The 143104-nt window shown below is 45.7% G+C and overlaps 6 protein-coding genes across 8 annotated transcripts in view; all 6 read right to left on the minus strand.

Moving 5' to 3' along the window:
• Window positions 1-6169, minus strand: part of LOC134407727 (membrane-spanning 4-domains subfamily A member 4D-like) — an 11983-nt gene extending 5814 nt beyond the window's left edge. Inside the window, exons 1-3 of the mRNA XM_063139648.1 lie at window positions 5869-6169; window positions 4287-4456; window positions 1262-1378 (exon numbers count right to left, since the gene is read on the minus strand). Coding sequence (XP_062995718.1) covers window positions 1262-1378; window positions 4287-4400 — 231 coding nt within the window. The 5' untranslated portion in view covers window positions 4401-4456; window positions 5869-6169. The remainder of the gene's footprint in view (window positions 1-1261; window positions 1379-4286; window positions 4457-5868) is intronic.
• A 2270-nt stretch (window positions 6170-8439) lies between these two features.
• On the minus strand, window positions 8440-40977 carry LOC134407729 (membrane-spanning 4-domains subfamily A member 15-like). Its single transcript, XM_063139652.1, has 6 exons — window positions 40853-40977; window positions 39374-39496; window positions 36980-37036; window positions 35208-35309; window positions 13112-13234; window positions 8440-10561 (listed from the first exon to the last, which is right to left on the minus strand). The coding sequence occupies exons 1-6, from the start codon at window positions 40952-40954 to the stop codon at window positions 10481-10483; spliced, it is 588 nt and encodes a 195-aa protein (XP_062995722.1). The 5' UTR covers window positions 40955-40977; the 3' UTR covers window positions 8440-10480.
• Window positions 40978-51164: 10187 nt separating this feature from the next.
• LOC134407730 (membrane-spanning 4-domains subfamily A member 15-like) lies at window positions 51165-66361 on the minus strand. 2 transcript variants are annotated; one of them, XM_063139654.1, is made up of 7 exons: window positions 66111-66361; window positions 65338-65492; window positions 63890-64012; window positions 61595-61651; window positions 60961-61059; window positions 52432-52554; window positions 51165-51703 (listed from the first exon to the last, which is right to left on the minus strand). In XM_063139654.1, exons 2-7 carry the CDS (start codon window positions 65437-65439, stop codon window positions 51623-51625), a joined length of 585 nt encoding a protein of 194 aa, XP_062995724.1. In that variant the 5' UTR covers window positions 65440-65492; window positions 66111-66361; the 3' UTR covers window positions 51165-51622. The 2 variants fall into 2 exon arrangements, with proteins under 2 accessions (XP_062995724.1, XP_062995723.1); XM_063139653.1 differs by lacking the exon at window positions 66111-66361 and having other exon boundaries at window positions 65338-65609.
• Window positions 66362-72533: 6172 nt separating this feature from the next.
• LOC134408354 (membrane-spanning 4-domains subfamily A member 15-like) lies at window positions 72534-83835 on the minus strand. The gene is made up of 7 exons (XM_063140608.1): window positions 83680-83835; window positions 82874-83025; window positions 81409-81531; window positions 76473-76529; window positions 75834-75932; window positions 73328-73450; window positions 72534-72614 (listed from the first exon to the last, which is right to left on the minus strand). Exons 2-7 carry the CDS (start codon window positions 82973-82975, stop codon window positions 72534-72536), a joined length of 585 nt encoding a protein of 194 aa, XP_062996678.1. The 5' UTR covers window positions 82976-83025; window positions 83680-83835.
• A 10906-nt stretch (window positions 83836-94741) lies between these two features.
• Window positions 94742-110924, minus strand: LOC134407728 (FXYD domain-containing ion transport regulator 5-like). Of its 2 annotated transcripts, XM_063139649.1 has the most exons (10): window positions 110841-110924; window positions 109001-109052; window positions 103835-103912; window positions 102578-102649; window positions 101430-101513; window positions 101059-101106; window positions 100165-100197; window positions 97856-97930; window positions 96413-96461; window positions 94742-95196 (listed from the first exon to the last, which is right to left on the minus strand). In XM_063139649.1, exons 1-10 carry the CDS (start codon window positions 110916-110918, stop codon window positions 95172-95174), a joined length of 594 nt encoding a protein of 197 aa, XP_062995719.1. In that variant the 5' UTR covers window positions 110919-110924; the 3' UTR covers window positions 94742-95171. The 2 variants fall into 2 exon arrangements, with proteins under 2 accessions (XP_062995719.1, XP_062995720.1); XM_063139650.1 differs by lacking the exon at window positions 101059-101106.
• Window positions 110925-120433: 9509 nt separating this feature from the next.
• LOC134407734 (FXYD domain-containing ion transport regulator 7-like) lies at window positions 120434-140870 on the minus strand. Its single transcript, XM_063139658.1, has 6 exons — window positions 140711-140870; window positions 125534-125566; window positions 124627-124701; window positions 121914-121947; window positions 121756-121790; window positions 120434-121208 (listed from the first exon to the last, which is right to left on the minus strand). Exons 1-6 carry the CDS (start codon window positions 140736-140738, stop codon window positions 121189-121191), a joined length of 225 nt encoding a protein of 74 aa, XP_062995728.1. The 5' UTR covers window positions 140739-140870; the 3' UTR covers window positions 120434-121188.
• Between the last annotated feature and the right edge of the window lie 2234 nt (window positions 140871-143104).

Below are 143104 nucleotides of genomic sequence, written 5' to 3' on the forward strand. Positions count from 1 at the left end.
AAGATACGGTGCAAAGTGGCATATATATCTGCTCAGCTTGCTTTTAAAAAAATAATCTGCTTCTGCAAGGTACAGGAAAAGCCCCCCCCCCAAAAAAAACAGACTCCATCTCATAAGGACTGAAATGTATATTGAGCTATCTTCTAGCTTCCAATTTTTCACCAGGCTTTCTCTTTCTTTACATGTTTTCAAGTTTAATTTTATGTCTATAAGGACTAGAAACTTTATTTTCTTAAATCAATTCAAAGTAGAACTTCTTGTAATGCTGAATTCTCTGCTCAGTACCAATTTCCACCATGCCTCCACCTTGCATTTGTGGAATTATGAATTATACCCAGCCCTGATTACAATACAAGACCAATGTTTGTTTATTTTTATTTATTAATTAATTACATTTCTATACCGCCCAATAGCCGGAGCTCTTTGGGCGGTTCACAAAAATTAAAAACATTCAAAGTGTAAAACAACAGTATAAAACCATACTATAAAATACAATATAAAAGCTCAACCAGATAAAAACAGCAGCAATGCAAAATTACAAATTTAAAACACCAAGTTAAAATTTATTTATAGACTGTTAAAATGCTGGGGGAATAAAAAGGTCTTCACCTGGTGTCTAAAAGCATATAATGTAGGTGCCAAGCAAACCTCCTTAGGGAGCTCATTCCACAGCCGGGGTGGATTGCTCATTGGTTCTGAATACGGAAGTATGAGAAACTTGTTTCAGTTCAGGATTTTACCCAGTTTGCATATGCCAGAGCAAACACAAACTCAGGAGCAATCTGCAGTAGAAGATCATTTCCGAGCTTGCAATGTGGTTTGTGGTCCAAAAAATACTCAAACGCATTCAACAGCATGCATGCGTTCCAAAAATGCATGCATTTCAAAGATGTGCATAACTGATTCATACATTTGGGAAAATGTGCATGGATTTGCACATTTAAAAAAAACCCACACTAAAGCTCTCAATCTCATATGGAGTCAAGTTCAGAACGGGCTTTAAGATGGAATTTGGAGAACTCCAATGAAGTTGAGTTTTGTTTTCCACATTCCTAGTTCTGAAGCTTTTGGCAGCTCCTCTGCAAAATTGGGCTGGAGGCCAAGATCTTGCAAACCGCCCAGAGAACTTTGACTATTGGGCGGTATAGAAATGCAGGAAATAAAATAAGATATAATTCTGAAGGATGGCATGAACTGAGCAATCCTTATTCTTACTGTGAAACCCGTAGAGCTGTTTAAACACAAACCTATGTAGAATTACCAAGATGCCAGTCCAATATGGTGTCGTCAAGTCCATGTAATCTGTTCTGAACATTTCCAGGTGGTCCATCACAAGCCCAAAAGCTATTCCTATAAGTCCTATAAATATCTGTGTGATCTGCGAAGACAATGTAAGACAGGGTGGCTTTGGCTACATAAAAAGGTCCACACAGGATTGTCAGGAATGGATAGCATCAATTGTTCAAATATAAATACCAGTTAGCTCCAGATACCGTGTATCATCATTATCATCACTACTATATCATAACAAGGGACACACTAAATGTGCAGTGAAATGTGTTATTGCATTTGACACGTTATTTTCTTATGCAAATAGCCACCACCTGGAAATGGGTGTGAACATGAGGAGGGGTTTCACCTTTCTCCTGCTGTGATTTCTCTCTCACACACACTCACACACACACATACACAGAGAGAGAAAGAGAGATTTGCATGGGAGGGCAACTTTGTAGGGATCACAGCAGGCAAGGGGTTAAAAGGCTACACTCCTCGTCTCCACCAATTACTGTCCATATCCTGCTTGACCACAACTTCAATGGTGGCTATTTCCATACTTTCTCTGTGTGTAAAGTATGTTAAATGCATGTAGTTTCACATTTCTTTTAGCCCAAAGAGTGCGAGAACAAGGACATTCTGATATTTGGGTTACAAATGGTCACTCTAAGGGCGCAATCCTATGAATATTTAGACAGGAAAATGTCCTACAGCTCTCAGCATTCACCAGCCAGCCTGGCTGGGGAATACTGGGAATTGTAGAATTTTTCTATCTAAACTTCCGTAGAAAATTGATCAAGGTGATATTACTCCATTCCTTACTTTAACTGAAATGTCACTCGTGCAACTTCTAGTCTTTCAATATTTACTGATCTGAAACTTGATCCAAAGTCAGATCCTAGTTTCCATTCTTACGGGAAATCTCACTAGATCTGTTTTAGAGATGTACAGAAGCTGATGCTACTTGGCATACTTGACTTGGTCTGTGGGGAACAGGGTAAAAATTCATTATAATATACTTCTGGATACATACTTGCATATATACCATTGCTTTAAATCCTCTGTTGGGGTATATGAAAGGAGCTGTTTATGCTGAACACGAGGAAATGATGCATTTTTTGAAAGTAGCTAAACTGCTCAGGGTGAGCAGTGAAGTTATAATGTGCCATCATTAAAAAGCATTGGATAGATATTGATGAAATGGGAGGAATGACAGAATGCATTTAGTTGAGGGATGGGAGAAAAAATATTGGGACGTTTCAAAACTCTTGCCCCACCCACCTTCATAAACCTGCTGAAGGACAGATAAATCTCAATACAAACCACTATTCATTCAGTTTGATTTGATGTAGATGGTTGGATATTATTTGTATTTGCATTCATGGCTATTAATGCTTCTAATATTTATCTGAATCATTTATATGTCTTGCACCTCTTTTAGGGGACTGATTACTTTTTCGTTATAATTTAAAAATAAATAAAAATTAAAAAAATGTCTTGCACCTTTCTGTGTTGCCTTTGCATTTGCAGTGGAGAAACAAGATGACCTGCATTCCTTGAAATTCATAAAAATAATATGGGTAATACAAGGTTCACTGTCTAAGGGAGCAATCCTATGGTCTGTACAAACTCGGCCCTGAAGATCCACACTTCCCGTCCCCTTTGCAGCTGGCATGGACAGAACCGCCCTGGCTGCCTCTCCAAGATCACAAAAGCAACCCCAGAGGGGGTGTTTCTGTGGGTGAGGAGGGGACGGGTTATGTTGTATCCTTTTAAAGAGCACCTTTTGTCAGCTTAGGTTGATATACCAACTACGCCCTTATCTGGACAGAGATAGCCTAGCTACAGTTATCCATGCTCTGATAACCTCTCGTTTGGATTACTGCAATGTGTTATACGTGGGGCTGCCTTTGAAAACGGTCCAGAAACTTCAGCTGGTACAAAACAGGGCAGCACGGTTACTAACAGGGCCTGGCCAGTGAGACCACATCACGCTAGTCCTTTTACAACTTCATTGGCTGCCAGTCCAGGTCCGGGCCCAATTCAAAGTGCTGGAACTAACATTGAAAGCCCTAAACGGCTAGGGCCAGGTTATCTGAAGGAACGCCTCCTCCCATATGTACCTTCCCAGACCTTAAGATCATCTACAGGGGCCCTTCTCCGTGAGCCCCTGCCAAAGGAAGTGAGGCAGGTGGCTACTACGGGGTTTTCTCTGCTGTGGCACCCCAGCTGTGGAACGAGCTCCCCAGAGAGGTCCGCCTGGCGCCTACACTGTATTCTTTTCGTCGCCAGCTGAAGATCTTTTTATTCTCTCAGTATTTTAACAACTAATTTAACTTAAGTTTAGATTTTGCTGTTTTAATTCCGTATTTTAACCTATATCAATTTCTGCTGTTTGGTTTTATCCTGGTTGTGCTTTTTATATTGTATTTTGTATTTGTGTTTTTAGACTGTTGGTTGTTTTATTATGCTTTTTATGGTTTTAATTTTTGTGAACCGCCCAGAGAGCTTTGGCTATTGAGCGGTATAAAAATGTAATAAATAAATAAATATCCTCAGGCCTCTCCAGTCTCCTTCTCTCCCTCTCTGTGCACCAAAGATAGACAGAACCAGAGGCACAGCGGAAGCAACAATTTACCTCTGTAGCGCCTTTGCCTCTGTCCTGGCTGTTTGTAAGCCTCCAAGCTACGAGGCTTATGAGCATCAAGGGTGGATCTCATAATCCACCCTAAATTCTCGCACCCTAAATTCTACAAATATTAGATGACAACTGAAATTAAAGAATCAGGGTTTAAACACAGTGGAATATGAACCTGTATCTGCAGCAATTGCACTGGCATTGGAACTGTATTTATTAGAAAGGAAGAGGGTGCTGTAACAAAATGTTGCAGTGTGGAGTATTGAAGTTCAAGATTCCAGCCACTCCAATCCCTCCTCAAAGGTCAATCAGCATTCTGTGGCCATTGACCAAGCTGAGCCTTCATTGACATTGAACATTCAAACGTACTCACCCCCAGTGCCAGCGGCTCACCCTCATAAAACTTCTTCAGCCGTAGCTTAGAAAGATTCATCTTATCATTCATGAGGGGCTGGAAGACTTGGGGAAAAACAGGAGTTGAATCCATGCTGGGATTTTGGGGGTTTGGTGAGCAGCCTCTTTAAGGTTTGCAAAACAGCTACACTGTTGGGCAAAAGAAATCAAAGATGTGCAGGTAGGCAAGGGACACCGAGAGAGCGAGAAATAAAAGGGTACTACCATCAGCTTTTGCAAGGAAAAATCAGCTGCGGAACAGGCAGAAGTTCATCAGGGGCACTTTCCCAGCATGAAAATACACTGATGGTGAAAACCACACCTGCTGAATTGCTGCCTGCTGTGCAGCTCTTAAAGACACAGGGGCTTTGTGGGGGGGGGGGAGTTGACAATGAGGGGATGAAACTTCAAATTGGTCAGCATTTTCCTGAGACTTTAATAGCTCCAGAAGAGGAATGTTTTATTGCACGCTTTTTACTGGGTACTCACAGACTTTTGCAGGTCCCTCTCATTTCCACCCTTCTTCACGCCACAAAAAAAACCCCACCCCAGTAAGTCCAACTTCTTTTTAAAGATGGAAGTTTGCCGCTATCTCCTGCTGTTGTGCAGGAGAAGCAGCGCCATCAAAACGGCCCTCTGAATGCCCCCCCCCCCCCCCGGCACATTGTTCACTTCCTTTTTCAAAAGAGGAAGTAATGAGGGACAAATGCACGGGCGGAGAAGCGACAGTAAGCAAACATGATTTTCTCCGTGTGATGATGCTTAAAGGCTGTGATGGGGAAAAAACTTCCTTTGGCAACACTCCCCTTTCTATGACGCTCTTAAAACAAGGATCTTCCAGGTCTGGCCTCAGGCAACACAAAGTTCTCTCCGGCTCCCCGCCCCCCATTTTTTTATTTTACAAAAATAAGGCTGCCTTCCCTAGCACCTGCGCTGCACGCAGGGTCTTGGGCGGGCTGGAGGGGGGAGGGAAGGGAGGAACAAGTGGACCTCCCTCTGGCCACCTGTTTCTCCCCCCTCCCCCATGACAACTCCGCATTGGTGCTCCTTCCCATGCAGATGCGGGGAAGGAGGGCCAATTTAATAGCCCGAGGCATCGCAGCACCAACCAGCCGCCGGTTAAGAACATAAGAAGTGTCCTCTCCTGATGCTGGATCAGACCAAGGGCCCATCTAGTCCAGCACTCTGTTCACACAGTGGCCAACCAGCCATCCGCCAGGGACCAGCAAAGCAGGACATGGTGCAACAGCACCCTCCCACCCATGTTCCCCAGCAACTGGTGCGCGCAGGCTTCCGGCCTCGAATACTGCTTATCCGCACTTGCCTTCCTTCCCGTGCAGATGTCGGGAAGGAAAGCAAGTGCAAAGCGCCGCCCTGAACACGGGGGCAGGGGGCGAATAGCAGGGGTGAAGCGGAGGCCCTCTCCCCTCTGCCAGGGATCTGGGCTGGAGGAGAAGGCAAGCGGGGTTGCTACCTGGAAGCCAGCGCTCCAACTCCCGAGCCGTAGCGGGCTCTTGCCAGCCGCCCCCACCCCTTCCACGCCCTTTCTGCGGACCCCTTACCTCGTGACTGGGCTGAGACGAAAGGGAACAGAGAGAGGCGGCCGCGTTCTCCCCTCCAAACGTGCGCCTGTTTGACCAGCGGGGCTGAATGTTGCAAAACCCAAAACCCAGAGGGAGAGCAATTAATCTCCACCCCCTCCCCCGAGTGCCTAGGAAACGTATGTCGTACCCATCAGGACTAGAAACTTGCTTTTAAAAAAACAAAACAACGACAACCACTAAGAAGCAACAACAACTTGATCTGCAGCGATGAGAAAGAAATCGCAAGGCTCTCCATTCCTCGGAGAACCTTCTCTTTCACATTCTCATTCGTGCACATCAAAATGCTATTAAAAAGACATCGTCTCAGGGGACAGGGAGGCGGGGGGAGTGGGAGGGGACAACACTTGGCAGCCGTCTCTTTGTTTGTTCCGGAAACAGCGAAGTTTGGAACGAGCGGGACGGCGGGGGGAGGGGAGGGGAGGGGAGGAGGTTCCCGTAACGGGAGACAAGAGCGGAGTGGATCTCCTGCTAGGGCGGGCGGCTGCCGGGTGGGGATGTCCTTTTCTGTCCCTGTTGCAAAGGCAGCCCAGGTGACGGGGTGAGGTGGTGGCAATGCTGGCCCCTTCAAGCACGCACCCCCCCCCCCCCCAGCCCGGGAGCGAATGAGAGCGAGGCGCAGCAGGCACTACGCTCCCCCTACGCACTTTATTTCGGACGAGTTATGGACCCACCGAGATGGACCTGCAAAATAACACACACACACACACTGCATCCCCTCGGCGTTCCCTCCCTCGAACTCCTTGTTCGGTTCGTTTTTAGCCACCGCCCCTTTTGCGTCATTCTGACATTTGGTTTCACTCATTTTGCTTTCGAAGAAGAAGAAAAGAAGAAGTCGTCGTCACTGGCATCGCAGCAAAAAATGACACAGGAAACCTTCTGAAACTGGACCTATGGACCTATGGAAGTACATCCACACCAACATCCAAAAAGCAATCATAGTTAAAAACATGTTCAATATTCAGGAAATTTCTGAATCAGTAAAAGACTTGACAAAGCCCGTCATGACCATCTAGACAAACCACCAGGAGCGAGGAAAGAAATGATGATGATAATAATTATTATACATGTGTGGTGTAGTAGTTAGAGCTTTGGACTCTAACTCAAGAGATCCGGCTTTTAGTCCCTACTCAGCCATGGAAGTTCACTGAGTGACTCTGGGCCAATCAGAAACTCTCAGCCCATCCTACCTTGCAGGGTTATTGCTGTGAGGATAAAATGCAGAGGAGGATTATGTATGCCGCCTTGGGTTCCTTGGAGGAAAGAAGGCGGGATAGAAGTGCTATAAGTAAAATAATAAATAAATATTACCCTTGAGATGCCTCCCTCCCCTATCAAGAAGTCTTACTGAGCCATTCCGCCTGGCTTTCTGTGTGTCCGTTCCACCACACTCCCACTGAACATGTCTGTCTTTTACCAGTAAGAGGAAAGTGGACGTGCCCAGTGGGACGGGGAACTCTGCCCATTTGACTGGCCTTGTCTAGGGACCAGTCTGTAAGAAGCTAAATTGCACTTCAACTCATGTCAGGCATAGCTTCTCCACTGGTTAATCTTTGGAGGGTTCTGATGACCTTCCAAGGGCAGGAGTGCACTGGGCATGTCCACATGCCCTAGGGGACCTCATCCCCTTGCACCACATCTATTCAGTTGTTCACCAAGGTTAGGGTTGGTAACAGTGCTGTGTTTCCTATCTGTTATTTATTTGTTTAGTATATGATTTCAGGTTGTGTTTGTGCGTTTGGTGGAGCTACTGTTTCAAAAAACACCAGGAAAAGTCCGTTCAGAGACTAAGAAAGAAAAGTTTCCCAGTATCCCAAGTTACTAAGTATCCCATTTTGCTTATCCCCCCCCTCCAACTTTGGGATTGGAAGATGCTTCATCAGGTGATCACGATTGGGAGTTGAATCTGCCTCTCAGCTCTTCAAAAAAAGGTACCCATCCCGCTTTTTTTACCCTATTTATTTACAAAATATAGCAAGCAAACTGCAGCACGCAAAGTACTGAAAATAGGCACAAAATGACCCCCACCCACTAAGCACAATGAGTTTCAAGGAGGTAGCTTGAAAAACAAAAAAGTTATCCGCTAATCTTTTCTGCAGTGCAATCCTATGGGGGGAAATATCCAAAATGGTGGGTGGAGCGCTCCGCGAAAAGAGGAGCACTCCGCTTATGGTTGCTTCTCTTCGCCATGCTCTGCTAGCCCCCCGATTCGCTTCTCCTCCACCTGTAGTGGAGGTGGATCACCCCGGTTCGCTGTTGCTTCTCTGACCCTAAGAGAAGCGGACCACAGCCCTAGTAAACAGATACGCATTCTCCTTGGGGGAATGAACTCCCCCCCACAACCAATTTCAACTGGGATGAAACAAAATGGTAAAACTCGATGGTGGATTTTATGCTGTCCAAAAATCAAACACAAGTCCAATTCAGAATCCATTAATTCAAAGAGAAATGGGAAAACAATATTCAGCTATTGCAAATATAAAAATTTATTGTGATACTAGTTGCTTACAGTGAATGGAACTGGGGGGAAAATGGGGTCCAGAAATAAAACTGATCTCCTGAGGAAATTGTACAAGCATTTCCTTGGAATAAATCAAACATTAAACACACAGACACAGAGAAGAGGGCAATAAATGACAACCGTGTTGTATAGGGCTTACAGTGTTGGATTGGGACTCAGGAGATCTGGGTTCTAGTCCCTACTCAATCATGAAACTCACTGGGTGACTTTGGATCACTCATTGATTCTCAGTCTAACCTACCTCATCGGGTTGTTGTGAGGATAATATCAAGAGGAGGAGGACTATGTAAGCCACCATGAGTTCCTTCCAAGAGGGGAAAAATGGTGGGATGAAAATGCAATAACAATAATAATGATAATGATTGCAAAGTTATTAACGAAAGAGACATCTGGGGCCAGACGTTTATCTCTACCTCCAAAGTCACACAGTTCCTCTCCCTCCCCACCCCATCACTGCATTCCACATAATTATTGAATGGGGGGAGTGTATGAGAGAGAGAGGGAAAGAGAGAGAGAGGGAGGGGGAGAGAGAGAGAGGGAGAGAGAGAAAGAGAGAGAGAGTCTATATGCAGGGAAAGCCCCGTTGTGGCTACTGATCTGTGCTGCTTTAGTTATACGATGCAGGCACAGCTTCACAGCCACTGTGGGGCTTTCCTGCAAAGCTGCGCATTGAAAAAGTCAGTTACTTACTGGACTTTTTCAATTGGAGTGATGTCAGTACAGCTCTTCTGACATCTGATGTTGCTCCAGGACCAATCCAGGGATGGTCCCTGGTGGAAGGCGACCGGCAATTGGTTGCCTTCCACCAAGAAGAAGGCAGGGGATGGCTCCAGTACCTGGATGGGTACTGGAAAGCCCACGCTCCCTCCTCCACATTGGGATTACCCAATGCCACCCCAGGAGAGGAAACCTGCAGGGTTTTGGAGGGAGGTGGCGCCAACCCATCACTGTGAAGACAGAGAGACCCTGTCCTCTTGGAGGCTCCTGTGCACTTTAGAACCCTGCACCATCAAGGTTCTAAATCACACAGTGATAAGCATGGCAGAAAGACCAGCATGACCTTGGGGAGGGGAGGTTAAACAAACAACCCCCCTGCCTCTTTCTCCAGAATTTCGCTATTCGTTTATCACTGCACCAAAACAAAGCATCTGTTTCCACAGCTATCGATTATCACAATTTTAATCTACAAGCAGAACACTTGATTCTATAAACACACATGCATTGGAACACTTGTTCCATTTAGACCATCTTTTGGACTGAGAATAGAACTGCTGATATTCTTTCCCATATATGATATTTCTGTTCTCACAAACTAACCAAATACCTAAATCTCTGACCACTTTCTCATTCTTCTGATGCTCATTTTGGCTCCGATCTCCCCACGCCTTTTCATCCTGTTTTCCTCTTGTTTTATCATCAGTCCTGCTAACTTCCCAAATTAAGACGGTGAACTACTCTCAGCATCCGCATTGCATTTCCATATCTGTCACAGGCCGTGCATCAGCATCAGCAATCAAGTCTAACTTTACATTCGACCTTTTCAAACCACTAACATTTGCTCATGGTCACAGGGAGGCTATATAACGATAGATAAAGGGCAGCCTTGTCCCTTTCCTTTCATCAGAAGACACATCATTCAGAAGATCCCCGTTGATTAAAACAAATATGGGATGGTGGATGAAACAATAGGAATCCTCTAGAATCTGTTGCACTTGGAGCCCTTCCTTAGATTTTAGAACCACACTAAGTCATATGAAAACATAAGGCAAGAACTTTGAACATGGCATAATATACTTATATATGTGAAGTATTTTCCTTCTTTTGTATATTTGTATATGGTGGTAAAATATCAAGTGAAATTTTGAGATTTGTATTCCTATCGTCCACCCAAATGTTGTCTGCAGCCTTTTCCCCCAATTCTGTTTTCATTGCTCTCAGGTGCTCTTGCTTAGTTAACTCCTATTATTGTTGTTGTTGTTGTTGTTGTTATTGTTATTAGATAAATATTTCTTTAATGACAGTCCAGGAGAGGGAGCTTAAAGGAACAGCAATTCAGGCGGTCTCAGGATCCTTGCAAGCAGCTGGCTGGCTAACAGCATTGTCCGGAGTCATGTTCTGATAAACTACCACAATCTGAAGAAAGGAACAGCCCAGGAATAAAATTAGTATTAGAGTGTATTTACTAGGGATGTGCTCCGCTCCGATTAGGAGCGTAGAAGCAGTAGCGGATTGGCCTGCTCCGCCTTACCCAGAGGCGGAGTAGGAGCGGACCGCGGACCCCCTAGAAGCAAGGCGAAGAGAAGCGACCATTTTTCGGAGCTCCGAGTTCAGGCGGAGCGCTCCGGTCGCCATCTTGAAAACATTTCGCCATAGGATTGCATTGCGGCAAATAATCGCGCATAACTACGTTGTTTTTGAAGCTATCGTTCTGGAAATTCTTGTGCACAGAGAGTCGTGGATGGGGGTCATTTTGAGACCACTCTCACCTCTCTGCGTTGTCTGGGTCGCGGGCTATATTTTTGTGAAAATCGGGTCAACCGCGCGGCTCAAACTGCGTTTTCGGCTTTTCGCCCATAGGATTGCATTGAGGGAAAGAATCGGGGATAACTGGGGGGGGGGTTTAAGCTATCGTTCTGGAAATTCTTGTGCAGAGAGAGTCGTGGATGGGGGTCATTTTGAGACCACTCTCAACTTTCTGCATCGTACGGGTCGCGGGCTATATTTTTGTGAAAATCGGGTCAACTGTGCGGCTCAAACTGCGTTTTCGGCTTTTCGCCCATAGGATTGCATTGAGGGAAAGAATCGGGGATAACTGGGGGGGGGGTTTAAGCTATCGTTCTGAAAATTCTTGTGCACAGAGAGTCGTGGATGGGGGTCATTTTGAGACCACTCTCAACTTTCTGCATCGTACGGGTCGCGGGCTAGACGTTTTTAAAAAATCGGCGGGAAAAATACCTTTTTCAAAGGGCTGAGGGGCAGAGTCAGCTCCCGGTCATGATGATCCCAAAGTTGGAGGAGGGCATAGGCAAAACAGGTAACTTGGGATTCTGGGAAACTTCTCTTTCTTCATCTGAACGGGCTTTTCCCCGTGTTTTTTAACACAGTAGCCCCACCAAATGCACAAACACAACCTGAAATCATATACTAAGCCAAGAATAAGAGATAGAAACACAGCACTGCTCCCCACCCTAACCTTGGTGAACAACTGAATCGATGTGGTGCAAGGGGATGAGCTCCCCTAGGGCATCTCATCGTGGACGTGCCCCCACTCTCTCCTGCACTGGAAGGCCATTAGAGCCTTCCAAAGAGAGTAAAACGGTGGAGCAATGCCTATCATGAGTTGAAGTGAATGGTCACTTTTCAGTGGTGGAGCAATGCCTGTTCTGAGTCGAAGTGAGCGTTTTACTTCTTCTCAGAGCTGTGGCTGTCAGTGTCTTGAACTGGCAGCTACTTCCCCCTCCCCCGGGCACGTCCCCCTATTGCTGGTAAAAGACAGATATAGCCTTTTAAAAAAAGTTCTTCTTGTTGTTTATTGAGCAACACTGCTGCTTTTAATTCCACCCCTCCTTTGTTTATTGATTGATTTATTCCATTTTATATGCATTACTGGCTTATCCTTGGCTCACTTCCTTATGCCCCCAGAAATGCCAGCTGCATGCCTGCCTGCCTTCCCTCCCTCCTCCCCTGCCCACCTCGCAGGGATGTTGTGTGTGGGGTGCCCGATTTTCAAAAATTCGCCAAAAATCAGGGGATGATGGGATTGCTTTGAAACTTGGCATGCGTGTGTATATCCCCATGAGGTGTCATGGTGCCAAACATGAGGTTTCTAACTTGAACAGAAAAAAAGTTGTATAATTTTTAGCTTTCAATGCAAGCCTATGGGGGGGGGGGGAAACGGAGCTCCGGATCCGGATCTGGAGCTCCGGGCGGAGCGGAGCGGAAGTGGGCGGAGCGGGGGCGGGGCGGAGCGGCCCGATCCGGAAAATGGCGGATCTGCAAGTGAAGCGGAGCGGGGGGTCTGTGCACACCCTAGTATTTACGGTGCCACTCAGCCTCCAAGCAACAGGGGGGGCTGTCTTCACAGTGCTGGGTTGGCACCGCCTCTCTCTCAAACCCTGCACTTTACCTCTACCAGGGCGGTGGCAGGTAACCCCAATACTGAGGAGGGAATGCAGGGTTTCAGGGTGGCCATCTAGGTACCAGAGCAACCTCCACTCTCTTCCTGGTGGAAAGTGACCAATCACTGGTCCTCTTCCGCCAGGCACCACCCCCGGATTGCCCCTGGAGTGACATCAGATAGCAGAAGCGCTGTATTGCTGTCACTCCATTTAAATAAGTCAGGGTAAATCCCCAACTTTTCTAAATCGCTGCATTATGGGGAAGCCCTGCGGTGGCTGTAAAGCTTCGCTTGAAACGTCTGACCAACGCTGTGCAGATCCACAGCCACAGTAGGGCTTTCCCTGCATATAGACAACCCCAGGGTTGGATTGGAAAACTAGGTTCATGTGCAGGAGTGGAATCCAGCTAAATGCTGGGGCAAGCATCCTGCGTAAGTACTTGCGCACTGGAAAGGCTTGTCAGAGCTCTGCAAGTGCTATTTGAGTCTGCAGAGTCTGCAGACACAATTGGGTGCTGCCCATTGTCTCCTCTGACCACCAATCTACACTCTCTTCTAAACATTACCGTTTCAGCATAGGTATCCCGACAAACAGTCCTGCATCCAAACGCAGCGGTGGAGATGGTGATGCAGAACTCTACGATGGTGAAAATGAAGAGGACAGTCTGTATTCCATTTCTGATTGGCCCCTGTCAATGAAACAGATATGGCAGCAAAGGTGATCATTCTCCCATATGTGTGTGTGTGTGTGTGTGTGTAGACACAGTGACCCTTGTGAATGATGGGAGACTCTGCATAAGAACCTAAGAAGAGCCCTGCTGGATCAGACCAAGTGGCCAACATCAGCCATCGGCCAGGGAACAACAAAGCAGGACATGGTGCAACAGCATCCCCCCTCCCATGTTTCCCAGCAACTGCTGCACACAGGCTTATTGCCTCGAATACTGGAGGCGGCACACAACCATCAGGGCCAGTAGGCATTGATCGCCTTCGCCTCCAGGAATTGAACCAGGTTCTAGAATTTTGAGAGAGGGAGAAAAATGTCTCCCTATCCACATTCTCCACACCATACGTAATTTTGTACACCTCTATCATGTCTCCCCTTAGCCTCCTTTTTTCCCAGCTAAACAATCCCAGTTGTTGTAACCTTCCTTCGTAGGAGAGAGGCTCCAGCCCCTTAAACATTTTAGTTGCCCTTTTCTGCACTTTTTCCAGCTCTATAATATCCTTTTCCAGGTGTGGTGAGCAGAACTGTACACAGTATTCTAAATGTGGTCACACTACAGATTTGTATAAGGGCAGTATGATACTGGCCGTTTTATTCCCAATTCCTTTTCTTATAATGCCTAACATGGAGTCTGGCTTCTTTACAGCGGCCGCACACTGGGGGCATGTCTACATGGGGCGATATCCCGGGGATCGCCCCGGCATTGTCCCTGTGCATCCACATGACGCACAGGGGATCCCGGGAGCAGGGAGGGATGATCCCTAACCCTAACCCTTTCCCAAGGATATCACCCTACCCTTTAATCATGTTTTCTCCCGCGGTCTCAGGATGATCCCAAGACTGCGGGATGTGTGGCCCGCCGTCACGGTTCCGTCCCGGCTCCTCTCATGTAACTGCAATGAGCCGGGCACAGGGCATGGAACTGTTCAGAGCTCTATGCCCACCAGGGGTGGGGTGGGGGAGCAGGAATAATTTCTTTTTTTAAAAAAATCTTCCTTTTTCATTCGAGTGCTTGAGCACTCATCTTCATTAAAAAAAAAGGGGGGTGGGATGAAGTCCTCTGTCCTCCCATGATGTCGCACACCGTGTGTAGACTGAGGGGGAGGATCTCACAAGCATAATACCGTGAAATCCTCCCTCCCACAACCTCATGCAGTGTAGACATGCCCTGGGTGGACCTTTTCATCGAGCTGTCCACCACAATCCCAAGATCTCTTTCTTGTTCGGTCACTGCCAGCTCAGAACTCATCAGGTTACACTTGAAGTTGGGAGTTTTTTTGCCCCAACGTGCATCACCTTACACTTGCTTACACTGCATCTGCCATTTGGACGCCCACTCTCCCAGCTTGGAGAGATCCCTTTGGTGCTGTTCACACCCCCTTTGTGTTTTAACAACCTTAAATATTTTGGTGTCGTTGGCAAATTTGGGCACTTCACTACTCACTCCTAATTCCAAATCATTTATGAACAAGTTGAAAATAATTGGTCCTAGTACCGATCCCTGTGGGAACCCTACTGTCTAGTTTGGTTGCCACCTCCAGGAATCCACAAGGGCTGTACTGCTTAAGAGCACTGGGGTAAAGAGAAGCACAGCAGAGCTAACTAGATGCAGTAGTCCTTGAGCAAAGTTATTAGCACTCCAATTCCCCACACACTCTTTAGCACTGCCCTGGTTATGTGAAGCCTTGATATTAGGAATTATACTAGTGGCATCATTCAGACTCAGGATTCTATGAAGGACAAGACATACTCATTTTTCTTGTCCTGTTGAGGGTGAACAAGCTCCCCAAGGCCTAGTCTCAGCCCTCAGCTAGACCTATGGAGGGGTGAAGATCTCGCAATATTTTTATCACGAGATCTCCCCCTTTGTTTACACGTGGTGCGCGATGATCTCGGAGGGAGAGGACGTCGTGCCCACCATTTTGTGGTTTTTTTTCTTAAGGAGAGGAGCGCACGAGGGCTCATGCGCAAAAGGTAAGGTTTTTGTTTGTTTTTACGATTTTTACCGCTCCTCCACCCCACCCCCAATGGGCACAGGTCCCAGATCCTCACGAGTAACTGCGAGGAGCTGGGACAAACCGCAACGTCCACCTACATGTTCAGCGGTCTCGGGATCATCCTGAGACCACGGAAAAAGTGGGCTCAAAGGCTAGGGTGAGATTCTTGGGTGAGGGAGGGATCATCCCTCCCTGCTCTCAGGATCCCCTGTACGTCATGTGGACACACAGGGATGGTCCCTTGGATCACCCCAGGATATTGCCCCATCTAGCTATGGCCTCAGTGGGAGATGCACTTCCATGAGTGATGATTTTGGTATCAGAACACTTTTAGGCCAACTGTGAATGGATGTTCTTGCACTGATACATTACCCGCGGTCGTAGATAATAATAAAAAAATGAAATAGAGGCAATCACGATCCCAGCCGCCGCCGCCACGGTGCTCACCACATTCATTACCAGCATGCCTTTCACCTAGAGAAGTCAGAAAAATTCGCAATGAACCAAATGAGTTTGAAATTTTATGAATTCGATCTGCAGCTTCCTCAGAAGACCAGCTCTTCCCCTACCCCGCCCCGCAGAGACATGGTTTTCACAGAAGTGCAGAACATTTTCCTAACATGCAGGAATTTTGCAGGAATTTTGTCATAGAAAAATATGCACACACACACACACACACACACACACACACATTAAAACTGCCCTCAAATTCAAATTTCCTCCATAAGTTAAAGCATTGAAATGTGCATTTGGAGGAGGTGATTTGCTCATTTAGGGGGAATTGCTCGTTTTCACATGTGTAAATTTGCACATTTTTGCATTTGTTCAAATTCAGGAACTTTAAAGACATTCAATTCTGCTGATGGACAGTCGTCACAATGAAAAGTGCCTGACAATCTGCAAAACACAGATGGAATGGGTTCTATGCAATCTGTCCATCTCTGCTTTCACTTATAGCTTCATCCCACATTCCTGTTTGCCTCGAATTACCCCTACAGCGTTTAGCTGTCATTGTTGCTGTTGCGAGCTAAATCACACCCCGGGCGGCAGCGCTCCTAAGATCCTTTGCATACCAGGAAATGTGTTTAAGAAGGGAATTGTAAAAAATCATTAAAAAAATCAACGGATGACCCAATCCGGTTCAAATTTGGTATGCTTAAAGCTCTCCTTAATATCTATTACTGTGCCAATTTTGATGTCTTTATCTTTAAAACTTATGCAGATGTAAGCATTTGTTTAATTTGAAGCTTAAATGTATCAAATCTTGCTCCTGCGCCCTCAGTGGCCGCTCGGAAAACAACAAATGATTTGCTCCAAAAGTAGTACCAAAATAGGTTGGTTCTTTTGGCTAAGAAGCACAATTAAAGCAGGATGCATGGGAATACTTCACAGTCAAAGCAGATTGTAAGCTAGAAAACTTCAGAGTCCTTTGCACAGTATAACGCTGGTGTGATAAAGCTTTGAATGGCAACAAACAATGATCGTTTTATTTTATTAAGAGACTTGGCTTTCTTGTGACCTGGGTCACTCCAGTAGTAATGATGAAATGGAGACATCCTGTTGCTAGCTGTCCTAGAAATATATTCCAAAGAAGCGCTCTTCACTTAACGAAGGAAACTTACCAAATTCTGGACTTGGAATAAGCAACATGGAAGGTCAGAGGATATACCCAAGGTGCCGCACTGCACCATGGCAGAGCCCCATCCCTTTAGTGTCTCAGCTCATTTGTTGTCTTGGAGGGGCTGAAAATAAACATAGGCCCTTCATCTGCATGTATGAGTAGCTACTTCTGGGAAAGGAATAGTTGGGCAGGACGTTTGTCTCTGTTCTCATGAAACCAAGGCCATGGCTGGACCAGGGGGTCAGAGGGCAACGATCTCATGATTTTATAATCGTGAGGTCATCGCCCTCGTTTACACGTGGCGCGTGATATTGCGTCTGCCATTTTGTTTTTGTTTTTAAAGGAGAAGGAGTGCATGAGTGCCTGCAAACCGTGAGCCTTTTTTAAAAAAAAAAAAAAAAAATTCCCCGCTTCAAACCAGGAATTTTAGGAGTGAGTCTTAAATGACAAGCAACATATGTCATTAATTCTGGGCTCCATCTCATCTCTCTTCACATTACGCATTCCCCAAATAGGTTAGTTACCCATGGCATCTTGGGTGTCTTGGAGGCTTTCACAGACACAGATCCTGAAATTATGTACTGCAAAAGATGGAAAAAGAGGTCAGAGGCAATTTTATTTATTGATTTAAAGCCTTTCTTTGCTGCCTTTCAGAGCAGAAGCCCTCCCAAGGTGGATTACAACCCTACATAAAACAGTATAAAAAAGCAATAAAAGCATAGACAATAAAATACCAGTTAAAAACAATAAAAGCTAAAAGTAAAATATAAAAACAAGGGCACTAGCAGTAAAATAGTATTCATTTATGAGAAGGCCATAAAATAAATAGTAAAGGCCTTCTTAAAAGCTTGTAAGGATGGTGGAGTGCTGGTGGGAGTTCATTCCGCAGGTGTGCGGCCACTGCTGAGAAGGCCATCTCCCATGTGGAGACCCACCTAATTTCTCTCACTGGTGGGCAGGTGAGAAGGGCCTCTCTGTTTTTATCTTTAAATGTGGGCAGGCTGATATACAGTAGGTGAACAAGGGACTGCCTTGTATCCACCTGGCTCTGTCTCCTAGATCATAATGAGAGAACTGTGAGACATGACAAGATCAGATGTTTCTCATGCAAAGGCAATGAAGCCATGCTACCTGTTCTGGTGGACAGATCCCGACTAATCAGACGACAGGTTTGAAGTTCCATAACTTCCATTCTAGTGTCCAGACGAGGGCAGAACTGGTGCCTCTCTCTCTCTCTCTCTCCCTGTGCAAAGAGAAGGATGTTCCTGTGCACCCACAGCAGCCTCTAGACAAAGCTGCTTTTGGTTCCAGGTTTACTGGATTATTATTAATAATAATCTCCCCTTCACCCCAAGATGCTCATGTCCATGTCTGGCTCTCTTACCCCCTTCATATTATCCTTACAATGATAATGTGAGGTAGGATGGCCAGAGAGAGAGGTGTAAAATCACCTGCTGAGCTTTATGGCTAAGTGGGTCTTCCCAGTCCTAGTCCAGCACTGTACCACACTGACTCTCCTCCTTTGGAAGATGATCAGAGTGGAGAATTCTGTACCACTTCTGTCAGTCTGTTCCTCTTTGTCCAGTCTGAATTCCCTGCCCACCACAAAACACTCTGTGTCGTAACAACAAAAGAAGAGCCATGCTGGATCAGACCAATGCCTGAACTAGACCTACTGGTCTAGCGGGACGGAGGGGTGACGATCTCGCGATACTGCCTTTGATACTGGAGGAAGCATATTGCCATTAGGGCTAATAGCCATTGATTGCCTTCTACTCCAGGAATTTGTCTAACCCTCTTTTAAAGCCATCCAAAATCATGGAAAGGTCTACAGCTTGTGACAGCTAGGTGAAGAAGTACTTCCTTTCATCTGTCCTGAATTTTCCCATCTATCAGCTTCATGGGATGACCTGGGTTCACGAGAGAGGGGGGAAAAACGCATCCCTATCCATATTCTCTGGACCGTGCATAATTTTGTGCACCACTATCATGTTTCCCCTTACTCACTTCTTTTCCAAGCTAAATAATCCTAGCTGTTGTAACCTTCCCTCATAGGGGAAATGCTCCACTGTGTCTTGATCATTTTAGTTGCTCTTTTCTGCACTTTTTCCAGTTCTACAATATCTTTTTTTTAGGTACGGTGATCAGAACTGTGCACAGTATTCCAAGTGTGGTCACATCTTGGATTTATATAAAGGCAGTATGATATTGGCAGTTTTATTCTCAATTTCTTACCAAATTATCCCTAACATAGTGTTTGCCTTTTTTTTTTCTTTTTTACAGCAGCCTCACATTGGATTGATATTTTAAACAAGCTGTTCACCACAAGCCCAAGATCTCTTTCCTTCTTACTGAACCCTAAGGATTCTGTCAGGAATGGGGAGAAACACTCAGAAATGTGAAGAGACCATGAGAAGTGACATCTACATTTGCTCAGCTTTTATGATTGATTCTGCTTCTGTAAGTTGTGTGGGAAGGTGTAGGATCTAGGCAGACCAATAAAGGCCCATCTCATAATTGCTGAAATTCCATTTCAGCCATTCTCAGGCTTCCAAATTTTCATTCCTTACATATTTTCTAGCTCTAAGGACTAGAACCTTTCTTTTCCAAAAGAAAATTAAAACCGATGTTGAATTTTGCGCTCATTACCAAATCCCATGCTTTCACATTGCAGTTGGACAATTGTGAAGTATGTTTAGCCCTGACCACATTTGTCATATTCTGGTCTTCCACATGTTCTTCATCCATCACACCATCCATGGATCCCAAAACTTTTGGCAGCCCTTGACAAAACTGGGATTGAGGACATAATCCAAAGGAGGACACAAATTGAATAATTCCTGTGCTAAAATGAAACCTGTAGAACTGATGTTAATATATGCAGCAGACTTAGAATTACCAAGATTCCAGTCCAATATGGTGTCTTTTGCCGAAAGTAATCAGAGTGGGATGCATATGGAATTGCTATGTCCATCATAATCCCAAAGACAATTCCCATAATTCCTATAAGAATCTGTGTGATCTGTAAAGACAGCATTGAACAAGATGATATCATTAGCTCACATTTTATACCCAGACCAATCTAGGAGCACTTCACCGAATGCTATCCCCACCCGCTAAGTTGTAAGGAACGATCTGTGGCCTGAACAGGAACATGGGCCTCAAGTACTAAAAGGTTGCTCCTGCTTTGTAAATGCAAAATGGTTCTATGAAGCAGGAATAATTGGGTCAAAATTAAAAGAAAGGATAGATTGCGGAATAATAATAATAATAATAATAATAATAATAATAATAATAATAATATCTCTTACCCACCTCTCCACTCTGATCGAGGCGGGGAACAACAATAAATGATAAAAAACATAATACTGAATTAAAACATAATATACATTGCTAAAAACATCCTAAAACATCCTAAAAACATTTTAAAAACATCTTAAAATTCCGCTGTATAGGCCTGCCAGAAGAGATCAGTCTTTATAGCTTTCTTGAATGCTAGTAGACTGCTAAGTTGATGAGTCTGCTCCGGCAGGCCATTCCAGAGTCTGGGAGAAGCAGAAGAGAAGGTCTTTTGGGTAACAGTTGATAATCTAGTTTTTGCTAGCTGAAGTAGATTCTTCCCAGAGGACCTGAGTGTGTGGGGCGGATTGTACGGGAGAAGGCTATCCCGCAGGTAGCCTGGACCCAAACCATGTAGGGCTTTAAAGGTGATAACCAACACTTTATACTTTGCTTGGAAACTAATTGGTAGCCAGTGAAGAGATTTTAAAACTGGTGTGATGTGGTCACCCCTAGGTGTACGGTTGACGCGCCTGGCTGCCATATTTTGAACTAGTTGAAGTTTCCGGACTAGGCACAAAGGTAGCCCTATGAAGAGCACATTGCAGCAGTTGAGCCTTGAAGTTACCAGCACGTGCACTACCGTCTTTAGGTCCTCTAACTCTAAGAAGGGGTGCAGCTGGTGTATCAGCTGAAGCTGATAGTGGGCACTCCTGGCTGTCGCATCTATCTGGGCTGTCATTTGGAGCGATGGATCCAGAAGCACCCCCAAGCTGTGAACACAGTCTTTCAGGGGGAGTGAAACCCCATCCAGAACTGTTTGACACACCTCCAAACCCAGGTTGTGGCCTTTGACAGCAAGTACCTCCGTCCGTGTGTTCATTCCCTACATTACATTCCCCCTGTTGCTGTGACACATACTGCAAAGGAAAATTGCAAGTCCTGCACAAATTGCCTGTCCAGGCTGCTTGGAGTTGAGGAATCACATCGTGTCCTAGAATGCATCCTGAAAAACACTGTTCTGAGTCATGCAGATGGATGCTCAAATGGGAGTGGTTCATTCTTACATTTGAATATAATTTCCCCTGCAGTCTGTACTCACCCCCAGTGCTAGCGGCTCGCCCAAATAAAAATTCTTCATTGGCTTTAGCGTAGAAGGATTCACTTGATTACTCAAGGAGGACACAATGGGAGTCGAATCCATGCTGGGGTTTGTTGAGCAGTGGTTTTTTTAAGTCTTGAGAAACAGCAACACTGTTGGGCAAAAGAAATCCAAGTTGTGTAAGCAAAGGAAGGAGAGGGAGGAAGGCAGCGTTCTGACTGCTTCGATTGAAACCCTGAGCGGATTTGCTGCCCCACTGACATCGGAGCCACCAGCCTTTAACTCCTATGCATGTGTTGACAGACGAAACGTCCCAGAACTCCCAGCACTCCCCAGCCAGCATGGGAGTTGGAGGACCTTTTTGTCTATCTAAACGTGCATAGAACTGCGCCCCAAACAAGTAACGCTTTGCACCCCAAATCAGTGCTCAGAGGTCTAAAGGCAGGGCCGCCCGGGTTCCTGGGGAGCAGACACTGCACATGATCGGTGTCTGCCTTGATCAGCACAGCCCTGGAGAGTTCATCCGGGACGCCCATCTCGTTCATCCGGGAGAGAAACAGGCTGGCTCCCCAGGCCGGAGGAGGCGGGCGGGTCGGTCTCGCTGGCAAAGCCAGCCTTTAGCTCCTGGAGCCGGGGACCCCTTATTAACTCCGCTGCGCCGCGGGGGGAGCTGAGCACAGCCGCGTTCGTGGAACAGCCAGAGAGCCGAGCGCCCCCCACCCCTACCCCGCCCCTTCAGATAGGCGACACCGCTCACCAGCAGGGCTGAGCGCAACACAACAACATTGAGGATTACCGGCTGTTCAGAAACCCAGAACGCAATCTCCGCCCCACCGAAATCGGAGCCACCAGCCTCTTCTGGGTGAAGACGGGTCCGGATTTATCTCCTCCTCCACGCTCAGTGCGGAGCAAACATGTCGTGCAGCGGCCCAGCTAGAAGCTTGCGAAGTTGCAATTCCCCCTGGCCCCGCCGCTGCTTCCCCCCAAAAAGAAGAAGAAAAAGATTGCAACACGCAACAGAGCTTCCGCATGCTTTTCCGTGTCCTTCTACCTGCCTAGACGTATTCATTGCTGCAAGAAATCGACAGATCCGATTGCACAAATTAATTATGGTGACGAGCTCAGCACAAAACAACAAGCCCGGCTCTCAGCTTGTGAGGGATAATCATGTGGGGTTTTTTCATTTCTCACCATAACTTTATTTGAGGCCGGAGTGTTTTAATGGGGTGTTATAATCATCTGGACGACCCCCTTACCTTGAATTGGGGATTCAAGACCTCTCTTTCATTTTTCCCAGTTCGTCGTAGTAATAGTTCTCCCCTTTACCTGACAGCATGTATTTTGATATAAATGTTTTTGTTTCTTTATGGCAAGGAGAAAAGAGGTATGCTGGACACCAAAACCTTGCTCCCCATCTACGGAGACGTCTTTCTGAGCCATCCTGCTGGTTTGCCAAGTATGTATTTCATCAGATGCGATCCAGCATTTCTGTTGGTCACCAGGTCTAGAAACTTACTTTTCTTCTTCTTTTAAATAAAAGTCAAAGGATTCTAATTATTACCCTAAACACACGCACACAGTCAGGGCTGGGCAGAGGGGGTGGGCAGTGGGGCCAGTTGGCATGGGCCTATGATTTTTAGGGGGCCTACACTGAGTCCCCCTGGTAGAGGCAAAAGGGGGCCTTTGGTAAAGATTTGTTACAAAGTAGCTCTCCTCTTCAATATAGTTGACTTTGTTATAATTGACTTTGTTATCGATGGCCTTCATTGACATTGAACATTGAGGTATCATTTCCCCTCCACTCCATACTCACCCCCAGTGCCAGAGGCTCACCCCCGTAACATTTCTTCAGCTGTAGCCTAGAGAGATTAATCTTATCATTCATGAGGGGCTGGAAGACTTGGGGCATAACAGGAGTTGAATCCATGCTGGGATTTCAGGGGTTTGGTGAGTAGCCTCCTTAAGGTTTGCAAAACAGCCACACTGTTGGGCAAAAGAAATCAAAGATGTGCAGGTAGGCAAGGGACACCGAGAGAGTGAGAAATAAAAGGGTACTACCATCAGCTTTTGGATGGAACTCTATTCCTGAATTTTTGTGGAGTTTAAGCTTTACTCCATTAAAAAAAAGGGCTATCCCTTTAACAGCTGCGGAACATGCAGAAGTTCATCAGGGGCACTCTCCCAGCATGAAAATACACTGATGGTGAAAACCACACCTGCTGAATTGCTACCTGCTGTGCAGCTCTAAAAGACACAAGGGCTTTGGGGGGAAAAGCTGACAGTGAGGGGATAAAACTTCAAATTGGTCTCCATTTTCCTGAGACTTGAAGAGCTCCATCAGACGAGTGTTTTATTGCACGCTTTTTACTGGGCACTCTTGAATGAAACAGATTATCTAGATCCATTACAATCGGGTTTCAGGCCTGGTTTTGGAGGGGAAACTGCCTTGGTCGCCCTGTGGTATGACCTTTGCCGGGAGAGAGAGACGGGGAGTGTGACCCTGTTGGTTCTCCTGGACCTCTCAGCAGCTTTCGATAACATCGACCATGGTATCCTTCTGGATAGGTTGTCTGAGCTGGGATTTGGAGGTACTGCGTTGCAGTGGTTCCGCTCCTACTTGGATGGCCGATTCCAGAAGGTGGTGCTGGAGGATTATTGCTCTGTGCCGTGGCACCTAAGCCATCGTGTTCCACAGGGCTCTATCTTATCCCCTATGCTGTTTCACATATACATGAAGCCGCTGAGGGAAATTATCCGGAGATGTAATGTGGACTGAGGTGTTGATTTTTTATGACTTTTGTACATTTCTCTCCTTAAACCCATTTCCTAGTATGCAAAGGATCCTGCTGCTCTAGCAACAACAACAACAACGCCGGCAGCTTAGCGCTGTAGAGGATAATTCGAGGGAAACAGTTATGTGGGATGAAGCTCAGAGACAGAGAGAGAGAGGCTGTCTATTTGCAGGGAAAGCCCCATTGTGGCTACTGATCTGTGCTGCTTTAGTTATACAACACAGGCACAACTTCACAGCCACTGTGAGGCTTTCCTGCAAAGCTGCGCATTGAAAAAGTCAGGGACTTACCCTGACTTTTTCAATTGGAATGATATCAGTACAGCTTTTCTGACATCTGGTGTTGCTCCAGGACCAATCCAGGGATGGTCCCTGGTGGAAGGCGACCGGCAATTGGTTGCCTTCCACCAAGAAGAAGGCAGGGGACAGCTCAAGTACCCAGATGGCTACCGGAAACCCTGTGCTCCCTCATCGGCATCAGGATTACTGAATGCCACCACAGAAGGGGAAAACTGCAGGGTTTTGAAGGGAGGCGGCGCCGACCCATCACTGTGAAGACAGCCCCAGAGAGAGAGAGAGAGAGAGAGAGAGAGAGAGAGAGAGAGAGAGAGAGAGAGAGACCCTGTCCTCTTAGAAGCTCCTGTGCACTTTAGAACCCTGCACCATCAAGGTTCTAAATCACACAGTGATGAGCATGGCAGAAAGACCAGCATGACCTTGGGGAGGGGAGGTTAAACACACAACCCCCCTGTCTCTTTCTCCAGGATTTCACTATTTGTTCATCACTGCATCAAAACAAAGCATCCGTTTCCACAGCTATCGATTATCACAATTTTAATCTACAAGCAGAACTCTTGATTCTATAAACACACATGCAGTGAAACACTAGTTCCATTTAGACCAGCTTTCGGTCTGAGAATATTATTATCATTATTATTATTATTATTTATTTATTTATTTATTTATATAGCACCATCAATGTACATGGTGCTGAACAGAACTGCTGATATTCTTTCCTATATATGATATGTCTGTCCTCACAAACTAACCAAATACCAAAATCTCTGACCACTTTCTCATTCTTCTGATGCTCATTTTTAGGGGTGTGCACGGACCCCCCGCTCCGCTTCACTTGCAGATCCGCCATTTTTCGGAGCGGGCCGCTCCGCCCCATCCCCGCTCCGCTCCGCTCCGCTCGGAGCTCCAGATCCGGATCGGAACTCCGTTTTCCCCCCCCATAGGGTTGCATTGAAAGCTAAAAAAGTATACAATTTTTTTTTGGTTCAAGTTAGAAACCTCACGTTTGGCACCATGACATCTCATGGGCGTATACACACGCACGCCAAGTTTCAAGGCAATCCCATCATCCCCTGATTTTTGGCGAATTTTTGAAAATCGGGCACCCCATTCAGACCCCTTGGGATAGCTCCGTCAATTTGCATGTTAGAAACCTCAAACTCGGCACCAGGGCAGCTTATCCATGTGTCCACATGGATGCCCAGACTCAAGGCAGTCCCATCATCCCCTGATTTTTGGCGCGGCTTAACTCACCCCAAATTGTCCCATTCTACAACTACGTCAATTTGCATGTTAGAAACCTCAAAGTTGGCACCATGATAGCTTATCCACTTGTCCACATGGATGCCAAGTTTCAAGCCAATCCCATCATCCCCTGATTTTTGGGGAATTTTTGAAAATCGGGCACCCCATTCAGACCCGTTGGGATAGCTCCGTCAATTTGCATGTTAGAAACCTCAAACTCGGCACCAGGACAGCTTATCCATGTGTCCACAGGGACGCCCACACTCAAGGCAATCCCATCATCCCCTGATTTTTGGCGCGGCTTAAACTTTTTAACTCACCCCAAATCAAGTCCTATTCTACAACTATGTCAATTTGCACGTTAGAAACCTATCCCTTGGTCCCATGACAGCTTACCCATGTGTCCCCGTGGACACCAAGTTTCAAGGCAATCCCATCATCCCCTGATTTTTGGGGAATTTTTGAAAATCGGGCACTCCAGTATGTCAGGGATTTAAAGTTGCAATTGCAGACAGCTCAATGGGGCCAGTTCCAAGGAAATCCCAACATGCCACGAGATAACCCTAAATCTTCTTGCACATTTGAAAAAGGGATTATTGAACTTGATAAAGTCTAAGTGAGCGCAGGAAGGACTTCTCCCCTGAGTCAAAGCAAGACACATACGCCATCCCTGCAAGGCGGGAAGGGGAGAAGGGAGGGAAAGCAGGCAGGCAGCATGCATTGTAGTGCCGCAAGGATGGCTTGAGCACTAACGCATAGCAAACCAACCCATAAGCGGGCGCAAGGAGCAAGTGAGGCAAAGATGGCTGGTTGTTTCTTTCTAAGCCAGCAGTTACGCCTTGAGGGGCACAGAGGAGGACGACTGGGAGCAAGCGTGCCGGAGGGTGCTGGGCACGAACCGCAAAGCCCATCTCCCAGGCACCAGGCGGGCAGAGAGGCAGGCAGAGCAGGCGAGGAGTCAGTCCTGGCAGATGCTCCACCACAGCAGCACCCCGGGGGAGGCGGGCAGGCAGGCAGGCAGGCTGCGGGCATTCCTGGGGGCACAAGGAAGTGATGGCTGGTTTCTAAGCCAGCATTGCAGTTAGTCACGCATTGCAAACGCAAACCATCCCAGCGAGTCGGTCACCGAGGAGGACAGGCTAGCAGAGGGGCAGGCAGAGTGACATGTCATAGATCTAGTATTGGGGAGGAGTCAGTCCCGGCAGATGCCCCACCACAGTAGCACCCTGGGTGGGCATTGGAAAATGCCATCTTGTGGGTCAATACTTCCCCCACCCCATGTCCTGCAGGGTTGCCTGCCTAACCCTTGTGGGGATGGGAGATGGAGAGCTTAGAGTGGCAGTGCCAGCAGCAGCCTTCGGCTTTCCCCTGGAACCAGTCGCCTTGCCCGCCTCTTTCCCCAGCAAGATCGCCTGGTGCTGCCTCTGAAGATGCATCTTCATGCTGTTGGTTCCATAATGCCCTGTCGATGAACCCCTGCTTAGGCTGAGTTTGCAGTGGCGACAGACAGCAAAGCGGGGATCCGCTCCCAACTCAAAGTGGTCCCACACGATGCTTGTCTTTCGTTTCCGTGGTGACACCACCAATTGCCCGCCTGAGCTCTCTGGTGTTGCCACAGAAACAGGGGTGTGGGATGAGACTGGGGAGAGAGCCTCGGCCTGCTGCTGCTGCTCCTCCTCCTCAGCCCCCACATCTTGGAGGCCCACCGCCTCCTCCTCCTCCCCCTCCCCCTCGTCTAGGTCCATCAGCGGGCTCATGGGCTGAAAGGATAATGAAGGTATTGGGGATACTCCTCCTCCTCTAATGCCACCTGCCTCTTGTAAAGGGGCACTTTTCCCATTCCCACCCTCAAAAAGAGAACGCCGGGCACAAGTTGCAGAAGAGAGTGGCTCTGCCTGCTGCTTGTCCTGCTTCTGTTTTGGAGCAGTCAGCCAAGGAGTTGCCCGTTTGATTTTCACAGGAGGAGAGGCAGCCTGCTTACTGGTGCCAGCCTGAGCCTTGCTGCTTTCAGCACGCCTGCTCCCTCTTTTCATGATGACTAATAAAATATTAATACTACTAATAATATGTATAAGGTACTACTAAGAATATGTATAAGAAGAATATAATATGTTTAAATGTAGGGAAATGGGACAAGAAGTGTGTATGCTGTATAAGAAGAATAAAATATTATACTACGAATAATATGTATGAGAATATACTAATATATATACTACTAAGAATATCTAAAAGAATATAATAATATGTTTAAGAATATTACTAATAAATGTAGGGAAATGGGACAAGAAGTGTGTGTATGCTTTCCCCAAAATGCTCAATCTGTGGCTGCCTGTTGCACTTCACAAAAGCAGCACACTCAGTCCAAGTTACACAGAGAAGAAAAAGAGAATAATTTTTTTTTGGTATTTTTTGGTATATAGAAGATAGAAGGAAACACAATCAGGATTTAAGAGAGGGGAGGGGGGAAAAGAACCAACCAAACACTACTACTAATATGTATAAGAAGAATAAAATATTAATACTACTAATAATATGTATGAGAATACTACTAAGACTATGTAAAAGAATATAATAAAATATGTTTAAGAATATTACTAATAAATGTAGGGAAATGGGACAAGAAGTGTGTGTATTAGGGATGTGCTCCGCTCCGATTAGGAGCGTAGAAGCAGTAGCGGATTGGCCTGCTCCGCCTTACCCAGAGGCGGAGTAGGAGCGGACCGCGGACCCCCTAGAAGCAAGGCGAAGAGAAGCGCCCATTTTTCGGAGCTCCGAGTTCAGGCGGAGCGCTCCGGTCGCCATCTTGAAAACATTTCGCCATAGGATTGCATTGCGGCAAATAATCGCGCATAACTACGTTGTTTTTGAAGCTATCGTTCTGGAAATTCTTGTGCACAGAGAGTCGTGGATGGGGGTCATTTTGAGACCACTCTCACCTCTCTGCGTTGTCTGGGTCGCGGGCTATATTTTTTTGAAAATCGGGTCGACCGCGCGGCTCAAACTGCGTTTTCGGCTTTTCGCCCATAGGATTGCATTGAGGGAAAGAATCGGGGATAACTGGGGGGGGGGGTTTAAGCTATCGTTCTGGAAATTCTTGTGCACAGAGAGTCGTGGATGGGGGTCATTTTGAGACCACTCTCAACTTTCTGCATCATACGGGTCGCGGGCTATATTTTTTTGAAAATCGGGTCAACCGCGCGGCTCAAACTGCGTTTTCGGCTTTTCGCCCATAGGATTGCATTGAGGGAAAGAATCGGGGATAACTGGGGGGGGTTTAAGCTATCGTTCTGAAAATTCTTGTGCACAGAGAGTCGTGGATGGGGGTCATTTTGAGACCACTCTCAACTTTCTGCATCGTACGGGTCGCGGGCTAGACGTTTTTAAAAAATCGGCGGGAAAAATACCTTTTTCAAAGGGCTGAGGGGCAGAGTCAGCTCCCGGTCATGATGATCCCAAAGTTGGAGGAGGGCATAGGCAAAACAGGTAACTTGGGATTCTGGGAAACTTCTCTTTCTTCATCTGAACGGGCTTTTCCCCATGTTTTTTAACACAGTAGCCCCACCAAATGCACAAACACAACCTGAAATCATATACTAAGCCAAGAATAAGAGATAGAAACACAGCACTGCTCCCCACCCTAACTTTGGGGAACAACTGAATCGATGTGGTGCAAGGGGATGAGCTCCCCTAGGGCATCTCATCGTGGACGTGCCCCCACTCTCTCCTGCACTGGAAGGCCATTAGAGCCTTCCAAAGAGAGTAAAACGGTGGAGCAATGCCTATCATGAGTTGAAGTGAATGGTCACTTTTCAGTGGTGGAGCAATGCCTGTTCTGAGTCGAAGTGAGCGTTTTACTTCTTCTCAGAGCTGTGGCTGTCAGTGTCTTGAACTGGCAGCTACTTCCCCCTCCCCCGGGCACGTCCCCCTATTGCTGGTAAAAGACAGATATAGCCTTTTAAAAAAAGTTCTTCTTGTTGTTTATTGAGCAACACTGCTGCTTTTAATTCCACCCCTCCTTTGTTTATTGATTGATTTATTCCATTTTATATGCATTACTGGCTTATCCTTGGCTCACTTCCTTATGCCCCCAGAAATGCCAGCTGCATGCCTGCCTGCCTTCCCTCCCTCCTCCCCTGCCCACCTCGCAGGGATGGTGTGTGTGGGGTGCCCGATTTTCAAAAATTCGCCAAAAATCAGGGGATGATGGGATTGCTTTGAAACTTGGCATGCGTGTGTATATCCCCATGAGGTGTCATGGTGCCAAACATGAGGTTTCTAACTTGAACAGAAAAAAAGTTGTATAATTTTTTAGCTTTCAATGCAAGCCTATGGGGGGGGGGAAACGGAGCTCCGGATCCGGATCCGGAGCTCTGGGCAGAGCGGAGCGGAAGTGGGCGGAGCGGGGGCGGGGCGGAGCGGCCCGATCCGGAAAATGGCGGATCTGCAAGTGAAGCGGAGCGGGGGGTCTGTGCACACCCCTAGTGTGTATGCTTTCAAAAGAAAGCTTTCACAAAAGCAGAACAGTCGGGGGGGGGCAACCAACCCAACCCACCAAACACACACTCCAAAATTTAAAAATAAAGTTTATATTAAATCAAAGTAAGGGAAAAACACAGGGCAAACTAAGCTATAAGTCAGAAAGAAGCAAACAAACACACACACACGCGCCAAACTAAATCTATCCTAATCTATCTCCAAAGTCCAAAGCAGGAGCACTAACTAACTAAGTGTTCCCTCCACGAACGCCAACCCACAAAGAGACACAAAACAGAAAGTTCTCAGGGTGGGTCTGCCTTAGTCCCCCCTCCAACGCTGGGATTGGAGGATGATGCTTTCTGAGGAGATCAGTTCTCATCAGGATTGGGAGTTGAATGTGCCTGTCATCGCTTCCAAAAAAACACAAAAAACCCAAACCCCGATTTTTGAAAAAATATTGCACGTGAACCACAGGACGCAGAAAGTTGAGAGTAGTCTCAAAATGACCCCCATCCACGACTCTCTGTGCACAAGAATTTTCAGAACGATAGCTTAACCCCCCCCCCAGTTATCCCCGTTTCTTTTCCGCAATGCAATCCTATGGGCGAAAGGCCGAAAACGCCGTTTGAGCCGCGTGGTTGACCCGATTTTCAAAAAAATATAGCACGCGACCCGCACGACGCAGAGAGGTGAGAGTGGTCTCAAAATGACTCCCATCCACGACTCTTTGAGAACAAGAATTTCCAGAATGATAGCTTCAAAAAGAACGTAGTTATCCGCGATTATTTGCCGCAATGCAATCCTATGGCGAAATGTTTTCAAGATGGAGACCGGAGCGCTCCGCCTGAACTCGGAGCTCCGAAAAATGGTCGCTTCTCTTCGCCTTGCTTCTAGGGGTCCGCGGTCCGCTCCTACTCCGCCTCTGGGTAAGGCGGAGCAGGCCAATCCGCTACTGCTTCTACGCTCCTAATCGGAGCGGATCACACCCCTACTCATTTTTGCTCAGCTCTCCTCACGCCTTTTCATCTTGTTTTCCTCTTGTTTTATCATCAGTCCTGCTAACTTCCCAAATTAAGATGGTGAACTTCTCTCAGCATCCACATTGCATTTCCATATCTGTCACAGGCCGTGCATCAGCATCAGCAATCAAGTCTAACTTTACATTCGACCTTTTCAAACCACTAACATTTGCTCATGGTCACAGGGAGGCTATATAACGATATTATTATTATTATTATTATTTATTTATATAGCACCATCAATGTACATGGTGCTGTACAGAGTAAAACAGTAAATAGATAAAGGGCAGCCTTGTCCCTTTCCTTTCATCAGAAGACACATCATTCAGAAGATCCCCGTTGATTAAAACAAATATGGGATGGTGGATGAAACAACAGGAATTCTCTAGATTCTGTTGCACTTGGAGCCCTTCCTTATATTTTAGAACCATACTAAGTCATATGAAAACATAAGGCAAGAACTTTGAACATGGCATAATATACTTATATATGTGAAGTATTTCCCATCTTTTGTATATTCGTATATGGTGGTAAAATATCAAGTGAAATTCTGAGATTTGTATTCCTATCGTCCACCCAAATGTTGTCTGCAGCCTTTTTCCCCAATTCTGTTTTCATTGCTCTCAGGTGCTCTTGCTTAGTTAACTCCTATTATTGTTGTTGTTGTTGTTGTTGTTGTTGTTGTTATTGTTATTAGATAAATATTTCTTTAATGACAGTCCAGGAGAGGGAGCTTAAAGGAACAGCAATTCAGGCGGTCTCAGGATCCTTGCAAGCAGCTGGCTGGCTAACAGCATTGTCCGGAGCCATGTTCTGATAAACTACCACAATCTGAAGAAAGGAACAGCCCAGGAATAAAATTAGTATTAGAGTGTATTTACGGTGCCACTCAGCCTCCAAGCAACAGGGGGGGCTGTCTTCACGGTGCTGGGTTGGCACCGCCTCTCTCTCAAACCCTGCACTTTACCTCTATCAGGGCGGTGGCAGGTAACCCCAATACTGAGGAGGGAATGCAGGGTTTCAGGGTGGCCATCTAGGTACCAGAGCCACCCCCACTCTCTTCCTGGTGGAAAGTGACCAATCACTGGTCCTCTTCCGCCAGGCACCACCCCCGGATTGCCCCTGGAGTGACATCAGATAGCAGAAGCGCTGTATTGCTGTCACTCCATTTAAATAAGTCAGGGTAAATCCCCAACTTTTTTAAATCACAGCATCATGGGGAAGCCCTGCGGTGGCTGTAAAGCTTCGCTTGAAACGTCTGACCAACGCTGTGCAGATCCACAGCCACAGTAGGGCTTTCCCTGCATATAGACAACCCCTGGGTTGGATTGGAAAACTAGGTTCATGTGCAGGAGTAGAATACTTTTGTGCAAACGTAGAATACTTTTGTGCAAAACATGGTTGCACAAATGCTGGGGCAAGCATCCTGCGTAAGTGCTTGTGCACTGGAAAGACTTGCCAGAGCTCCTCAAGTGCTATTTGAGTTTGCAGAATGACACCACTGGGTGCTGCCCTTTGTCTCCTCTGAGCACCAATCTACACTCTCTTCTAAACATTACCGTTTCAGCATAGGTATCCCGACAAACAGTCTTGCAGCCAAACGCAGCGGTGGAGATGGAGATGCCGAACTCTACGATGGTGAAAATGAAGAGGATGGTCTCTATTGCGGTTATGATTGACCCCTGTCAATGAACCAGATATGGCAGCAAAGGTGATCATTCTCCCATATGTGTGTGTGTGTGTGTGTGTGTGTGTGTGTGCGTGTGTGTAGACACAGTGACCCTTGGGAATGATGGGAGACTCTGCATAAAAACCTAAGAAGAGCCCTGCTGAATCAGACCAAGTGGCCAACACCAGCCATCGGCCAGGGACCAACAAAGCAGGACATGGTGCAACAGCATCCCCCCACCCAGGTTTCCCAGAAACTGGTGCACACAGGCTTATTGCCTCGAATACTGGAGGCAGCACACAACCATCAGGGCCAGTAGGCATTGATCGCCTTCGCCTCCAGGAATTGAACCAGGTTCTAGAATTTTGAGAGAGGGAGAAAAATGTCTCCCTATCCACATTCTCCACACCATGCATAATTTTGTACACCTCTATCATGTCTCCCCTTAGCCTCCTTTTTCACCAGCTAAACAATCCCAGTTGTTGTAACCTTCCTTCGTAGGAGAGAGGCTCCAGCCCCTTAAACATTTTAGTTGCCCTTTTCTGCACTTTTTCCAGCTCTATAATATCCTTTTCCAGGTGTGGTGAGCAGAACTGTACACAGTATTCTAAATGTGGTCACACTACAGATTTGTATAAGGGCAGTATGATACTGGCCGTTTTATTCCCAATTCCTTTTCTTATAATGCCTAACATGGAGTCTGCCTTCTTTACAGCGGCCGCACACTGGGGGCATGTCTACATGGGGCGATATCCCGGGGATCGCCCCGGCATTGTCCCTGTGCATCCACATGACGCACAGGGGATCCCGGGAGCAGGGAGGGATGATCCCTAACCCTAACCCTTTCCCAAGGATATCACCCTACCCTTTAATCATGTTTTCTCCCGCGGTCTCAGGATGATCCCAAGACTGCGGGATGTGTGGCCCGCCGTCACGGGTTCGTCCCGGCTCCTCTCATGTAACTGCAATGAGCCGGGCACAGGGCATGGAACTGTTCAGAGCTCTATGCCCACCAGGGGTGGGGTGGGGGAGCAGGAATAATTTCTTTTTTTAAAAAAAATCTTCCTTTTTCATTCGAGTGCTTGAGCACTCATCTTCATTAAAAAAAAAGGGGGGTGGGACGAAGTCCTCTGTCCTCCCATGATGTCGCACACCGTGTGTAGACTGAGAGGGAGGATCTCACAAGCATAATACCGTGAAATGCTCCCTCCCACAACCTCATGCAGTGTAGACATGCCCTGGGTGGACCTTTTCATCGAGCTGTCCACCACAATCCCAAGATCTCTTTCTTGTTCGGTCACTGCCAGCTCAGAACTCATCAGGTTACACTTGAAGTTGGGAGGTTTTTTGCCCCAACGTGCATCACCTTACACTTGCTTACACTGCATCTGCCATTTGGATGCCCACTCTCCCAGCTTGGAGAGATCCCTTTGGTGCTGTTCACAACCCCTTTGTGTTTTAACAACCTTAAATATTTTGGTGTCATTGACAAACCTGGACTCTTCACTACTCACTCCTAATTCCAAATCATTTATGAACAAGTTGAAAATAATTGGTCCTAGTACCGATCCCTGTGGGAACCCTACTGTCTAGTTTGGTTCCCACCTCCAGGAATCCACAAGGGCTGTACTGCTTAAGAGCACTGGGGTAAAGAGAAGCACAGCAGAACTAACTAGTTGCAGTAGTCCTTGAGCAAAGTTATTAGCACTCCAATTCCCCACGCACTCTTTAGCACTGCCCTGGTTATGTGAAGCCTTGATATTAGGAATTATACTAGTGGCATCATTCAGACTCAGGATTCTATGAAGGACAAGACACACTCATTCTTCTTGTCCTGTTGAGGGTGAACAAGCTCCCCAAGGCCTAGTCTCAGCCCTCAGCTAGACCTATGGAGGGGTGAAGATCTTGCAATATTTTTATCACGAGATCTCCCCCTTTGTTTACACGTGGTGCGCGACGATCTCGGAGGGAGAGGACGTCGTGCCCACCATTTTGTGGGTTTTCTCTTAAAGGAGAGGAGCGCACGAGGGCTCATGCGCAAAAGGTAAGGTGTTTGTTTGTTTTTATGATTTTTACCGCTCCCCCACCCCACCCCCGATGGGCGCAGGTCCCAGATTCTCACGAGTAACTGCGAGGAGCTGGGACAAACCGCAACGCCCACCCACATGTTCCATGGTCTCGGGATCAGCCTGAGACCACGGAAAAAGCGGGCTCAAAGGCTAGGGTGAGATTCAGGGGTAAGGGAGGGATCATCCCTCCCTGCTCTCAGGATCCCCTGTACGTCATGTGGACACATAGGGATGATCCCATGGATCACCCCAGGATATTGCCCCATCTAGCTATGGCCTCAGTGGGAGATGCACTTCCATGATTGATGATTTTGGTATCAGAACACTTTTAGGCCAACTGTGAATGGATGTTCTTGCACTGATACATTACCCGCGGTCGTAGATAATAAAAAATAAATGAAATAGAGGCGATCACAATCCCAGCCGCCGCCGCCACGGTGCTCACCACATTCATTACCAGCATGCCTTTCACCTACAGAAGTCAGAAAAATTCGCAATGAACCAAATGAGTTTGAAATTTTATGAATTCGATCTGCAGCTTCCTCAGAAGACCAGCTCTTCCCCTACCCCGCCCCGCAGAGACATGGTTTTCACAGAAGTGCAGAACATTTTCCTAACATGCAGGAATTTTGCAGGAATTTTGTCATAGAAAAATATGCACACACACACACACACACACACACACAAATTAAAACTGCCCTCAAATTCAAATTTCCTCCATAAGTTAAAGCATTGAAATGTGCATTTGGAGGAGGTGATTTGCTCATTTAGGGGGAATTGCTCGTTTTCACATGTGTAAATTTGCACATTTTTGCATTTGTTCAAATTCAGGAACTTTAAAGACATCCAATTCTGCTGATGGACAGTCGTCACAATGAAAAGTGCCTGACAATCTGCAAAACACAGATGGAATGGGTTCTATGCAATCTGTCCATCTCTGCTTTCACTTATAGCTTCATCCCACATTCCTGTTTGCCTCGAATTACCCCTACAGCGTTTAGCTGTCATTGTTGCTGTTGCGAGCTAAATCACACCCCGGGCGGCAGCGCTCCTAAGATCCTTTGCATACCAGGAAATGTGTTTAAGAAGGGAATTGTAAAAAATCATTAAAAAAATCAACGGATGACCCAATCCGGTTCAAATTTGGTATGCTTAAAGCTCTCCTTAATATCTATTACTGTGCCAATTTCGATGTCTTTATCTTTAAAACTTATGCAGATGTAAGCATTTGTTTAATTTGAAGCTTAAATGTATCAAATCTTGCTCCTGCGCCCTCAGTGGCCGCTCGGAAAACAACAAATGATTTGCTCCAAAAGTAGTACCAAAATAGGTTGGTTCTTTTGGCTAAGAAGCACAATTAAAGCAGGATGCATGGGAATACTTCACAGTCAAAGCAGATTGTAAGCTAGAAAACTTCAGAGTCCTTTGCACAGTATAACGCTGGTGTGATAAAGCTTTGAATGGCAACAAACAATGATCGTTTTATTTTATTAAGAGACTTGGCTTTCTTGTGACCTGGGTCGCTCCAGTAGTAATGATGAAATGGAGACATCCTGTTGCTAGCTGTCCTAGAAATATATTCCAAAGAAGCGCTCTTCACTTAACGAAGGAAACTTACCAAATTCTGGACTTGGAATAAGCAACATGGAAGGTCAGAGGATATACCCAAGGTGCCGCACTGCACCATGGCAGAGCCCCATCCCTTTAGTGTCTCAGCTCATTTGTTGTCTTGGAGGGGCTGAAAATAAACATAGGCCCTTCATCTGCATGTATGAGTAGCTACTTCTGGGAAAGGAATAGTTGGGCAGGACGTTTGTCTCTGTTCTCATGAAACCAAGGCCATGGCTGGACCAGGGGGTCAGAGGGCAACGATCTCATGATTTTATAATCGTGAGGTCATCGCCCTCGTTTACACGTGGCGCGTGACATTGCGTCTGCCATTTTGTTTTTGTTTTTAAAGGAGAAGGAGTGCATGAGTGCCTGCAAACCGTGAGCCTTTTTTTAAAAAAAATAATAATAATTTCCCCGCTTCAAACCAGGAATTTTAGGAGTGAGTCTTAAATGACAAGCAACATATGTCATTAATTCTGGGCTCCATCTCATCTCTCTTCACATTACGCATTCCCCAAATAGGTTAGTTACCCATGGCATCTTGGGTGTCTTGGAGGCTTTCACAGACACAGATCCTGAAATTATGTACTGCAAAAGATGGAAAAAGAGGTCAGAGGCAATTTTATTTATTGATTTAAAGCCTTTCTTTGCTGCCTTTCAGAGCAGAAGCCCTTCCAAGGTGGATTACAACCCTACATAAAACAGTATAAAAAAGCAATAAAAGCATAGACAATAAAATACCAGTTAAAAACAATAAAAGCTAAAAGTAAAATATAAAAACAAGGGCACTAGCAGTAAAACAGTATTCATTTATGAGAAGGCCATAAAATAAATAGTAAAATTAAACTTTTTAAGGCCTTCTTAATAGCTTGTAAGGATGGTGGAGTGCTGGTGGGAGTTCATTCCGCAAGTGTGGGGCCACTGCTGAGAAGGCCCTCTCCCATGTGGAGACCCACCTAATTTCTCTCACTGGTGGGCAGGTGAGAAGGGCCTCTCTGTTTTTATCTTTAAATGTGGGCAGGCTGATATACAGTAGGTGAACAAGGGACTGCCTTGTATCCACCTGGCTCTGGCTCCTAGATCATAATGAGAGAACTGTGAGACATGACAAGATCAGATGTTTCTCATGCAAAGGCAATGAAGCCATGCTACCTGTTCTGGTGGACAGATCCCGACTAATCAGACGACAGGTTTGAAGTTCCATAACTTCCATTCTAGTGTCCAGATGAGGGCAGAACTGGTGCCTCTCTCTCTCTCTCTCTCCCTGTGCAAAGAGAAGGATGTTCCTGTGCACCCACAGCAGCCTCTAGACAAAGCTGCTTTTGGTTCCAGGTTTACTGGATTATTATTAATAATAATCTCCCCTTCACCCCAAGATGCTCATGTCCATGTCTGGCTCTCTTACCCCCTTCATATTATCCTTACAATGATAATGTGAGGTAGGATGGCCAGAGAGAGAGGTGTAAAATCACCTGCTGAGCTTTATGGCTAAGTGGGTCTTCCCAGTCCTAGTCCAGCACTGTACCACACTGACTCTCCTCCTTTGGAAGATGATCAGAGTGGAGAATTCTGTACCACTTTCTGTCAGTCTGTTCCTCTTTGTCCAGTCTGAATTCCCTGCCCACCACAAAACACCCTGTGTCGTAACAACAAAAGAACATAAGAAGAGCCATGCTGGATCAGACCAATGCCTGAACTAGACCTACCGTTCTAGCGGGACGGAGGGGTGACGATCTCGCGATACTGCCTTTGATACTGGAGGAAGCATATTGCCATCAGGGCTAATAGCCATTGATTGCCTTCTCCTCCAGGAATTTGTCTAACCCTCTTTTAAAGCCATCCAAAATCATGGAAAGGTCTACAGCTTGTGACAGCTAGGTGAAGAAGTACTTCCTTTCATCTGTCCTGAATTTTCCCATCAGCTTCATGGGATGACCTGGGTTCACGAGAGAGGGGGGAAAAACGCATCCCTATCCATATTCTCTGGACCATGCATAATTTTGTGCACCACTATCATGTTTCCCCTTACTCACTTCTTTTCCAAGCTAAATAATCCTAGCTGTTGTAACCTTCCCTCATAGGGGAAATGCTCCACTGTGTCTTGATCATTTTAGTTGCTCTTTTCTGCACTTTTTCCAGTTCTACAATATCTTTTTTTTAGGTACTGTGATCAGAACTGTGCACAGTATTCCAAGTGTGGTCACATCTTGGATTTATATAAAGGCAGTATGATATTGGCAGTTTTATTCTCAATTTCTTACCAAATTATCCCTAACATAGTGTTTGCCTTTTTTTTTTCTTTTTTACAGCAGCCTCACATTGGATTGATATTTTAAACAAGCTGTTCACCACAAGCCCAAGATCTCTTTCCTTCTTACTGAACCCTAAGGATTCTGTCAGGAATGGGGAGAAACACTCAGAAATGTGAAGAGACCATGAGAAGTGACATCTACATTTGCTCAGCTTTTATGATTGATTCTGCTTCTGTAAGTTGTGTGGGAAGGTGTAGGATCTAGGCAGACCAATAAAGGCCCATCTCATAATTGCTGAAATTCCATTTCAGCCATTCTCAGGCTTCCAAATTTTCATTCCTTACATATTTTCTAGCTCTAAGGACTAGAACCTTTCTTTTCCAAAAGAAAATTAAAACCGATGTTGAATTTTGCGCTCATTACCAAATCCCATGCTTTCACATTGCAGTTGGACAATTGTGAAGTATGTTTAGCCCTGACCACATTTGTCATATTCTGGTCTTCCCCATGTTCTTCATCCATCACACCATCCATGGATCCCAAAACTTTTGGCAGCCCTTGACAAAACTGGGATTGAGGACATAATCCAAAGGAGGACACAAATTGAATAATTCCTGTGCTAAAATGAAACCTGTAGAACTGATGTTAATATATGCAGCAGACTTAGAATTACCAAGATTCCAGTCCAATATGGTGTCTTTTGCCGAAAGTAATCAGAGTGGGATGCATATGGAATTGCTATGTCCATCATAATCCCAAAGACAATTCCCATAATTCCTATAAGAATCTGTGTGATCTGTAAAGACAGCATTGAACAAGATGATATCATTAGCTCACATTTTATACCCAGACCAATCTAGGAGCACTTCACCGAATGCTATCCCCACCCGCTAAGTTGTAAGGAACGATCTGTGGCCTGAACAGGAACATGGGCCTCAAGTACTAAAAGGTTGCTCCTGCTTTGTAAATGCAAAATGGTTCTATGAAGCAGGAATAATTGGGTCAAAATTAAAAGAAAGGATAGATTGCGGAATAATAATAATAATAATAATAATAATAATAATAATAATAATATCTCTTACCCACCTCTCCACTCTGATCGAGGCGGGGAACAACAATAAATGATAAAAAACATAATACTGAATTAAAACATAATATACATTGCTAAAAACATCCTAAAACATCCTAAAAACATTTTAAAAACATCTTAAAATTCCGCTGTATAGGCCTGCCAGAAGAGATCAGTCTTTATAGCTTTCTTGAATGCTAGTAGACTGCTAAGTTGATGAGTCTGCTCCGGCAGGCCATTCCAGAGTCTGGGAGAAGCAGAAGAGAAGGTCTTTTGGGTAACAGTTGATAATCTAGTTTTTGCTAGCTGAAGTAGATTCTTCCCAGAGGACCTGAGTGTGTGGGGCGGATTGTACGGGAGAAGGCTATCCCGCAGGTAGCCTGGACCCAAACCATGTAGGGCTTTAAAGGTGATAACCAACACTTTATACTTTGCTTGGAAACTAATTGGTAGCCAGTGAAGAGATTTTAAAACTGGTGTGATGTGGTCACCCCTAGGTGTACGGTTGACGCGCCTGGCTGCCATATTTTGAACTAGTTGAAGTTTCCGGACTAGGCACAAAGGTAGCCCTATGAAGAGCACATTGCAGCAGTTGAGCCTTGAAGTTACCAGCACGTGCACTACCGTCTTTAGGTCCTCTAACTCTAAGAAGGGGTGCAGCTGGTGTATCAGCTGAAGCTGATAGTGGGCACTCCTGGCTGTCGCATCTATCTGGGCTGTCATTTGGAGCGATGGATCCAGAAGCACCCCCAAGCTGTGAACACAGTCTTTCAGGGGGAGTGAAACCCCATCCAGAACTGTTTGACACACCTCCAAACCCAGGTTGTGGCCTTTGACAGCAAGTACCTCCGTCCGTGTGTTCATTCCCTACATTACATTCCCCCTGTTGCTGTGACACATACTGCAAAGGAAAATTGCAAGTCCTGCACAAATTGCCTGTCCAGGCTGCTTGGAGTTGAGGAATCACATCGTGTCCTAGAATGCATCCTGAAAAACACTGTTCTGAGTCATGCAGATGGATGCTCAAATGGGAGTGGTTCATTCTTACATTTGAATATAATTTCCCCTGCAGTCTGTACTCACCCCCAGTGCTAGCGGCTCGCCCAAATAAAAATTCTTCATTGGCTTTAGCGTAGAAGGATTCACTTGATTACTCAAGGAGGACACAATGGGAGTCGAATCCATGCTGGGGTTTGTTGAGCAGTGGTTTTTTTAAGTCTTGAGAAACAGCAACACTGTTGGGCAAAAGAAATCCAAGTTGTGTAAGCAAAGGAAGGAGAGGGAGGAAGGCAGCGTTCTGACTGCTTCGATTGAAACCCTGAGCGGATTTGCTGCCCCACTGACATCGGAGCCACCAGCCTTTAACTCCTATGCATGTGTTGACAGACGAAACGTCCCAGAACTCCCAGCACTCCCCAGCCAGCATGGGAGTTGGAGGACCTTTTTGTCTATCTAAACGTGCATAGAACTACGCCCCAAACAAGTAACGCTTTGCACCCCAAATCAGTGCTCAGAGGTCTAAAGGCAGGGCCGCCCGGGTTCCGGGAGAGCAGACACTGCACATGATCGGTGTCTGCCTTGATCAGCACAGCCCTGGAGAGTTCATCGGGACGCCCATCTCGTTCATCCGGGAGAGAAACAGGCTGGCTCCCCAGGCCGGAGGAGGCGGGCGGGTCGGTCTCGCTGGCAAAGCCAGCCTTTAGCTCCTGGAGCCGGGGACCCCTTATTAACTCCGCTGCGCCACGGGGGGAGCTGAGCACAGCCGCGTTCGTGGAACAGCCAGAGAGCCGAGCGCCCCCCACCCCTACCCCGCCCCTTCAGATAGGCGACACCGCTCACCAGCAGGGCTGAGCGCAACACAACAACATTGAGGATTACCGGCTGTTCAGAAACCCAGAACGCAATCTCCGCCCCACCGAAATCGGAGCCACCAGCCTCTTCTGGGTGAAGACGGGTCCGGATTTATCTCCTCCTCCACGCTCAGTGCGGAGCAAACATGTCGTGCAGCGGCCCAGCTAGAAGCTTGCGAAGTTGCAATTCCCCCTGGCCCCGCCGCTGCTTCCCCCCAAAAAGAAGAAGAAAAAGATTGCAACACGCAACAGAGCTTCCGCATGCTTTTCCGTGTCCTTCTACCTGCCTAGACGTATTCATTGCTGCAAGAAATCGACAGATCCTATTGCACAAATTAATTATGGTGACGAGCTCAGCACAAAACAACAAGCCCAGCTCTCAGCTTGTGAGGGATAATCATGTGGGGTTTTTTCATTTCTCACCATAACTTTATTTGAGGCCGGAGTGTTTTAATGGGGTGTTATAATCATCTGGACGACCCCCTTACCTTGAATTGGGGATTCAAGACCTCTCTTTCATTTTTCCCAGTTCGTCGTAGTAATAGTTCTCCCCTTTACCTGACAGCATGTATTTTGATATAAATGTTTTTGTTTCTTTATGGCAAGGAGAAAAGAGGTATGCTGGACACCAAAACCTTGCTCCCCATCTACGGAGACGTCTTTCTGAGCCATCCTGCTGGTTTGCCAAGTATGTATTTCATCAGATGCGATCCAGCATTTCTGTTGGTCACCAGGTCTAGAAACTTACTTTTCTTCTTCTTTTAAATAAAAGTCAAAGGATTCTAATTATTACCCTAAACACACGCACACAGTCAGGGCTGGGCAGAGGGGGTGGGCAGTGGGGCCAGTTGGCATGGGCCTATGATTTTTAGGGGGCCTACACTGAGTCCCCCTGGTAGAGGCAAAAGGGGGCCTTTGGTAAAGATTTGTTACAAAGTAGCTCTCCTCTTCAATATAGTTGACTTTGTTATAATTGACTTTGTTATCGATGGCCTTCATTGACATTGAACATTGAGGTATCATTTCCCCTCCACTCCATACTCACCCCCAGTGCCAGAGGCTCACCCCCGTAACATTTCTTCAGCTGTAGCCTAGAGAGATTAATCTTATCATTCATGAGGGGCTGGAAGACTTGGGGCATAACAGGAGTTGAATCCATGCTGGGATTTCAGGGGTTTGGTGAGTAGCCTCCTTAAGGTTTGCAAAACAGCCACACTGTTGGGCAAAAGAAATCAAAGATGTGCAGGTAGGCAAGGGACACCGAGAGAGTGAGAAATAAAAGGGTACTACCATCAGCTTTTGGATGGAACTCTATTCCTGAATTTTTGTGGAGTTTAAGCTTTACTCCATAAAAAAAAGGGCTATCCCTTTAACAGCTGCGGAACATGCAGAAGTTCATCAGGGGCACTCTCCCAGCATGAAAATACACTGATGGTGAAAACCACACCTGCTGAATTGCTACCTGCTGTGCAGCTCTAAAAGACACAAGGGCTTTGGGGGGAAAAGCTGACAGTGAGGGGATAAAACTTCAAATTGGTCTCCATTTTCCTGAGACTTGAAGAGCTCCATCAGACGAGTGTTTTATTGCACGCTTTTTACTGGGCACTCTTGAATGAAACAGATTATCTAGATCCATTACAATCGGGTTTCAGGCCTGGTTTTGGAGGGGAAACTGCCTTGGTCGCCCTGTGGTATGACCTTTGCCGGGAGAGAGAGACGGGGAGTGTGACCCTGTTGGTTCTCCTGGACCTCTCAGCAGCTTTCGATAACATCGACCATGGTATCCTTCTGGATAGGTTGTCTGAGCTGGGATTTGGAGGTACTGCGTTGCAGTGGTTCCGCTCCTACTTGGATGGCCGATTCCAGAAGGTGGTGCTGGAGGATTATTGCTCTGTGCCGTGGCACCTAAGCCATCGTGTTCCACAGGGCTCTATCTTATCCCCTATGCTGTTTCACATATACATGAAGCCGCTGAGGGAAATTATCCGGAGATGTAATGTGGACTGAGGTGTTGATTTTTTATGACTTTTGTACATTTCTCTCCTTAAACCCATTTCCTAGTATGCAAAGGATCCTGCTGCTCTAGCAACAACAACAACAACGCCGGCAGCTTAGCGCTGTAGAGGATAATTCGAGGGAAACAGTTATGTGGGATGAAGCTCAGAGACAGAGAGAGAGAGGCTGTCTATTTGCAGGGAAAGCCCCATTGTGGCTACTGATCTGTGCTGCTTTAGTTATACAACACAGGCACAACTTCACAGCCACTGTGAGGCTTTCCTGCAAAGCTGCGCATTGAAAAAGTCAGGGACTTACCCCGACTTTTTCAATTGGAATGATATCAGTACAGCTTTTCTGACATCTGGTGTTGCTCCAGGACCAATCCAGGGATGGTCCCTGGTGGAAGGCGACCGGCAATTGGTTGCCTTCCACCAAGAAGAAGGCAGGGGACAGCTCAAGTACCCAGATGGCTACCGGAAACCCTGTGCTCCCTCATCGGCATCAGGATTACTGAATGCCACCACAGAAGGGGAAAACTGCAGGGTTTTGAAGGGAGGCGGCGCCGACCCATCACTGTGAAGACAGCCCCAGAGAGAGAGAGAGAGAGAGAGAGAGAGAGAGAGAGACCCTGTCCTCTTAGAAGCTCCTGTGCACTTTAGAACCCTGCACCATCAAGGTTCTAAATCACACAGTGATGAGCATGGCAGAAAGACCAGCATGACCTTGGGGAGGGGAGGTTAAACACACAACCCCCCTGTCTCTTTCTCCAGGATTTCACTATTTGTTCATCACTGCATCAAAACAAAGCATCCGTTTCCACAGCTATCGATTATCACAATTTTAATCTACAAGCAGAACTCTTGATTCTATAAACACACATGCAGTGAAACACTAGTTCCATTTAGACCAGCTTTCGGTCTGAGAATATTATTATCATTATTATTATTATTATTATTTATTTATTTATTTATTTATATAGCACCATCAATGTACATGGTGCTGAACAGAACTGCTGATATTCTTTCCTATATATGATATGTCTGTCCTCACAAACTAACCAAATACCAAAATCTCTGACCACTTTCTCATTCTTCTGATGCTCATTTTTAGGGGTGTGCACGGACCCCCCGCTCTGCTTCACTTGCAGATCCACCATTTTTCGGAGCGGGCCGCTCCGCCCCACCCCCGCTCCACTCCGCTCCGCTCGGAGCTCCGGATCCGGATCGGAGCTCCGTTTTCCCCCCCATAGGGTTGCATTGAAAGCTAAAAAAGTATACAATTTTTTTTTGGTTCAAGTTAGAAACCTCACGTTTGGCACCATGACATCTCATGGGCGTATACACACACACGCCAAGTTTCAAGGCAATCCCATCATCCCCTGATTTTTGGCGAATTTTTGAAAATCGGGCACCCCATTCAGACCCCTTGGGATAGCTCCGTCAATTTGCATGTTAGAAACCTCAAACTCGGCACCAGGGCAGCTTATCCATGTGTCCACATGGATGCCCAGACTCAAGGCAGTCCCATCATCCCCTGATTTTTGGCGCGGCTTAACTCACCCCAAATTGTCCCATTCTACAACTACGTCAATTTGCATGTTAGGAACCTCAAAGTTGGCACCATGATAGCTTATCCACGTGTCCACATGGACGCCAAGTTTCAAGGCAATCCCATCATCCCCTGATTTTTGGGGAATTTATGAAAATCGGGCACCCCATTCACACCCCTTGGGATAGCTCCGTCAATTTGCATGTTAGAAACCTCAAACTCGGCACCAGGACAGCTTATCCATGTGTCCACAGGGACGCCCACACTCAAGGCAATCCCATCATCCCCTGATTTTTGGCGCGGCTTAAACTTTTTAACTCACCCCAAATCAAGTCCTATTCTACAACTATGTCAATTTGCACATTAGAAACCTATCCCTTGGTCCCATGACAGCTTACCCATGTGTCCCCGTGGACACCAAGTTTCAAGGCAATCCCATCATCCCCTGATTTTTGGGGAATTTTTGAAAATCGGGCACTCCAGTATGTCAGGGATTTAAAGTTGCAATTGCAGACAGCTCAATGGGGCCAGTTCCAAGGAAATCCCAACATGCCACGAGATAACCCTAAATCTTCTTGCACATTTGAAAAAGGGATTATTGAACTTGATAAAGTCTAAGTGAGCGCAGGAAGGACTTCTCCCCTGAGTCAAAGCAAGACACATACACCATCCCTGCAAGGCGGGAAGGGGAGAAGGGAGGGAAAGCAGGCAGGCAGCATGCATTGTAGTGCCGCAAGGATGGCTTGAGCACTAACGCATAGCAAACCAACCCATAAGCGGGCGCAAGGAGCAAGTGAGGCAAAGATGGCTGGTTGTTTCTTTCTAAGCCAGCAGTTACGCCTTGAGGGGCACAGAGGAGGACGACTGGGAGCAAGCGTGCCGGAGGGTGCTGGGCACGAACCGCAAAGCCCATCTCCCAGGCACCAGGCGGGCAGAGAGGCAGGCAGAGCAGGCGAGGAGTCAGTCCTGGCAGATGCTCCACCACAGCAGCACCCCGGGGGAGGCGGGCAGGCAGGCAGGCAGGCTGCGGGCATTCCTGGGGGCACAAGGAAGTGATGGCTGGTTTCTAAGCCAGCATTGCAGTTAGTCACGCATTGCAAACGCAAACCATCCCAGCGAGTCGGTCACCGAGGAGGACAGGCTAGCAGAGGGGCAGGCAGAGTGACATGTCATAGATCTAGTATTGGGGAGGAGTCAGTCCCGGCAGATGCCCCAACACAGTAGCACCCTGGGTGGGCATTGGAAAATGCCATCTTGTGGGTCAATACTTCCCCCACCCCATGTCCTGCAGGGTTGCCTGCCTAACCCTTGTGGGGATGGGAGATGGAGAGCTTAGAGTGGCAGTGCCAGCAGCAGCCTTCGGCTTTCCCCTGGAACCAGTCGCCTTGCCCGCCTCTTTCCCCAGCAAGATCGCCTGGTGCTGCCTCTGAAGATGCATCTTCATGCTGCTGGTTCCATAATGCCCTGTCGATGAACCCCTGCTTAGGCTGAGTTTGCAGTGGTGACAGACAGCAAAGCGGGGATCCGCTCCCAACTCAAAGTGGTCCCACACGATGCTTGTCTTTCGTTTCCGTGGTGACACCACCAATTGCCCGCCTGAGCTCTCTGGTGTTGCCACAGAAACAGGGGTGTGGGATGAGACTGGGGAGAGAGCCTCGGCCTGCTGCTGCTGCTCCTCCTCCTCAGCCCCCACATCATGGAGGCCCACCGCCTCCTCCTCCTCCCCCTCCCCCTCGTCTAGGTCCATCAGCGGGCTCGTGGGCTGAAAGGATAATGAAGGTGTTGGGGATACTCCTCCTCCTCTAATGCCACCTGCCTCTTGTAAAGGGGCACTTTTCCCATTCCCACCCTCAAAAAGAGAATGCCGGGCACAAGTTGCAGAAGAGAGTGGCTCTGCCTGCTGCTTGTCCTGCTTCTGTTTTGGAGCAGTCAGCCAAGGAGTTGCCCGTTTGATTTTCACAGGAGGAGAGGCAGCCTGCTTACAGGTGCCAGCCTGAGCCTTGCTGCTTTCAGCACGCCTGCTCCCTCTTTTCATGATGACTAATAAAATATTAATACTACTAATAATATGTATAAGGTACTACTAAGAATATGTATAAGAACAATATAATATGTTTAAATGTAGGGAAATGGGACAAGAAGTGTGTATGCTGTATAAGAAGAATAAAATATTATACTACTAATAATATGTATGAGAATATACTAATATATATACTACTAAGAATATCTAAAAGAATATAATAATATGTTTAAGAATATTACTAATAAATGTAGGGAAATGGGACAAGAAGTGTGTGTATGCTTTCCCCAAAATGCTCAATCTGTGGCTGCCTGTTGCACTTCACAAAAGCAGCACACTCAGTCCAAGTTACACAGAGAAGAAAAAGAGAATAATTTTTTTTGGTATTTTTTGGTATATAGAAGATAGAAGGAAACACAATCAGGATTTAAGAGAGGGGAGGGGGGAAAAGAACCAACCAAACACTACTACTAATATGTATAAGAAGAATAAAATATTAATACTACTAATAATATGTATGAGAATACTACTAAGACTATGTAAAAGAATATAATAAAATATGTTTAAGAATATTACTAATAAATGTAGGGAAATGGGACAAGAAGTGTGTGTATTAGGGATGTGCTCCGCTCCGATTAGGAGCGTAGAAGCAGTAGCGGATTGGCCTGCTCCGCCTTACCCAGAGGCGGAGTAGGAGCGGACCGCGGACCCCCTAGAAGCAAGGCGAAGAGAAGCGGCCATTTTTCGGAGCTCCGAGTTCAGGCGGAGCGCTCCGGTCGCCATCTTGAAAACATTTCGCCATAGGATTGCATTGCGGCAAATAATCGCGCATAACTACGTTGTTTTTGAAGCTATCGTTCTGGAAATTCTTGTGCACAGAGAGTCGTGGATGGGGGTCATTTTGAGACCACTCTCACCTCTCTGCGTTGTCTGGGTCGCGGGCTATATTTTTTTGAAAATCGGGTCAACCGCGCGGCTCAAACTGCGTTTTCGGCTTTTCGCCCATAGGATTGCATTGAGGGAAAGAATCGGGGATAACTGGGGGGGGGGGTTTAAGCTATCGTTCTGGAAATTCTTGTGCACAGAGAGTCGTGGATGGGGGTCATTTTGAGACCACTCTCAACTTTCTGCATCATACGGGTCGCGGGCTATATTTTTTTGAAAATCGGGTCAACCGCGCGGCTCAAACTGCGTTTTCGGCTTTTCGCCCATAGGATTGCATTGAGGGAAAGAATCGGGGATAACTGGGGGGGGGTTTAAGCTATTGTTCTGGAAATTCTTGTGCACAGAGAGTCGTGGATGGGGGTCATTTTGAGACCACTCTCAACTTTCTGCATCATACGGGTCGCGGGCTATATTTTTTTGAAAATCGGGTCAACCGCGCGGCTCAAACTGCGTTTTCGGCTTTTCGCCCATAGGATTGCATTGAGGGAAAGAATCGGGGATAACTGGGGGGGGGTTTAAGCTATCGTTCTGAAAATTCTTGTGCACAGAGAGTCGTGGATGGGGGTCATTTTGAGATCACTCTCAACTTTCTGCATCGTACGGGTCGCGGGCTAGACGTTTTTAAAAAATCGGCGGGAAAAATACCTTTTTCAAAGGGCTGAGGAGCAGAGTCAGCTCCCGGTCATGATGATCCCAAAGTTGGAGGAGGGCATAGGCAAAACAGGTAACTTGGGATTCTGGGAAACTTCTCTTTCTTCATCTGAACGGGCTTTTCCCCGTGTTTTTTTAACACAGTAGCCCCACCAAATGCACAAACACAACCTGAAATCATATACTAAGCCAAGAATAAGAGATAGAAACACAGCACTGCTCCCCACCCTAACTTTGGGGAACAACTGAATCGATGTGGTGCAAGGGGATGAGCTCCCCTAGGGCATCTCATCGTGGACGTGCCCCCACTCTCTCCTGCACTGGAAGGCCATTAGAGCCTTCCAAAGAGAGTAAAACGGTGGAGCAATGCCTATCATGAGTTGAAGTGAATGGTCACTTTTCAGTGGTGGAGCAATGCCTGTTCTGAGTCGAAGTGAGCGTTTTACTTCTCAGAGCTGTGGCTGTCAGTGTCTTGAACTGGCAGCTACTTCCCCCTCTCCCGGGCACGTCCCCCTATTGCTGGTAAAAGACAGATATAGCCTTTTAAAAAAAGTTCTTCTTGTTGTTTATTGAGCAACACTGCTGCTTTTAATTCCACCCCTCCTTTGTTTATTGATTGATTTATTCCATTTTATATGCATTACTGGCTTATCCTTGGCTCACTTCCTTATGCCCCCAGAAATGCCAGCTGCATGCCTGCCTGCCTTCCCTCCCTCCTCCCCTGCCCACCTCGCAGGGATGTTGTGTGTGGGGTGCCCGATTTTCAAAAATTCGCCAAAAATCAGGGGATGATGGGATTGCTTTGAAACTTGGCATGCGTGTGTATATCCCCATGAGGTGTCATGGTGCCAAACATGAGGTTTCTAACTTGAACAGAAAAAAAGTTGTATAATTTTTTAGCTTTCAATGCAAGCCTATGGGGGGGGGGGGGAAACGGAGCTCCGGATCCGGATCCGGAGCTCCGGGCAGAGCGGAGCGGAAGTGGGCGGAGCGGGGGCGGGGCGGAGCAGCCCGATCCGGAAAATGGCAGATCTGCAAGTGAAGCGGAGTGGGGGGTCTGTGCACACCCCTAGTGTGTATGCTTTCAAAAGAAAGCTTTCACAAAAGCAGAACAGTCGGGGGGGGGCAACCAACCCAACCCACCAAACACACACTCCAAAATTTAAAAATAAAGTTTATATTAAATCAAAGTAAGGGAAAAACACAGGGCAAACTAAGCTATAAGTCAGAAAGAAGCAAACAAACACACACACGCGCGCCAAACTAAATCTATCCTAATCTATCTCCAAAGTCCAAAGCAGGAGCACTAACTAACTAAGTGTTCCCTCCACGAACGCCAACCCACAAAGAGACACAAAACAGAAAGTTCTCAGGGTGGGTCTGCCTTAGTCCCCCCTCCAACGCTGGGATTGGAGGATGATGCTTTCTGAGGAGATCAATTCTCATCAGGATTGGGAGTTGAATGTGCCTGTCATCGCTTCCAAAAAAAAACAAAAAACCCAAACCCCGATTTTTGAAAAAATATTGCACGTGAACCACAGGACGCAGAAAGTTGAGAGTAGTCTCAAAATGACCCCCATCCACGACTCTCTGTGCACAAGAATTTTCAGAACGATAGCTTAAACCCCCCCCCAGTTATCCCCGATTCTTTTCCGCAATGCAATCCTATGGGCGAAAGGCCGAAAACGCCGTTTGAGCCGCGTGGTTGACCCGATTTTCAAAAAAATATAGCACGCGACCCGCACGACGCAGAGAGGTGAGAGTGGTCTCAAAATGACTCCCATCCACGACTCTCTGAGAACAAGAATTTCCAGAATGATAGCTTCAAAAAGAACGTAGTTATCCGCGATTATTTGCCGCAATGCAATCCTATGGCGAAATGTTTTCAAGATGGAGACCGGAGCGCTCCGCCTGAACTAGGAGCTCCAAAAAATGGTCGCTTCTCTTCGCCTTGCTTCTAGGGGTCCGCGGTCCGCTCCTACTCCGCCTCTGGGTAAGGCGGAGCAGGCCAATCCGCTACTGCTTCTACGCTCCTAATCGGAGCGGATCACACCCCTACTCATTTTTGCTCAGCTCTCCTCACGCCTTTTCATCTTGTTTTCCTCTTGTTTTATCATCAGTCCTGCTAACTTCCCAAATTAAGATGGTGAACTTCTCTCAGCATCCACATTGCATTTCCATATCTGTCACAGGCCGTGCATCAGCATCAGCAATCAAGTCTAACTTTACATTCGACCTTTTCAAACCACTAACATTTGCTCATGGTCACAGGGAGGCTATATAACGATATTATTATTATTATTATTATTTATTTATATAGCACCATCAATGTACATGGTGCTGTACAGAGTAAAACAGTAAATAGATAAAGGGCAGCCTTGTCCCTTTCCTTTCATCAGAAGACACATCATTCAGAAGATCCCCGTTGATTAAAACAAATATGGGATGGTGGATGAAACAACAGGAATTCTCTAGATTCTGTTGCACTTGGAGCCCTTCCTTATATTTTAGAACCATACTAAGTCATATGAAAACATAAGGCAAGAACTTTGAACATGGCATAATATACTTATATATGTGAAGTATTTCCCATCTTTTGTATATTCGTATATGGTGGTAAAATATCAAGTGAAATTCTGAGATTTGTATTCCTATCGTCCACCCAAATATTGTCTGCAGCCTCTCTTTTTTTCATTCTGTTTTCATTACTCTCAGGTGCTCTTGCTTAGTTAACTTCTATTATTATTATTATTATTATTATTATTATTATTATTATTATTATTATTAGATAAATATTTCTTTAATGACAGTCCAGGAGAGGGAGCTTAAAGGAACAGCAATTCAGGCGGTCTCAGGATCCTTGCAAGCAGCTGGCTGGCTAACAGCATTGTCCGGAGTCATGTTCTGATAAACCACCACAATCTGAAGAAAGGAACAGCCCAGGAATAAAATTAGTATTAGAGTATATTTACAGTGCCACTCAGCCTCCAAGCAACAGGGGGGGCTGTCTTCACGGTGCTGGGTTGGCACCGCCTCTCTCTCAAACCCTGCACTTTACCTCTATCAGGGCGGTGGCAGGTAACCCCAATACTGAGGAGGGAATGCAGGGTTTCAGGGTGGCCATCTAGGTACCAGAGCCACCCCCACTCTCTTCCTGGTGGAAAGTGACCAATCACTGGTCCTCTTCCGCCAGGCACCACCCCCGGATTGCCCCTGGAGTGACATCAGATAGCAGAAGCGCTGTATTGCTGTCACTCCATTTAAATAAGTCAGGGTAAATCCCCAACTTTTTAAAATCACAGCATCATGGGGAAGCCCTGCGGTGGCTATAAAGCTTCGCTTGAAACGTCTGACCAACGCTGTGCAGATCCACAGCCACAGTAGGGCTTTCCCTGCATATAGACAACCCCTGGGTTGGATTGGAAAACTAGGTTCATGTGCAGGAGTAGAATACTTTTGTGCAAACGTAGAATACTTTTGTGCAAAACATGGTTGCACAAATGCTGGGGCAAGCATCCTGCGTAAGTGCTTGTGCACTGGAAAGACTTGCCAGAGCTCCTCAAGTCCTATTTGAGTTTGCAGAATGACACCACTGGGTGCTGCCCATTGTCTCCTCTGACCACCAATCTACACTCTCTTCTAAACATTACCGTTTCAGCATAGGTATCCCGACAAACAGTCTTGCAGCCAAACGCAGCGGTGGAGATGGAGATGCCGAACTCTACGATGGTGAAAATGAAGAGGATGGTCTCTATTGCAGTTATGATTGACCCCTGTCAATGAACCAGATATGGCAGCTAAGGTGATCATTCTCCCATATGTGTGTGTGTGTAGACACAGTGACCCTTGGGAATGATGGGAGACTCTGCATAAGAACCTAAGAAGAGCCCTGCTGAATCAGACCAAGTGGCCAACACCAGCCATCGGCCAGGGACCAACAAAGCAGGACATGGTGCAACAGCATCCCCCCACCCAGGTTTCCCAGAAACTGGTGCACACAGGCTTATTGCCTCGAATACTGGAGGCAGCACACAACCATCAGGGCCAGTAGGCATTGATCGCCTTCGCCTCCAGGAATTGAACCAGGTTCTAGAATTTTGAGAGAGGGAGAAAAATGTCTCCCTATCCACATTCTCCACACCATACGTAATTTTGTACACCTCTATCATGTCTCCCCTTAGCCTCCTTTTTTCCCAGCTAAACAATCCCAGTTGTTGTAACCTTCCTTCGTAGGAGAGAGGCTCCAGCCCCTTAAACATTTTAGTTGCCCTTTTCTGCACTTTTTCCAGCTCTATAATATCCTTTTCCAGGTGTGGTGAGCAGAACTGTACACAGTATTCTAAATGTGGTCACACTACAGATTTGTATAAGGGCAGTATGATACTGGCCGTTTTATTCCCAATTCCTTTTCTTATAATGCCTAACATGGAGTCTGCCTTCTTTACAGCGGCCGCACACTGGGGGCATTTCTACACTGGGCGATATCCCGGGGATCGCCCCGGCATTGTCCCTGTGCATCCACATGACGCACAGGGGATCCCGGGAGCAGGGAGGGATGATCCCTAACCCTAACCCTTTCCCAAGGATATCACCCTACCCTTTAATCATGTTTTCTCCCGCGGTCTCAGGATGATCCCAAGACTGCGGGATGTGTGGCCCGCCGTCACGGTTCCGTCCCGGCTCCTCTCATGTAACTGCAATGAGCCGGGCACAGGGCATGGAACTGTTCAGAGCTCTATGCCCACCAGGGGTGGGGTGGGGGAGCAGGAATAATTTCTTTTTTAAAAAAAATCTTCCTTTTTCATTCGAGTGCTTGAGCACTCATCTTCATTAAAAAAAAAAAAAAAAGGTGGGACGAAGTCCTCTGTCCTCCCTTGATGTCACACACCGTGTGTAGACTGAGGGGGAGGATCTCACAAGCATAATACCGTGAAATGCTCCCTCCCACAACCTCATGCAGTGTATTTTTTTTTATTTATTATTATTAAATTTTTATTCATTTTCAACACTATATAAACATAGATAAACATTACCAAAATATAACTGAAACAAAACACAATAAGAAAAAAAAACATCAAATATCTGCTGCATACATATTGAATGATTGTTGAGTACAAATATCAAAAACTATTACATATACCTTATCATACTACAACATCTTCGTTCTTAACATAAAAGTGCACCCCCCACCTCGGGATCTCATTCCTGATTCCAAAATCTCATATTTTCTTCTGCTGGTGGTTTCCCACTTCCCTTAGTAAACACAAACACTAGGAACTGTTTCCAAATTCCTTCGAACTCATTTATTTTAGTTACGCCTTTTCTCCACTTAATATTACATGTCAGTTTATCATTAATGGCTATGTCCCATACTACTTTATACCATTCCTCAATAGAATATTCCCCTTGGATCTTCCAGTTCCTAGCTACCATCAGTCGTGCTGCAACCAACAAATTCGATATCAGCTCTATAGTTCCTTTTCCACACTTTATATCTTCAAATAGTGACAGCAATGCTATTTTTGGTGTTTGTTCTATTTTCATTCCCACTATTTCTTCAATTTCTGAGAACACCATCTTCCATAATCTTTGTACATATTTGCATTGCCACCACATATGTAAATACGTTCCTTTTTCCCCACAACCTCTCCAACAATTTGCTGAATGTTGATCACTTATCTTATTCAATCTAACCGGGGTTAGGTACCACCTCCATAGAATTTTAAAATAATTCTCCTTTATTCTTACTGATAAACTTCTCAACACTCTTTGTTTCCATAGTCCCTCCCAGCTCTGTCGCCCTATTTGTATCTTCAAATCTGATTCCCAAACCATTTTCTCTGTATTCTCTCTAAACTCCTTCTCTAACAATATTTTATATATTTCACTCATTAATCCTTTTGAAACTATACTCCCTCCTTTCCCTTCCTCCTTACTTACTACTAATTCTTCAAACCTCGTCATCTTTCTGCACATTCTATTATCTTTAATCCACTTTTTATTCCATTGCTCTAATTGACCGTATTCTAGCCAAGATAGCTTCTTCTCCTTTAACAAATTTTCCATATCCTCTCTTGTTTTAATATCTCTTACCCAATCCTTTAATCTTATTTTATTTTTCTCTTTTAATATTTTACATAATCTACCCTTTAGATCCTCTGGGAAATTCTTTAACATTATTATCGGTGCTAAGGGAGAGTTGCTCGGAAGCAGCTTCCCTTTAAATTTACTCCAAATTTCCCATTGAGTCCTCAGGAGTGGATTATCTATACTTCCAACCCACTTTCTTCCTCCGTCTTTAAAAAAAACATTCTCCAAATTCATCTCTACCTTATTTATGGTTTTTTCTTCCATCCAATATAATTCTCCTACTCCCATAATTGCTTCTACAACATGTCTTAATCTATTTGCTACGTAGTATAATTTTATGTTTGGGAGACCCATTCCCCCCTTTTTTTGGCTTAGGTACCAATTATTTTTATTCACTCTTGCTCTCTTTTCTCCATTACAATATTTATTAATAATATTTTGCCAACTTTTTATCTCGGTTTCTGATATTTTTATAGGTAACATTCTAAATACAAAATTAATTTTAGCTAATATCTTCATTTTTATTAAGGCTATTCTTCCGAACCAAGATAAATTTAATCTTTTATATTTCTCCAATTTCTCTAATACCTCTTTCTTTAACCTCGTTAAATTTTCCTTTTCAAGATTCTCTAAATTTTTTGTAATTTTAATTCCCAAATATTTAATCTCATTCTTAACTTTCAATTCCATTCCCTTAAATTCCCAATCCTTTTCTTCCTTCTTGGTATAGTTAAACAACATCATCTCTGATTTAGACCAATTTATTTTTAACCCTGTAATTTCCTCAAATTCCCTCAACTGATATTTAATTCTTTCTAATTTTCTTAATGGATTCTTAATGGTCAATAAAGTGTCATCCGCAAACATGTTTAACTTTATTTCCCTTACCTCTCCAATTCCTTCTAACTCTTCATCCTCCCTTAGTGCCTTCGCCAAAACTTCCATAACCATTACAAACAGGACCGGCGAGAGCGGACATCCTTGTCTTGTTCCTCTGGCTAGTCGTATCTTTTCAGTAAGTCCATCATTTACCACCACTACCGCTGTATTTTGGGAATATAGCTGTTCTATTACATTTTTAAATTTATTTCCAAATCCCAATTTATCTATAATACTCTTTAGTGCCTGCCAGCTCACACAATCAAAAGCTTTAAAAATATCTAATGCCATAATACCTGCCTTAATATTTGCTTTTTTTATTACATTTATTACATTTAAAACTCTACCCACTAAATTATGCATATGCCTTCCTACCACAAACCCACATTGATCTGCTCCTATATATTCTGCCAAAAATTTATTTAGCCGTTTGGCCATAATAGATGTAAAAATTTTAGCATCCTGATTTATTAAAGAAATAGGTCTATAAGAATCGGGATTAGTCAAATCTTTATCTGGTTTTGGGATCAGAATTATCACTGAATGTTCCCATGATTCAGGTATCTTCTCTCCTGATAATATCCTATTATAAAGTTCCATTAATTTTGGAACTAAACAGTCTTTGAAGACCTTATAATATTCTGGACCCAAACCATCTGCTCCCGGTGATTTACCAACTTTTAACTTATCAATAACCTCTTCAACTTCTCTTTGAGTTATTACTGACTCCATTAACTCCTTATATTCTAATTTTATTCCCTTCTTTATAAACCTTCCAATATACTCCTCCACCTTTTCTTGTTGAATTTCTTTACCCTTATACAATTCCTGATAAAATTCCTGAAAAAATTTTATTTTAGCTTTCATTGCATGACAATAATTCCCTCGGCTATCTTTCAACGTTTCTATCCCATTCCTCCCTTTTTCTTTTTGTGTGAGCTTGGCAAGCAACCTCGAGTTCTTATCACTGTTTTCAAAATATTCCCTTTTCATATACATTAAATTCTTTTGAATCTCTTCTATATTTAAATTTTCTAATTGTTTCTTCTTAGCTTGTATTTCCACTAATTTATATTTATCTTTAACTCGCCAATATCTTTCCTCCAAGTTTTTAATTTCTATCTCTAACTTTTCCTGTTCTGCACATTGTTGTCTTTTTAAACTACATGTTTCTCTAATACAGATTCCTCTTGCTACAGCCTTCATGGTGTCCCAAATGACTGACCCAGCTGTTCCTCCTTTTTCATTAATTTCCCATGACTCCGACAGTTCCTTCCGAATTTTATCTACTATTTTATTATATTTCAATATCTTTGTATTCAGCTTCCATCTATATGCCTCTTTATAATCTTTCTTAACTGTAAATTCTAAACTTAACAAGGCATGATCAGTTACTTTTATTACCCCCATTTCCATTTTACAAATCCTCGTTGCAAAATCTTTTGAAACAAATATATAATCTATCCTGGAGTATGTATGATGAACTGGGGAAAAGTATGAAAATCCAGGCCTATTCCCGTTAAGTAAACGCCACGAATCTAAATAATCATTTTCTTTTACTAATTTATTCAATATAGTCATATTGTTCCTCTTTTCAGCATTAGTGGGATTTGACCTGTCCCGTTTATTATCCATAACCATATTAAAATCCCCAGCTAATATAGCATACCCCTCCTTAAATTCTTCTATTTCTTTAAACAACTTTATAAAAAACTCTCTATGCCTCTCATTTGGGGCATAAACATTAATCAAAGTATAAACCTTTCCCTCAATTTTACCTTTTAACATAAGATATCTGCCCTTATCATCCTTTTTTACTTCTTCTAATATAAACCCACTTTTTTTTTAAATCAAAGTGGCCACTCCATTTTTTTTCGATGTCCCTAATGACTTTTCATAATAGGCTAACCACTTTAATTTTATCATATTCGAATTCTCGGAGCCTTGGTGTGTCTCTTGGACCATTATAATATCTGATCCCTCTTTATTAAGCATTTGTTCTATTCTCTTCCTTTTCACGACTGCCCCCAAACCTTTAACATTGAGTGTTGATACCTTTATCTTTTTATCCATAATCACCCTTTTGAAATCTCTTCCGATCCCTTGTGCTCAGCAATTCAAACTTGCTTACATAAAAAAACAAACTCCATACATAAAACCCCCACCCTCCTACCCCAATCCCTCCTCTCCTACCTTCCCCCCCTCCCCACCCCCCCACTCTAATCCCCCCCATATCCCCGTGAGTCTAGTACTCCAGCCATCTACTTTAAAGGGGGGGGCAGTGCTGCGCCTGGCCGGCAGGTTTCTATATTAGCATTTCTATTTGCAATTATCTCCAAACATAATTAACAATTCTCTTACTCTCCAGATGTCCCAGCCTCATTCCCTCCCCCACCCACTCCAGCCCCATTTGCTTCCCCATCCAGACCCAGCCTCTTCAGCAATTCTTTACCTTGATCCAATGAGGTTACTCTGTGTTCCCTCCTCCCATATGTAAATCTTAAGAAAACCGGGTAACCCCATGCATATGGAATTTTGTTCTGCATTAACATTCCAGTTATTGGTTTAATACTCCGTCTCCAATTTAATGTATGTTGAGAAAGATCATTATAAATTTGCACTGCTTTGCCTTTATATTGTAACTGGGTCAAAGATCTCAATTCTTTCATGATTTGCTCTTTTTTATAATAGTTACCAAATTTCACCAAAATATCTCTAGTCCCTTTGTAGTTTTGCCCCCCCACGCGGTGGACTCGGTCCAGATCCGATCCATCTATTGGTATGTCAGGCATCAGCTCTTTGAACCAGTTCAGAATGATTTCTCTAAGATCTTCTCCTTGTATCTGCTTCAGCTGCTTTATTCGAATCGAAGATCTACGAGATTGGTCTTCCAAGGCAATCAGACGTAATTCCCATTCCTTAAATTGAATATTTGTTGATTTTTCAAAAGCCTCTTGCTTCTTCTGGTCCAATTCCGCTTTTGCCTCTATCTCTTTGATCTTATCCGAGTTTTCTGCGGTCTTATCCGAAAGAACACGCATTTGTTGTCTAAATTCATTCATTTGCTGATCCATTTTTTTAAAAATGATGATATTATTCTCTACAATAACTGCCTTAATTTCTGCTAGGGAGGGAAAGTTGCTGTCCATTGCTTTTCCCCCTTCAGCCATATTCTTTTCTTTATTTGGTACTGTATCCAAAGAAACTGGGTCTATAACTTCGTCTTCCTGGTCTGTTCCAGGGGCTGTATCTTCCAGGTGGGAGAGGTGGGTTAAATTATGATTTGAAGGTTTCTTTTTTTGTATATTCAACTTTTCCCACTTCTTAATCTTTTTTTTAATGTTGGACATAGGACCCTTCTGAGTAGGGCATAAATCTTAGAGCCCCCACTTCCTTAGCAACTTTTACTGGCTTCTCTTCTATGTGCCAAACACACCACCTTCTTCCCGAGGGGGAGGAAATATATTCAGTTCACAACAGCATTCACTAGAGGGGATCAGATCCAATCATTCACAGTTTCTCAAAATCCCACATCTCCCTCACAGAATGCTGTTTCTTCCCCTTCACCCCCCCCTTCTCGGCCCACCGCAAACAGCTTCCACTTTCCACTTTACAAAGATTACAGCAAACAACTTCAAAGCCAGTATTTCAATCTTTCCAACTTAAGATAAAGGATGAGAAGTGAGGATCGTTGTAAATCAGATCAACGTCTAACAAGCATAAGTTCTTTCTTTTCAAACTGCGACATCAATCATGTTACTTTCGGTTTTGCCTCTGCAGTTTATAAAGACATTCCGTCAAGCTCACCTCCTCCCATCGGCTCTTCTCAACACTTTCCAGCTCCGATAGCTTTTATAATCATTTCCTGTCGTTTGCTCAAAGATTTATGCCCATTAAAAAATAGATAATTGCTTTTTCCGGCAAAGCCGCTCAGAGCCTCAGAAGAAACCTGCCACCGCCATGGCTGCCAAGCTCCGCCCCCCTCAACCTCATGCAGTGTAGACATGCCCTGGGTGGACCTTTTCATCGAGCTGTCCACCACAATCCCAAGATCTCTTTCTTGTTCGGTCACTGCCAGCTCAGAACTCATCAGGTTACACTTGAAGTTGGGAGGTTTTTTGCCCCAACATGCATCACCTTACACTTGCTTACACTGCATCTGCCATTTGGACGCCCACTCTCCCAGCTTGGAGAGATCCCTTTGGTGCTGTTCACAACCCCTTTGTGTTTTAACAACCTTAAATAATTTGGTGTCGTTGGCAAATTTGGGCACTTCACTACTCACTCCTAATTCCAAATCATTTATCAACAAGTTGAAAATAATTGGTCCTAGCACTGAGCCCTGTGGGAACCCTACTGTCTAGTTTGGTTGCCACCTCCAGGAATCCACAAGAGCTGTACTGCTTAAGAGCACTGGGGTAAAGAGAAGCACAGCAGAACTAATTAGATGCAGTAGTCCTAGAGCAAAGTTATTAGCACTCCAATTCCCCACCCACTCTTTAGCACTGCCCTGGTTATGTGAAGCCTTGATATTAGGAATTATACTAGTGGCATCATTCAGACTCAGGATTCTATGAAGGACAAGACACACTCATTCTTCTTGTCCTGTTGAGGGTGAACAAGCTCCCCAAGGCCTAGTCTCAGCCCTCAGCTAGACCTACGGAGGGGTGAAGATCTCGCAATATTTTTATCATGAGATCTCCCCCTTTGTTTACACGTGGTGCGTGACGATCTCGGAGGGAGAGGACGTCGTGCCCACCATTTTGTGGGTTTTCTCTTAAAGGAGAGGAGCGCATGAGGGCTCATGCGCAAAAGGTAGGTTTTTTGTTTGTTTTTACGATTTTTACCGCTCCTTCACCACACCCCCGATGGGCACAGGTCCCAGCTCCTCGCGAGTAACTGCGAGGAGCTGGGACAAACCGCGACGCCAACCCACATGATCCATGGTCTCGGGATCAGCCTGAGGCCGCAGAAAAAGCGGGCTCAAAGGATAAGGCTACATCCCTGGGAAAGGGAGGGATCATCCCTCCCTGCTCCCAGGATCCCCTGTACGTCATGTGGACACACAGGGATGATCCCATGGATCACCCCAGGATATTGCCCCATCTAGCTATGGCCTCAGTGGGAGATGCACTTCCATGAGTGATGATTTTGGTATCAGAACACTTTTAGGCCAACTGTGAATGGATGTTCTTGCACTGATACATTACCTCTGGTCCATAATACATGGCAAATGAAAGAGAGAGGATCACGATCCCAACAGCAGCCGCCACGGTGCTCACCACATTCATTCCCAGCATGCCTTTCACCTAGAGAAGTCAGAAAAATTCACAATGAACCAAATGAGATCATCCCGAGACTGTGGAAAAACCGTGAAAAAAGTGTAGGTCAATATCCTGGGGAAATTTTAGAATTTCAGAATTTCTGTAAACCGCCCAGAGAGCTCTAGCTATGGGGGCAGTATATAAATGCAATAAATAAATAAATCATCCGTCCCTGTTCCCAGGATGTCTTATGTGTCATGTGGACGCACAGGAACGAGCCTGGGGTGATCCCTGGGATATCGCCCCGTCTAGCTGTGCCCCAAATTACAGGTTGTGCACACTGATGAACAAGATTTTATTTTTAACTGGCACAACCTCTCTTGCGTTATCCACGTTAATCCACACGTTAGATCCCCCTTGAAGTGATCCACAGAGCAGTCTCAACATAGGATGTTTTACAGGACAGCTTCAAACCAGGAATTTTAGGAGTGAGTCTTAAATGACAAGCAACATATGTCATTAATTGTGAGCTCCATCTCATCTCTCTTCACATCACACATTCCCCAAATAGGTTAGTTACCCATGGCATCTTGGGTGTCTTGGAGGCTTTCACAGACACAGATCCTGAAATTATGTACTGCAAAAAATGGAAAAAGAGGTCAGAGGCAATTTTATTTATTGATTTAAAGCCTTTCTTTGCTGCCTTTCAGAGCAGAAGCCCTCCCAAGGTGGATTACAACCCTACATAAAACAGTATAAAAAAGCAATAAAAGCATAGACAATAAAATACCAGTTAAAAACAATAAAAGCTAACAGTAAAAAATAAAAACAAGGGCACTAGCAGTAAAACAGTATTCATTTATGAGAAGGCCATAAAATAAATAGTAAAATTAAACTTTTTAAGGCCTTCTTAATAGCTTGTAAGGATGGTGGAGTGCTGGTGGGAGTTCATTCCGCAGGTGTGGGGCCACTGCTGAGAAGGCCCTCTCCCATGTGGAGACCCACCTAATTTCTCTCACTGGTGGGCAGGCGAGAAGGGCCTCTCTGTTTTTATCTTTAAATGTGGGCAGGCTGATATACAGTAGGTGAACAAGGGACTGCCTTGTATCCACCTGGCTCTGTCTCCTAGATCATAATGAGAGAACTGTGAGACATGACAAGATCAGATGTTTCTCATGCAAAGGCAATGAAGCCATGCTACCTATTCTGGTGGACAGATCCCCACTAATCAGACGACAGGTTTGAAGTTCCATAACTTCCATTCTAGTGTCCAGACGAGGGCAGAACTGGTGCCCCCCCCCTCTCTCTCCCTGTGCAAAGAGAAGGATGTTCCTGTGCACCCACAGCTGCCTCTAGACAAAGCTGCTTTTGGTTCCAGGTTTACTGGATTATTATTAATAATAATCTCCCCTTCACCCCAAGATGCTCATGTCCATGTCTGGCTCTCTTACCCCCTTCATATTATCCTTACAATGATAATGTGAGGTAGGATGGCCAGAGAGAGAAGTGTAAAATCACCTGCTGAGCTTTATGGCTAAGTGGGTCTTCCCAGTCCTAGTCCAACACTGTACCACACACTGACTCTCCTCCTTTGGAAGATGATCAGAGTGGAGAATTCTGTACCACTTTCTGTCAGTCTGTTCCTCTTTGTCCAGTCTGAATTCCCTGCCCACCACAAAACACTCTGTGTCGTAACAACAAAAGAAGAGCCATGCTGGATCAGACCAATGCCTGAACTAGACCTACCGGTCTAGCGGGACGGAGGGGTGACGATCTCGTGATACTGCCTTTGATACTGGAGGAAGCATATTCCCATCAGGGCTAATAGCCATTGATTGCCTTCTCCTCCAGGAATTTGTCTAACCCTCTTTTAAAGCCATCCAAAATCATGGAAAGGACTACAGCTTGTGACAGCTAGGTGAAGAAGTACTTCCTTTCGTCTGTCCTGAATTTTCCCATCTATCAGCTTCATGGGATGACCTGGGTTCACAAGAGAGGGGGAAAAGACGCATCCCTATCCATATTCTCTGGACCATGCATAATTTTGTGCACCACTATCATGTTTCCCCTTCTTTTCTAAGCTAAATAATCCTAGCTGTTGTAACCGTCCCTCATAGGGGAAATGCTCCACTGTGCCTTGATAATTTTAGTTGCCCTTTTCTGCAACTATATAAAGGCAGTATGATATTGGCAGTTTTATTCTCAATTTCTTACCAAATTATCCCTAACATATCCCTTTTTCTTTTTCTTTTTTTACAGCAACCTCACATTGGATTGATATTTTCAACAAGCTGTTCACCACAAGCCCAAGATCTCTTTCCTTCTTACTGAACCCTAGGGATTCTGTCAGGAATGGGGATAAACACTCAGAAATGTGAAGAGACCATGAGAAGCGACGTCTACATTTGCTCAGCTTTTATGATTGATTCTGCTTCTGCAAGTTGTATGGGAAGGTGTAGGATCTAGGCAGACCAATAAAGGCCCATCTCGTAATTGCTGAAATTCCATTTCAGCCATTCTCAGGCTTCGAAATTTTCATTCCTTACATACTTTCTAGCTGTAAGGACTAGAACCTTTCTTTTCCAAAAGAAAATTAAAACCGATGTTGAATTTTGCGCTCATTACCAAATCCCATGCTTTCACATTGCAGTTGGACAATTGTGAAGTATGTTTAGCCCTGACCACATTTGTCATATTCTGGTCTTCCACATGTTCTTCATCCATCACAAAATCCATGGATCCCAAAGCTTTTGGCAGCCCTTGACAAAACTGGGATTGAGGACATAATCCAAAGGAGGACACAAATTGAATAATTCCTGTGCTAAAATGAAACCTGTAGAACGGTTGTTAACACATGCAGCAAACTTGGAATTACCAAGATTCCAGTCCAATATTGTGTCTTCAGCGCCAAGTATTCAGATGGGTATGCATCTGGAATTGCTATGTCTATCATAATCGCAAAGACAATTCCAATAATTCCTATAAGAATCTGTGTGATCTGTAAAGACAGCATTGAACAAGATGATATCATTAGCTCACATTTCACACCCAGACCAATCTAGGAGCACTTCACCCAATGCTATCCCCACCCGCTAAGTTGTAAGGAATGATCTGTGGCCTGAACAGGGACATGGGCCTCAAATACTAAAAGGTTTCGGCTATGTGCTCCTGCTTTGTAAATGCAAAATGTTCTATGAAGCAGGAATAATTGGGTCAAAATCAAAAGAAAGGATAGATTGCGGAGGAATAATAATAATAATAATAATAATAATAATGATGATGATTCTTACCCGCCTCTCCACTCTGATTGAGGCGGGGAACAACAATAAATGATAAAATACATAATACTGAATTAAAACATAATATACATTTTAAAAAAACATCCTAAAAACATTTTAAAAACATCTTAAAATTCCGCTGTATAGGCCTGCCAGAAGAGATCAGTCTTTATAGCTTTCTTGAATGCTAGTAGACTGTGAAGTTGACAAGTCTCCTCCGGCAGGCCATTCCGCAGCCTGGGAGCAGCAGAAGAGAAGGTCTTCTGGGTAACAGTTGATAATCTAGTTTTTGCTAGCTGAAGTAGATTCTTCCCAGAGGACCTGAGTGTGTGGGTCGGATTGAATGGGAGAAGGCGATCCCGCAGGTAGCCTGGATCCAAACCATGTAGAGCTTTAAAGGTGATAACCAACACTTTATACTTTGCTTGGAAACTAATCGATAGCCAGTGAAGAGATTTTAAAACTGGTGTAATGTGGTCACCCCTAGGTGTACGGTTGACCTGCCTGGCTGCCATATTTTGAACTAGTTGAAGTTTCTGGACTAGGCACAAAGGTAGCCCTGTCAAACCTTGAAGTTACCAGCACGTGCACTACCGTCTTTAGGTCTTCTAACTCTAAGAAGGGGCGCAGCTGGCCAAAGCTGATAGTGGGCGCTCCTGGGTGTTGCATCTATCTGGGCTGTCATTTGGAGCGATGGATCCAGAAGCACCCCCATGCTGTGAACACAGTCTTTCAGGGGGAGTGTAACCCCATCCAGAACTGGTTGACACACCTCCAAACCCTGGTTGTGGCCTTTGACAGCAAGTACCTCCGTCCGTTTGTTCATTCCCTACATTACATTCCCCCTGTTGCTGTGACACATACTGCAAAGGAAAATTGCAAGTCCTGCACAAATTGCCTGTCCAGGCGGCTTGGAGTTGAGGAATCACATCGTGTCCTAGAATGCATCCTGAAAAACACTGTTCTGAGTCATGCAGATGAATGCTCAAATGGGAGTGGTTCATTCTTACATTTGAATATAATTTTCCCTGCAGTCTGTACTCACCCCCAGCGCTAGCGGCTCACCCAAATAAAAATTCTTCATTGGCTTTAGCATAGAAGGAGTCACTTGATTACTAAAGGAGGACACAATGGGAGTCGAATCCATGCTGGGGTTTGTTGAGCAGTGGGGTTTTTTTTAAGTCTTGAGAAACAGCAACACTGTTGGGCAAAAGAAATCCAAGTTGTGTAAGCAAAGAAAGGAGAGGGAGGAAGGCAGCGTTCTGACTGCTTCGATTGAAACCCTGAGCGGATTCGCTGCCCCACTGACATCGGAGCCACCAGCCTTTAACTCCTACGCATGTGTTGACAGACGAAACGTCCCAGAACTCCCAGCACTCCCCAGCCAGCATGGGAGTTGGAGGACCTTTTTGTCTATCTAAACGTGCATAGAATTGCGCCCCAAACAAGCAACGCTTTGCACCCCAAATCAGTGCTCAGAGGTCTAAAGGCAGGGCCGCCCGGGTTCCTGGGGAGCAGACGCTGCACATGATCGGTGTCTGCCTTGATCAGCACAGCCCTGGAGAGTTCATCGGGACGCCCATCTCGTTCCTCCTCCCTCCGGGAGAGAAACAGGCTGGCTCCCCAGGCCGGAGGAGGCGGGCGGGTCCCGCTGGCAAAGCCAGCCCTTATCTCCTGGAGCCGCGGGGGGAGCTGAGCACAGCCGCGTTCGTGGAACAGCCAGAGAGCCGAGCGCCCCCCACCCCTACCCCTCCCCTTCAGATAGGCGACATCGCTCACCAGCAGGGCTGAGCGCAACACAACAACATTGAGGATTACCGGCTGTTCGGAAACCCAGAACGGAATCTCCGCCCCACCGAAATCGGAGCCACCAGCCTCTTCTGGGTGAAGACGGGTCCGGATTTATCGCCTCCTCCACGCTCAGCGCGGAGCAAACATGTCGTGCAGCGGCCCAGCTAGAAGCTTGCGAAGTTGCGATTCCCCCTGGCCCCGCCGCTGCTTCCCACCAAAAAAAAAGGGGAAAAAAAGAAGAAAAAGATTGCAACACGCAACAGAGCTTCCGGATGCTTTTCCGTGTCCTTCTGCCTGCCTAGACGGATTCATTGCTGCAAGAAATCGACAGAACCGATTGCACAAATTAATTCGGGTGACGAGCTCAGCACAAAACAGCAAGCACCGCCCGGCTCTCAGCTTGTGAGCGATAATCATGTGGGGTTTTCTCACTTCTCACCATAACTTTATTTGAGGCCGGAGTGTTTTAATGGGGTGTTATAATCATCCGCACGACCCCCTTACCTAGAATTGGGGATTCAAGACCTCTCTTTCATTTTTCCCAGTTCGTCGTAGTAATAGTTCTCCCCTTTACCTGACAGCATGTATTTTGATATAAATGTTTTTGTTTCTTTATGGCAAGGAGAAAGGAGGTATGCTGGACACCAAAACCTTGCTCCCCATCTACGGAGACGTCTTTCTGAGCCATCCTGCTGGTTTGCCAAGTATGTATTTCATCAGATGCGATCCAGCATTTCTGTTGGTCACCAGGTCTAGAAACTTACTTTTCTTCTTCTTTTAAATAAAAGTCAAAGGGTTCTAATTATTACCCTACACACACACACAGTCAGGGCTGGGCAGAGGGGGCGGGCAGTGGGGCCAGTTGGCATGGGCCTACGATTTTTAGAGGGCCTACTCTGAGTCCCCCTGGTAGAGGCAAAGGGGGGCCCTTTGGTAAAGATTTGTTACAAAGTAGCTCTCCTCTTCAATATAGTTGACTTTGTTATAATTGACTTTGTTATTGATGGCCTTCATTGACATTGAACATTGAGGTATCATTTCCCCTCCACTCCATACTCACCCCCAGTGCCAGCGGCTCACCCCCATAAAATTTCTTCAGCCGTAGCCTAGAGAGATTAATCTTATCATTCATGAGGGGCTGGAAGACTTGGGGCATAACAGGAGTTGAATCCATGCTGGGATTTCAGGGGTTTGGTGAGTAGCCTCCTTAAGGTTTGCAAAACAGCCACACTGTTGGGCAAAAGAAATAAAAAATGTGCAGGTAGGCAAGGGACACCGAGAGAGTGAGAAATAAAAGGGTACTACCATCAGCTTTTGGATGGAACTCTATTCCTGAATTTTTGTGGAGTTTAAGCTTTACTCCATAAAAAAAGGGCTATCCCTTTAACAGCTGCGGAACATGCAGAAGTTCATCAGGGGCACTCTCCCAGCATGAAAATACACTGATGGTGAAAACCACACCTGCTGAATTGCTACCTGCTGTGCAGCTCTAAAAGACACAAGGGCTTTGGGGGGAAAAGCTGACAGTGAGGGGATAAAACTTCAAATTGGTCTCCATTTTCCTGAGACTTGAAGAGCGCCATCAGACGAGTGTTTTATTGCACGCTTTTTACTGGGCACTCTTGAATGAAACAGATTATCTAGATCCATTACAATCGGGTTTCAGGCCTGGTTTTGGAGGGGAAACTGCTTTGGTCGCCCTGTGGGATGACCTTTGCCGGGAGAGAGAGACGGGGAGTGTGACCCTGTTGGTTCTCCTGGACCTCTCAGCAGCTTTCGATAACATCGACCATGGTATCCTTCTGGATAGGTTGTCTGAGCTGGGAGTTGGAGGTACTGCGTTGCAGTGGTTCCGCTCCTACTTGGATGGCCGATTCCAGAAGGTGGTGCTGGAGGATTATTGCTCTGTGCCGTGGCACCTAAGCCATCGTGTTCCACAGGGCTCTATCTTATCCCCTATGCTGTTTCACATATACATGAAGCCGCTGAGGGAGGTTATCCGGAGAAGTAATGTGGACTGAGGTGTCATCAATATGCGGATGATACCCAGCTCTATCTTTCCTTTTCATCAAACCCAGGTGAGGCAGTGGCTGTTCTGAACCAGTGCCTGGGCACGGTAATGGACTGGATGAGGGCTAATAAACTGAGACTGAATCCAGACAAGACGGAGGTACTGTTAGTGGGTGGTTCATCTGTCTGGCGAGGTGAAGTTTGCCCTGTCCTGGACGGGGTTGCACTCTCCCTAAAGGATCAGGTCTGTAGTTTGGGGGTGCTCATGGATCCAGAACTGTCACTTGAGGCACAGGTGAACTCAGTGGCAAAGAGCACCTTTTATCAGCTTAGGTTGATATACCAACTATGCCCTTATCTGGACAGAGATAGCCTAGCTACAGTTATCCATGCTCTGATAACCTCTTGTTTGGATTACTGCAATGTGTTATACGTGGGGCTGCCTTTGAAAACAGCCTACGAGACCACATTACGCCAGTCCTTTTACAACTTTATTGGCTGCCAGTCCAGGTCCGGGCCTGATTCAAAGTGCTGGTATTGACATTCAAAGCCCTAAATGGTTTGGGGCCAGGTAATTTGAAGGAACGCCTCCTCCCATATGTACCTGCCCGGACCTTAAGATCATCCACAGGGGTCCTTCTCCATGCGCCCCTGCCAAAGGAAGTCTACTAGGAGGAGGGCTACTAGGAGGAGGGCTTTCTCCGCTGTGGCACCCCGGCTGTGGAATGAGCTCCCCAGAGAGGTCCGCCTGGTGCCTACACTGTACTCCAGCTGAAGACCTTTTTATTCTCTCAGTATTTTAACACTTAATTTTAACTTAAATTTAAATTTTACTATTCTAACTCGGTATTTTAATCTTATATCAATTTTTGCTGTGTGGTTTTATCCTGGTTGTGCTTTTGATACTGTATTTTGTATTTGTGTTTTTAACCTGTTGGTTGTTTTATTATCGTTTTAATTTTTGTGAACTGCCCAGAGAGTTTCGGCTATTGGGTGGTATAAAAATGTAATAAATAAATAAATAAATATAGTAGTAGTCACTGGCATCGCAGCAAAAAACTATATAGAAAACCTTCAGAAACTGGGCCTATGGAAGTACATCTACACCAACATCCAAAAAGCAATCATACTTAAAAACATGTTCAATATACAGGGAATTTCTGAATCAATAAAAGACTTGACAAAGCCCGTCATGACCGTCTAGAAAAACCACCAGCAGTGAGGAAAGAGATGATGATGAGAACCATAATAATACATGTGTGGTGTAGTAGTTAGAGCTTTGGACTCTAACTCAAGAGATCCGGCTTTTAGTCCCTACTCAGCCATGGAAGTTCACTGAGTGACTCTGGGCCAATCAGAATCTCTCAGCCCATCCTACCTTGCAGGGTTGTTGCTGTAAGGATAAAATGCAGAGGAGGAGGATTATGTATGCCGCCTTGGGTTTCTTGGAGGAAAGAAGGCGGGACAGAAGTGCTATAAGTAAAGTAATAAATAAATATTATCCATGAGATGCCTCCCTCCCCTATCAAGAAGTCTTACTGAGCCATTCTGCCTGGCTTTCTGTCTGTCCGTTCCACCACACTCCCACTGAACATCCTTGTCAACTCTCAGCTTTAAATGAAAGCTGAAGGATTATTTTTCTTACTTTAACCATGATGTATATTCAACTTTCTGTCTTTATCACAGACTTCATTTAGGCTCCCATCATAGGGTGTAAACAGATACCCACTCTCCTTGGGGGACTGCACTCCCCCCCCAACCAATTTCAACTGTGATGGAACAAAATGGTAAAACTCGATGGTGGATTTTATGCAGTACAAAAAACAAACACCACTCCAATTCAGAATCCAGTAATTCAAATAGGAATGGGAAAACAACATCCAGCTATTGCAAATATAAAAATTTATTGTGATACTAGTTGCTTACAGTGAATGGACCTGGGTGGGAAATGAGGTCCAGAAATAAAACAGACCTCCTGAGGAAATTGTACAAGCATTTCTTTGGAATAAATCAAACATTAAACACACAGAAAGAGAGAGAGAAAGAGAGAGAGAGAGAGAGAGAGAATAGGACAATAAATGACAACAGTGCTTATAGTCTTGGACTGGGACTCAGGAGATTCACTGGGTGACTTTGGACCAGTCATTGATTCTCAGTCTAAACTACTTCATAGGGTTGTTGTGAGGATAATATCAAGAGGAGGAGGACTATGTAAACCACCTTGAGTTCCTTCCAAGAGGGGAAAAATGGTGGGATGAAAATGTAATAATAATAATAATAATAATAATAATTCCTCCCCCTTCCCCACCCCATCACTGCATTCTGCATAGCTCTGAATGGGGGGGGGTGTATGAGAGAGAGAGAGAAAGAGAGCACTTTTATCACACCAGCGTTCCTGTGCAATCACTGCGAATTGCTTGCAAAGTTTTTGAGTTTATAATCTGCTTTTATTGTGAAGTACTCCCATGCATCCTCCTTTAATTGTGCTATAAAGCCAAAAGACTCCCCGTGTTTGGATACTAGTTTTCACGCGTATCATCCGAGCGGCCACTGGGGCGCAGGAGCAGGATTTGTAGAAAAATTAAATAAATGCTTACATCTGCGTAAGTGTTAAAGATAAAGACATCAAAATTGGCACAGTAATAGATATTAAGGAGTGCTTTAAGCATACCAAATTTGAATTGGATTGGGTCATCCGTTGATTTTTTAATGATTTTTGTACATTTCCCCCCTTAAACTCATTTCCTAGTATGCAAAGGATCTTGCTGCTCTAGCAACAACAACAACACCAACACCGACAGCTTAGCGCTGTAGAGGATAATTCGAGGGAAACAGTTACGTGGGATGAAGCTCAGAGAGAGAGAGAGAGAGAGAGAGAGAGAGAGAGAGAGAGGCTGTCTATTTGCAGGGAAAGCCCCGTTGTGGCTACTGATCTGTGCTGCTTTAGTTATACGATGCAGGCACAACTTAACAGCCACTGTGAGGCTTTCCTGCAAAGCTGCGCATTGAAAAAGTCAGGGACTTACCCCAACTTTTTCAATTGGAATGATGTCAGTACAGCTCTTCTGACATCTGATGTTGCTCCAGGACCAATCCAGGGATGGTCCCAGGTGGAAGGCGACCGGCAATTGGTTGCCTTCCACCAAGAAGAAGGCAGGGGACAGCTCAAGTACCCGGATGGCTACGGGAAACCCTGTGCTCCCTCCTCGGCATCAGGATTACTGTATGCCACCAAGGGAGGTGGCGCCAACCCATCACTGTGAAGACAGCCCCAGAAAGAGAGAGAGAGAGAGAGAGAGAGTGAGAGAGAGAGAGAGAGAGAGAGAGAGAGAGAGAGAGAGAGAGAGAGAGGCCCTGTCCTCTTGGAGGCTCCTGTGCACTTTAGAAGCCTGCACCATCAAGGTTCTAAATCACACAGTGATAAGCATGGCAGAAAGACCAGCATGACTGTGGGGAGGGGAGGTTAAACAAACAACCCCCCTGCCTCTTTCTCCAGAATTTCGCTATTCGTTTATCACTGCACCAAAACAAAGCATCTGTTTCCACAGCTATCGATTATCACAATTTTAATCTACAAGCAGAACACTTGATTCTATAAACACACATGCATTGGAACACTTGTTCCATTTAGACCATCTTTTGGACTGAGAATAGAACTGCTGATATTCTTTCCCATATATGATATTTCTGTTCTCACAAACTAACCAAATACCTAAATCTCTGACCACTTTCTCATTCTTCTGATGCTCATTTTGGCTCCGATCTCCCCACGCCTTTTCATCCTGTTTTCCTCTTGTTTTATCATCAGTCCTGCTAACTTCCCAAATTAAGACGGTGAACTACTCTCAGCATCCGCATTGCATTTCCATATCTGTCACAGGCCGTGCATCAGCATCAGCAATCAAGTCTAACTTTACATTCGACCTTTTCAAACCACTAACATTTGCTCATGGTCACAGGGAGGCTATATAACGATAGATAAAGGGCAGCCTTGTCCCTTTCCTTTCATCAGAAGACACATCATTCAGAAGATCCCCGTTGATTAAAACAAATATGGGATGGTGGATGAAACAATAGGAATCCTCTAGAATCTGTTGCACTTGGAGCCCTTCCTTAGATTTTAGAACCACACTAAGTCATATGAAAACATAAGGCAAGAACTTTGAACATGGCATAATATACTTATATATGTGAAGTATTTTCCTTCTTTTGTATATTTGTATATGGTGGTAAAATATCAAGTGAAATTTTGAGATTTGTATTCCTATCGTCCACCCAAATGTTGTCTGCAGCCTTTTCCCCCAATTCTGTTTTCATTGCTCTCAGGTGCTCTTGCTTAGTTAACTCCTATTATTGTTGTTGTTGTTGTTGTTGTTATTGTTATTAGATAAATATTTCTTTAATGACAGTCCAGGAGAGGGAGCTTAAAGGAACAGCAATTCAGGCGGTCTCAGGATCCTTGCAAGCAGCTGGCTGGCTAACAGCATTATCCGGAGTCATGTTCTGATAAACTACCACAATCTGAAGAAAGGAACAGCCCAGGAATAAAATTAGTATTAGAGTGTATTTACGGTGCCACTCAGCCTCCAAGCAACAGGGGGGGCTGTCTTCACGGTGCTGGGTTGGCACCGCCTCTCTCTCAAACCCTGCACTTTACCTCTATCAGGGCGGTGGCAGGTAACCCCAATACTGAGGAGGGAATGCAGGGTTTCAGGGTGGCCATCTAGGTACCAGAGCCACCCCCACTCTCTTCCTGGTGGAAAGTGACCAATCACTGGTCCTCTTCCGCCAGGCACCCCCCCATCCCCCGGATGGGCTCTAGAGTGACATCAGATAGCAGAAGCGCTGTATTGCTGTCACTCCATTTAAAAAGGTCAGGGTAAATCCCCAACTTTTTAAAATCACAGCATCATGGGGAAGCCCTGCGGTGGCTGTAAAGCTTCGCTTGAAACGTCTGACCAACGCTGTGCAGATCCACAGCCACAGTAGGGCTTTCCCTGCATATAGACAACCCCTGGGTTGGATTGGAAAACTAGGTTCATGTGCAGGAGTAGAATACTTTTATGCAAAACATGGTTGCACAAATGCTGGGGAAAGTATCCTGCGTAAGTGCTTGTGCACTGGAAAGACTTGCCAGAGCTCCTCAAGTGCTATTTGAGTTTGCAGAATGACACCACTGGGTGCTGCCCATTGTCTCCTCTGACCACCAATCTACACTCTCTTCTAAACATTACCGTTTCAGCATAGGTATCCCGACAAACAGTCTTGCAGCCAAACGCAGCGGTGGAGATGGAGATGCCGAACTCTACGATGGTGAAAATGAAGACGACACTCTCTATTGCAGTTATGATTGGCCCCTGTCAATGAACCAGATATGGCAGCAAAGGTGATCATTCTCCCATATGTGTGTGTGTGTGTGTGTAGACACAGTGACCCTTGGGAATGATGGGAGACTCTGCATAAGAACCTAAGAAGAGCCCTGCTGGATCAGACCAAGTGGCCAACACCAGCCATCGGCCAGGGACCAACAAAGCAGGACATGGTGCAACATAATCCCCCCTCCCATGTTTCCCAGCAACTGCTGCACACAGGCTTATTGCCTCGAATACTGGAGGCAGCACACAACCATCAGGGCCAGTAGGCATTGATCACCTTCGCCTCCAGGAATTGAACCAGGTTCTAGAATTTTGAGAGAGGGAGAAAAATGTCTCCCTATCCACATTCTCCACACCATGCATAATTTTGTACACCTCTATCATGTCTCCCCTTAGCCTCCTTTTTTCCCAGCTAAACAATCCCAGTTGTTGTAACCTTCCTTCGTAGGAGAGATGCTCCAGCCCCTTAAACATTTTAGTTGCCCTTTTCTGCACTTTTTCCAGCTCTATAATATCCTTTTCCAGGTGTGGTGAGCAGAACTGTACACACTATTCTAAGTGTGGTCACACTACAGATTTGTATAAGGGCAGTATGATACTGGCCGTTTCATTCTCAATTCCTTTTCTTATAATGCGTAACATGGAGTCTGGCTTCTTTACAGCGGCCGCACACTGGGGGCATTTCTACACTGGGCGATATCCCGGGGATCGCCCCAGCATTGTCCCTGTGCATCCACATGACGCACAGGGGATCCCGGGAGCAGGGAGGGATGATCCCTAACCCTAACCCTTTCCCTAGGATATCACCCTATCCTTTAATCGCTTTTTCTCCCACGGTCTCAGGATGATCCCAAGACTGCGGGATGTGTGGCCCGCCGTCACGGGTTCGTCCCGGCTCCTCGCATGTAACTGCAAGGAGCCGGGCACAGGGCATGGAGCTCTTGTGGGGAGTGGGAATAATTTCTTAAAAAAAAAAAAAAAAAAAAAAAGCTTACTTTTTCATTCGAGTGCTTGAGCACTCATCTTCATTAAAAAAAAAAAGTGGGACGAAGTCCTTTGTCCTCCCATGATGTCGCACACCGTGTGTAGACTGAGGGGGAGGATCTCACAAGCATAATACCGTGAAATCCTCCCTCCCACAACCTCATGCAGTGTAGACATGCCCTGGGTGGACCTTTTCATCGAGCTGTCCACCACAATCCCAAGATCTCTTTCTTGTTCGGTCACTGCCAGCTCAGATCTCATCAAGTTATACTTGAAGTTGGGAGTTTTTTTGCCCCAACGTGCATCACCTTACACTTGCTTACACTGCATCTGCCATTTGGACGCCCACTCTCCCAGCTTGGAGAGATCCCTTTGGTGCTGTTCACAACCCCTTTGTGTTTTAACAACCTTAAATATTTTGGTGTCATTGACAAACTTGGACACTTCACTACTCACTCCTAATTCCAAATCATTTATCAACAAGTTGAAAATAATTGGTCCTAGTACCGATCCCTGTGGAAACCCTACTGTCTAGTTTGGTTGCCACCTCCAGGAATCCACAAGGGCTGTACTGCTTAAGAGCACTGGGGTAAAGAGAAGCACAGCAGAGCTAACTAGATGCAGTAGTCCTAGAGCAAAGTTATTAGCACTCCAATTCCCCACCCACTCTTTAGCACTGCCCTGGTTATGTGAAGCCTTGATATTAGGAATTATACTAGTGGCATCATTCAGACTCAGGATTCTATGAAGGACAAGACACACTCATTCTTTTTGTCCTGTTGAGGGTGAACAAGCTCCCCAAGGCCTAGTCTCAGCCCTCAGCTAGACCTATGGAGGGGTGAAGTTCTCGCAATATTTTTATCACGAGATCTCCCCCTTTGTTTACACGTGGTGCGCGACGATCTCGGAGGGAGAGGACGTCGTGCCCACCATTTTGTGGGTTTTCTCTTAAAGGAGAGGAGCGCATGAGGGCTCATGCGCAAAAGGTAGGGTTTTTGTTTGTTTTTACGATTTTTACCGCTCCTTCACCACACCCCCGATGGGCACAGGTCCCAGTTCCTCGCGAGTAACTGCGAGGAGCTGGGACAAACTGCGACGCCAACCCACATGATCCGTGGTCTCGGGATCAGCCTGAGGCCACAGAAAAAGCGGGCTCAAAGGATAAGGCTACATCCCTGGGAAAGGGAGGGATCATCCCTCCCTGCTCCCAGGATCCCCTGTACGTCATGTGGACACACAGGGATGATCCCATGGATCACCCCAGGATATTGCCCCATCTAGCTATGGCCTCAGTGGGAGATGCACTTCCATGAGTGATGATTTTGGTATCAGAACACTTTTAGGCCAACTGTGAATGGATGTTCTTGCACTGATACATTACCTCTGGTCCATAATACACGTCAAATGAAAGAGAGGCGATCACGATCCCAACAGCAGCCGCCACGGTGCTCACCACGTTCATTCCCAGCATGCCTTTCACCTAGAGAAGTCAGAAAAATTCACAATGAACCAAATGAGATCATCCCAAGACTGTGGAAAAACCGTGAAAAAAGTGTAGGTCAATATCCCGGGGAAATTTTAGAATTTCAGAATTTCTGTAAACTGCCCAGAGAGCTCTACTTATGGGGGCGGTATATAAATGCAATAAATAAATAAATAAATAAATCATCCGTCCCTGCTCCCAGGATGTCTTATGTGTCATGTGGATGCACAGGAACGAGCCTGGGGTGATCCCTGGCATATCGCCCCATCTAGCTGTGCCCCAAATTACAGGTTGTGCACACTGATCAAGATTTTATTTTTAACTGGCACAACCTTTCTTGTGTTATCCATGTTAATCCACATGTCAGACCCCCCTTGAAGTGATCCACAGAGCAGTCTCAACATAGGATGTTTTACAGGACAGCTTCAAACCAGGAATTTTAGGAGTGAGTCTTAAATGACAAGCAACATATGTCATTAATTTTGGGCTCCATCTCATCTCTCTTCACATCACACATTCCTCAAATAGGTTAGTTACCCATGGCATCTTGGGTGTCTTGGAGGCTTTCACAGACACAGATCCTGAAATTATATACTGCAAAAGATGGAAAAAGAGGTCAGAGGCAATTTTATTTATTGATTTAAAGCCTTTCTTTGCCGCCTTTCAGAACAAAAGCCCTCCCAAGGTGGATTACAACCCTACATAAAACAGTATAAAAAAGCAATAAAAGCATAGACAATAAAATACCAGTTAAAAACAATAAAAGCTAACAGTAAAAAATAAAAACAAGGGCACTAGCAGTAAAACAGTATTCATTTATGAGAAGGCCATAAAATAAATAGTAAAATTAAACTTTTTAAGGCCTTCTTAATAGCTTGTAAGGATGGTGGAGTGCTGGTGGGAGTTCATTCCGCAAGTGTGGGGCCACTGCTGAGAAGGCCCTCTCCCATGTGGAGACCCACCTAATTTCTCTCACTGGTGGGCAGGCGAGAAGGGCCTCTCTGTTTTTATCTTTAAATGTGGGCAGGCTGATATACAGTAGATGAACAAGGGACTGCCTTGTATCCACCTGGCTCTGTCTCCTAGATCATAATGAGAGAACTGTGAGACATGACAAGATCAGATGTTTCTCATGCAAAGGCAATGAAGCCATGCTACCTGTTCTGGTGGAAAGATGCTGACTAATTAGATGACAGGTTTGAAGTTCCATAACTTCCATTCTAGTGTCCAGACGAGGGCAGAACTGGTGCCCCCCCCTCTCCCTGTGCAAAGAGAAGGATGTTCCTGTGCACCCACAGCAGCCTCTAGACAAAGCTGCTTTTGGTTCCAGGTTTACTGGATTATTATTAATAATAATCTCCCCTTCACCCCAAGATGCTCATGTCCATGTCTGGCTCTCTTACCCCCTTCATATTATCCTTACAATGATAATGTGAGGTAGGATGGCCAGAGAGAGAGGTGTAAAATCACCTGCTGAGCTTTATGGCTAAGTGGGTCTTCCCAGTCCTAGTCCAACACTGTACCACACACTGACTCTCCTCCTTTGGAAGATGATCAGAGTGGAGAATTCTGTACCACTTTCTGTCAGTCTGTTCCTCTTTGTCCAGTCTGAATTCCCTGCCCACCACAAAACACCCTGTGTCGTAACAACAAAAGAACAAAAGAAGAGCCATGCTGGATCAGACCAATGCCTGAACTAGACCTACCGGTCTAGCGGGACGGAGGGGTGACGATCTCGCGATACTGCCTTTGATACTGGAGGAAGCATATTGCCATCAGGGCTAATAGCCATTGATTGCCTTCTCCTCCAGGAATTTGTCTAACCCTCTTTTAAAGCCATCCAAAATCATGGAAAGGACTACAGCTTGTGACAGCTAGGTGAAGAAGTACTTCCTTTCGTCTCTCCTGAATTTTCCCACCTATCAGCTTCATGGGATGACCTGGGTTCACGAGAGAGGGGAAAAAGACGCATCCCTATCCATATTCTCTGGACCGTGCATAATTTTGTGCACCACTATCACGTTTCCCCTTACTCACTTCTTTTCCAAGCTAAATAATCCTAGCTGTTGTAACTAGGGGTGTGCATGGACCCCCCGCTCCGCTTCACTTGCAGATCCGCCATTTTCCGGATCGGGCCGCTCCGCCCCGCCCCCGCTCCGCCCACTTCCATTCCGCTCCGCTCGGAGCTCCGGATCCGGATCCGGAGCTCCGTTTCCCCCCCCCCATAGGCTTGCATTGAAAGCTAAAAAATTATACAACTTTTTTCTGTTCAAGTTAGAAACCTCACGTTTGGCACCATGACACCTCATGGGGGTATACACACGCACGCCAAGTTTCAAAGCAATCCCATCATCCCCTGATTTTTGGGGAATTTTTGAAAATCGGGCACCCCATTCACACCCCTTTCCATAGCTCTGTCAATTTGCACGTTAGAAATCTCAAACACGCCACCATGAAAGCTTATCCAGGGATACATACGCACGCCGAGACTCAAGGCAGTCCCATCATCCCCTGATTTTTGGGGAATTTATGAAAATTCAACACCCCTTTCCATAGCTCCGTCAATTTTGCACGTTAAAAAACCCCCTCAAACTCACCACCATGACAGCTTATCCAGGGATATATACGCACGCCGAGACTCAAGGCAATCCCATCATCCCCTGTTTTTTGGCGGGGCTTAAACCTGCAAAATTTGGAACTTCCCAAACTCCAAGTGAGCGCAGGAAGGACTTCTCCCCTGAGTCAAAGCCACACACACACAACATCCCTGCGAGGTGGGCAGGGGAGGAGGGAGGGAGGGCAGGCAGGCATGCAGCTGGCATTTCTGGGGGCATAAGGAAGTGAGCCAAGGATAAGCCAGTAATGCATATAAAATGGAATAAATCAATAAATAAACAAAGGAGGGGTGGAATTAAAAGCAGCAGTGTTGCTGAATAAACAGCAAGAAGATTTTTTAAAAAAAGGCTATATCTGTCTTTTACCAGCAATAGGGGGACGTGCCCGGGGGAGGGGGAAGCAGCTGCCAGTTCAACTCAAGACAGCCACCAACAGCTCTGAGATTAAGAAGTAAATGCTCACTTCAACTCATAACAGGCATCGCTCCACCACTAAGAAGTAAACGCTCACTTCGACTCATAATAGGCATTGCTCCACCGTTTTACTCTCTTTGGAAGGCTCTAATGGCCTTCCAGTGCAGGAGAGAGTGGGGGCACGTCCACGATGAGATGCCCTAGGGGAGCTCATCCCCTTGCACCACATCTTTTCAGTTGTTCCCCAAAGTTAGGGTGGGGAGCAGTGCTGTGTTTCTATCTCTTATTCTTGGCTTAGAATATGATTTCAGGTTGTGTTTGTGCATTTGGTGGGGCTACTGTTTTAAAAAACACGGGGAAAAGCCCGTTCAGATGAAGAAAGAGAAGTTTCCCAGAATCCCAAGTTACCCATTTTGCCTATGCCCTCCTCTAACTTTGGGATCATGTGATCATGACCGGGAGCTGACTCTGCCCCTCAGCCCTTTGAAAAAGGTATTTTTCCCACCAATTTTTTAAAAACTTCTAGCGCGCGACCCGTACGACGCAGGAAGTTGAGAGTAGTCTCAAAATGACCCCCATCCACGACTCTCTGTGCACAAGAATTTTCAGAACGATAGCTTAAAAACCAACCCAGTTATGCCCGAGTCTTTCCCTCAATGCAATCCTATGGGCGAAAAGCCGAAAACGCCGTTTGAGCCGCGCGGTTGACCCGATTTTCAAAAAAATATAGCACGCGACCCACACGATGCAGAGAGGTGAGAGTGGTCTCAAAATGACCCCCATCCACGACTCTCTGAGCACAAGAATTTCCAGAACGATAGCTTCAAAAAGAACGTAGTTATCCGCGATTATTTGCCGCAATGCAATCCTATGGCGAAATGTTTTCAAGATGGCGACCGGAGCGCTCCGCCTGAACTAGGAGCTCCAAAAAATGGCCGCTTCTCTTCGCCTTGCTTCTAGGGGTCCGCGGTCCGCTCCTACTCCACCTCTGGGTAAGGCGGAGCAGGCCAATCCGCTACTGCTTCTACGCTCCTAATTGGAGCGGATCACACCCCTAGTTGTAACTAGGGATGTGCTCCGCTTCTAATCGGACTGGAGAAGCAGTAGCGGAGCGGGGGGCTTCGCCTGCCCTTAAGGCGGAGGCAAAGAGGATTGGGGGGCCAGCGGAGCGTGGTGAAGAGGATCGAGGTGAAGGCGGATCCTTCGCCTCGATCCGGAGCTCCGCCGGAAAGGTAAGTGGGGTTTACCGGGCCCTGCCGCTGTCGCCCATGCGGCGACGGCAGCAGGGCCCGGTAACGCCCCCCGCCCTCCTCTCCCTTACCTGCCTCCGTCCACGGTCCGCCAGCGTCTCCAATTGAGCCCGTGGTTCCAGCAGGAAGTCTGGGCCGCACGGCCCAGACTTCCTGGTGGAACCACGGGCTCAATTGAAGACGGCGACAGACTACGGACGGAGGCAGGTAAGGCCCCCCTCCTCCTTACCGGGCTCTGCCGCCGTCGCCGCATGGGCGGCGATGGTGGCAGGGCCCGGTAACCCCCCCTATGGGGGGGGGACCGGAGCTCCGATCCGGATCCGGAGCTCCGAGCGGAGCGGAGTGGGCACAGGCGGAGTGGGGGCGGGGCGGAGCGGGCCGATCCGAAAATGGTGGATCTTAAAGTGAAGCGGAGTGGGGGGTCCGTGCACACCCCTAGTTGTAACCTTCCCTCATAGGGGAAATGCTCTACTATGTCTTGATCATTTTAGTTGCTCTTTTCTGCACTTTTTCCAGTTCTACAATATCTTTTTTTTATGTACGGTGATCAGAACTGTGCAACAAGTGTGGTCACATCTTGGATTTATATAAAGGCAGTATGATATTGGCAGTTTTATTCTCAATTTCTTACCAAATTATCCCTAACATAGTGTTTGCCTTTTTCTTTTTCTTTTTTACAGCAGCCTCACATTGGATTGATATTTTCAACAACCTTTTCACCACAAGCCCAAGATCTCTTTCCTTCTTACTGAACCCAAGGGATTCTGTCAGGAATGGGGATAAACACTCAGAAATGTGAAGAGACCATGAGAAGTGACATCTACATTTGCTCAGCTTTTATGATTGATTCTGCTTCTGCAAGTTGTATGGGAAGGTGTAGGATCTAGGCAGACCAATAAAGGCCCATCTCATAATTGCTGAAATTCCATTTCAGCCATTCTCAGGCTTCGAAATTTTCATTCCTTACATACTTTCTAGCTGTAAGTATGTTTAGCCCTGACCACATTTGTCATAGTCTGATCTTCCACATGTTCTTCATCCATCATACCATCCATGGATCCCAAAACTTTTGGCAGCCCTTGACAAAACTGGGTTTGAGGACATAATCCAAAAAAGGACACAAATTGAATAATTCCTGGGCTAAAATGAAACCTGTAGAACTGATGTTAACATATGCAGCAGACTTAGAATTACCAAGATTCCAGTCCAATATGGTGTCTTGATCAGTAAGTAATATGAGTGGTATGCATCTGGAATTGCTATGTCCATCATAATCCCAAAGGCAATTCCAATAATTCCTATAAGGATCTGTGTGATCTGTAAAGACAGCATTGAACAAGATGATATCACTAGCTCACATTTCACACCCAGACCAATCTAGGAGCACTTCACCCAATGCTATCCCCACCCACTAAGTTGTAAGGAATGATCTGTGGCCTGAACAGGGACATGGGCCTCAAGTACTAAAAGGTTTCGGCTATGTGCTCCTGCTTTGTAAATGCAAAATGGTTCTATGAAGCCGAAATAATTGGGTCAAAATCAAAAGAAAGGATAGATTGCGGAATAATAATAATAATAATAATAATAATAATTCTTACCCGCCTCTCCACTCTGATCGAGGCGGGGAACAACAATAAATGATAAAAAATATAATACTGAATTAAAACATAATATACATTGTTAAAAACATCCTAAAAAACATTCTAAAAACATCTTAAAATTCCACTGTATAGGCCTGCCAGAAGAGATCAGTCTTTATAGCTTTCTTGAATGCTAGTAGACTGTTCAGTTGACAAGTCTCCTCCGGCAGGCCATTCCGCAGCCTGGGAGCAGCACAAGAGAAGGTCCTCTGGGTAACGGTTGTTAATCCAGTTTTTGCTAGCTGAAGTAGATTCTTCCCAGAGGACCTGAGTGTGTGGGTCGGATTGTATGAGAGAAGGCGATCCCGCAGGTAGCCTGGAATCAAACCATGTAGGGCTTTAAAGGTGATAACCAACACTTTATACTTTGCTTGGAAACTAATTGGCAGCCAGTGAAGAGATTTTAAAACTGGTGTGATGTGGTCACCCCTAGGTGTATGGGTGACCAGCCCGGCTGCCATATTTTGAACTAGTTGAAGTTTCCGGACTAGGCACAAAGGTAGCCCTATGAAGAGCGCATTGCAGCAGTTGAGCCTTGAAGTTACCAGCACGTGCACTACCGTCTTTAGGTCCTCTAACTCTAAGAAGGGGTGCAGCTGGTGTATCAGCTGAAGCTGATAGTGGGCACTCCTGGCTGTCGCATCTATCTGGGCTGTCATTTGGAGCGATGGATCCAGAAGCACCCCCAAGCTGTGAACGCAGTCTTTCAGGGGGAGTGAAACCCCATCCAGAACTGGTTGACACACCTCCAAACCCAGGTTGTGGCCTTTGACAGCAAGTACCTCCATCCGCGTGTTCATTCCCTACATTACATTCCCCCTGTTGCTGTGACACATACTGCAAAGGAAAATTGCAAGTCCTGCACAAATTGCCTGTCCAGGCGGCTTGGAGTTGAGGAATCACATCGTGTCCTAGAATGCATCCTGAAAAACACTGTTCTGAGTCATGCAGAAGGATGCTCAAATGGGAGTGGTTCATTCTTACATTTGAATATAATTTTCCCTGCAGTCTGTACTCACCCCCAGCGCTAGTGGCTCGCCCAAATAAAAATTCTTCATTGGCTTTAGCGTAGAAGGATTCACTTGATTACTCAAGGAGGACACAATGGGAGTCGAATCCATGCTGGGGTTTGTTGAGCAGTTGTTTTTTTAAGTCTTGAGAAACGGGAACACTGTTGGGCAAAAGAAATCCAAGTTGTGTAAGCAAAGGAAGGAGAGGGAGGAAGGCAGCGTTCTGACTGCTTCGATTGAAACCCTGAGCGGATTCGCTGCCCCACTGACATCGGAGCCACCAGCCTTTAACTCCTACGCATGTGTTGACAGACGAAAGGTCCCAGAACTCCCAGCACTCCCCAGCCAGCATGGGAGTTGGAGGACCTTTTTGTCTATCTAAACGTGCATAGAATTGCGCCCTAAACAACAAGTAACGCTTTGCACCCCAAATCAGTGCTCAGAGGTCTAAAGGCAGGGCGGCCCGGGTTCCTGGGGAGCAGACGCTGCACATGATCGGTGTCTGCCTTGATCAGCACAGCCCTGGAGAGTTCATCGGGACGCCCATCTCGTTCCTCCTCCCTCCGGGAGAGGAAACAGGCTGGCTCCCCAGGCCGGAGGAGGCGGGCGGGTCGGTCTCGCTGGCAAAGTCAGCCTTTAGCTCCTCTAGCCAGGAACCCCTTATTAACTCCGCTGCGCCGCGGGGGGAGCTGAGCACAGCCGCGTTCGTGGAACAGCCAGAGAACCGAGCGCACCCCACCCCTATCGCGCCCCTTCAGATAGGCGACATCGCTCACCAGCAGAGCTGAGCGCAACACAACAACATTGAGGATTACCGACTGTTCAGAAACCCAGAACGGAATCTCCGCCCCACCGAAATCGGAGCCACCAGCCTCTTCTGGGTGAAGACAAGTCCGGATTTATCTCCTCCTCCACGCTCAGCGCGGAGCAAACATGTCGTGCAGCGGCCCAGGTAGAAGCTTGCGAAGTTGCGATTCTCCCTGGCCCCGCCGCTGCTTCCCACCAAAAGAAAAAGAAAAAGAAGAAAAAGATAGCAGCACGCAACAGAGCTTCCGCATGGTTTTCCGTGTCCTTCTGGCTGCCTAGACGGATTCATTGCTACAAGAATCGACAGAACCGATTGCACAAATTAATTAGGGTGACGAGCTCAGCACAAAACAACAAGCACCGCCCGGCTCTCAGCTTGTGAGGGATAATCATGTGGGGTTTTCTCCCTTCTCACCATAACTTTATTTGAGGCCGGAGTGTTTTAATGGGGTGTTATAATCATCCGCACTTTGAGCTGGACGACCCCCTTACCTAGAATTGGGGATTCAAGACCTCTCTTTCATTTTTCCCAGTTCGTCGTAGTAATAGTTCTCCCCTTTACCTGACAGCATGTATTTTGATATAAATGTTTTTGTTTCTTTATGGCAAGGAGAAAGGAGGTATGCTGGACACCAAAACCTTGCTCCCCATCTACGGAGACGTCTTTCTGAGCCATCCTGCTGGTTTGCCAAGTATGTATTTCATCAGATGCGATCCAGCATTTCTGTTGGTCACCAGGTCTAGAAACTTACTTTTCTTCTTCTTTTAAATAAAAGTCAAAGGGTTCTAATTATTACCCTACACACACACACACAGTCAGGGCTGGGCAGGGGGGCCAGTTGGCATGGGCCTACGATTTTTAGAGGGCCTACTCTGAGTCCCCCTGGTAGAGGCAAAGGGGGGCCCTTTGGTAAAGATTTGTTACAAAGTAGCTCTCCTCTTCATTATTATTTTTTTTTATTATTATTATTATTATTATTATTATTATTATTATTATTATTATTATTTGTATCCCACCAATGCTGGGCCTCAAGGCAACCTTACAAAGTTTAAAACATACATGGGGGGGACATAAACGTTTAAAATGCACAACAAAATTATAAGACATTAACATAGGTGGAAAAAAGGAAAGGAACCTCTTGTACAAGCACTAAGTCATTACTGACTCTTGGAGAGACGCCAGCTTTCGCTGACATTTTCTTGGCAGGCCTTAAAGTGGGGTGGTTTGCCGTTGCCTTCCCCGGCTGGACGTGCCCAGGGGGAGGGGGAATTGTGCCAATTTCACTGGTCCTGTCTAGGGACCAGTCTTTAAGAAGCTACCGCACACTTCAACTCATGAGAGGCATAGTAGCTTCACTGGCTAACCTTTGGAGGGTTCTGATGACCCTCCAAGGACAGGAGTGCACTGGGCTCGTCCACATGCCCCATGGGACCTCATCCCCTTGCACCACATCTATTCATTTGTTCACCAAGGTTAGGGTGGGTAGCAATGCTATGTTTCCTATCTGTTATTTATTTGCTTAGTATATGATTTAATGCTGTGTTTATGCATTTGGTGGGGCTACTGTTTCAGAAAACACTGGGAAAAGTCCATTCAGAGACTAAGAAAGAAAAGTTTCCCAGTGTCTCAAGTTACTAAGTATCCCATTTTGCTTATCGGCCCCCTCCAACTTTGGGATTGGAGGATGCTTCATCAGGTGATCATGATTGCGAGTTGAATCTGCCTCTCATCGCTTCCAAAAATGTTACCCTTCCTGGTTTTTTTACCCTATTTTTTTTAAAAAATATAGCAAGCAAACTGCAGCACGAAAACTGCTGAAAATAGGCACAAATGACCCCCACCCACGACTCTCTAAGCACATTCAATCTCAAGGATGTAGCTTGAAAAACAAAAAAGTTATATGCTAATCTTTTCCACAATGCAATCCTATGTGGAAAATATCCAAAATGGCAGGTGGAGCGCTCCGTGTAAAAGCGAATTATTCGTTTTCGGTCACTTCTCTTCTCCATGCTTCGCTAGCCACCTGATCCGCTTCTCCTCCGCCTGTAACAGAGGCAAATCAGGCCACTCCGCTATCGCTTCTAAGAACCGAAGAGAAGCGGAGCAAAGCCCTACTTGCCATTACCTTTTAAAATAAATCGTTCTAGTTCATTTGTTTTTAGAACTGATTAAAAAATACTTAATGAGCAGTTTGAAATGGGGCCTACATTTCCCATCTGGCCCGGGCCTATTACCAGCTTTGCCTGGCCCTGTGCACATTATATTATAGATTCCTGTATCTTCAACAAATGTAGTATCCAATGTTAGTCCTACTTAGAGTAGGCCTATTGAAATTAATGGGACTTAGGTTTTTCACCAGTTCCCATTTTCATTTGAACTGTTTTATGCAACTTAGAGGTGTTGATATTTTTAGTAATTACAAGAATGCTAATTATTGAAATTCAGTTTCACCTTTTCAACATTTTGTAGTCTCGACTTATTGAAATGAGATCATCAAACCATAGTAGACTTGTGTTACACATTGTAGATTTATTATCCCCTTACGGGCAAATATAAAATATATTTGAAACAAATATATTTATGTGAGTTGTTATCTCTACTTTGTGTAAATTGATTTGAGCTAATTCACAATCAACAGAATCCTATACATGTCTACGCAGAAATAAACACTATTGGATTCAATGGGACTCATTCCCAGGTGGATGTGTGTAAGATTCCAGTCGTAATGCACAATCCTATGCAAATTTACTCAGATGTTTAATACATCATCCATTTCTTCAAATATTGTTTATCATTACTTTAATCTGCAGTGAAAGGCATTGTTACCACAGACACACATGCTGTGAAAGGCATGTTCAGTTTCATCCAGCTTTTGATCTGGGAATGGATCTTCCTTTTTTTTTTTTTGGTTAATATTTTTATTTTCTACATTAATTAAACATACAGCATTACAGTAATAAAAGAAAAAAACATCAAACAACTGCTACATACACATTGAATAAACGTTGAGTACATATATGTTGAATAGATATTACCTATATATTATCATACTACGACATAATCGTTCTTAACATAAAAGTGCACCCCCCCACCTCGGGATCTATTCCTGATTCCAAAATCTTATTGTTTCTTCTGCTGGCGGTTTCCCACTTCCCTTAGTAAACACAAATATTAGGAACTGTTTCCAGATTCCTTCAAACTCATTTATTTTAGTTATGCCTTTTCTCCACTTAATATTACAAGTCAGTTTATCATTAATAGCTATATCCCATACTTCTTTATACCATTCTTCAATAAAGTATTCCCCTTGAATCTTCCAGTTCCTAGCTACCATCAGGAATGGAGCTTCCTATACAGTTCTCCATAATTACTGTATATCTCTTGTCATTACCACCTAAACCCCTACTGTAAATGCCTGTCCATTTTCTTGTTCCTATCATGCCCTCACTTCTACTTTGTTTTTCAGCTGTCTCCATCATCCCTTTTATTCATTCTGTATGGCTCTAGTTTATCATCAAAACTGCTAACTTTCCAAAACGAGGCTGATAACTACTCTCAGGATTGTAATTATGAGCATTTGCTGATGACACTCATATATATTTCTCTGTGCCTTTGACAACAGTGTCAGCTAAGGATAGTGTGTCTCCTCTGAATGAATGCTTAGAGTTGGTAATGAGCTGGATAAGGAAAAACAAACTGAAGCTATCAAAGGCCACAACCTGGGTTTGGAGGTGTGCCAACTAGTTCTGGATGGAGTTACACTCTCCCTGAAAGACTGTGTTCACAGCTTGGGGGTGCTTCTGGATCCGTTGCTCCAAATGACAGCCCAGATAGATGCAACAGCCGGGAGTGCCCACTATCAGCTTCTGCTGATATGCCAGCTGTGCCCCTTCTTAGAGTTAGAAGACCTAAAGACGGTAGGGCACGTTCTGGTAACTTCAAGGGTCGACTTCTGCAATGCGCTCTACATAGGGCTACCTTTGTGCCTAGTCTGGAAACTTCAAGTAGTTCAAAATATAGCAGCCAGGCTGGTCACCGGTACACCTAGGGGTGACCACATTACACCAGTTTTAAAATCTCTTTAGTGGCTGCCAATTAGTTTCCGAGCAAAGTATAAGGTGTTGGTTATTACCTTTAAAGCCCTACATGGTTTGGGTCCTGTGGGGATCGCCTTCTCCCATACAATCCGCCTTGCACACTCAGGTCCTCTGAGAAAAATCTACTTCAGCTAGCAAAAACTAGATTAACAACTGTTACCCAGAGGACCTTCTCTTCTGCTGCTCCCAGACTGTGGAATGGCCTGCTGGAGGAGACTCATCAACTTAACAGTCTACTAGTATTCAAGAAAGCTATAAAGACCGATCTCTTCTGGCAGGCCTAATCAGTGGAATTTTAATATGTTTTTGGGATGTTTTTGGGATGTTTTTAGCAATGTATGTTATGTTTTAATTCAGTTTTGTATTTTATTGCTTATTGTTGTTTCCTGCCTCGATCAGGATGGAGAGGTGGATAAGAAATAATAATGATGATGATGATGATGATGATAATAATAATAATCTGCCACTGGGCTTGTTATATGCTGTATATACTCCATCGTGGCTGCGCAGTTGCACTCCAGTGTTTATATGATGCAGCCACCAATTTGCAGCCACATTGTATTATTCCCATTGTTGCACAGAGTTGCCAGAAAACAAACAAAAAATGCTTTTGTAGGTTTTCAGACACTCAGTGTTTGCTACACATTACCATCACATGACAATGGTGCTGCAAATTTTCCTGGCTGGATAGCCCACGCTCACTCCTGCCATGTAATACTATTTTTGCTGCTTCGCTGTAGCAATGCTGCAGGATTTGGGGGGTAATCAGTAGCAAAAGTGCTACTGTATCAATACCCCAGGGTCAGTTATCAACAACCATAAAGGCTAACATTCACCATCCTTTATTTACAAGTCTCTAAACTGAGTCATCATTTCTTAAGGCAATTGTAAATGCAACCAGGTTGCAGTATAGATGGACAAAGACCATCTTGCCTAGTTCCCTTGTCAGATGATAAAAAGCTCCATTTATGAAGACAAACACTTCTGAACATAGCATAATAAAAGGGAAGGATCAGCAGGCATAGAGGGAACCTCTGCAAAATTTGGGAAAACCCCTAACGCACGCCCCCCCCCCCCGTAAGTACTGACTATACATAGTAGCCACAGAATGCTAACAGTTTGAGGAAATGCAAAATGGGGGTGGGTAAAGTGTGTGGAATCCTGAACAGAATCATTCTACACTGCAACATTTTGTTGCAGATTCCCCTTGTATAAACAGGATGGGGAAGTCAGAGAAGGCTGGGTTATAGTATTTATTTAAAATGTATGTATCCTGCCTTTCCTTACACAATTCATAGAAGCTAAGATCAACAAAAGAACAAAAAAACTACAATAAAAGGCAATGGAATTTAAAGGGGGGGACTTGAATATTGAGCCAGCAATTAAACACGCATACACACTGAAAACATATTAGTATCATAGCAAGAGGTTATGAAGATGAAAAGGTATATATATATATATATATATATATATATATATATATATATATATATATAAAATCTTTTTTATTTGAAGAAATGACTGAGGTTCTTATTAAAAATGCTGAACTGCAAGAAAAAAAATTCTCATTGCACAACTTCCCTTTGCTTCTTCCGCACACCTTACTCAGCATTAACTCAGCTATGTTTGTGATGGAAACAGAGATGTGGTTGGCCAACAACCAGTGCAGGCTGGCACCTCTGATTTTGGTAGGGCTGTGAATCCATTCAGGAAAGAAGTGATCAAAAACCAGCCGTCAGTCGTTGAGCAATAATGTGGATTTTGTTCATTTCCAGTTCATGACAAATATTGCCTTTACCATAACTCTGTTTGAGATTAAAGTATTCTAACTGGGCATTACATCCACTGCCACTTTGTCACTGGCACATTCAACAACACTCTTTCATAAATTCTGCTCACTTTCTTTTGTTCCTGACTCTTCTTTCTTGTCTCCTCTAAACAAGCTGTTTATAGCAGCCTCAGGACTGGCCACTTACACAAGTTTCCTGGTCAGTTTCATAACGCTGCAATCCTCCAGTGACACTCTGCTTAGTTCTGTGCAATAAAAAGATAGATGCTTTTGAACTGTGGTGTTGGAGGAAAATGCTGAGAGTGCCTTGGACTGCAAGAAGATCAAACCAGTCCATACTCCAGGAAATAAAGCCAGACTGCTCACTTGAGGGAAGGGTATTAAAGGCAAAACTGAAGTAGTTTGGCCACATAATGAGAAGACAGGATACCCTGGAGAAGAGGCTGATGCTAGGGAAAGTGGAAGGCAAAAGGAAGAGGGGCCGACCGAGGGCAAGATGGATGGATGATATTCTGGAGGTGACAGACTTGACCTTGGGGGAGCTAGGGGTGGCGACAGCCGACAGAAAGCTCTGGCGTGGGCTGGTCTGTGAAGTCACGAAGAGTCGGAAGCCACTGAACGAATAAACAAAACAAAAGAGACAGGAGATGGCGCCATCTTGTGGCTGTATAAATGAAACATATAAAACGCCTGTTTAAAGTGGAGGACCCTTTAAACTAACTTTAAACTAACTTTCCAAACTGAAACAGTTAACTGCTCTCAGGATTCCAATTTACGTCTCTTTATTTTTCATACCCATTACAACCTCCTCGGAGAAAACGACTTTCTTTTATCTTGAACTTCCTTGTGACTTTTTAGGCAAAAAATAAATAAATAAAAAATGCTTTGGGCAAAATTTCTACTTCCTTTTCTTCACTGAGCCATTCAGAACGTCCACAGAGCCATTCAAGGAGGTCCTTTTGTCAGTTGACATCTTCAGCGTCGTTTGATTTGCAGAAGGGGATCATAAAATAAAAGGGGGTACAGTTGCACCCGCTACTTCTTCCAAATCGCACTGCTGTTAAAGGCACAGCTGCAGGGAGCAGTAAAAATGAAGTTGCAATTTTGTGTGGAGGTGTGGTCTAAGATAGACCTTGTCCCACAGACTGGTCAAAAAGGCTAGACTGATACAATGCAGATTGACTTGGAATTTTCCGTTTCAGATTTTTCTATAGGATTGGGGCTGCTGCCAAACTTAGTATTTTCTGTTTGTTTGTTTGTTTGTTTTCTTGCTTGTTTTAAGGGGGTAATACAATGTAGGGCTGTGCACGGACCCCCCATCTACTCCGCATCCGATTCGCAACTTCCAGATTGGGTCTGCTCCGCCCTACGTTGATCCGCCTATGGTCCGCTCCGCTCTGCTGCGGAACTCGGGATCCGAATTGGAGCTCCGCAGTGGTGGCGGAAGTGGCAGGTAAGGCCCCCTCCCTCCTCCCCCCCACCTGCGTCCGTCGTGTTCTGGCAGCGGCTTCACCTGAGCCTGAGGACTCAAACAGGAAGACCTGGATTGAGTCCTCGGGCTCAGGTGAAGCTGCTGCCAGAACACAACGGACTCAGGTAAGACCCTTCCCCCCTGCCCCCTTACCTGATTCCGCCACCATTGCCGCATGGACTGCGGCGGTGGCAGCGCCAGCACCAGGTAAAGCCCCCCTCCCCGCTTATCTGCGTCCGTCATGTTCCGGCAGCAGCTTCACCTGAGGCCGAGTCTCAAAGTGGAAGGGCAGGCTGTGATTGTGGCCTGGTCTTCCAGTTTGAGCCTCAGCCTCAGTTGAAGCCACCACCAGACCGCAACAGAGGCAGGTAAGCCCTCCTCCCCTCTGCCCCCTTACCTAGCTCTGCCGCCATCGCCACACAGACTGTGGCAGCGCCAGGTAAGCTCCCACTTACCTTTTTTTCAGAGCTCCGGATCGAGGTGAAGGATCCGCTTGGTCTCAATCCTCTTCGCCTCGATCCACAGCCCCCCGACCTGCTTCATCTCCGCCTTTGTCGGAGGCGAATCAGGCCGCTTCGCTATTGCTTCTATGCTCCAAAGCGAAGCGGAGCACAGCCCTAATACAATGTGTGTGTTTGGGTCTGTTTGTTGAGAAGTTGATTGGGGAAGTGGCACCAGAGGAATATGATAAATAACTATTTTCTTCCAGGACATTTTGTGTGCATGAGAGAGAGAAAGAGAGAGAGATCAAAATTGCCCCCACCTCTTTTCCTACTGGGGAGGGGGTGTCCCACCCCCCAAGTTGGAATGTAGCTGACAGAAGAGATATTGATCACAAAAAGAGTCTGCAGGGGAAAGGTTGCACTCCGCCTTCTGCAAAATGGGGATAAAAAAACATTGAAGGAACCCTATTTGGCAGCTGGACAATTTGTAAATGGTCCCCACAAAATCCACTTTTTAAAAAAATCTTCTTCTTCTCCTACTACACACAAGAGTGAGATCTGAATAAGGAAGAGCAGGACATCTTTGTCTTTCCTACTAATATTTACTGAAGGGTATTAGCGGGAGAGAACCCCAGTCTGAGTTAGGCTAAACTCTTGCTTTTCGCCTTTCCATCTTCTAAGGTCGCAATCTTATGGATGTTTAGCCAAAAAGTCCTACAACGCCCAGCATTCCCTAGTCAGCATGGGCGAGTGAGGCATGCTGGAAGTTGTAGGACTGTTTTCTATCTAAACCTGGCAAAACGGTTGCAAAATTTCTGGGAGCGAATTCGCTTTGGCCTTCTACATCGCCCTCCGACTCCAATCCCTCACCCTGAGCATCGGGCACGCCCCTTGCACGCCTCCCGCTCTCCATGGCTCTCCTCTTTGTCTAGGGTGACCCTATGAAAAGGAGGACAGGTCTCATGTATCTTTAACAGTTGCATAGAAAAGGGAATTTCAGCAGGTGCTATTTGTATGCATGCATCACCTGGTGAAATCCCGTGTTCCTCAAAATAGTGAAAGCTGCAGGAGCTATACTGGAGTGACCAGATACAAAAGAGGGCAGGGCTCCTGCAGCTTTCACTGTTGTGATGAAGAGGGGATTTTACCAGGTGATGCTTGCATACAAATAGCACCTGCTGAAATTCTGATGCTGGAGCCCTGTCCTCCTTCTCATAGGGTCACCCTTTGTCATTCCCCCAGGCATAAAGGGATGCTGTTGGGGATCATGGAGCTGCTCCCGCACAACTGGGCTGCCCAGCAAGTAATGTACATAGGCTTACTGCCTCTGCTGCTGCTGGCACATAGCTATCAGGACTAGCAGCCACTGATAGCCTTCTCTTCCAGGAATTTATCTAACCCCCCTTTAAAGCCATCACTGTATCTTGTGGTAGTGAATTCCTCTACACTGTGTGAAGTTCTTCCTTTTACCCCTTTTATCCCAAAGTGCCTGTGGTCAGCACTTGCTTCCTCACTTGGGGATTTTGCAAACTTCCTGTGGTTGTCACTCATATGCCTGCATTGGGTTGTTTAGGCTTGCAATGGTGTGACTAGATATGTTCTTCAGGGCGAAGTCCTGGCCGATGCAGCCCTTGTGCATGTGCAAATGACCACCCAGAGAGCAGCAGGTGATGCAAAATTCCATTTTATTCCTTCAGTCCTGATGGTGCTATTTATTTATTACATTTATATCCCACCTTTTTCTCTCTCCAAGGAACCCAAGGCAGTGTACATAATCCTCCTCCTCTCCATCTTATCTTCACACTACACTACTGCTTTAAAGCGCTTTATAACAGTTTTGACAACTGTAGCCTTAGGTAGACCTAAGGTTTATCCCGGGATAATCCTGGGGTCGGCCCTGCCTGATCCCTGGATCTCCTGTGTGTCATTTACATGAACAGGGATGACCCCAGGATAAACCTTAGGTCTAGCTAAGGCCTGTATATGGAGTGTGTCCTGGACCCCAACAATTGTCAAAACTCTTATAAAGCACTTTAAAGCAGTAGTGTAGATCCTGCCCTTGTGAGGTAGGCTGGGCTGAGAGTCTGTGACTGGCCCAAAGTCACCCAGTGGGTTTCCATGGCCGAGTGGGGATTAGAACCCAGATCTCCCAACTCCCAGTCCAACACTCTAGCCACTACACCACATTGGCTATGATTTAAGTAAGCTTGAAATGCAAAACTGCACATGTGCAGAGTATCTTTTATTTATTTTTAAGAAGAAAAACAGGGTAGGCAGAGATTCTAACATAGAAGGAACATAGAAGCAGTTGTAAAGCATGGAATGGTTGTTGGAGGGAAATGGGGAAGAGAAAAGTGAATTCTGTGTGTGCTCCACAACGGAAGTCATACACAAGAACCATTCAGTCCAGGGCCTAAAATTACCTAGCTGCAAAAGTGTTAGGCTGCAATCCTGTGTACACACTGACCTGGGAGAAGTGGTATTAGTAGGCCTCACCCATAGGGCACAAGCTCCAGGTCTGTTGCCCTTGCCCAGAACCCTAAGTGCCAACAGAAGTCTTCCTTTTTTTCTTCCAGATTAATTGACATGCAGGTGCAATTTTCAAGAAGGGGTGCTGCTGCAGCCCTCCTCTCTTCTCCCCATGGTCTGCAACACCAACACCACCCAAATCTCCCCACTGGCATGACAAACCTAGATGAAAAGGTTTTTGTTTCGTGCCATGAGATATGTGTGGGGTTTTAAAATAAACTTAGGGCACAATACATGTTTAGTCTGGGGTAGGGGGAGACCTACAATTCCCTATGCTCCCCAGCCGGCATGGAGATGTAGGACAGTCTTTTGTCTAAACATGCATAAGATTAAGTCCTTAATTGCCATGCCTGGGGTGGGGTGGGGTTTCCAGGGGGATTGCATTTGGGGAAGGAAGGTTAACTTTCCCTTGCCTGTGTACTATGGGTCAACAGGAAGCGAATGGAACTCACAGAACAGGAAAGGATCAGAAGTGGGGAAACTCCACATCCTTAGTAAGAGGTCCATATAAAGTGATCAGAAGACCTGGTAAATCAGCGATAGTGCAATTTTGGTCTTTATTAAGTCAGGAATTTGGATCCTTGGCTACAAAAGGAGACAATTGCAACTCCATCTGGCAGTATATCTTTCTTGGTAGTTCATGGTGCTGGTGGTGACCCCTCCGGGATTAGAACTTCTCCCCAAACATGGCCCCATATAGAAGGCCAACGAAAGCACCAAGTCCAATAAAGTCAGAAAGCTTAGAAAAAACAAACCACACCAAAACTTTATTTTGCAAGTACAGAATTTGAGACTTCTTGGCTCAGAATGAGCACAGAGGGTGGTTTTTTCTTGGCATGGAGCACCCACAGCCCTACGCCAACTCCAGTCTCTCCTGTCCTCAGGTTGCACAAAGGAAAGAATTAAGAATTCACAAATGTTCTGGTTCTACAGAGGGGACTAGTTTAATATATTGAAATTACAACTTGGGGCATGGCAAGAAAAATGGACGGATGCCATGGGAGTAGGACAAGCCAGGAGTTCAGGCCATGGGGGTTGGGGGGGGGGATGATTAAGCAGCCATTTCTCCACTCGGGCAAAATGGGGAAGGTCACATGATCCATCTACATCCAGGCCGAAGCCTCCCCCGCCTCGCCATTAGTCCAGTCCTCAGGTGGATGTGAAGCATCTCTATGCCTGTGTCACATCGTATGTTCTGGAAAGAAAGAGAACAGGAGTCAGGGTATGCAATGCTGTGAGAATGGATTAATAATACTTTGGCGAAGTACGAAGTGTTGGTTATTACCTTCAAAGCCCTACGTGGTTTGGGTCCAGGCTACCTGAGGGATCGCCTTCTCCCATACAATCTGCCCCGCACACTCAGGTCCTCTGGGAAGAATCCACTTCAGCTAGCAAAAACTAGATTAACAACTGTTACCCAGAGGGCCTTCTCTTCTGCTGCTCCCAGACTGTGGAATGGCCTGCCGGAGGAGATTCGTCAACTTGACAGTCTGTTAGAATTTAAAAAACAATAAAGACTGATCTATTCCGGCAGGCCTATCCAGTGGAATTTTAGAATGTTTTCAGGATGTTTTAATCATGTATGGTATGTTTTAATTCATTTTAATGTGTGTTTAATGTGTATTTTATCTCATGTTTTTATACTGTTTGTTTTACACTTTGAATTGTTTTAGTTTTTGTGAACTGCCCAGGGAGCTTCGGCTATTGGGCGGTATAAAAATGCAATAATAGTAATAATAATAATAATAATAATAATAATAATAATAATAATAATAATAATAATAATATATTTCTTACCCGCCTCTCCCTCTGGATCGAGGCGGGAAACAACATAGAATACAAAAATATTATAAAATACATAAAACTGATTAAAACATCTAAAACTAATACATTATAAAAATAACAACCAGACATCTTTAAAATCTGACTGGGTAGGCCTGCCAGAAGAAAAGGTCTTTATTGCTTTTTTATATTCAGAAAGACTGTTGAGTTGGCCGATCTCTCCCGGCAGGCCATTCCACAGTCTGGGAGCAGCAGAAGAGATGGGTAACACTTCTGGGTAACACTTGTTAATCTAGCTTTAGCTGGCTGAAGTAAATTCTTCCCAGAGGACCTGAGTGTGTGAGGTGGATTGTACGGGAGAAGGCGATGCCACAGGTAACCTGGACCCAAACCATGTAGGGCAGCTGGCTGGGGCATTCTGGGAGATGCAGTCCAACACATCTGGAGCACCCCAGGTTGAGGAAGGCTGATGTAGGGCTTTAAAGGTAATAACCATCACTTTATACTTCACCCAGAAACTAATTGGGAGCCAGTGTAGTGATTTTCAAGCTGGTGTAATATGGTCACCCATAGCATTTGGCATCTCACAAGACAGAATATATTAGAGAAAGGGGAAGAGAGAGTCTCACCTTGTCTGCTTTTTCCCTCGGCATCGTGGGAATTTCCCATGTTTACCACCTGGAAATGGGGTGAGAATAAGGAGCTTTTTTAATCACTGCCTTCTAGAGCCAGAAACTAAATGGAAAGATCTGAAGCACTTGAAAAATATTAGGCTTTGTCACATGAGACTAAAATCCCACATCCTTACTGATGCTTCTGCTTTTGGATTCTTTGCGGGAGTAAGATTGTTCCTTGGGTGTACACATTCTTTGAATCAAGGACTTCCTTTCTCAGCAAATTCTATATGTTTCAATATACAGCCACTAGATGGCACTGCTAATATATTGGATTAATGTTCCCTATCAGGTAATCTCCAATCCTTTTTAAAGCGGGATAAAGGCAAAAACCATGGGAGATGCCCTGGAAGTTGACAATGTTGTGTAAAGAACCTGGAAACCTCCATAAGTGACCAGTCATAATTGTGCAATAAAAGCCTCGTGTAGAAATGCTCTTTATCAACATCCCTTTTGATACTGCTTTCCTGACGATGCTCAGAACTAGTGCTGAATTTTCTACCTAAAATTAACATTGCATTTAACAACGCTGACTTAGTTCTGGGGAAATATAAAGTAAATTTAGAGATTTCCAACAGCAAATGGTAAGTGACATCAGTGGCAAGAAATTAATTTCAGTATTTTGTCTAGACCATGGAGACTAGAGCCTTGAGCTTTTTTCTTTTTTTCTTTTTTAAAAAAGTTAAAGCTGCAATTCTCAGTAATTGGGGCAGGGAAAGGAAAGGAAAGGAACCTCTCATGCAAGCACTGAGTCATTACTGACCCTTGGAGGGACACCAGCTTTCGCTGATGTTTTCTTGACAGGCCTTATAGCGGGGTGGTTTGCCATTGCCTTCCCCGGCCGTTATTACCTTTCCCCCAGCTAACTGGGTACTCATTTTACCGACCTCAGGAGGATGGAAGGCTGAGTCAACCCGAGCTAGCTGCCTGAAACCAGCTTCCGCTGGGATTGAACTCAAGCCGTGGGGAGAGTTTCAGCTGCAGAAACTGCTGCTTTACCACTCTGCGCCACACGAGGCGCAGAACAATTGGGGCAACTTCCACTATATATATTACAGGCCATATATCACGTTCCATGAACCAACTGCAGCTTTGCATTATTAGTGGTGCTTATTAGGTAATAATCAGATATAAGACTAGGTACTGTACAGACTAATAGGAAAACAGAGAATTCCGTGCCCCAAATTTAAAAAGGAAAAGACAGACAAGGAAAAAGTGTCGTTGGGCCTCTATGGATAGAATGCATAACTATGGTCAGAAAGTTGCATCTAAATAGCTAACCAGTAACAAGAGGATGTCACTCAGGCACAGCTACATTCTTTGACTAAACCCCTCTCTTCCCATCCTCAGGAACAAAACTCGAACCCGCTCCACTCAGGCTAGTCATGCCATGCTTACAGGTGAGAATGAGAATGCCCATGATGAAGAGGATCGCAGCAGCTATTAAGCCCCATTTGCGCAGGGAGGGATAGTCTGCAAGGCAAGAGGAGGAGAAAACAGGCATTCAGTTCAAGCATCAAATGGCACCTCAAAGCGAGAGAATACTGGTGGATAAGTGATATCTGCGACTGGAAACGGACTGTGCTTTTTAAGAGTTGAAGGCGGTTTGAGAGACATGTACACTAGGGGTGTGCATGGACCCCCAATCCGCTTCGTGGCCCGATCCGGAAAATCCAGATACGGCCCAATCCTCTTCGCGCTGCGCTGCCCGTCTCCCGCTCCGCTCTGCGGAGCGAGATCCGGCTTCACCGCCGTCATTATGTGGACGGCGGCGGCGGCGGCGCAAGAGAAACCACCCACCCACCCCGCCCCCTTACCTTCCTCTGTCGCGGGATTCAATTGAGGCCCTGGTTGAAGCCGGAAGAGGCCTCGGCCTTCACTTCCAGCTTCAACCGGGGCCTCAATTGAAGCCGGCGATGGAGGAAGGTAAGCGTCCCTCCTCCCTGCTCCCTTACCTGGTGCTGCCGCCGCCGCATGGATGGCGGTGCTGGCAGCGCCAGATTAGTCCCCCTCCCCCCCCACTTACCTTCAGGCGAAGCTCCGGATTGAGGCGATCCTCTTCGCCTCGATCCGCCAGCCCCCCAATCCTCTTCGACTCCGCCTTAAGGGTAGGCGAAGCCCCCTGCTCCGCTCCTGCTTCTCCGGTTCGAGGAGATGTACACACATTTCTTTTTGCCCCATTGTAAAGAGTTCACGCTGGCTAAATTTAATGTGCTTCCCTCCGCATTTTTGGAGGGTAAATATAATAATATCCCACATTCTAAGCGCCTATGCCCCTGTAAAGCTGACATGATAGAAACTGTGCACCATGTATTGCTGTATTGCTCCTTTTATTGTGATTTTCGGCATACTTTCATCACTCCTATTTTACAAGGAATACCTGGGAGATCGGATGTGTTCTGTACAGACTATCTTTTGGCTGATCAGAACTCTCAGATAACCTCCAAGGTGGCTAAATTTTGTGCTGCTGCAATTGCTTGTCGGCGTGGGATGATATCATCTGATAGTGATAATGTTTTAATCTCTTAAAATATGTGGGACGTGTACTAATTAATTGTTATCATATATTGTTTTATTCATAGTCCCATTTTATTCCGTCGGTTTGGGAATATTATATGTGCTCATATTGTTGTGTTGTTTTGCTAGTCTTGTGACCGTAAATAAAATTCATTCAATTTTTGCCCCACTGTGTGCTCTGGTCAAACAGGTTTTTCAGACAACTCCACTATACTAGACAATGACGGGATGAACGAATATACCATGAGCAAACATCCTTCATTTAAAAATCCTTCCAAGTGTACTGTGGATGAGCCCTTTCTGTACGTTATTATTTTTAGATCACATTTTATGGTGTTTCTTTTTATTTGAATCATTGTGCTAATTATGCTTTATGTTGATTTTGGGGGGGGGGTGTATTTCAGTAATACTAGCACAACTCCCATGTCGCCACAGGACCTAGTAATCTGAGAATGATTGGATAAAAATATGTTTGCCCATTTCCCTTGCGAATGGAACAAGTTTACACTTTTAAAATAAATGTACTACAAATAGACTGGTAAAGGTGAAAACAACAAAAAATGGTCTTTTTCAAAAAGTTTGTGTATCATTTTTTAAAGTTTGAGGTTGAAAACACATAATGTAAGATTTTTCTCTCTCTTCCCCTTCTTGTGTACTTTCAGCTTTTTCTCATCAGCATCTCTTCCTCCTCCTCTATCACAACCTGATTTTTCTTCAGCCCCTTTCCCAATATTCTGTGCCTGTCCCTTCCTTGGTCCATCACTCTAGGAGCTCATAGGAGTAAACACTATTACACATGCATACCCACATGGTGTCATGTGTTACATTACATGAACAATGTGGGGCATATGCATCAACCACCCCTTTGCCTTATCCTTCTCCCTTTCCAAGCTGCCCAGAACTCGAGCTTTGAACTTTTTCAAACTTTCAAAATTTTCTGCATATCTGCACTGCTCAAGCTTCATTTGAAAACAAAAATTAGCAATATTGGCTAGGTAGAACTCTAATAATAAGACTTACACTACCATATTGTTACATAAGATTAGTTACTGAATTTCTGCATTTGTGTGCATTTGCTTCAACACTGCTTTTATGATGATGATGAAGATTATTATTAATATTATTGTTGTTGTTGTTTCTTCTCTGGGGGAGAAAACCTATTTTCTCTCTGTCTCCAGCTTGTGACTCACCATAAAAAAAAGGATCATCAGTCTTCTGAACATCTGTGAAAAGAGAAGGAATGTGAGACTGATGCAATATGCAATATGCAATATGTTTTGCATGTGCACGTAACCAAGGCCTAATCTTTCTGCTACAGATTGCAGTGGTGGATCAAGAGTGTGTCATGTCTAACCCTACTGCCCCTTTTTGGGAGGAGATGTTTCAGGTAATCAATCAGAATCAGATTCAGAACTAGAAGACGCAGCACCAGACACCAGCCAGCCTGTACCAGTGGGGGAGGAAGCTCTCATGGGCGATTCCCCAGCTGGGAGTCAGCCCTCTCCAGAGCTTATCTCCTCAAGGCCAAATCCTACACACTCGGTGGGAAGTGAGGTTTCTTCCAGAGCTGAGCATCCCGACAAGCTAGCTGATGCTAGGGTCTGCTGGAAGCTCAAATGCATGGGGCGGAAGGAAGGTGTGAGAAAGTCGGTTTGATTACGCCAGGACCTGCCTCCACACCAGGTGCTCTGAAGTTACGGGTGTTTGAGAAGTGGCGTCTTATTCTTCTTGAATGGACAATTGTCTTGCTTTGTTTGCATAGTTTTGCCTAGGGGGATGTTTCCAAGAGGTTAGACTCTCTTCAGGTAGAAGAGACGTCTGTTGCTTAATAAAAGCTTTGTGAATTACTTAGCAAGCCTCGTCATTTGCCTCCCATTGAAAGCAGGAGTTTCCTGAGAAACACGACAGAGTGATTCCTAGTATTGTATGTGTAACTGTCCTCCTGTATGTGGGTATTTGTTAATATCGAAATATAAAGAAAATTGCCATTTGTTGTTCTGGAAGCAGGCACAACTGAGTCCTCTAAAGAAAAATATCCCAAAGCACCCAATATTTCCCTCATGCTCTTCCAGCTTTCAACATACTGTTTCTCCTCTCCTGGCTAACTGGTGGCTTTTGAGGTGAGGTAACTCCTGGAAAAGACAACGGTTCAGACAACACGTTAAGCCATGGTTAGGCCAGTAACTCTTTTGCAGCAAATGTTTAATGAGCATGCTTAAATCACAGGGATGTAGCCACTATGTTTAGGAATGGTTTGCATGACATGCTAAGCTATAATATTTAGCTCAAAATGCTTAACTGGCGTGTCATCTGAACAGGATCAATGCAGGGCAGATAATGCTGAGGAAACTGGGGTTCATTTGGCTTGGTGCACAAGGGCCCTTTTGTTGATTCTGTGTCTCTCAGTCCTCCACACATGGGTGATCCTAATTTGGGTTTGAGTTCTTATGCTCACCTGCAGCACTAGTAGAGTTCACACTGCTAGTAGAGTTCACTCTGATGACTTCATTTGTTGTTTCAGCTGTAGAAGTTGTTTCTACTGCAAGTCAAAGCAAGAAGGTCAAAATTCAGAGATGGACCAAAATCCACAGAATAGGATTTTCTTTCTTTCTTTCTTTCTTTCTTTCTTTCTTTCTTTCTTTCTTTCGTGTCCCACCTCAAACTGGTTGAAAATTTCAGCCTATAACTGTCCACCCCATCCCACTCTCAATATCTCTGCCCATGAATCAGGAGGAGAACTTTGGCCATAACTGTAGATCTAGTTGTAAACCTGGTTTTGTTGTTGGCTTATGGATCCTGGCTTGCTGGGTGCATTTAACAATAATCCTGGGTTTGGAGTGGACATCATGCATATCCATTCCTGGTTTGTTTACCCACTTGGGCTAAAGGAAGAGTGAAGCAGGCTGTTCATTCACATGATGGTTTACTATGCCAGAATTCTCATTCTCATTCTCATTCTCATTCTCATTCTCATTCTCATTCTCTCTCTCTCTCTCTCTCTCTCTCACACACACACACAAACACCGTGTACAAAAGTTAACATTTTCTTAGAAATGTTCCCTTTTAATATTTTCTGAGAAATGTTCAATAATAATAATAATAATAATAATAATTTTTAAAATGGACATCCATCAACAGATATTCTCTGTGTCGCTTAGAGGGTGAAAAATGCAATGTTAAAAACACAATATTTAAAAGCGAGAATAATGCAGCATAAAATGTTCCTTCTAGCAGAAACATAATGAAACAACTGGAAGCTCATATTAAGAACAGTTAGTTGGTTAGTTAGTTTATTATTTAAGAACAATATAAAAACAATGAAAAGTCAGAGTTCAAGATTTGTTTAAAACACATGTTTGTTTAAAGGCCTGGGAGAACCACCACCACCTCATACCTCAAAGACCATAGATGGGGCCAGACAAGCCTATCTGCAATGACTCAAAAGGCCCTTCTCCTTAGTAACCACCCACTCCACTTTATTTGGCAGAGGGAACTCAGAACAGAGCCTCTGAACATCTGAAGGGTTCAGGAATTGTGCATGTGGGAGAAGGTGCGCTTTCAGGTAACCTGGTCCCAAGTTCAAGGATGCTCTCAGTCACATACCCTTTCTTGATCTTTTCTCTTCCAGGACATTCCCACTGTTCACTGGAGTACTCGCATCTTCTACTTCCTCTGCTGTACAAGACCATGACATGGAAAAGAAAGACCATATTAGAAAAATTTGCAGGTACCCTGCTGCCTCCATCCACTCTTGCTCGAAGCAGGACCAGATGAGAGAGCTCCTGTGTCTTCATTGCAGAAGGTTGAAAGAGGGATTGTGGCCACTTTAGCCTCTGGTCAAACACATTTGGGTGGCTTTTGTTTTGTTTCAAAAACCTACCAAACCTATTTGACCTATGGTGACAATGGAGTAGAAGGAATACATGTGTATACCGAGGGAAATTAGACCTCTGTCAAATCACTTTTCTCTCTCTTTAAAATGACCCTCTTTCTCTATCCCATGAGTCTCAATCCATGGAACTTAGAAAGGAAGCACTGTGCCACAAGGAAGAAAGAGCAACTGAAGCATCGCACACTGAAGCATCGCACACTGAAGGCTAAGGACAAGTTATTGTGCAAATACATGTAATAAGGGCTTGTTACCATTTTCTAAAGCAGCTGTAGGGGGTGGGAATTTAGAGTGGAGAAGTAGCAACTGGAAGGAGTGCTTAACTCTGTCTCTGCTGGCTATTTATTAGCTTGAAATCTGACTCCCAAGTGAATTCTACCCTCCCTGTGGGGTGAGAATGTCCCACAACAGGCACATAGGGATTTTCTGTATGAGGCTTTAACCCAACACTTTACCAAGGCTTCCGCTCCCGGATTCTTTGTGGGATTACACCTTGTTAAATGTTGTTTTTCCTTCTCTGCCTTTCTATATGTTCCATTATATGACCTCTAGGTGGCGGTGTGTTACAGCAGAATTGCACAAATACACCTGGTCTTCATGCCACCATTTCTGGACATACTAGACTTTGCCTGATTTTGTGGGGGGGGGGGGGAATCCACTGAACAGTTGCAAAGAATGGGAGAGGTCTTGGAAGACGAATATGTTGTGTAAAGCAATTGCAAAATACTGTGAAGGAAGAATCATGAGTACACAATAAATGCCTCATGAAGAAAGGGTCTTAGCCAGTAGAGGAAACAAATCCATACTGTAGTTTTAAGCTTTTATATTTTTATATTGTTTTTATGCTGTACTTCTGGTTTTATTTTAATGTAATAAATAAATAAATAAATAAATAAATAAATACACCTGGGGAGGGCCAGATGTGACTAGTTCCATTGACAAAATATCTTATGCTGAGACAAAAGACTCACTCGTTGTAAGCAAGTAGGCTTCAGTTGTTGTTATATATGTGCTCTCTTCCTTCCATTCAGTGGTCAGGACTGTAGTTCCTGTAATGCAAGCAAGAATTCAGTGACCAGAAGTCCTTTCTCTGTATGATGACCAAAGTCATTCTTTCACACATTTTACCCTACACTTCCTTCCAAGGAGCTCATGGTTCTTCTGCTCATTCATTTTGCTCCGACAACAGTCCTATGAGGTAGATCAAGCTGAGAGAGAGAGAGAGAGAGAGAGAGAGGCCCAAGGAGTTTAACCCTATGCCCAAAATTGGTTCAGCACCTTAGATAGCTTCTTTAGAACCCTGGCTCGTTCTGACTAACACCCAGAATGGATTCACTGCTCCACCAAAATTGGAATGAAAGCAAGGAAGTTAAGGAAACAGGTTAAAAATGCAATTTTATGAATTAAAATATAATGTTAAAAGTAACATACACAGAGCATTTCACATGTACCAAAATTGGAGCCATCAGCCTCCACTGGTTCTGCCTCCACAAAAGGAAGAGATGATCAGGCTGTTAAACAGGCATTATGGCTTTTCTGAATTCTTGGAAATGCCAGCATATGTTTTGACTTATTTGCTGTGAATTATTTTTCATCTGCAGGGTAAAATATTTCACAACAATAAATCTCTTTACTATGACTTCCTCAAATGTTCTTATTCTTTCATTCATAATCCCTCTCCCCTCCTTTCTATTTGGGTATTATTAAAAAGGAGGAAAAAAGATTTTGTTCTTGCTAGGTTTTCCTTCCCCCATCCCAGCGTCTTGATATATCTATATGGGCGTATATAAAGCACACACAGCTCCACCTACAATTGTCTCACACAGGTTGCAAATCACAATAACCATTTACAGTAGATCAGGGACCTTTTTACACAAGGCTATTCATGTGCTGTATCTACTTTCAGGTTCATCACAGAATTGAGATCCAAGCACTACACAGAGTGTTTCGTTTCCTGCTTTTCTGATATATATAAGCTCTAGGTGGCACTGTGGTATAGCAGAATAACAGAAGTACACAAGTGAAAAAAGTGTTTTCTTTCACTTTCACAAATAATTATGCTTTTTTTTTTAGGGATGTGCTCCGCTCCGATTAGAATCGGAGAATCAGAAGCGAATTGGCCTGCTCCGCCTTGCCCAGAGGTGGAGTAGAAGCAGACCGCGGACCCTTAGAAGCACGGCGAAGAGAAGCGGCCATAGGCAGAGCGCTTCTCTTTCCGCAGAGTGCTCCGACCGCCATTTTGGAAAATTTCACCCATAGGATTGCATTGCGGAAAAGAATAGGGGATAACTGAGTTGTTTTTTAAGCTATCTTTCTGAAACGTCTTGTGCTTAGAGAGTCGTGGCTGGGGGTCATTTTGAGCCTACTCTCAGCTCTCTGCGTGGTGCAGTTCGCTTGCTATAATTTTTGTAAAAATCGGGTAAAAAAAGCAGGAGAGGTTCCTTTTTGAAGTGCTGAGAGGCAGAGTCATGATCACATGATCCCAAAGTTGGAGGAGGGGATAGGCAAAACGGGATACTAGTAGTAACTTGGGATACTGGGAAACTTCTCTTTCTTAGTCTGAACGGACTTTTCCCAGTGTTTTTAAAAACAGTAGCCCCACCAAATGCACAAACACAACCTGAAATCATATACTAAGCAAATAAATAACAGATAGGAAACACAGCACTGCTACCCACCCTAACCTTGGTGAACAAATGAATAGATGTGGTGCAAGGGGATGAGGTCCCATAGGGCATGTGGACGTGCCCAGTGCACTCCTGTCCTCGGAGGGTCATCAGAACCCTCCAAAGGTTAGCCAGTGAAGCTACTATGCCTCTCATGAGTTGAAGTGTTAGTTTGCTTCTTAAAGACTGGTCCCTAGACAGGGCCAGTCAAATCACCACAGTTCTCCCTCCCCCTGGGCACGTCCACTTCCCTCTTACTGGTAAAAGACAGATATAGCCTTTTAAAAAACATTCTTCCTGTTGTTTATTCAGCAACACTGCTACCCCTCCTTTGTTTGTTTGTTTGTTTGTTTATTTATTTATTTATTTATTCCATTTTATATTTACACCCCATAGCCCAAGCTCTCCTGGCTTTTCATCTTCAGTGAGGTCAGGCAGGCTTTCATTGTGGTTCAACTCCTTATTGTTGTTGTTGTTGTTGTTGTTGCTATTAATATTAATTAGTACTGCTATTAACATTATTATTTTGTTGTTTAGTAATGGCTGTGATCACAGTGCAGTCAATCAACTCCGAAGCAAGGATCACAAAGCTTTACTCTTATCCTCCTAGCCTCCTAGTTATGGGATGCAAAAGAAAAGGCATCTCTCTGTGCTGCTCCCGCCTCACAGGGATGGTTTGCATTACTGGCTTTGAAACTATCCTTGGCTCACTTCCTTATGCCCCCAGAAATGTCTGCTGCCTGCCTGCCTTCCCCCCGGGGTGCTGCTGTGGTGGGGCATCTGCCGGGACTGACTCCCCCATACTAGATCTATGGCATATCTCCGCCTGGCTCTCTGCCTGCCTATCCTCCTCCTCCTCTGTGACTGCCTCGCAGGGATGGTTTGCACTTTGCAATGCATGACTTTACTGCTGGCTTTGAAACAAACCATCCTTGCCGCACTTCCTTATGCCCCCAGAAATGTCTGCTGCCTGCCTGCCTTCCCTCCCCTGCCCGCCTCGCAGGGATGGTTTGTGTGTGTCTTGCTTTGACTCAGGGGATAAGTCCTTCCTGCGCTCACTTGGACTTTTTGAAGTTCCAAATAAATTTTTCAAATGTGGAAGAAGATTCATATAAGTTTATCTCTACTCCCCAATTCATGGCATGTTGGGATTTCCTTTGAAATGGCCCCATTGAGCTGTCTGCAGCTTTAAATCCCTGAGATACTGGGGTGTCCGATTTTCAAATATTCCCCAAAAATCAGGGGATGATGGGATTTGCTTGAGTCTTGGCATGCATGTGTATACATACATGAGGTGTCATGGTGCCTAACTTGACATTTCTAACGTGAAAATTGACGTAGTTCTAGCATGGGACTTGATTTGGGGTGAGTTAAAAGGTTAAAGCCCCGCCAAAAGTCAGGGGATGATGGGATTTGCTTGAAACTTGCCATGAATGTGGATCTAGATGGCATCTGTGAGGGTGCCCACTTCAAATTTTTTTATCTGTCAAAATGTCAGAGTAAATCCCATGTCTGAAAATTGGGTGTCTGATTTTCAAAAATTCCCCGAAAATCAGGGATGCTTGGATTGGCTTGAGTCTTGGCATTCGTGTGTATATGTCCATGAGGTGTCATGGTGCCAAACTTGAGGTTTCTAACTTTAACAGAAAAAAAGTTGTAGGGTATTTTGGATTTCAATGCAAGCCCGTGGGGGGGAAAAGCGGAGCTCCGATCCGGATCCGGAGCTTCGCAGCGAACCGGAGCGGACTATAGGCAGATCGGAGCAGATCGGAGCGGACCGATCCGCAATTTGCAGATCTGGAAGAGAAGCGGATCGGGGGTTCGTGCACACCCCTATTTTTTTTGCTATTAAACACACACACACACACACATGCTAAAAGTGCTCTTTAGACAGAGAAGCAAAACTGGAGGATCACAACATCATGTAAAGAACCCATAAACATCTATTAGCATAAACAACTGGCTGCACAATAAATTCATCATCTAGAAAAGCTCGTGGAGTGGGCAACCTTTGTGGGGGGGGCAGAGAGATGCACAGGTGGGGCAGAATCTTGGGGAGAGGCAGGGAGACACACACACACCTCTCTTCCCCCTGACCCCCAGAATTACAATCCTGTTTCTCTGTTATCAGCGATACAAAACAGTGATCTGGACTGCATCAAAATTGCCACTTCCCCGTTGCTAATAGCAGCACTGGATCTGTTTCCTGCTAAACCCTTTTTGTTTGACTGTGTATAAATACATATTGAGTTTAGAAGTAAAGCCAGCAGTAACTGGGACGTGGAGCTTGAAGGAGAAACAGGAAATGAGGAGGAGACAGAAGCAGAGTGTTAGAGAGATAGGGAGAGATCAGAAAGCCATGGAGCTGAGGAAACCATCACACTGTTTATATGAAGTTGGGAGTGGCTCCTTTGGTTACCTAAACAGTGTCACATGAAATAGACTGGAACTCCAAAATGAGTTGCTATTACTGCCTCCTGCACTGTTGGTACCTGTCCACCTTCACCCCTGGATGATTGGATTTTGACTGTGGTGATTACAAAGCTGGAAAGAACTCAAAATCCAGGCTGTCCCCAAAGCCAGGAGAACTTACCAACTCTTAGGAGAACTTACCAACTAATTGAATGTAACACAATAGCCTTCAACCTTACCAAATCTGGGACCCTAATTTAAACTCAACCCAATGTGGGACCCATTTTTAGTTTATATTAGATACTATTTTGCCTTTTTTATATCCACCCTGTCTCTCTCCCCACTCTGCTAGTTATCTCTGGGATCTTTTGCCCTGCTCAATGACCCACTAATCACTGGTCGGGCTATGTAGTCAAATTGCCCACCATCTCCATTAAGGGCTTCACAGTTAAAACGAAGACCATGTTGAATGCAAAATCCAAACCAGAGGTGTAAAATAACATGTTGAATCCTTTTCTTTTTTTACACCTTGGAAAGAAATTGTGGGGAAGCCAAATTTTGATGAATATTAGGCAGCCTTGCTAGGGGCCAGATAAAAATTACGTTAAGTCAAGATCTGACCCACAAGGTGATCATCTCAGATCTAGAACACAATTTGCTGTAGGTGGGCAGGATGCAACAAAATCTTTGCTGAACCCTAACTCCAGATGACTCCTGCACATCTGCTAGGGTGAACAACTGCAGATTATGGAGAACACAAACCAGTGAGAGGCAGTGGTGCATAGTGGTTACAGTGTAGGACTGGGGAGACCCAGGTTCAAGTCCCCACTCAACCATGAAGCTCACAGGATGACTTTGGGCCATTCACTGACTCTCTGCCTAACCTCCCTCACAGGGTTGTTGTGAGGATAAAATGGAGAGGGTCACATATGCTGCCTTGGGCTCCTTGGAGGAAAAGGCAGGATATAAATGTAATAAATAAATAAATACATATAAATAAAGAGGGGTGGGAATTGGCACATACACCTCGAAGAATACCAAGATGAAGCAGCCTCTTACCTTGAGCATCCACCACAGCCGTGAGGCTTGCAAGAACAAGCAGGAGGAGGAGCTGGGAAAGAAATAACAAAAAGATTCAGTGGTCATGTCCAAGGTTCAGACTGTGTCCCATAGTTCCAACCCCGAATCCCCCATCTAGCTGCCTTCTGCTTTGCGGACCCACACAGGATGAAGTCCCAACCGTCAAAGAGCTGCAGCTCCATTTCTCATCCAAATCATTGAGCAAACGACCCTAACAAGAACCGGCGGTGCTGCAGCAATGTTTCTATCAGCCTTCCCCAACCCATTGCCCTCTAGATATTTTGGATTTCAACTCCCATCAGCCCCAGCCAACAGGGCCAAGGGTCAGTAATGCTGGGAGCTGTTGTTCAAAACATCTGGAAAGCAGCAAGTTGGGGAAAGTTGGTTGATATATTCATGGGCTTATAGCCCGTCCTGTATTTGTTTGCCTGTTTCCTTGTTTTAGAAGACCCATATCACACTTTTTGACTGTAGTCTTCATAGTGGCTCACAACATTTATTAAAAAAGAAGAAGAAAGTATAATGGACAAACCAAGAACCACAGCCTTCAACAAAAACAAAGACAATCAGCCGTAATGGAGTAATGGTCCCCTCCACCACCACCACTTGTTAAAACTGCACTGCAATACCACCAAATACAAATGCAATTTTCTGTTGCATGGCACATTTTCAACATTTCGAAAAGAATCAATATAAAGGGACAGGGAATAAAAACACAGATGTGCACACACACACACACACACACACACACACACACACACATGGTTCCTACCCTACATGTTGCCCACCACTGTTTAAGAGAACCATCTCATCCATCTAATGGGCATTTCTGAGTCAAACGTTCTGCTGAAGCCTCAGGCTCTCTGTTGATCCACTCTTGGGAGCTGGAAAGATACTGACATTTCCCTGCAACGGAAGGTTCGGCACTTCTTCTTTGCCTCCGAGGGCTGACGATGCCATGGCTGGCTGTACTAGGAAATCACCAAAGGGCGTGAGAGTCATGATGCAGCCGTCTGAGCAGGCAGCTCTGAGCTGTCAGACCGCCAGTGTCCTAGAAACAAGCCCCGTTGGAGTTTATCGAAACCTAGCAGGGGCCTCCCACTCTGTCTGCATGGCAGGGCCTGAGAGGTTTTTCTAAGCCTCTCCCACTGGCTTCCTTCCAATCCACTGTAGTCCCGGCATCACTGAAACAAACCATCCATCCCCGAACTTTGAGCGATGTAATGGAGAAGCCTAATACTTTCTTCTCTTCTTCTCTCCCACAATCCCCTCTCCGCACACACACAGAGAAAGAGAGAGGTGCTCCAAAGTTTGTTCCTTTCCAGCTGGTCTGTGTTCAGAAGCAAAGCTTAGCATGCCATACATCCCTGGCCAGAGACAGTTCAGAAACTATAACACAAAATCGTGTACGGCGGGGAGGGAGAAACGCCCCTAAAAATGAGACCAAGATGGAGGGAATGAGGCCATCCAGCCATACCTGCCAAGGGCAGGGTTATCTGCCTGTGCTTGTCTGTCTGGATTCTGGCCTGCGACCCTGCCTCTCTGCTTACTGTCGGGCCCATTTCCTCCCACCCCACCCTCATTTTGGGACATGTGGTTCTCATTTCCACCCAGCCAAAAGATCTGCTTCTTCTGTCACCAATCCAGCCCAAAGGGTTAACCCCCGACAGGAAATTTTCCTAGCTGACAAATTGTTCCAGAGAGGCACAGGAAACCATAGGGGGGGGGGGCGCGTGTGCGGAATTGTAGTTATTATTAGAAGGGAGACCTGGGTGGTCTATGGCAGAGAGCGCATTGGGATGTGGGGGTATTCACTCACCTTCATGGCGGATGCTCCACAGCACCAGGCGTGCGGCATGCCGGGCATCTGTGAGCATAGGGAAGGCCCAACAGTCATTTCCTCCTCTTGCCACTTCCTGGCCCTGGGGAACGGGTGTGAGTCATAGGGCACGTGCTCTTGCATTTCTAAGTGTGTGGGTATACATATATAAAGTCCAGCCGCGTGTGTGTTTCAGAGTGTGCCAGAGTGTTATGCGGAACTACCAGACATCTCCATACATGACCACACACAGTCACCAAACCTAGAGCCATTCATCAGAGAGGAATGAAAGCAGCCGGTTTTTAAAACACTGCACGGTTAAGTGAGCGGCAAAGATCGCCGTTAATGGGTACAAATGTGTGCACACATTTTAAACGGGCAACTCCGAGGCCCAGCTCTTCCTTCTTAGGGTTCTTTATCTTTCCAGATGTAGACTGGACAGCTCTTCAAATAGAGGATGTTCTTCAAATAGAGGTCGGTCCCCTGGCAGTCCTTCAAACCGAGGCCTGTTGGTGGTGAAAGAGCAACTGAAATGATCAAGGGGCTGGAGCATCTCCCCTGTAAGGGAAGGTTACTAGGGTGACCATATGGAAAGGAGGACAGGGCTCCTGTATCTTTAACAGTTGCATAGAAAAAGGAATTTCAGCAGGTGTCATTTGTGAGAACCTGATGAAATTCCGGCTTCATCACAACAGTTAAAGGTGCAGGAGCTATACTAGAGTGGCCAGATACAAAAGAGGGCAGGGCACCTGCACCTTTAACTGTTGTGATGAAGAGGGAATTTCCCCAGGTTCTCCATATATACAAATGACAACTGCTAAAATTTCCTTTTCAATACAACTGTTAAAGATACAGGAGCCCTGTCCTCCTTTTCATATGGTCACCCTAAAGGTTACAACAGCTAGTATTGTTTTGCTTGGAAAAAAGAAGGCTGAGGAGAGACATGATAGGGGTGTTCAAAATTATGCATGGTATCGAGAATGTTTATAGGGAGACATTTTTCTCACTCTCCCATAATACTAGAACCCAGGGTCTTCCCATGAAGCTGATTGGTGAAGCTGATTCCGGACATATAAAAGGAAGGACTTCTTCACTCAGCACATAGTCAAACTATGGTAGACATAGGGCCTTGCTAGACGAGGGGTTAGCCCAGTGTGAGGCCCGGGCTTGTCCCTTTGTGTCCAGATGACGCACAGGGGATCCCAGGCTCAGGCAGGGGTCAATCCTCCTTGGCCCTGGGGTATTTCCCGCGATCTCGGGCTGAGCCCGAGACCCCGGGCATGTAGTCCGTTCCGCTGCTTTTCCCAGCTACCGCATTTACTCGTGAGTAGCCAGGAAAAGCGGTGGAGGACTGCGGCCATCAGGGCAGGGTGGGGAGATGGGGGAAACAGAGCCATGGGGGATTGGGAGAACCGGAGATCGCGGGGTGTGGTGAGGAACCGGAGGTTGTGGGGGGGGGGAACCCGAGGTCGCAGGCAGGGGAATCACAGCCAGGGGGGAAATCGGGGGCAGGGGGGAGCGGGGAACCCTTTTTAAAAACAACAACACCTACCTTAGTCGCTGGTGCGCTACTGCGCACCCAGTCCCTTTAAGATCTTCAACAAAATGGCTGACACGACGGGGCTTTCCTTTACCCCGTCGTGTCTGCCATGTAGAAAGGAGTGACAGCCCATGCTACTTCTAGCATGGGCTGGCCCCTCCTCCCACACAGATTCTCTCACATGGTAGGTCTGGCAAGGCCCATAGTGATGGCCATCAATTTGGATGGCTTTAAAAGGGGGTGGTGGATAAATTCCTGGAGGAGAAGTGGCTACTAGTTCTCATAGCTATGTGCTACCTCCAGTATCCAAGACAGTAAGCCTATATACACCAGTTACGTATAGATGATAAATCCTCCCCCCCCCCTTATTCTAGAGCCTCCAACACTCAACAGAAAAACCAGGCATCCTTGCAGAGGCAGCCCTAACATGGATGTCCTCAAAAGGCACATCTAAAAAAGCATATTGCAGAGTTGGACAAGGTGCAGAAAAGGGCAGACGATCAAGAGGCTGAGGCAACTCCACTATGAGAAAAGGTTACAATGTTTAGAAAAAAAGATGAGTCTGATGAGACATGATAGAGGTACCGTATACAAACCCAGGGTCATCCTATGAAGCTGATCGGTGGTAGATTCAGGACAGACATAAGGAAGGACTTCATATAGCTTGTAGCTAAACTGTGGAATTCACCATCACAAGATGTAGGAACAGCCAGCAATTTTGATGGCTTTAAAAGGGGGGTGAGACAAATTCCTGAGGGGAAGGCTATCAACGGCTACTAGTCCTGAAGGCTATGTGCTACCTCCAGTATCAGAGGCAGCATGTGGAATGCCTCTAGGGTGACCATATTTGGGAAACCAAAAAAGAGGACACCTAGTGTGTGTGTGGGGAAGCAGCTTTCTGAGTCCTGCAGAAAGTACGTTATTCCCCCGCCACCTTAAAGAACCCGATTGGAGTGGAGGAGAAAGGATTTCATTCTGTACCACCACCATCCACTCCAATTGGGGCCTTTTCTATAATGTCCACGAATGACCCACTTTCCCCTTTAAGACCTCAATTGGAGCTCGGGGTGGGGGAATGATGTGCCTCAAGAAAGCATGTCATATGCTAATGGCAGCCTTAAAGGGGAAGGTGTGTCATTCCAGGACATTATTGAAAATTATAGAAAATCCCCCCTGACACCATGGAAAGAACAAAAACCAGGACAAATCCGGGGAAATCCTGACAGTTGGTCACCCTACTCTACATACCAGTTGCTGGGGAACATGAGTAAAAGGGTGCTATAGCACTTCTAGTCTTCTTGTGGACTTCCCACAGGCTGGTTGGGCTCTGTGTGAACAGAACACTGGACGAGATAAGTCCTTGGTCTGATTCAGCATGGTTCTTCTTGAATTCTTATGAGCTGGCAGTACAAACCGCAGACAACCAGGTTGAGAGACAAACAGAAGTGACCTATGAAGTACAATCTGACAACATTTTCTGCAGCACATGCATTCATTCTTTGATGCCTACTATGATCTCTGGTCAAACAAGTTTTGCAGGTCTTTGAAGCAGCGCAGGGCATGAATGCCCAACGCCTCCACCACTATTTATCAGAATACAACGCGAGACAGAAACAATGGATGGATGTTATTCTGGCAAGGCTGGTGACATGATACCACCTCTAAATCTCCATCAAAGCTATGGTCTGGATACAAATTAATGTTTGGGGGAGTGAGACCGTATCACCTAAGTGACAAATGAGTCAGAAAATTCCACTACCTTCCTTATATGGAACTCACTACCACAAGACGTGGTCATGGCTACCAATTTAGATGGTTTTAACAGGGGATTGGATAAATTCCTAGAAGAGAAGGCTATCAATGGCTACTAGTCCTGCTGGCTCTCCCACACTAGAGGCATTCAAGAAGCAGCTGAACAACCATCTGTCAAGTATGCTTTAGGGTGGATTCCTTCATTGAGCAGGGGCTTGGACTCGATGGCCTTATAGGCCCCTTCCAACTTTACTATCCTATGATTCTATGAAGAGAAGCCCAAAAACAGGCCTTCCTTCTAGGTCCTGCTAGAAAGGGTAGGGTCATCATTTTGAGGGATAAGCTGTAGGTCAGTTGGGATGCATCTTGAGCTTGAATCACTTCACTGATCGTGAGTAAGTATCATCTAGGGCCTCAGCTAGACCTACTGGTCTAGCGCGATGGAGGGGTGAGGATCTCACGATATTTTTATTGCGAGATCTCCCCCTCTGTTTACACGCAGCACGCGATGGCCTTGGAAGAACAGGACGTTGCGCCCGCCATTTTTTTTAAAAAAGGAGACTAGCGCTTGTGCGCAAAAGGTAAGGGTTTTTTATTTTTAACAATTTTTCATGCTCCCCCCCCCCCCCGCAATGGGTGCTGAGCTCAGGAGGAGCTGGGACAAACCAATCATCCTGGGACCTTGGAAAAAGCAGGCTGAAAGGGTAGGGCGATATCCTGGGGAAAGGGAGGGATCATGTCTCCCTGCTCCCGGGATCCCCTGTGCATCATGTGGGCACACAGGGAAGATCCTGGGTAACGCCCTGGGATATCGCCCCATCTAGCTACGGCCTGAGTTTGGGTGGTGATGGTGGTGGAGCCTTCCCCTAGGAAACTGACCTTGCTTCTTTACTCACACAGCTCATGGGAAGGCCCGGTGTTTCCTTTTTTGGCTTCTTCTCTCCTGAGAGCATTGGAGGCTGGTGGCTCTAGTATTGGTGGAGCTATGAATCTATTCTGGGTTTCAGGCAAAACCAGCTAGTACTCTAAAGGAGCTGTCCAATGTGCTGAACCCATTTTCAGATAGGGTTTTAAAAGTTTAAAAATCTGAATGGGCACACGTACACACTCAAAGCCCCCATATGATTAATAGGATAATAAAATAACCAGGGATAAAGACTAACCAAACCAGACTATGATTATTTATTATTTTAATTATTACATTTATATCCCACTTTTTTCATGCAAGGAACCCAAGGCAGCATACATAATCCTCCTCCTCTCCATTTTATCCTCACAACAACAACCATGTGAGGTAGGCTAGGCTGAGAGTGACTGGCCCAAAGTCACCCACTGGGTTTCCATGGCTGAGTGGGGACTAGAACTCTGATTTCCCAACTCCCAGTCCAACACTTTAGCCACTACACCCTTATCTAAGCAATGTCTTGGGGTGTCCTTCACCTTTACTGTTTTCTAAGGTCTCATCTACACCAAGCAGGATATTCCACTATGAAAGCGGTATATGAAAGGCGGGAGCCACACTACTGCTTTATAGTGATATTGAAGTGCACTGCAGGATCTACACTACCGCTTTATAGTGGTAATGAAGTTCATTGACAACTAGTGGGGCCTATGACACAACTACACCAAGCAGAATATAACACTATGAAATTGGTATAAAAGCAGAATATGGTATGTGTCAATGGGCCCCAACAGTTGTCAGTGCACTTCAATGCCACTATAAAGCAGTAGTGTGGCTCCTGTCCAGCTTTCTCTCAACCAGTCTCCAGTTCCATTAATGCTGACTCTTGCTGCTTCTGACCTCCTTTCTTCTTCTTTCTGTATTTCTCTGTCGAGCCCATAGAGTTGATAATTCTGGAGGAGCGCTTCAGTGTGATTGGGTGGCTGGACTGCCTGGTGGCTGGACACAGGAGAGGACCCCCTCAGTGGCTGCTCCAAGGCTTTGGAACTCCCTTCTCAGGGAGGCTAGACTGGTTCTCTCCTTGCTGTTTCTGGAGGCAGGAAAAATGTTTTTGTTTCAGCAGGTCTTTGGGGAATAATCTGGACCTCTGTTTATGTGTTGGATTTTTAAAAATGGTCATCTCTACTTTTTTTAAAAAAATTAATAGTACATTGGGTTTATATTTTTGTATAGTTCTATTTATATGTTTTAATTGTATATGTTATACATTTGTAAAGTCACCTTGAGTCCCAGTATTGGAAAAAAGGTAGGATACAAATATATCATCATCACACTCCTGTTATGGAAGAAGTATAGACTGCAGTGTTTTACTGCAAGGATCATCTGTTCCTTTTGAATTTGCAAAGATGCACCCAGTGAATAATTCTGCTCATTGTAAAGGAGTAAGGCCATATGTCAGACCCAAGAAACTACTCTCATTTGAATGTATCCTTTCCATCTTATCTTTCTTCATCATTTTTCACATTTTAAAAATCCAATTGTTATTGTTGCAATGACAACAAATAATGAAAAGAGTTCTAACTGCAACTGCAGTCACTAAAAAGGTTAGTTTCTGTATATTTCTGCGGTTGTGTTATATCTTTGTAATAATATGTTTGGGTTACGATTCGCCACCAGTTTTGGTTATCTTTAGATCCCCTGATATTTCTTTTAATTTATATAAAAATTGTATCAAACACGTATGGAGAATTAAAATCTATCCCATAAATGATTATGTCTGTCTACCTATCCCAGTGAGTATCCCAGAGAGTATGCTCTACTCCATCAATGTTACAATAGGGAAATAATTTACATGAGTAGACATGTTGAAATTAACAAACTATATGTGAGTTACACATATAGAAAAATTCATCATGATATACATTATATGTTATACCCAGTATTGTTTACACAACAGCGTACTGTAATAATTCTGCATTATAACATTGAACAAAAATGGTGAGCACTGATCTATTGAATCTGATTTCCTTTTCCAGCTTTTCATTTTGGGAATCTTGTCTGTGACAGCTGCTAAAAATCCTAAGAGCCTTCTGGAACTAGGCTGTGCTGTGGGCAGTGATGAACTTGCAGGAGTGAAAACAGAATACTTCAGACATGTCTTTCTTCCCATTCAGGGCCTTGGATGGATCCGAGTCTCTCCTGAAATTGGAGTGGAGTTTTATGGGTTTCCAACAGTCTCATGGATTATAGCATGGGTTCAAAACCTTTGGCTTGTGTGTGAAATCTGAATCTCCAGGTCCCTCAGATGGCCACTGTGAAGGACAGTCCAAAATGGCTGTGGTCTTGTTCAGCTAAGTCTTGTGCGGATAATTGTGTTTAACTTGGCCCAGGCCTCTGGGCCTGAGAGAGGGAGTCGGAGAATATTTTTCAAGGTTGATCTCATAGCTGAGTGCCCAGCACCCCCTGCCTCCTACCACAGCATCTGTGGGTTTATCAGGGCTAATTGGGATGTTGATTTGTTTCAGCTGTGGGGAAGAACGTACTTGTGGCCTCGCTGCTGAGGGAGTGGGCGCCAGGGCCCCAAGTGGGGCATAGGATTGGTGGAGGCAGGTCATGAGGCCTGTCGACTGGCAAGGGTAGGGTGACCTTATGAAAAGGAGGACAGGGCTCCTGTATCTTTAACAGTTGTATTGATAAGGATATTTCAGCAGGCGTCATTTGTATGCATGCAGCACCTGGTGAAATTCCCTCTTCTTTATAACAGTTAAAGCTGCAGGAGTCCTGCCTTCTTTTGCATCTCATCGCTCTAGTATAGCTCCTGCAGCTTTAACTATTGTGATGAAGAGGGAATTTCACCAGGTGCTACATGCACACAAATGGCACATGCTGAAATTCCCCTTTCAATACAACAGTTAAAGATACAGGAGCCCTGTCCTCCTTTTCATATGGTCACCCTAGGCAAGAGGATAAAGAAGCAAGTAGCCAGAGACCGTCTATCTTCCTGGAGGCTACATGTGCGTAAAGTGGAAGATCAGTTCTGAGCTGGGCTAGAGCTTGGGTTTAGATAGAGTTTTTATGCTTAAAGTGTCTAGATACTTTAGGGGAGACTGGCCGCTGCTGCAGCAGGTTTTAGAATGGGGTTAATGGTTTTATAGTGAGATTGCTTGCTGCTAACCTTTCCTCAACATTTTACCTCATTCCCCCCTTCCTCCTCCCTCCCCCTTCTTCCCTTTCCTTCAGCTTTCACTGCCTGACTAGAGCCTTACTAGTTAAGATTTTAGTCTGTGTAAATAAACCCGCTTGGTCCTTAAAGTGTGTGTGGTTTTATTCCTTGAAGGGCTGGCTCTTCCTGACTAAGGTCAGGGCTAGGGAGGGGGGTACCTGGGAATCTAGTCGTTTGGTCCGGGAGCCTACCTTGCAGGGATGATGGGTTGACCCCAGCCTTCCTTCACAGCCATCTCTTCCACTCCCCCCCACCTTTCCCCCAACTACTGATCATTTAATGGCATTTCAGCTTTTGCACAGTACGCACGCACACACCCATACTAAAAGGTTGAGATGCCTCTCCTAAATTACTGGCAGTAAGACATTTATGCTAAAATATGCTAATATTTTTGGCCCATCCTCTTTGTGCTGTTTTTGTCTCATTTGAACAGGAAGAGTTCACATAGAGGAAAGCATGAAAATACACTTTTAGAAAATGTGTGGTTTTTATTTTTTTTTTAAAAAGTACATTTTTAAAAATGCACATTTTTTGAATGTGAATTTGCAAACATTTTTGGAAAACATGTGCGCCTCCTTGCGTTCATGTTCAAAATTGCAAACAAGACATGTTTGGATGATTTGCAAATCAGTGAAATTCTTCTGCATTCCTAGTTTTGAATAGAGGATTTTTTCCCCTTTTTTGTATCTATTATGACCTCTGGTGGCTAAAAGGCAAAATGCATATTTATGAAAGCAAGGAAGACTTTTTCTGAATATGGTTCCTCTTTCTGGATTCCTCCGGAGATGTAAAAATTAGGACACTTCTTGCCCATTTTTTCATACCCTCCAATTCCCTTTCTTCTCTCTCTTCATACTGTCTAAAAGATACACTCACTGTTGAATTACTATTAACTACTTGCCTTCTTAGGTGTTGGGAGGTTGGGAAATTCATCACAAAGCCAATGGAGATATGTAGCAATGGCTTGCTTATCATTAAAACCTCTAATAAAAACAATGGTTGTTGTTTTTAACAAAGACATCTATCTATCGATCTATTGATCTAGATACAGATAATAGATTTAATGGACATGTTTCTGTGACCAGGACAGAGGCCAGGTGGCAAAGACCTGTGTGAACCAACGATCCAGAAATTTACAATTGCCTCACTCTGCCTCCTGGTAGGATAGCCTGCCTGTGTGAACATTGCCTTTGTGTTTTCCTCTTTCTTTCAAATTAACTGGAGGATTACTCTTGCTTTGCCAGCCTGGCCTGAAGCAGAGACCCCCTGCAACCCTCCCCCCTCCCTCAGTCCTACGATACCCCCCCCCGTAGTGTCCTCCTCCACCTCACGCAGTCCCCTCCCCCCTGCAGCCTCCTCCCCCTTCCTCCTTCCCACCTGCAATCTGCCCGCCCACCCACTGCCAAGCAGCTGACTTTCCCTAGTGTGGACACGCCTGCCAGCGCCACTAGGATGCTGCCTGTAAGATCTTTCTGTCTTCAGGAGCTGTGCATCACCTTTGCATCTGTACAGCACAGCTCCTGAAGGCAGAAAGACCTTACAGGCAGTACATTGGAGATGCAGGCATTACATGTTCATGCTAGGGAAAGTCAGCTGCCTGGCCTGGCTGGCAGGGTCAGGAAGCGTGCAGGCTAGTGAGCGGCCACTGCTTCTTGGGCCTGCCAGCTACCTGCATGGCTAGCAAGAAGTGGCAGTGCTGTCCCCCTCCTCCTCTGCCTGCTGGGCCTGCTTCCTACCGCGTAATGATAGGGCTGGCCCTGTTGCTTTGTCCTTCATGAAGTCAACATGGCCTGGATGCAGGGCTGGCCCACCCATGAAGCAGTGTGAGGTGCTCTCATGAGGCCGTGAAGGTGGGAGAACGTCGAACTGCACCTCTCCCTTGTCCCTGGCACCAGCCCCAACCTGGAGAGCTCACTGCCTCCTCCAGTGGGTTTACAATAGGGATTCCAACCGCCTCTTAGCATCTGCCACCTGAGGCAACTGCATTTCCACCACCACCCCAAAAAAAGTTTCTAGGGAGAGCTTTGGACACCACATCTTTTAGATTCCCTCCATCCCCAAGCGATAATCTTTCGATTGCAAATGTACAGTAGATCCTGAAGATGGAACTGTGGGTTTGTGAGCACTTTGTATGAATAAATCACCAAACAACAAGTGGTCTGTTAGAAAACCCCCACATTTATTGAATTGGTCAAATTTTGCTCCATGCGTGGGTGAGACGCAGAGATGTGGATGGTATGGCAAGGAGAAGCTGTGCACAGCCCCCCCTCCCGGGGGGGGGGGAGTGGAGAGCATGCCATGAGAGCAAGCCCTTCCTTGCTAATTATGCTTCCCAGGCCGATCCTATTTTTGGGTCCACGGGTGACCACCCACCCCACCCAAGAAGGGCCTGGTTTCCAGCTCAAGGGCAGAGTGGCTCTTTGGAGAGTCCCAGTTCCCCTTGCAGCTATGGTGGTAATTGGACTTCATAGCGAAGCAGGACGCAGAGAAAGCAAAGCAGCAGTAGCAGCAGCAGCAACAGCGATGGGAGCTTATTATGCCCAGCAGCAAGAGGGCATTTGGGGCGGGGGGGGTGAATGTTTACCAGAAGGTGGTAGCAGGCAGTATTATTGCAGTAAAAGAGATCTTTCTGGGGTTATAGGAACCAGCCCCCCGGCAGGGTGGGTGTCAGCTGAAACTGACAGAAAGAGAGACCGAGCCACTGCATGGGCTGTGTGGTGCCCCAACCCTGCCCAGGTGCCTGCTCCCATCATGCAATGGAAGCGCAAGAGCTAACTGGTTATAAAATTGCCCCTCCCTTGTCGAGGATAGAACGGAGAGCCCCTCCCCCTCCCGGGCAGTTGGTGCCAAGGTGCCAAGGTCTCAGGAGAAATGTCCTGGGCGCAGTACATCCCCCTGGCCAGTTGGGAGCAGCACATCTTGACGGCGACGCCTACACACTGCCGGCTGGAGCTAGAAGAGAGAGAGAGAGAGAGAAAGAGAGATGGAGATAGGGAAGATGGAGAGAGACAGATCCCAGCATCCAGGAGGCAAACAATGTCTCCCTGCGGACTTCCCAGCTGCTATGGGAATCGTCTTCTCTGTTGCCATGGCATCACCATAGAGTCCTCAGCATCCCCTGCCACGTCAGCAAACTCCATGGTAACCGAAGGTGGGTGGGAGGATACCTCAGGTGTGGGAGTGTCAGCCGCAGGCTCGTACTTGCCTCACTTCCTCAGCAGTGAGATGGTGTACCACAGACAGACAGACAGACAGACATGCACGTACAACACAGCCCCTGTTCAAAAGGAAGGGCTGTCTTGCCTCAAGTGAAACACACCGTTCCTAATAAACTATGCCGTGGTTAAGATGGATCCCTGGGTCGCCTTTAGGCAGCAATTTAAAGGGGGCGGGCGGAGATGAGGCCATGGTAGAGCTCCTCACTAGGGTTACCCAGGGCCACATACACACAAGAGCACTTGCCCCGGGCCGCCCTCCCTCCCCAGGTCACATCACTTACTGGGAGTCTTGCCTGCTGACCGAGGGTCTGAGAGGCTGCAAAGGGGAAGACACAGAAAGGGAACAAGTGAATAGAGGCAAAGGACAAAACACCTGGGGGTGGAAAGTTCAGGTGAGGAACGAAGAGGAGGGAGGAAGTGGATGGGAAGAAGCACCTACCTGGGGTCAGATTTTTTGCACCTGAATTTTTTACCTGCAGAAAGAGAAAAAGGAGAAGCGTATGAGTGGAAGAAACAACGTGGTAAAGGGATGGGGGTGGACGAAAGGTGTTGGGAGCCGTGGGGGCTGCGTATGTGTGTGCATGCGTGTAGGGACCAGAATTCAGAAATTTAAGTGCTGAGGGGCCATGTTTTCATGTAGAGAAACGCCTTTGTGTACGTCGCTTATGCTATCCTTAAAGTCCTTACGTTCCAGTTCTGTTCACACATGAGCCTGGCAAAGTTGGTGGCTGATTTATTTATTTATTTTTAAAAAGTTTGCTTCTGTGGCAGTTCCACAGGCAGCCCTTCCCATGAAGCAATGAGAGGCTGCCTCAGGCAGTGCTGTTTTAGGGTACCACTAAAGATGGCAGACTATAAAAATGTAATAAATAAATAAATAGGTTGTTTTATGATGGTTTTAATTTTTGTGAACCGCCCAGAGAGCTTCGGCTATTGGGCGGTATAAAAATGTAATAAATAAATGAATAAATACATAAATAAACCTAGGCTCTCTATAATAATTGGTACCTACATTACAGGAGGATCACAAGATATTGCCCAGGTCCATATGATCATGGAGGACAATTAGATTATTTCTCCTACCTGTGCATCCTGGTCCTGTGCCAGGGGGATTAGCATAATTACCCTGGCAGCACAGTTTGTTGGGTCATATGAATCCGGGCAGGATGGCTTGTTGCCATGGGTAACAAGCCACCCAGAACCCACAGCAACAAGCCTATCTGCCTGAGATCAGGCAACATGATGAGCTACATTGCCTGGAGTAATTATACTTATCCCCCAGCATGCAATGTGTGTGGTGGTGGTGGTGGGGAAATAAGACACTGTGACTTAATTCCCCTTTGGAATTATGTGCATAGTCATAAATGCCTTTTGTGCACACATTCATATGCACATAACTTCCACAAGGTTCAGAACTCTGAGCAATCTGAGATCCAAATCATGATGAAGCTTATGCACGTTCAACTGCATGGGCAAAGGCCTCCCAAGGCAGGTATTTGCGCTTTACGTGCGGATGCCATGGGGAAGAGGTTTGCTATGATGTGACATTGGGATTGGGGCGACTCAACACGGCCCTGTTCCTTCTCACACGGTGGCCTGGTTCAGAAGACACTTTAAACCACGGCTTTAACCATGGTTAAAGCCGTGGTTTAAAGTGTCTTCTGAACTAGGGCTGTGTAGGGACCTCCCGATCCACTCTGGATCCCGATACGGACTTTTTGGATTGGGTCCGAACCGCTCTGGATCGATTCGGACCTCTTCCGAACCAATCTGGAGGTCTGGATTTTCCCCATAGATTTACATTTGGGGGGAAAAACACCTATAACTTTTTTTTGTTTTTCAAGATACACACATGTAACTGGGCACCATGATAGTGTCTAAATAGATCCTTAATCATGACAATTTTGAAGTAAATCGAATCATCCCCTGATTTTTAGAGAATTTTTAAAGCTTCCACCTCAATTTACAAACTTGCATTTATCTCTGTCATTTTTCAAGATACACACATGTAACTGGGCACCATGATAGCATCCACATAGGACCTTAGATACGGCCACTTTGAAGGAAATTAGATCATGCCCTGATTTTTAGCGATTTTTTAACGATTTAACCCTCAACCATTTCCCCAATTTACAAAACTGCGTTCATTTCTGTCATTTTTCAAGATACACACATGTAACTGAGCACCATGATAGCTTCTAAATAGATCCTTAGTTGTGCCAATTTTGAAGCAAATTGGATTATCCCCTGATTTTTAGGAAATTTTTAAAGTTAAACCTCAACCACAATATCCTTCAGAAATAAAGTGTATTGGAAAGGAGATAGTGAAAGTGCATCTCAGGACAATATTAGCACTTCAAAGGGAATGATTAAGGATCTATTTAGAAGCTTTCATGGTGTCCAGTTACATGTGTGTATCTTGAAAAATGACGGAGATGAATGCAGTTTTGTAGATCGGGGGAATGGTTGAGGGTTAAATCGTTAAAAAATCGCTAAAAATCAGGGCATGATCTGATTTCCTTTGAAGTGTCCATGCCTAAGGTCCTACGTGGAACCTATCATGGTGCCCAGTTATATGTGTGTATCTTGAAACATAAAAAAGTTATAGGCATTTTTCTTTTCCAATGCAAGTCAATGGGGAAAAAATCCAAGGTTGGACCCAAAATGGCGTCCAGAGCTCTGGATCAGCCCGAACCGATTCGAACCAATACAGACCTCCCTTGACCTGATTTGGATCCAAATTTAGGGGATCCAAAAATTGGCCCGATCTGCTCCAGATTCGGGGATCTGGAACGGAGCAGAGCACAGCCCTATTTTGAACCAGGCCATTGAGTTTCAATCTGTTCCAAAATGACTGAATTGAGCTATAGAGTATTTGCTTTCTCCTGAGCAGTGTTAAGGGTGAGAATTTTTTTAAAAAAGAAACAATTTGCAGGCTGCCCATTCTATTGGACAAGGTAGATTTCTGTCTTTGGCTGGTGGGCCTTCAGAATGCACACAAGGCATCTCTCTCCCTGGGAACCAGTTAAAGTAGCAGGAGTGAGACCGGGTGGGTGCGGGGAACAGGGCTGAAATGGGATCTAGATGGAGAGGCCCAATGTAGGAGCCAAGTGAGGCATAAACAAAGGAAGCATCCAGAAAAAGTGACTCACTCAGCGCTATCACAATTCCCAGCACGAACATGACGATAGCCAAGGTAAGCCCCACCATGCGCAACGTGTCATAGTCTAGAGAGGAAATGCAGGTCAGAAAGTGAAATGGTAATTACCAAACCAGTCATCTTCCCAGGTCCAACATCACCCTGAGGACTCGAGATCCTCCATTCTGCCCCCGCCCCAGTCTGTACCTTTCCACACCAAGGATGTAGCCATCTTCTCAAACTCTGACTCTAAGGGTGGTCTTCTCTGCAGCTACTCTTACCTCACAGCCATACTGATGCATGAGACCGGAGAAACAACCAAGGGCCTTTTAAGAAGCCAGCATCCAGCAGGGCTGAAGCCATTGGAAGATCAAGCCCTGCCAGGCTCTTTAAGGCCTCCGTTTTACCGCAGTCCTTTACTGAGACGGTTCAGCACATGGGGAGCTGTTCATGGTCCTGATTGCTGATTGCCTGAACCCATCAAGACTAGTCCTGAAGTGAGCTGGCCTGCCTTGAGCTGCCTTGGCTCTTTGCGATTTTCATTTAACTGGACCTGACTTATTGTGACCCGACTAACTTAAACCAATGTACTTGACTGGACCTATCTTTCTGTGACATGACTGACTCAACCTGATCTGCTTGACTCGTTCTGATTTCCTTCTGTCTGATATTGCCTGCCTCTTTCCTTGAGGGCACCAAACCCAGCAACCAGGATACCCAGCACCCAAACCAAGATGCCTGGGATGCAACCCCCATCACCCTGAGGCATCTTAAGCCTGTTCTAGTATCAGCTAGCTCTCTGTTTCCACCTGGTGGGGGGACATCTTAACACCCTCGGACTAAAGAGCCCCCTCCTTCTGGTGTGGGACAAAAGGATCTCAATCGCAACAGCTGCACAGTATTTCTACAACATCACTCACCATAAGTGAAGGGGTCCATGTGGCTGTTGGCATCTGGGGAGAGAGCAGAGAGTAAGTATAGTGACCAACCAAGCCTATCTTTCATTGGCTGATCAGTCAAGTCCTGGGAACAGTAAGCTCACTTCAGTGCCACTGAAATGAATGGTTCCCCTTCAAACTGACATGGGGTAGAAGTTTGGCATGAATGGGTCTAAATGGAGTTGCCAGATATTGACCCAGAGATCATTCCTCTAACCCTAAAATATCTGAAGTGGTGAGTGCAGATACAGTAGTTGGGCTTCTTGCCTGCCCTGGTCTTTCACTGGCTTACTCACTCAGCTTTTCTGCCCTGCTTGATGCAGGACAAAGCTGAAATTGTCATTGCTGCAACAACTGGAGAAGGATGGCAGGTAGAGATACTGGTGGGCAGCAGGGGTCCTTCCAAATAAGACTTTTATCACACAATGCATTTGCAGAGTTTTTCAGTGGGACTAGATGTCATTGTCTTCCACTGGCAATCCTCCTGTATTTTTCCATCACATCTTTCCCCATCACTTCTTCCATCTTTTTTTTTCTTTCCACCCAAAAAAAAATAAAAAATCAGTGGGGGGGGGGAGAAGGTGGAATAACTATGCAATGCCTTTTGACTGGTAGCACTATGAGCCATCTGCCTGGATATGCCCTGGGACTGGAGTTGCTGAAGCTGCATCTACTTTGGATCTTTGAAAGCAGTTGGACAGCTTTTTTCAGTCTGAGAGCTAAATACCAATCCAGGGAAGTTCTCACAGGCTACATTCAATCTGTGATAGTGGCCAGAGGCATAGTGGGCAGGCCCAAAATGCAATTCCTGCCAAGTTTAAGCTGTCTCAGCAGGGCAACTCTCTGCATGTCTACTCAGAAGTAAGCAGGTATGAATCATTCGGCACCACTTCCAAGTAGCACCTCAAATAACAAGTCTCTGCATATTTACTCAGAAATGAGTATGAGCGGCGGGTCTAATCACAAGTAAGAAGGACCAACCTCTGCAGGACAAGCCTCAGAAGTAATCACAGCAAACCTCAGAAGTAATCAGGGCCAAATCCCTTAGCAGCTTCCTCCTCAGCTCTTGCCCTTTCTTCCCTAGTAGGGAAAAGCATTAATCTCCAATCACCATCTGATCAGAGAAAATAATGCTTCCTTGCTGGGGAGAACTGGCAGTGCCCAAGGAAGAATCTAGCAGGCCAGATGAGGAAGCAGCATGGGCTACATCTGGCCTGTAGACCAGAGACTTCCCATATCTTGTTTAGAGGAACAGATATTTTGCCCAGGCTGAAAGCTGGCGATGCTCTCAGGCCAGGAAATATTTGCTGCTTTTGTAATGTGAATAACAGCTTTCTCTCAATACAATATTAAGAGCCTGCCTTTCCCATATAAAATACAAGTGGGACCTCCAACATAATGTTGCAGTATGGAGTGCTGCTGTTCAGAATTCCAGCCACTCCATTCCATTTTACTCCCTTTTGGTTTTCAGGGCTTCCTGCCCCCCCCCCAAGAGTCAGCATTCTGCAGCTGCTAAGTATGTTCAGTTCTGATTGGCCTTCGCAAGCCGCTCGTAGACCGCGGACTTGTAGATTTATTTATTTATTATTACTTCCCTGAAATTTACATGTTATTTGCAGGAAAGTATGCAAGTTTCTCCTGAGACATATGCCATGCTGGAAAATCTATGCAGGGGGAAGTTGAATGGTATGCTATTTTATTTATTTATTTATTTATTTATTACATTTCTATACCGCCCAATAGCCGGAGCTCTCTGGGCAGTTCACAAAAATTAAATTATGCAAATCCTTGTGAATTTTCTTACAGAATTATTTATGTATTTTTCTGCATAATGGGGAAAAAATTGAATCCATTTGTGAATGGATGCCAGAATGAACGACACTGCACAATCCCTGAAACATACATGGGACGGATTTCACAAAATCCAGACATTCCTACCTGGGAGTAAGCTGGGAATCCAGTCCCAGTCCTGGGACCATATATTGTGAGCAATTGGAGGGATGGAAGCATTGTAAGAGACAGTCCATGATTCTAGAGGAGTACAGTAAACATTATGGCTATGGTGCGAATATTTCTTAGAGCAAGGTCCAAGCATAGATGAAGGGGAAGTGTACACTGTACCAAATCTCAGAGAGACCCATCCCAGGCCACAGCCCCATCACTTGAGAGGGGAAATGAGGTTAAATTGTAGTTCATGCCTGAAGATATTTTTGGAAACTTACTTCCCTATATCTATGTCTGTATTATCCAGATCTTATGAAATTTGCTGGAGCTAATCAGAAACAGGGTTAGTCGAATGATTTTTGAGGGAATTTGGAAACAGTTCCTAATATTTGTGTTTTCTAAGGGAAGTGGGAAACCACCAGCAGAAGAAACTATGAGATTTTGGAAACAGGAATGAGATCCCGAGGTGGGGGGTGCACTTTTATGTTAAGTATGATTATGTTAAATAGATTAAGCGAGAATATATGATATTAATGTTACTCAGCATTTATGTATTATGTTGTTTTTCTTTTAATTGTATTGATGTATGTTTAAGTATTGGAAAAGAAAAAAGAAAAAAAAGAAAAGAAACAGGGTTAGAGCAGAGCAAGACACATTCTGAGTTCCTGGCCATGGCCCATCTCTATTAAACTAGGATTTAGGACATAGCTAGACCTAAGGTTTATCCCTGGATTGTCCAGGGGTCAAATCTGTTCATCTAGGTGACACACAGGGGATCCAGTGCTCAGGCAGGGGCGAACCCTGGATGATCCCAGGATAAACCTTAGGTCTAGCTGTGGCCGTAGTTTGAGAGACTATGAGATGTGTGCTTCCTAGGGATGTGCTCCGCTTCTAATCGGACCGGAGAAGCAGTAGCGGAGCGGGGGACTTCGCCTGCCCTTAAGGCGGAGGCGAAGAGGATTGGGGGGCCGGCGGAGCGTGGCGAAGAGGATCGAGGTGAAGGCAGATCCTTCGCCTCGATCCGGAGCTCCGCTGGAAAGGTAAGTGGGGTTTACCGGGCCCTGCCGCTGTCGCTGTCGCCCATGCGGCGACAGCAGCAGGTCCCGGTAACGCCCCCCGCCCTCCTCTCCCTTACCTGCCTCCGTCCGTGGTCCGTCAGCGTCTTCAATTGAGCCCGTGGTTCCACCAGGAAGTCTGGGCCGTGCGGCCCAGACTTCCTGCTGGAACCACGGGCTCAATTGGAGACGCTGACGGACCGCGGACGGAGGCAGGTAAGGCCCCCCTCCTCCTTACTGGGCTCTGCCGCCGTTGCCGCATGGGCGGCGACGGCGGCAGGGCCCGGTAACCCCCCCTTATGGGGGGGGACCGGAGCTCCAATCCGGATCCGGAGCTCCGAGTGGAGCGGAGTGGGCACAGGCGGAGTGGGGGCGGAGCAAAGCGGGCCGATCCGAAAATGGCGGATCTTAAAGTGAAGCGGAGTGGGGGGGTCCGTGCACACCCCTAGTGCTTCCCTGTGTGACATGCTCTCTCAAGAAGTACCAGTCCCAGAGTTCCTTGTACATAAACAGCTGACGGAAGGGTCAAAACACCTTAGCAATCAGGAGCATTGATCTCAAGGACAGTGGAACCAACGCTGCCAAGTAGGATTTACAAGACCAAAGAATATGTGAATAAATGTCTAGTTCTTTCTCTTTCACTTCCCCCTCTTTCACACACACATACACACACACACACACACACACACCATACTGCCATGTCTGGCTATAAATACAAGTCATGGGATTGTATGTGTGTGGGAGAGGATCCACACTGCAAGTTTGCCTTAAGTCCCTGAAATAATGCTTGCACACTGTCTTGAAGAAAACAAAAAGAGGAAATCCCACTACACTTGAACCCAGTTCTCATCTAGTCTCACTTTCATAGAATCATAGAATAGCAGAGTTGGAAGGGGCCTACAAGGCCATCGAGTCCAACCCCCTGCTCAATGCAGGAATCCACCCTAAAGCATCCCTGACAGAGGGTTGTCCAGCTGCCTCTTGAAGGCCTCTAGTGTGGGAGAGCCCACAACCTCCCTAGGTAACTGATTCCACCGTCGCACTGCTCTAACAGTCAGGAAGTTTTTCCTGATGTCCAGCCAGAATCTGGCTTCCTTTAACTTGAGCCCGTTGTTCCGTGTCCTGCACTCTGGGAGGATCGAGAAGAGATCCTGGCCCTCCTCTGTGTGACAGTATTTGAAGAGTGCTATCACGTCTTTGAATGGGTTTGAATGGGTTATGAAGGCCCTGATAAGGTCCTACTCTTCTGTGTTCTGGGAACAGAGAGATGTCTCTAAGCCTCACATTTAGACCAGTTCCCAAACCTGTTCCCCCATGGCTGGTTAATGCTGGGAGTTGTATGACTTTTTTTCTGTCTAAACATACATAGGATTATGACCGAAACATTTGTAAAATGGAGTGGCAATAATAATCAAAAAGCTTTCTTCCTATTGGGTAAGTCAATATAGCATCACTTCGTGTCCTACTCTAGAATCCTTTTCACTTTTACACTTTTCTCCATACACTATCCACCTTCTTCTACCTTGGGGGATGACCACATATTTTCCTTGCCTGTCTAGTCTTCTGTTGCATTTCCTCCAGACTTAAGCACCTGGGATAAATGCCCCGACAGTTAAATGGATGTGTTGGCAGAATATCAATTCTACAGCTGTTCATTTCCAATCCACATGTGGCAGATGACGGCACAACATGTCACCACCAATGCTGTTGCCCTTTTCAGCTTTTAAGAACATAAGAAGAGCCCTGCTGGATCAGACCAAGGGTCCATCTAGTCCAGCACTCTGTTCACACAATGGCCAACCAGCTGTCGAGGGCATGAGGAACAGTGTGTTCAACTGCTTTTGACCAGAAATCCTGCAGTATGTCCGATTTAATGTGGGGAGGAATGTTTCTCACATTCCCCATATAAAAGAATATAAAAGTGGGGAGCATTCTTTATTTCCAAGCATCATGCATCTCCATAGAATGCTTCAGAAGTCTGTCACCAACCTGCCTGGGCTCAGTCTTTCACCCCACTCATAACAGGTATTATCTTTGCCCCACTGATACAGTTTCAGCCATATTTGCACATTCTAAAGTAAGACCAGTAGGTGGCAGTTCTCCCATCCTCTCCAGCTTCTTGCATCCTACGCAGGCCCTCCAGCTGTCTTGAACACAGCTCTCATAATCCCTGACCATCCACCCATGCTGTCTGGAGCCTGTTCAAGTCGCAGTCCCAAACTCCTGGAGGGCACCAGGTTGCCTACCGCTGTGCTAAGGGGTCAGCCCCCACCATGAACTTCAGGAAATCCCATCATACTACATATCCAGAACTAAACACACCAACCCAGCTACCCAATGTCCTTTAATATTGTTATCCACCAAATGTGCATTCATTTATTGACACCCTCCACCACCCTGGCAAAACGCTCATTCTCTGGCACTTCTTTCACCCTTTTGTAAAGCCCATTGCTCCATTTGAGCTCCCTATACTCTTCACATACAGGATAATGCACCCTGATCTGGTGCCCCGATGTTCTCTAGAAGCAAGACCTCCTGCCCATGCCCTGCAGTGCACCATCCACGCTCCCACTATCCATTTCTTTGGGGATCAAAGCCTGATGCACCCCAGATTTCCATGTGGAACAGCTTTTTTTTTTTAAGCGATACATTAGGGGGAATATCAGCTGCTGCAGCTTCTCCTGCTACATTTTTATACTTACGGCATCAATCGCCTTCCTACTACTCCAAATCTAATTTAGAGCTAGGCAGGGGGTTAATTCCCCACCCCCTTCCTTTCCATTCAGGCACAAACTGCAGACCAGCCTTGCTTGCTTTTCCAGGTCTTGTACTGAACTGGCCAGAAAAATCATTTCCCCAATCCATCCCAGTCCCCCTCAGTCAAACGCCACCTATGCTCCTACTAAGAGCATAGGACCCTGGACCCATTTGGGTAATTGAGGCAGTTCCTACTGCCTGTGCTTCATAATAAAAAAATGACCCACCACCACCACACACACACACAAGTGATTCCTCTCTCCACCACCCCCACCCCCCTCCCGCCGCCTGAACTATCTGCAGCACGTAGGGAGGGAGAGGCCTCAAAAAGTGCTTGATGCAAGATTGAGGGCGGTTGCTGCTGCGGTGCAGGGACTGCGGATGAATAATGCAAACTCCAATGCAGGGGATGGGAAGTTGCCATGGAGACAGGACACTGCATAGCCGGGTGCAGTGTCTTAATCCGCTGCCAGGGTTAGGAGGGGGCAGCTGAGGAGACAGGATGCTCAAGGGAGCCACCCGGCTGTCTTTGAGCCAACTGTCTACAGGAAACTTTCCTAGCCTTGGGTCAGGCTGTCTTTGCTCCCCACGGCTCAGCGTTGTCAGTCGTCCCCCCCCCCCTCCCCGGCTCTGGTTTTAACCCACAGCAGCCCTGTCAGCTGAGCTACAGCCACCCCATATCTCTGGCAGTCCCCAAATCCACTCTGGGTCCTCAAGTGTTCCTCAACCCCCTTCGTGGTTGTCCCTGCCTCCTGTTATCGGAGCCCTGGCCTCTCTAGGAATCAATGGGCCCGGCCTGAGAGCAGAGCGGCAAGCAAATCCCAGTGTGGGTCCGGCTCTCACATAACTGAATCAGCAGGTTTCTCAGAACGTTCTGGAAGCCGGCCAAGGAAACACCTTGCAGACAGTGATTGCCAGGCACTGGGACAGCCGCAGAGATAGAGAGAGCGATAAAGGGAGTGGCGTTTCCCAGAACGGCCTATTTAACAGAGAAATATTATTTTGTGTCGTCGTCGTCCCCCAAGTCTGGCCAAGGAAGATGAATAGCACTGCTTCCTTCCCTGCCCCGTGCCACATTACATCGCCACAACATTTTCATAAGCTCAGGCCTCTAAAGGGAAGCTGAAAACTCTGCAGTATATACACCTCAAGATCCCATAATCAATCGCTGACCCTGCTCAAAATACAGGATTTGAGCCTAGAGTGGGGAGGTGGGAGGTGGGGGGGGGGAGGATGGCTTCAGGCCAGCCCCTCAGAAGTCCTTGAAGTAAAAAAGCATTTTTGTGGCTGGCACACTAACTGGGCAGACTCCCAGGGAGATGCAGGGTGGTGGTTAGTGGTTGCATCACATAGAAATGCACCTCTTCTGTCAGAAAACAGCCTGAGTCAGAAACTCTTAAGAGGATAAATCACCCCCCAATATAATGGGTTTAAGTGGTGCATTGATTAACCACAGACTGGGCATTATTCTGAGCAAAATGGCACCAGCGATTAGCCATAGATCCCATTTTCAGAATGCCACAGCTGGGCCCTAGAGCAAAAAACACAATTAAGAAGACAAGGGTGACTGTAAGCATGTGCAGAGTTGCCTTCCCCTCACTAACCACACTCAGCTATCCTCACCCACATGTCTAAGCCAGCCTTCCCCCAACCTGGCACCTTGATTGTTGGGCGATGGGAGTTGTAGTCCACCACACTGCAGAAGGCAGGCCTGGGTTTTATTTATTTATTTATTTATTTATTTATTATTTATTACATTTCTATACTGCCCAATAGCCGGAGCTCTCTGGGCGGTTCACAAAAAAACCCTCAATAATTTTTTATAATTAATTTATTTTCAATAAGCCCTAATATGATTCTGTCCCACTAGAGACAAACATTAAAATTTTTCTTTCAGACCAACATGAAAGCTTGATTTCCCTCAGAGGGCTTTGGTGGAAAAGGCAGAGAATATGGAGTCAAACACATCTAAACTACAAATGTAAACCAATCTGAAAGACTATGGCTTCACACAAGAATACTGGGAACCTTAGATCTGATAGGATGCGAAGAATTCCTTTTTGAAGGCCCACTGAACTTTCAAATTGAACTATATTTTTCCAAGAATAGTTAATTGGCAGACATGACAGATACGCAGGCTTGAAACCAGTTTAGTTTGTAGTCAAAATTGAGTCCTGTCTAAAAATTAAACTCTGGCTACATGTACTTGCTTCAGGTTGAGTAAGAGGATCCAGATTAGAGCTGGAAAAATGTGGGGCATGATTTTATTCTAATACATTTCTCTTAATTTGAATTATTTTATAATACCTAACCTGATTATTTTTCAATATGCCCAGTTATCGATAATGCTGGATTTTGGTTTTTAAGGTGCAAAAATATTGTAATTACCAAGAATACTTAATGTTACTGCCTTCAAATTCAACAACAAATCTTGTTTTACATATTCCTTTCTTTTGAATTTCAAAAGCAAAATTGGATTGTTTGACTTTTAAAAAGAAATGAAATTTGAATGTGGAGATGTTAGTGAACTTCAAATGTATGTGCAATTTAGTTTCAGCTGTATCTCAAATGTGAACCATGTCTGGGCAATTCACTACAGTTCAGCTGAATTTCTTTATTTCTGAAATGTGAATATTAGTGAAAAACATCTTTCAGGGTTTTTATGTGGCTCATTCCCCAGCTGGCTGGGAGTTGTGTGACTTTTTCCTGTTTAAAAACTAGGGTTGTGCTCCGCTTCTAATCGGACCAGCGAATTAGAAGCGGAGCGGGGTGCTTCGGCTCCCCTTAAGGCGGAGGCGAAGAGGATTGGGGGGCCGGCGGAGCGTGGCAAAGAGGATCAAGGTGAAGGTGGATCCTTCGCCTCGATCTGGAGCTCCACCGGAAAGGTAAGTGGGGTTTACCGGGCCCTGCTGCTGTCGCTGTTGCCCATGCGGTGACAGCGGCAGGGCCCAGTAACCCCCCTCCTCTCCCTTACCTGCCTCCGTCCGCGGTCCGTCGGCTTCTTCAATTGAGCCCGCGGTTCAACGAGGAAGTCTAGGCCGCGGCCTAGACTTCCTGGTTGAACCGCAGGCTCAATTGAAGAAGCCGACGGACCGCAGAAGGAGGCAGGTAAGGCCCCCCTCCCCCTTGGTCCCTTACCGGGCTCTGTCGCCGTCGCCGCACAGCAGCAGGGCCCGGTAACCCCCTGCCCTCCTCTCCCGGCCTTACCTGGCACCACTCCCCTCCACTGCGGAGCTCCGATGCAGAGCCGGAGCTCCGTGGCGAAGAGGAGCGGAGTATGGGCGGAGCGGAGCGGGCCAATCCGAAATTTTCGGATCAGCCTGCGGGGCGGAGTGGGGGGTCCGTGCACACCCCTACTAAAAACGCATAGGATTACACCTTTAGTGAGATAAGGATTGCAAAGTACTTCACATCAGAAACATGATCAATTATGAATATTCAATATTACTCGACACAATAGCATTTCGTTAAGCTTGTAGATAGACTGGCAAAAGCTTTGATGGAGGAATTCCCATTTATCATGATCTAGACAATTGTTACTAGATAGGTTGCAGAGAACACCTATGGATTGCCTGCAATAACTTTTGTGGAAACTGGTTCTGTTGGCTTAGAAAGTTGCAAATTTCCAGGCAACACAGAGCTCTTCAGTAGGCAGAATTAAGAGTTTCGTCACTCTAAAGCTTGGCGAGTTGTCCGGTACACACCTCTAATTGTCAAGGCCATTTCTGCAACCCGCAGAGGCTCACCTCAAATAATTCTCTACCAAGCACAAACCACAAACAGTTCTCATGAATATGCAAACGTGCAGCACCACACGTGTGACAACTCCTAGGCTTGTCTGCTGGCAAAAATAGCAGCAGCAATGTCAGAGGAGGTCTCTGTTAAGAGTCACAAGGCAAGCCACCACAATCCCCTAGCATAAAATTCCTCAACCCTTTTGACCACAAAACCAAGGTAGCATGTAACAGCAAAACAAAACCTATACATGTGTACCCAGAAGTAAATCTCATGAAGTGGACAATGGATTGCAGACTGAGTGTTAATGTTTCCGTATTAATTAACAGTGCAATCCTGTGCATGTTTAGACAGAGAAAGGTCCTACAAGTCCCAGCATTCTCCAGCCAGAGAATGTTGGGAGTTGTAGGACTTTATTTCTGTCTAAACGTGCATGGAATTTTCCCCTAAACTGGATTGGGGGGGAAAACATGTCATCCTGTGGACACCACAGAAGACAGTGTTCCGTACTGAGGTTTGTGCTCTCTGAATTCACACGGCTTTAATTTTCTACCTATGTACCCAGGCAAATCTCTTCACGGTTTGACAGGTTGAACAAGCTTATGGGAGAGAGCAGCTTCCTCACGGGGTTCGAGAAGGAAAGCCGTTCTCAAACTTTACGCAAGTCCTTTTCAAAGTGTAGGGAGTGCAAGGCTACCAAACATGGCTATTTAATTCACTGGTGGGTAAACCTCTCCCAATGAAAAAGTAGCAACCACCATTTAACTGGGTATGTTTGAGCAACACAGACACATGAATGGGCAGTAAAAGACAGGGCTCAAATTCTTACCTACAGGCATTCGCATGTGTGTTTTTACCCCAGACTGCCTGGGGGCCACTTTACTAAAAAGGAATTGGCTGCATCTTCTTGTAGCATGCAAAATCAAGTTTGCCGTGGCCTGGTTTGTGAAATAGCTTGACTACTAGGTAGACAGGTAAACAGGTGTACAGATTGGCTGAATGTAACTAGTAGTAACCTGGCATGACTCTGTAAAGGAGAACAGATAGACTGCGCTGAGCAGAAGACCAATGGGTTATGTAGTGAGCCTGATATCAGTGAATACAAATTCTGAATGTCAAAGAACCTTGGCCGTTCTTTGCATTGGTATGCACCAAGACTGCATGACAAAGAGCCCTGGCCGAACTACCTTGAGGGAGAAGGAAGGTCAGAGAGTGGCCAACCATTCTCCTCAGAGGGCAAAGGTGGTGTGAAACAAAGGAACCACCTGAAAGGGGGTGGGTGAAAGGGAAAAATCTAGGGAAAATGTTTATAGCGGAGGACTCACCCTATCCTTCTTGTCTAGTCTTTGCCAGAACATGTGGAAAGAACCAGAATGAAGGGCGCAAAGCCCTACCTGGTACTAACATTCAAAGCCCTAAATGGCTTGGAGCCAGGTTATTTGAAGGAATGCCTCCTCCCATATGTGCCTGCCCAGACCTTAAGATCATCCACAGGGATCCTTCTCCATGAGCCCCGGCCAAAGGAAGTGAGGCAGGTGGCTACTAGGAGGAGGGCTTTCTCTGCTGTGGCACCCCGGCTGTGGAACGAGCTCCCAGAGAGGTTTGCCAGGCACTGTACTCCTTCCATCGCCAGCTGAAGACCTTTTTATTTTCTCAGTATTTTAACACCTAATTTAACTTCAATTTAAACTTTACTGTTTTAATTCTGTATTTTAACCTATATCAATTTCTGCTGTCTAGTTTTACCCTGGTTGTGCTTTTTATATTGTATTTTGTATTTGTGTTTTTAGATTGTTGGTTGTTTTACTATGCTCTTCATGGTTTTAATTTTTGTGAACCACCCAGAGAGCTTCGGCTATTGGGCAGTATAAAAATGTAATAAATAAATAAATAAATAAATAAATAAATACCTGCGAGTAAGTAGCAACAGTTAAGGTTAAAGTTTTATTGTTTTATGCATTACTGGTTTTTTTTTTATGCTATACATGCTTTCGTGGTTAGTCTTCCCATGTATTTACCCTACCCTTAGTCCTAATAAAGCTTTTTGCTTTACAATTGGTGAGCCCTCTTTGCCTTGGCTTGGGTCTGTGCTAAATCGAGTATTAACAGGTCACAGAGAACCATGCTCAAGTCTTTACAGACTCCACCTCCCTAGGCTGCGTGCAGGAAAGCACATTACCTTGGCCTGGGTGGAAGGCTGTTCGATCACGTGCAGGGGAAAGGCTACAGATGGACCACAGCACGGATGCATGCACGCGCATACACAAGAACACCTGCCTCATTGCACAGATGCACACCTTGCCTAGTACACATCCAGAGCAGTGTCTGACTAAAATGTTCCCCTCAAGCCCGGCTTGTTCATCAACATACACTGACCCAGGGCGACAGTTCTACAGTGGGTTATAATGACATACATTCATAACACCCATCTGCAAGCAGGGGATACACATGGGCACACACATATTTATCTGTCTAAGTTTGTTTTCTTGCTACATACACTCTCGCCCACTCACACCCACCCCACAAATCATGTCCCTCCGACCCAGCTGAGTGAGTACCCCAATAATGAAACTGCAGGCAGGTCTGACTGTTGGATTGGGTGGAGGAACGGACAAGCAACAAAGACTCTCTATCACACAGTCCAAATACAACATACATTTGCCTTACATGAATTTACACACACACACACACACACAGAGAGAGAGAGAGAGAGAGAGAGAGAGCTCTACAACCCTACATGTGTATCGTGCTGCTCTTGTAGGCAGTACTGAAAGTCCAATGGGGAGACAGAAGGCTTCCGGACCCCTTACCTTTTGCAATGGCCATTTTAGGGCATAATTTATTTCTGTCTAAACATGCTTAGGATGGCACCCATAGTTACTCCTTTGAGAAGGATATTGGGGAGGGTACTCCATGATTTGGCCAAAATTACTGGAAGTCAGGGGCTGGAATTTGCGGATTTTATTAACAACATCCCTCCTCCTTCCTCCTCCCCTCCCGCCACCTTGAATTCAGAGATAATTGACCTGAATCTGGGAACCCGGATTAAGCCCAGGGTCTCTGATCTAATGCCAAATGACTGGCCCCCCATCCCAGGTGAGGGTACACCCGGGGGTTATATGGGATGTTCAGTGTACATTTGTGTGAGAGAGAGTTGTCTCCATATCCCTAGAAACTAAACCTCACACCACGCATACTTGCATGCACAGAAGCTCTGATTTTATTCTGTCACAAACTCTTCTCAATGCAACAGACACATCTTGAAGAAAACATCATTCACGCACATGGAAAATAACAGATTTTAGAGCTTACATACATACATACACACCATCACACCATATGCACATAATCTGAAACTTCACACACACACACTAACAGATGGTACAGCACACACACACCATCACACCATACCAATCTGAAACTTCACATAATGGCCACGGAACATCCAACCTGTCACTCATACATACATACTAATGTGTCCAGGGCAACACCATACAGACAGACAATCATAGATGACACAGCACCTTTTTTGTTACAGCCCACAATCACATAACAACCCAGAGAACTTTTCAATGGAGAGCTGCTGGGAAAAGGTAGGTGGGTGGAATTTGGCAGAGTGAGATGTCAAGGAGGTTATAGCTCCATTCAGACATTATTCAGACAGTTTCCAAATGTACCACAGCAAGCCATGGCTGAGAGCTGCTTCCCTTTTTTTCATTATTATTATTATTATTATTATTATTATTATTATTATTATTATTATTATTATTATTATTATTTTGTCTGCTCAGCACTTCTGCCTCTAGATGCAGCAGCCATGGAGCTGCAGCCAAAACCATAAGTGGGATCCTTCACTTCAGACAACTGACAAGCCACAGCTAGCCCAAATTAGAGTTTGCACAGCTACATCGAACCATGGCTTCTGATTCAGAGTTTGTAAAACATGTTTTCCAAGTTTGGGTACCGTGGCAAACCACTGCAAAGTTTCACCAGCTGTGGTATGGCAGAATGCCTGAACTGAGCCTTTGCACATGTAGGCGGTAGGGGCCGCAGCTCAGTGGCAGAGTGCAGGCTGTGCAGAGAGACGGTCCCAGGTTCAAACCTCCAGTTTGAAAAATCAGGAAGCAGGGTGATGTGGGGGTGGGGGGCCTCAGCTTGAGACCCTGGAAAGATGATGATAGTTGGAGCTAATGAAACTGGGCTGGCCAGCAGGAGATTGCTGTGTGCATGTATACACATTCCCAGTACTTCCATCACACATTCATACAATATCCTCTACCAACAATTTCTCCAAATAATCCTCTCTCTCTCTCTCTCTCTCTCTCTCTCTCTCTCTCACACACACACACACACACACACACACACACACACACACACACACACACACACTCCTCTGCACCAGAAGCTTAGACCCAACTCTTGGCACTGCGAAAGGGAAAAGAAAACAGGTCACACGTTAGGCTGAACACCGGCACAACAAACGCGGCGTTCCCAGACCATTCCTTCCCTACAGAAACAGACACGGCGCATCTCTGCTGTTTTGCACGCCACATTCCATCGGGGCATCCAGCTCTACGATGCCGCCAACGCCGCTGCGGGCAGCATCCTGGCCCTTTCCATCCTGTCAGTCAAACAGCAGCTGCAGATGCGATGACTTCAGGCTGCCAAAGACCGCAGTGAGCCGGGCAACATGCTGCGTGGCTGTAAACACACACGCACAGCAGCCCCCAGCCTCAGTCCCTGCAGCAACTCCCGGTGGACTACAGAGGGCGGGCGGGAGAGAGAGAGGGAGGGAGGGAGAGAGGGAGGGAGGGAGCACACCTGCCTCTGCAGTTTCCCCACTCACAACCCCCCCCCCCGGGCACACCGTTAGCAGAGATTAACAAAAAGGTGGCCACGCACCAGCTGCACCTGCTGGTGCTCAGGGTAGCACCAGCAGCAGCGATCCGCAACCCATCCATGTCTACTGTGGCAGAACTTGGCACAGTCACTCCGGATGGGACTCCCGGCTCAGTTCAGCGGGACTTTACTACCCAAGACGACCTACTTACTCCCAAGTGGTGCAGCCTTAAAGTGGTGGCGGAGAAAGGGAGGGGCGTTTCAAAACGCTCCCCCACCCGCCGACTAAAAGAGTTGCAGGAAGCGCAGCCGGGGTTAGTTTAGCAGGCGATGGCACTCTCTCGCCTTTTTCGACACCTCAATCGAAGCTGGCTCCGTTGGCTGGCGCCGCTCCGGAGTCAGTCCGGAGCAGCGGTAACTCTAGATTCGGGCTGCTTTTTCGATCGCAGTCTCACGGCACGTTTCCTTGGAGTGGTAAGGCTCGTTCAAGAAACTGGGACTTCCTCCCGAGTAAGACCTGAAGAGGAGTGGGTCGTTAGGGTCCCCATCAGTCCCGCTTCCCCCCCTTTTTCCAAGAAGGGTGACTACAAGGGGGGGGGTTCTTGAATGGTCCCAAAGGCCCCTCTCTGTGTTCCAAAATAAAAATAAATAAAAGATAGCAGACAAGATGCCCCCCTTTATCTCGCCACTGATTTCCTAGGAAGCTTTCTCCCCAGCGCTGTTCAAGAGATGGGTGGTCTAGATGAGCTTGAGGGACCCTTCCTCGCCCCCTGAACCCCCGATTCCCAGCCCTTGCCTGACTCCCCGGGGAGTGAGGAGGGGTTCTCACCATGAAGGGGCGCCGCGGGGGTAGCCATGGTGGTGGTGGTGGCGGCGATGCTGCTACTCCTTAGCGGGTCTGATCCGTAGCAAAGAGCGACTGCAGCACAGCCACGCCGGGAGGCAGAAAGAAGACTGGCGCGAAGATGCGGAGCAGGCTGCTTTCCCCCCTCCTCCTCCTTCTTCTTCTTCCTCTCTCTCTCTCTCTCTCTCTCTCTCTCTCTCTCTCTCTCTCTCTCTGGGCTCCACGTGGGGAGAGAACGACCAGTGGAAATGGAGAGGTGGATCGAAGCAGGAGTTGGGAGGAAACCTCAGGCCTTTAACCTGCCTCTTCCCACTAAACGTGCAACATCCAATCCAGACCCATTAGGCAAGAGAAGCCAGGGATCCTGACCTCCCCCTCCCCACTTCCCCAAATCAGTCCCCACCCCACCCCTACTTCGACAAGATGACGTGATATACATGGATGGCTTTAATAAACAACATTTGGAACAAATCCATGGAAGCGGGCTCTCCTGATCCATGTCGCTCTCATTCGCCCTAAGAGGTCAATGGAACCTCCACCTTCAGGGACAGTCAACCTGCAAAACTCTGGCTAGCTTATTTATTTATTTAGTTATTACATTTTTATACTGCCCATCAGCCGAAGCTCTTTGGGCAGTGCACAATTAACAACCATAAAATATAGCAAGTATAAATTTAAAACATTAAGAAGTGTTTTGTTTTGGGTTTTTTTGTTTTTTATTTTGGTTTTGTTTTAAATGCAATATAAAACCAGCTACAATAAAAACCAGGGAAAGCCTGTGTAAAAAGGGCATGTCTTCAGGAGGCGTTTAAAAGATGTTATGTTTTCTGTCTCCTGAATCGCACGAGGGAAGGTCCTCTAGAGGGTGGGTGCCGCCACAGAGAAGGCTCTGCCGCTGAGGTTCTTCATAGCGGCATTCCATAGCCAGTAGGGCCTCCTCTGAGGATCGTAGTTGTCATCCGGGTGTATATAAGGGAAGGCGGTCTGCTAGGAATGCTGGTCCCAAGTTGTTTAGGACTTTGTAGGATAACAGCATAACCTGTTTGTGGGTGCTGTTGGGAAAAGGATGGTCTAATTCAAGGGTGCCGAAACTCTTTCAGACAGAGCCCAAATTCCATTATGGAGACTATAGGAACATAGGAAGCTGCCTTATACCACTAGTCCATCTAACCCAGTACTGTCAGCACTGACCAGCAGTGACCTTCCAGCATTTCAGGCAGTATTCTTTTCCTTGCCTGCAAATGGTGCATTCCCAGTTTTTAATTTATCCTTTTCTATCCCAGAATAACTACTTGACCAGGAATCCTTCCGATGAGTGACTTCTCTTGTAACAAGGTCAGTTTTTTTTTGGGGGGGGGGGAGACAATTCTGGATGGGGCCCAAGGGAGTTGCAGTCCAAAGCATGTGGAGGGACCTGGGTTGGGTTTAAAAGTTAATTAAAATCCTACCGTAGCTACTTGCTTCCTGTGGCAGTGTAGCGGTACAGCAGTGGTGTGCAAAGATGTACAAAAAGTCGTAAACAGAAAAGTGGGGAAAATTTCTTCTATTGGCAATGGGATCTAGCTTTCTGTGATCACATGTGGGATGAAGAGAATGGGGAGAGGGGGAAAGGGAATGGTGTCTCTCTCAAACCATATTATGCAAGAGTTATTAACAGAAAAGGACTGGCAGAGAAATAATGGACTTCTTTACATAGGGCATAATTAGCTTACAGAACAAAACATCACATGATAGTTATGTGATGGGCTGGAGCATCAATTATTATTTTTTAAAAGTGATTATTTTTAAAAAAAACAGATGAAGGATGATCTTGGCCTCATGGCTCAGAAATTTATTTATTTATTTATTTAGCAATATTTATGTATCACTTACATTAAAAGAATGTCAAAGTAATGTACAAAACCAAGTCTTCTTGCAGAGAAGATTGCCTTCCTAGGAATGCCTGTTGGAAAAGTTGGCACCCGATGAATTTGTAGTGATAGAGGGTCCCAGAGAGAGAGAGAGAGAGAGAGAGAGAGAGAGAGAGAGAGAGAGAGAGTTACAACACTAAAATGGTCCACAAGTCCACAGAATCCCTGGTCTGCTGTGGAATCCACACACAGGTCAGAGTCATAGAAATCCAAACTCATCTCAATCCACTGCAAATTTCTCAAATGTCTCTATGTGGGGACCAGGCATTCTCTTAAGTATCCTAGTTCTGACATCCCTATGGTGAGGATCAGATGTTCTCTTAAGCATCCTGGTCCTGAGTACAAAAACCTTAAACTTGGCCCAGAAGAATATCGATAGCCAGTGCACTTCCTACAGCATAAGCATAAATCCAACTTGTAGGTTCAGAACTTTTAACTGTGTGAGCAGGTTGCTGGACTAGATAAACCC

Source organism: Elgaria multicarinata, chromosome 13, assembly GCF_023053635.1.
Source record: "Elgaria multicarinata webbii isolate HBS135686 ecotype San Diego chromosome 13, rElgMul1.1.pri, whole genome shotgun sequence".
Classification (NCBI taxonomy): domain Eukaryota; kingdom Metazoa; phylum Chordata; class Lepidosauria; order Squamata; family Anguidae; genus Elgaria; species Elgaria multicarinata.

Bases quoted from the DNA above. Each gene is read 5' to 3' on its own strand.
- LOC134408354 (XM_063140608.1), bottom strand. From the start codon at position 82,975: ATGGATTCGACTCCCATTGTGTCCTCCTTGAGTAATCAAGTGAATCCT. The intron at 81,532-82,873 runs GTGAGTACAGAC...CTGTCTTTACAG, and splicing joins GCGAGCCACTAGCGCTGGGG to ATCACACAGATCCTTATAGG. The intron at 76,530-81,408 runs GTAATTCTAAGT...CATCTTTTGCAG, and splicing joins CATATTGGACTGGAATCTTG to TATATAATTTCAGGATCTGT.
- LOC134407729 (XM_063139652.1), bottom strand. From the start codon at position 40,954: ATGGATTCGACTCCCATTGTGTCCTCCTTGAGTAATCAAGTGAATCCT. The intron at 35,310-36,979 runs GTAACTAACCTA...TGACTTCTGTAG, and splicing joins AGACACCCAAGATGCCATGG to GTGAAAGGCATGCTGGTAAT. The intron at 13,235-35,207 runs GTAATGTATCAG...TTTCATTGACAG, and splicing joins TTTATTATCTACGACCGCGG to GGGCCAATCAGAAATGGAAT.
- LOC134407728 (XM_063139649.1), bottom strand. From the start codon at position 110,918: ATGACTGTTGGGCCTTCCCTATGCTCACAGATGCCCGGCATGCCGCAC. The intron at 100,198-101,058 runs GTATGTTGAAAG...CTCTTTTCACAG, and splicing joins TAGCCAGGAGAGGAGAAACA to ATGTTCAGAAGACTGATGAT. The intron at 97,931-100,164 runs GTGAGTCACAAG...CTTGCCTTGCAG, and splicing joins TGATGATCCTTTTTTTTATG to ACTATCCCTCCCTGCGCAAA.
- LOC134407734 (XM_063139658.1), bottom strand. From the start codon at position 140,738: ATGGCTACCCCCGCGGCGCCCCTTCATG. The intron at 125,567-140,710 runs GTGAGAACCCCT...CTCTCTCCCCAG, and splicing joins CCCCGCGGCGCCCCTTCATG to ATGCCAACAGCCACATGGAC. The intron at 121,948-124,626 runs GTGAGTCACTTT...CTCTTTCTGCAG, and splicing joins GGGAATTGTGATAGCGCTGA to GTAAAAAATTCAGGTGCAAA.
- LOC134407730 (XM_063139654.1), bottom strand. From the start codon at position 65,439: ATGGATTCGACTCCCATTGTGTCCTCCTTTAGTAATCAAGTGACTCCT. The intron at 64,013-65,337 runs GTGAGTACAGAC...CTGTCTTTACAG, and splicing joins GTGAGCCGCTAGCGCTGGGG to ATCACACAGATTCTTATAGG. The intron at 61,652-63,889 runs GTAATTCCAAGT...CATTTTTTGCAG, and splicing joins AATATTGGACTGGAATCTTG to TACATAATTTCAGGATCTGT.